This window comes from Spinacia oleracea, chromosome 1, assembly GCF_020520425.1.
Source record: "Spinacia oleracea cultivar Varoflay chromosome 1, BTI_SOV_V1, whole genome shotgun sequence".
Lineage (NCBI taxonomy): Eukaryota > Viridiplantae > Streptophyta > Magnoliopsida > Caryophyllales > Amaranthaceae > Spinacia > Spinacia oleracea.
Window position 1 is genome coordinate 52,699,658 of NC_079487.1, and position 144,179 is coordinate 52,843,836.

General features: G+C 38.2%; 2 protein-coding genes and 1 pseudogene across 4 annotated transcripts; 2 read left to right on the forward strand and 1 right to left on the reverse strand.

Moving 5' to 3' along the window:
* Window positions 1-20,677: 20,677 nt before the first annotated feature.
* Window positions 20,678-73,626, reverse strand: LOC110799321 (valine--tRNA ligase, chloroplastic/mitochondrial 2). Of its 3 annotated transcripts, XM_022004562.2 has the most exons (28): window positions 73,352-73,626; window positions 73,176-73,260; window positions 66,018-66,144; window positions 64,735-64,818; window positions 61,999-62,093; window positions 59,845-59,936; window positions 57,745-57,798; window positions 57,316-57,368; window positions 57,163-57,230; window positions 49,555-49,630; window positions 48,884-48,967; window positions 38,681-38,829; window positions 38,485-38,602; window positions 38,231-38,347; window positions 37,627-37,847; window positions 36,121-36,210; window positions 34,179-34,290; window positions 32,305-32,415; window positions 29,626-29,763; window positions 28,729-28,779; window positions 28,532-28,644; window positions 25,446-25,593; window positions 24,567-24,671; window positions 24,342-24,443; window positions 23,461-23,533; window positions 23,201-23,367; window positions 21,097-21,230; window positions 20,678-20,991 (listed from the first exon to the last, which is right to left on the reverse strand). In XM_022004562.2, coding segments are annotated over exons 1-28 (2,907 nt in total). In that variant the 5' UTR covers window positions 73,491-73,626; the 3' UTR covers window positions 20,678-20,990. The 3 variants fall into 3 exon arrangements, with proteins under 3 accessions (XP_021860254.1, XP_021860255.1, XP_056694545.1); XM_022004563.2 differs by lacking the exon at window positions 66,018-66,144 and having other exon boundaries at window positions 73,352-73,492; XM_056838567.1 differs by lacking the exons at window positions 61,999-62,093; window positions 64,735-64,818; window positions 66,018-66,144; window positions 73,176-73,260; window positions 73,352-73,626 and having other exon boundaries at window positions 57,745-57,865; window positions 59,845-59,920.
* Window positions 73,627-75,917: 2,291 nt separating this feature from the next.
* Window positions 75,918-76,762, forward strand: LOC130464338 (uncharacterized). The gene is made up of 2 exons (XM_056833867.1): window positions 75,918-76,267; window positions 76,333-76,762. The coding sequence occupies exons 1-2, from the start codon at window positions 75,918-75,920 to the stop codon at window positions 76,760-76,762; spliced, it is 780 nt and encodes a 259-aa protein (XP_056689845.1).
* A 13,542-nt stretch (window positions 76,763-90,304) lies between these two features.
* LOC110799323 (expansin-A9-like) lies at window positions 90,305-92,147 on the forward strand (annotated as a pseudogene).
* Window positions 92,148-144,179: the final 52,032 nt, after the last annotated feature.

Consider the following 144,179-nt stretch of genomic DNA (forward strand, 5'->3'; position numbering starts at 1 on the left):
ATCCATGATATTGGCCAAATACACGAATCAACAATTAAAACAAATCAATTGGAATACTCAAGCAATAATTTATAAATTAACAAACTTTAGTGCATAACAATCATGGTATAAACATGGCTTCTCTTACTTAGCCCTAGAATACGACTACTCGCTCATAATTGAATTAACAAGCATGAAATAAATAGTATAAACAAGATTCATAATCAAAGGACGAATTAATCTAAGAAACGAAAATAATAAGAAAGAATTAAAGCAAAAGAAATTTTGAAAAATACCTTAGATTGATGAATTGAATTGTTGAAAAGCTAGGGTTCAACAATGGTAAAGGGAAGAATAGAAACTAACGTGAAAAAAAGGAGTTCTAGGAATTCTAAGGGAATTAAAACATTAGGAAAATAAAAGCATAAGGGAAAATAAATTAATTCCAAACAAAATAGGAAATAATAATAATTACATAAGTTATCATTTAATTGAACGATCACGAGAAGCGACACAACGAACCCGCGCGGAAGTCAGTTGGGCGGAGAAACCAGCGGCCCCGCTGGTTGGTCGCTGGTTTTCGCGCCCAAGGAGAAGAGTTGGGCCATCGTCGTGGGCTGTGGGCGAATCGGATAGTCTAGCCATCTTGTTTATGTCATAACTCTTGTTCTACAATGCCTATAGGGACGTGTGACCTGTCGTTGGAAAGCTCATGAAGCCTACTTTGTAGCCCAATCAAAATCGTCTCATTCCAACATGTGGAACTTGAGATATCATCAAAAGAGTGAACACTTGTCCGTTTTGATGCTTGAAAAATAGCGTTTAGCTTCGTTGTTGACTCAAAATTATCCCTAGAGACATGTAATGATCCTCAAGTCAACATTCCATCCGTTCATCTTCAAAATCAACTCATAACACTCTGAAAGCATCCAAATGACTGTGAAATCACCTGAAACATTAAAGAAAACACAAACGGGACGTAATAGAGTACGACAACGATAAGTTATGCAAATGTGACCCTAAATGCAACTAAAATGATATAAATGCCTAATAATGCAACCTAAATGTGCCTAAAATACCCTATACAAATATGACTTCTATCCGAGGGAATGCGTCCACTGGTGATTTCCCCGATAACATTACCTGACCTAGACGGCGGGAATAATCTTTCTATCCCCTCATGGTGGGCCCTCCAGCAGCTGGTCCTCCTGATATGACGGCTACAAATCCTCCTTCGTTGTAGCTGAGACATGTGACTTGTTTTTCTTGTAATGATTTTTTCCCGTGCCGTGGGTGCTTCTTTGCAAGTAGTTTTTTAGGTGCCCCTTGGAGGCTAGGCCGTCCAGGGCTCTCTTCAGGCTCCTGCAATCCTTGGTGTCATGTCCTATATCTTCGTGGAACTGGCAATACAACTTAGGATCTCAACTCTCAGTAGGAGATATCATGGGGAAGGGTCGTTCAAGGTCGAACCTGGTCCCGACGTCCACTAGGATTGTGAGAAGATCTGTATTGTATTCGAAATATTCTCTCTCTTGTGGGCGTCCTCTCTTCTGCCCGGGGGAATTGGTATCATGTTCTTTCGAAAGAGCCCAAGTACCATTTACTCGTGGGACTTTCCTGTCTATCTTTTCTTTCTTCCCTGAGGAGTCCGTCGCTTCACCAGCCTTTCCATGCTTGGACGCACTGCATATTTCTGTTGCGTGAATAAAGGCTTCGGCCTCGTCCAGGACATCAGCCATCGTCCTGACACTTTTCTTAACCAAGTCAAACTTGAATGACCCTTTCTTCAATCCTTTGATAAAATTATCTGTTATTCCAGTAGGAACACGCACAAGAGGGGGGGGGGGTGAATTGTAGTTGGAACTTTGGTAAAGTTTCTTGCGGAACTAAGAAACAATCAAGGAACTGAGAATAGAGAAGACAATAACAATAATTGTGAAAACTTCTTGACACTAATCAAGAAGAGAATTCCTTTTATTATAGTAATGCCTCGATTACAATAATCTCTCCAACACAAGTTCCTCTCAAACTTGTGTTCCTCACAGTAATCTACTCTGATTACAGCTCTTTCACTTCTCTCTCTCAGACTTAAACTCTAAGTCTCAACAGGATAACTCTATCCTTACTAATACAAAATACAATTCGTGTTTAGATAACTCTAGATATTAATGATGCTTTAGTGTATATATGGCACTTAGGAACTTAGGATTAACTAGGACACAAACTGTTTTTAGAAAATCTTTGACAATGCGTTTTAGGAAAGCAAGAGCTCTTAGAAAGTTTGTGTATTTTGTTTCAGAAAACTTCTTTGCCTTATATAGAATTTTGTCCTTAGGGTTTGTTTCCTTCGAAAACTCAACTGCCAACAACTGACACTTTGATTGTCACGTCCCTAGACTTGAGAAACAAGGGGAGACCACTTCCCACACAACTTCCTCAACTGCTGGACGTGTCTAAGACTATGTCAGTCACTGTTTGTTTTGAAAAGAATGTTTCTTTATTTTGTCAAAATATTTAGGAGAAGTTTTAGGAAGATAAAAACTGTTTTTATTTAATTGTGATAAAAATCTAATTTTTATTAAATATGAAAAGATATTATATTTAAAGTATTTTCCTTAAAACTGTGTTGCTTGATATTTTGACAAAAACACACGAGTAATCCAAGTTCCTCTAGTTCCTTATATACCACTTAACATATTAATATATTACATATAAACTAAGCAAAATAAACTACCTAGACGTATATGTCTTTCCTTTGGTGAGGCATTCAACTCTGAAGCTTCACTTGTTCCAGCACAGGAACATTAATGAGTTCCTCTAATGTTTAAATAGGAACTCGTGGCCATGAGTCTGCAATAGTTCTTGTGAGTATTAGGAACTCTTGATATGCAACTGTGTTGCTCCTCTTGTGACTTCAAACTGGAACAGGTACAACTTCCAGCTTTGGAACTCTAGTGACTGTCCCAAGTGTATACCAGGAACTTTACCATTTGATTCAAGTTCCTATCCTAATAGAAACTTGGGCATTTACCTGTCCAAAGTCATTGGCAACCATAATCAGGAAGTTTGCAATATGTGTGTGTCATCAACCAAAACATAGGGACAACAATATTCCCCCTTTTTGGTGATGACAACACTTGCAAACTTTTTACAAATGAGAGGAAGCACAAACAGGAACTTATGCAGACTACTGTAAAACAGAACACAAAAATTGAAAAACAAAAGAGAAAGAAACAAGAAGAAAAAAATAAACTTACAGAGAGATACAGAGAGATTGATGCAGGAACTGGGATTAAGTGTACCTTGGAAGTTTGCACCCTTGATTTCCCCCTGTTGACATCAACAAAAAGCATAGCACGAAATATAGCCATTCCAAACACAGTGCCCCACGATCAACGTTTGGCAAGTTAAGCTAGCCTCAAAGTATTAAACCAACTCACACAATAAATTGAAAGTAAGCAGTAATGATCAAAACTAGAAAGCACAGATAGGTGTAACCAAGCAAGTCAAAGTAAGATGGAACAAATACCCAAGTTTGAAAATTATACAGACCAAAAGCAAAAAAAAAGATTGTTCCATGGCAAAAGATAAAAGAAACATGGGATAGGGTGATTAGGCTTGGGATGGGGAACCAGAACCAGCAGTTTCTTCTATCACAGTCTCCTCAAAAGATTCCAGATTGTTGATCTTGGTGAGGATTGTGGCACGAGTTGCATTGGCTTGTTCTGAGTAGTGGTGAAGAGTGGTTTGGAGAGTCTTGACACTGGTAACCAATGCACCTATGTGGGCCTGCATTGAGCTGATCCTGTGATCTGTTCCCTCCTGCAGTTCCACCAGACGAGCAACTGTTGCCTTCAGCTCCAATATCTGATCATCCTTTGTGTTCCAGGCACCCCCATGATCTTGAACATGTTCCTGTTCAGATGGAACACGGCGAGCTTTGGACTTTTTGGAGGATCTGGGTGTCCTTTTCCTTGGCCCAACAGTTTCAGGCAGTTCCTCTTGATTCAGTGGAACAACATCCTCCTCTATGGGCATCTCCTTGACATCCCCTTCCTCATTTATTTCCATGAAGACAGGCCCTCTTTTCTTGTTCTCCTTCATTGCCACCCTCAAGCTCTTTCTTTTTCCTTGGGATCCTACACTCTTCCTGTTCCCTCGAGATAAAGGGACCTCTATTTGTTCGAGTTCCTCCTCCTCCTCCACTTCTTCTTTAACTACAGTTCCCTCCTGATCTTCCTCATCTTGTTTCTCTTCCTTTCCAGCTCTAATGACTTTACCCTGAACCACTTTAAGGTTTAATAGATGGAGCATTTCAAGTTGAAGGATTTGGGTTGATTTTAAGGGAATCACAAAGTATGGGCTAAGGTCAACTGAGAAGCTTTTGAAGATTTCTGTGAGAAGGGAGGAGTATGGAATTTTGAATTTGGGGATACAGGTGGATAAGTGTTTGATCATGATTGCAGGAAAGTTTATGGGAATTTTCCTTTCAAGACAATACATGAGACATGCATCAAACACACTTGCTATGTTCCTTTTCTGAGTTCGAGGAACTACACCTCTCCACACAATATTAAACAGTAATTTTTGAAGAGGTGAAAAGCAGTTGTGTGAGGTGGAGGTGGATACTTTAGAATCTCCTCCAATGGAACCAACTATATCTTTCTCATCTACATTATCGATGGTCACTGTGATTTGACCTTTGAGCCACATATCAAAACCCCTATTGGGTGTACCAAACAGCTGTTCCAGATAAGAGGCATCAAATTCGATGCGAGTTCCATTCACTTTACTTGAACATACATTATCAACACATGCAAAGTTCTTGCAGAATTCTTTCATAGCTTCAGGAATTAAGGGTGATTTGGCATAGGTACTCAACAGACTTACCCATTTTTGTTGTTCAAGGATTTCCATCAACTCTTTAAATTTCGTGGCTTCACACCATGTTGAGTTGATTGCAAACCCCTCGACCAGGTTGTTTTCCTTTGCAGTGAGTTTCTTGGACCCTTTTGCTTCCCCCTGAGTTTGAGCATTCTCCTCTGTTTCCTCGATGTTTTCACCAGAAGCTTCCACTCGTCGTTTTTTGGATTTTCTTGTGGAGGATCTAGGGTTTGAAATTGGGGATTTCATTTCGATGTCAGTGTCGGTTGGTTCCCCCTGAGTGATTGCGAGTATTGGATTGTGGGATCGAAGAGGAATTGGCGATTGAATGGGTGAGGTATCCATGGGAACTGGAGATGAAGGATTTCTCTTTCGTTTGAGGGAAGTGAGATCAGTGTTGTTGCTTGTGAGAACCATGGTGAAGGTTTTTATAGGTGAAAGGAGAGGTGGTGTCAGTGGAGAAGGCGTGTGGGAGAGAGAGAAAGGGGGTTGCATGGATTGAATGTGGAAAGGGAAGAGTTTCTCCTATTTATTGCCAATGGAACCGTTCTAAACATTCTTTGAATATGGGTATTCGGTTTTGAAAAAAAATAAATAAATAAAAACAAAAGGAGAATGTAGAAATAAATTAAATTTAAACTGTGTTTGACTTTGACTTGCTCAATTTCGTAATTCTGACTTAACTAGTTTGAAGGGAACTGCTTACCTTGCTCATTTGGAGCGTGAGTGTATTTGCCACGATGGTAAGCTTCAACTATGTTTGCACACAAGATTTTGTGTTTGTAATAGTCTATATGTACCAAGATTTTTGCTTTTGCCTTAGAGGAACTTCAATTTAGCAATTACCTTAGCTTGATCATTCCGAGTTCCATCCTCATTTTCTCATGTTTCTCTCTATTCAAGGGCTTAGTTAAAATATCAGCAATTTGGTGATCAGTTTGGCAAAAGTCTAATTTGATCAAACCTTTCTCAACATTATCTTTAAGGAAATGGTGTCTAATGTGGATGTGTTTGACCCGGGAATGATGAACCGGATCTTTTGAAATACAAATAGCACTAGTGTTATCACAATAGATAGGAACACAATCATAGATAATACCAAAATCTCTTAGCTGTTGTTTTATCCATAGAATTTGTGAGCAACAAGCTGCAGCAGCTACATACTCAGCTTCAGCTGTGGATAGAGCAACAGTGTTCTGTTTCTTTGAACCCCAAGAAACCATGCATGGACCTAGGAACTGTACCATACCTGATGTGCTTTTTCTATTCACTAAGTCACCTGCATAATCAGCATCCGCATATCCTCTTAGCTCGAAAGATCCACTTCTTGGATAGTATAGGCATAGGTGATCAGTTCCTTTGAGATATCTTAGTATTCTTTTCACCGCAGTTAGATGGGACTCCTTTGGATTTGATTGAAATCTTGCACATAGTCCTACACTAAAAGAAATGTCAGGTCTACTGGCTGTTAAATATAATAGTGATCCAATCATACCTCTGTATTTCGTTTGGTTCACACTTTTCCCATTTGGATCAGTGTCTAATCTGGTAGCAGTTCCCATGGGAGTGTGATTTACTTTGGCTGATTCTAGCTCATATTTCTTTAGGAGTTCCTTCACATACTTTTGTTGGTGTATCATGATTCCTTCCTCGGTTTGCTTGATTTGTAAACCAAGGAAGAAATTGAGTTCCCCCATCATGCTCATTTCAAATTCACTGCTCATCAAGCTTGCAAAATCCTTGCACAAATTTTCATTAGTTGCTCCAAATAATATATCATCAACATAAATTTGAACTACTAACAAGTCAGTTCCTCTAGATTTTAAGAATAAGGTTTTGTCTATTCTACCTCTTTTAAAATCATTTTGAAGGAGGAACTTTGATAATCTCTCGTACCAAGATCTAGGGTCTTGTTTTAGTCCATAGAGAGCCTTATCTAATTTGTAAATATGATTTGGAAATTCGGGATTTTCAAATCCAGGGGGCTGTTCCACATAAACATCTTCCTCTAAGAAACCGTTTAAGAAAGCACATTTAACATCCATTTGATAAAGTTTAAAACCCATGAAAGCAGCAAAAGCAATTAAGATTCTAATGGCTTCTAATCTAGCAACAGGTGCAAATGTTTCTTCAAAGTCAGTACCTTCCTGTTGGTTATAACCTTTGACCACTAACCTTGCTTTGTTCCTTATGATTGTTGCATGTTCATCTTTCTTGTTCCGGAACACCCATTTCAGCCCTATCACCTTCTGGTGCTTTGGTTTAGGTTCCAAGTGCCATACTTTGTTTCTTTTGAATTCATTTAATTCTTCTTGCATGGCTATGATCCAGTCAGCGTCCTCCAGAGCCTCAGTGTGATTTCTTGGCTCAAATATGGAGAGGAACGCGTGGAATGCGCAAAAGTTCCTTAGTTGTGACCTTGTCTGAGTTCCTTTTCTGATGTCACTCACAATGAGTTCCAATGGATGGGACTTTTGATGCTTCCAAGGTTTAGGTTGAAATTGAGCTACTGGTGTTGTGGCATTTTCGTCAGTTCCTTCTATGACCTGAGTTCCCTGTTGGTCATTGTGGGGTTCCTCTGGTGTTGTTTCTGGATCTTCTTGGTTTTCTGCTTGTTCCTCTAGTACGGGAACTTCTTGATTTTGTTGAGCAGTTCCTCTGGCTGTGTGTTTGCTTGGTTGGAACTCCTCATCATTTTCTGCAGCACGAGATAAACCAATCTCGAAAAATTCTTGTTCCTGTACTATATCAGTTTTGTTAGATTCATCAAATATTATATGTACACTTTCCTCAACACACATAGATCTTTTGTTATAAACTCTGTAAGCCTTGCTATTTAAGGCATATCCTAGGAACACTGCCTCATCGCTTCTTTCATCAAACTTCCCCAAGTTCCTTTTTCCATTGTTGTGGACAAAACATTTGCTACCAAAGGCTCTAAAGTAAGAGATGTTGGGTTTTATACCTTTTAGTAGCTCATAGGGGGTTTTGTTTAGGATTGCTCGAATCATAACTCTATTTATAATATAACAAGCAGTATTGACTGCTTCAGCCCAGAAGTTCCTAGGCAGGGAACTGGCTATTAACATGGTTCTTGCCATGTCCTCTAAGGTTCTATTTTTCCTCTCAACAACTCCATTTTGTTGTGGAGTTCTGGGAGCTGAGAAATTGTGGTCCATACCTTGTTCTTTGCAGTATTCATCGAATTTGTAATTTTCAAATTCTGTTCCATGATCTGATCTTATATGGATCAGTTGATGACCTGTGGTTTTCTGAATTTTCTTTGAAAATGCAACAAACTCATCAAACGTTTCATCCTTGCTTGTTAGAAATATGACCCAAGTAAAGCGAGAGTAATCATCAACAATAACTAATACATATTTTTTCCCACTTATGCTTTGAATTCTCATTGGGCCGCATAAGTCCATATGGATGAGTTTCAATGGTTTTGTGGTGCTTACCAATTTCTTAGATTTAAAGGAACTTCGGACATGCTTGCCTTTTGCACATGCATCACACACTTTATCAGTTAGGAACTTGATTGAGGGGAGTCCTCGAACCAGTTCCTTTGATCTTAGTTTGTCAAGCAGAGAGAAACTAGCATGTCCAAACCTCCTGTGCCACAGTAGAGAATCTTCTTCAAAGGCACTGAGGCAGGTTAGATTGTTCCTGGGAACTGTATTGAGATCCACAGAATATGTGTTCCCTTTACGAGTTCCTTCCAAAATAACCTTCCCAGTGTTATTATTTATGATTTGACAATTTTCAGAAGTAAAACTTACAGAGTTTCCTTTGTCACAAAATTGAGAGATGCTTAGTAGACTGTGCATCAAACCCTCGACTAAAAATACATTTTCAATGGCATAGGAACTTGACCTTCCAACTTTTCCAATTCCAACAATTTCTCCTTTCATGTTGTCTCCGAAGGTCACAGTTCCTCCATTGTAGGCTTCTAGTGAGAGGAATTTAGATTTGTCTCCTGTCATGTGTTTGGAACACCCGCTGTCGAGATACCACGAGCTGTTCCCCTTCACTAGAATCTGAAAAGAGATCAAAGGTTAGTTACAGGAACTCGGGTTTCCTCGAGTTCCTTTTCAACTATAACTTCAGACTTCTTGACCCATTTTTGCTTTACATAATTTATGTTTCTTTGATCCTGTTCCCTCATCTTGGAACACTCAGTACTTGTGTGACTTCCGCTTCCACATGAGAAACAGACTTTTACACTAGGAAGATCCACATACTTTTTCTTATGACTAGTTTTATGGTTAAAGCCCAATCCTTCTGTTTTCTTAGATTGAGCATTCTCAATCCATTTGGGAGGAACTTTAGGTGGTTGTCTCTGTGCCCTGGCCATGGATAGTTCCCTTTCTAGTTTCTCTTTCTGTTCCTTTGTGGTGATCAGATCTTTGTTTAAATTTTCTAAGTCGATGTTAAAAACTCCCATGTTGATCTCCAAGGACTTTGTAGGATCTAAGCTTAGATTAAACATCTTATATTGACTGAGTTGTACTTGTAGAAGGATGTTTTCATTTCTAATTTTTTCGAATGACTCATTGATAGAGGTATTTCTATCTAGTAATTCAAAGAACCTGCCTTGAACATCAGATCTAATATTGTTCAGATAATTTATATGGTCTTTACTGAGTTCCAAGGCTCTATCACTTTGTGCTTTTAACATACTTAGCTTTTTGTAATCATCTAGAGTTTCTAGCAACAGTTCAATTAGTTTTGACTTTGAGAGACACTGAAGAGTGGAGGGACTTACTTCTTCTGATGGAACTTGATCAGTTCCTTCTGTTCTAGCCATAAGGCAGAGATTTGCAGTTTCTTCATTTGGTTGTTCCTCATCGTCTTCTGAGTCTGTTGCTTCGCCCCATGCAGCTATCATGGCCTTCTTGAAGTTTGGCCTGTTGAAGGTAGACTTGTTAAAGCGATCTTTGACCTGTTCCTTCCCTTTTCCTCTGGTCTTGTCGTTCTCCCACAGAGGGCATTCACGAATTTGATGATCAGTTTCTCCACATTTGAAGCAACCTTGCTCAGTTTTGGAACTAGTGATTTTCTTAGCAAAGTTCCTTCCTTTCTGGTTTCCTGGTTTGAAGTTCCTATAGAGCTTTCTCATTCTTCTAACCAGCATGGCAGCCTCTTCTTCATCTGGTTCAGATTCATCGAGTTCCTCAGCCTTTAGAGCAAGTCCTCGATTTCTAGAGCTCTCAGGAACAGCAGCTCCAAGATGTAATTCGTGTGTCATCAAGGAACCAGCAAGTTGTTCAATGTTGAACTTGGTAAAGTCCTTGGTCTCAAACAATGCAGTGACCTTTGTTCTCCAACGATCATCTTGTGGCATGCTTCTTAGTATTTTTCTTACCTGTTCATCTGTGGGAATGATTCTACCAAGAGAAACTAATTCATTGGTTATGTTAGTAAATCTAGTGAACATTTCTTGAATAGTTTCTTTTGGAAGCATTTCAAATCTTTCATATTTAGACATCAAAAGGTCAATTTTGGAACGCTTAACTTCATTAGTTCCTTCGTGGGTTACTTGAAGTAGTTCCCAAATCTGTTTTGCGTTCTTGCACCCCATGACTCTGTTGTGTTCATGAGGTCCAAGCCCACAATGCAAGATTTTGACAGCCATGGCATTCATCTCATATTTATCAAAGTCTTCTTTAGAAAATTCAGACATTGGTTTAGGAACTACCTCGTTTTCAGCATTGGTCTTTGTTACCTCGAAGTCTCCAACTTCAATTACACGCCAAACTTGGTAATTTTCAGCTTTGATGAATATCTCCATTCTATTCTTCCAGTATGAGTAGAACTTGCCATTGAACATAGGTGGCCTTTGTGTCGAGTAACCTTCTTCCAGTTTCTCTTGTGAGTTCATACTTTCAGGAACTTGACTCAAACAGGGTTTCCTGTGTTTTTAGTGAGTACTGGCTCTGATACCAACTGTTATTCCAGTAGGAACACGCACAAGAGGGGGGGGGTGAATTGTAGTTGGAACTTTGGTAAAGTTTCTTGCGGAACTAAGAAACAATCAAGGAACTGAGATTAGAGAAGACAATAACAATAATTGTGAAAACTTCTTGACACTAATCAAGAAGAGAATTCCTTTTATTATAGTAATGCCTCGATTACAATAATCTCTCCAACACAAGTTCCTCTCAAACTTGTGTTCCTCACAGTAATCTACTCTGATTACAGCTCTTTCACTTCTCTCTCTCAGACTTAAACTCTAAGTCTCAACAGGATAACTCTATCCTTACTAATACAAAATACAATTCGTGTTTAGATAACTCTAGATATTAATGATGCTTTAGTGTATATATGGCACTTAGGAACTTAGGATTAACTAGGACACAAACTGTTTTTAGAAAATCTTTGACAATGCGTTTTAGGAAAGCAAGAGCTCTTAGAAAGTTTGTGTATTTTGTTTCAGAAAACTTCTTTGCCTTATATAGAATTTTGTCCTTAGGGTTTGTTTCCTTCGAAAACTCAACTGCCAACAACTGACACTTTGATTGTCACGTCCCTAGACTTGAGAAACAAGGGGAGACCACTTCCCACACAACTTCCTCAACTGCTGGACGTGTCTAAGACTATGTCAGTCACTGTTTGTTTTGAAAAGAATGTTTCTTTATTTTGTCAAAATATTTAGGAGAAGTTTTAGGAAGATAAAAACTGTTTTTATTTAATTGTGATAAAAATCTAATTTTTATTAAATATGAAAAGATATTATATTTAAAGTATTTTCCTTAAAACTGTGTTGCTTGATATTTTGACAAAAACACACGAGTAATCCAAGTTCCTCTAGTTCCTTATATACCACTTAACATATTAATATATTACATATAAACTAAGCAAAATAAACTACCTAGACGTATATGTCTTTCCTTTGGTGAGGCATTCAACTCTGAAGCTTCACTTGTTCCAGCACAGGAACATTAATGAGTTCCTCTAATGTTTAAATAGGAACTCGTGGCCATGAGTCTGCAATAGTTCTTGTGAGTATTAGGAACTCTTGATATGCAACTGTGTTGCTCCTCTTGTGACTTCAAACTGGAACAGGTACAACTTCCAGCTCTGGAACTCTAGTGACTGTCCCAAGTGTATACCAGGAACTTCACCATTTGATTCAAGTTCCTATCCTAATAGAAACTTGGGCATTTACCTGTCCAAAGTCATTGGCAACCATAATCAGGAAGTTTGCAATATGTGTGTGTCATCAACCAAAACATAGGGATAACATTATCGAAGGAGACGCCATCGGGCAGATCTGGGATCTGTCCGGCTTCTAGATTGAAGCGCTTAACATAGCTTTGCAAAGAATCGTCCTTTCCTTGTTGAATGCGTCCCAAGTGCATGCTTGTTTTCCTTTCTTCCTTGTATGCCATGAACCTGGTAGAGAATAAGGTTTGTAGCTCGTTAAAGGAAGCAATTCATCTCGGGGGCAGTCGTTCAAACCATTTGGACGCCACTCCTTTAAGGGTAGCTGGGAAATATTTGTACCATGTGGCGTCATTGGTTCCTTGAACATACATGTGATGACGGTATGCAACTAGGTGCATGTCTGGGTCGGTGGTACCGTCATAAGCTTCAATGGTGGGAGTTTTTACTTTAGGTTCTTTCGGGGCGTTCATTATGTCCTCACAGAAGGGAGTGCTCATGTGTCTCAACGTCAAGTTATTCAATCCCTGTTGGATATGATAATTGAGATCATACGAGGTCGCATACTCACTCTGTTGGGTGTCATCTGAGTTTGTCCTCGAGTAGAGGGGTAAAATGGAGGATCTTCCATAACTGGAGTAGATCCCGTGTCTGATAATTCAGATTCAGCTTCATAGTGTTCCTGACGTCTCGAGGATGGCCGCAGAATGGCCGATGGGTTTACCCGGGAAGGTTGTCGCGTGGCCTGCTCTCGCCGAGGCAGAAAGGCTTGATGGCCGCGGTCAATCTCTGAGCGTTCTGCCAAAGGACTGGCTCCTCGGCTAGCTTAAAAACGGGAACTTTCTCCTACTCTCCGGACGTTGGATCTGAGTGGCATCTTGTTTATCCGATTGACACCTAGACTGAGAGGCCTTTGCTGAGCCGTCCTTTCAGTGCTATAGATCAACATGTTCCTTCGTATTTCATCCTGCAGCGTGGTGCTCATCTGCTGTCGAAAAGTTTGATTCATTTGTTGTTGGAATCCTGCTAGGATTTCACGCAGTGATCCTACCGAGACAGGCAGGTCCAAGTTTTCATCCAGCACGGCGTCCCTGACACTGGGGCTTAGACGGCCGCCTGGTGGAGGTGCTTCCAGGCCTGGTTCCTCCTCCACAATTACCTCGGCCTCCTGAACTCGGCGCGGCGTGCTTCCGGCGTTCGCGACTTGATTTTCTTCCTCTATATAGCGTTGAATCCTTTCCCGAGACCATTATACTCTCCTTCAGATTGCGGTTCGGCCATAATACTATACCTCCCCACAGACGGTGCCAAATTTTGTGGGATCTTTTACGGTGATGACGTGTCACACGTTCCTCGGAGGTATCAAGTATGCGCTGGCACGATCTTCTGGCAACCTGCAAAACAAGAATATTCCTGTAGGAATGTTCCCTCCGATGCCTAATTAATTATAGGCTAGAGAGATAAGTAATTTGTAGAAAGAAGGCAGAGCAAAGATAGTTTTAGGTAGATGGGAATGAATTGATTGCCCTTTTACCTAGGGATCTGCACTATTTATAGTGCTATGGTTTCTTGGGAATTGATCCCTAAACCCTGGCTACATGATTGGATGTTTTATGAGATTGGGACATGTGTCCAATAGTAGGAGGTTTGATTAGACATGTTGGACCTTTTGAATTTTGGGCTTGCCTGCAAGCTTTGGGCTTTAGTCAAGATTGACCAGGGATCTTACCAAGCAAATAGACCTCATGGGCCTAAATGATGGGTCTTGGACTTGGATGCGGGTATTGACTCTGTATGGATTCGAGGTATGCATGCTGGAGGGCCTTTGGGCCTCCTCTTTGGGCTATCATAGTAAAGCCATGTGGCACTCTTTAGTTTAGGCCACATCAGAGACCATGATAGTTAAAAAAGGAAAGTGTATCCTTTAATTAAATACAGCCGATTGTAGAAAGTGTATCCTTTAATTAAATACGGAGATAGTATACTCTTAATGGCTAACAACATTAAGTCATTGTTAGTGTACTTTTACTATTCTACCCCTACTGAACTTCTAGCGCACTTTGGAGAAGTTGACACAACTTGTCCAAAAATTCAAAACCTCAACCTTTCTCCTTCCTAGCGTGTTCCTCTATTCTTCCCTCGAAAAACCTTGCCATCCCTACAAAAATTTTGCGATTTTGGAGGAATTTGGTAGAGATTGTCTGCAATTGATAAAGGCTAGTCTCCACAGTTGTCCACACTATCACAAGCGTAAAATGAAGAGAACTTCGGGGTTTTCAAGTTCTTCTCAAAAAAGTCGGGTCAAAGTACAAAAATCGAAGTAAGATCTTGCGGACTTCTCTTCTTCATCAGGAACGCTTTCTAATTCGTTTTCTTGCAATTCATGTTTTGGTTGTTGTATGTGCAAATTTTTTAGGGTTAGGGTTTTAAAAATTCTAAATGGGTTGATAATTGTGAATTTGAATCATGTAATTGGTTGACTAATGGGTTATTGTACTTTAATTTTTGTGTTAATTTACTGCTATTTTTTATTGTTTGGAATGAGAAGAGAAATTTGGTTGTTTACGTCACTTCAAGGGGTCTGATTTTGATGTTAGGATATAGGATGTTTATAATTCAAATTTCATGGAGATGCTTTAGAGTATATTTAAGGATTCAGTTAAGCAAGGTATTTGCTTGTCTGGGAATTTTAGTTTGTACTATAAACATCCTAAGTCGGGAAAGTTAAACGAGTTCTTTTATGACGGGCATGTTCAGTTGATACTTGGAGAGGTTAGGAGTGCAGATACTATTAAGGTATTTTGTGAGGATTCAACAGGAGATCAAAAGTCCAAATATTGGAGGATGAGAAGCAAGCCGATGAAGAAGCTCTTAGATATAGGTAGGAGGAAATTCAAAGGGTGTGAGGGGGTCGAAAAGTGATGCAATTCCCAGAAAAACAATATTTCCTTTGTCAAGAACGGGATGCGTACTGTATGTGATACTCATTTATTACCTCATATGTTGTAATACCTCGTATTTTCTGTATTTATAAAGCATTTTTATGATTTTTAGAATTTAAATCGCATTTAAATATTATTAAATGTATTTTATTTAATTAAAATATTTATTATTTTATTAATTACGAAACGAATTTATTATTCGAAGTCGGGAATTTATTGGGTTGATTTTCAAATGGTTTGTTTTAATTTTAAGCCCAACTCGTTCCACTAGTTGAGCCCAACTGAGATTTTAATCTCAAATTCCAATTCAAACCCAACCATCTAAATTGCAAAGCCCAATGTTTAATTCCTAAGCCTAGCCCACTAGGGATTTGGGGAAGCCTATAAATATACCTCACTTCATTAATTGATCCCCACTTCCCTCATTAATTTCTCTCTCCTCCCTTGCACCTGGCTCCCTCTCCTCTCGTCCCTCTTGCTCACCCGTCTCCTTGCTCGCACAGCAGCCGAGCACCTTTCTCGTCGCTGCCTCGTGCCCTCATGCCTTTGAGCACCGCAGCCCCTCGCCCCTCACTACTCTCATCGCTGTTGTTTCCTCTCGCACAGCGCGCGCTCCCTCGCCCCACACTCCCTCACTCTCTCGCTCTCTCGTCGCAACACACTCGTACTCGCGCCGAGTGTTGTTGTTTTTGTGTTGTTGCTTGTCCCTCGACTCCATCCCACACTCGCACACCCCTTGCGCCCTCTCTTTTGCTTGGTGCTCAGCGAGCCTCGCTTCCGCACCCGCTGACTCGTCGCGCACCACACACGCACACCCAGTCGTTTGTGTGGCCGAGTAATACACTCCGTTCCTTTGATCCTTTTGCTCATCGCTGCCTCGTGCCCTCCTGCCTTTGCGCCCTGCAGACCCTCAATCCTCTCGTCGATGTTGCTGCCTCTCGCACAGCGTGTGCTCCCTCGCCCCACACTCCCTCTATCTCTCTCGTTGTTCATCGTTGCACCCCTCGCACAACACTCGTGCCTCTCGCCGAGTGTTGTTGTTGTTGTGTTGTTACTTTGTTCCCTCGACGCCAGCCACACACTCGCACACTCCCTTGCTCGTGCAAGCACTTCAGCCCCTGCCACGCTGCTGCACCCACTGACCCGTCGCACACCACACACGCACATCAAGTCCGTTCGGGTTCAGGATCAAATGGAGTAAGATCACTGTATCTATAGTCCTGGGCATAGAGACGCAAAACTAACAAACAGATAACAATAATCTAGAATAAACAATTAATAACAGAAAATAAAACCGTTTCTCCAGCAACGGCGACAGAATTTGATAGGCTAAAGTCGTATCACCTAATCAAAGATGAACCTAAGTCCACTAACAAGATATTAAGGGAAGTAGGGATCGTATCCACAAGGAAACAAGCGTTCTTTCTATTACTAAAACTAAGCTCTAGACTATTGGGAAACAAGAAAGTTGGTTGATTTGCAAATTAAAACTACGACAACAATTAAATAAGGAGGAATTCAGATATTAAAAGGTCTAGGGCATAGGTTCACCAATGAACAACAATCCAGGACGATAAAAAATCAATAATAATCAATAAAGCAGTTAATTAGACTAGCATGCTCTCTCGAATCGATACTAATCATAGACTTAGAATTAACGTGCTCTCGCTACGTATTAATCCCAATTCTACCTATTGAAACAAGCCTAAAAATCAAATTGCATCTCTCGAATCTTAACTTGATATTGCTAGACTAATACAATTAGACCTACGCAAATCTAATCGCAAATAAATGGAAATAATCAATAGGAATTAACAGCTAATACCAACAATCAACAATAATTAATCATCCCTTCGTATTGGGTCATGGATTCCCAAAACCCTAGAATGGAACTAATCACACATATTTTAAATAACTATTGCAAACGTATTAATTGGAAACATGATTAAACCAAAATACTAAAGCAAAGTAAGAAATAATACCTAAGGGAACGAAGAACGAATAATGAAAGCTTGAATTTTTTGATTGAAAAATAAAACTAAGTGTTTTGCAACAATTGAGAGAATAAAACTAAGTAATGAAATAAACTAAGTGCTCAAAGCTAAGAAAATAAGATGTTTACAATGATCTAAGAGCTTCATATATATAGTCTTTCCCAGAGTTAGAAGGAAAAACCGGAAATAAACTAAATGAAAAGGTGCTGAGGTTGTTGTCGCCCGATCGGGCAGACGCCCGCCCGATCAGGCTTTTGGTTCGCAATCAAGTCGATCGGACAGAATTCCGCCCGATCAGGCGGATGAGAAAAGCTCTATAGTGACTGCAGGATGGGCGCCCGATGGGCACCGGGCGAAGCCCGCCCAATCGGGCGCGTGCTGAAACACATAAATGCTCTTTTTGCTCGCCCAATTTTCTCCATTCGCCCCCTAGTCGTAGGGAGACCGGCTAAACGCATCCTACATCAATATTATCATCAAGTCTAACCCTTGGGGCTCAAATGTAAGCATCCTAGGCTCCCAAGAGTCGACAATAATCGCCACAAACTTCCTCGGGATCGTGTAGTGGCCCATATCATCATGAAACGAGCCTAAAAAGATCAATTTTTCATTAAACGAACCTGAAAATCAAGGCACACTCAATAACACAGATTAGTACTCAAATGGCTCCTAAGAGATCATTTAACACAAAAAAGTATTAAGGGACGGGGGTAAAAACTCCATATAATCATTCATCTCCACCAAATTAACGCAAAAACCAGAAAGTCATTTTCAACGCTCATGGTATTCCTTTACATTAATTACTCCTTGTTTCCAATATTATCTCAATTTTAATATAATCTAATCTTCAATCCTTCCATATTCTAATACAAAAGATTTCCATTAAATACTCTCTTGCTATTCAACAGAAGAATTATACTTCCCCCGTTCCAAAAATATCGCACCATATATGGTTGACTTTTGCTCCTCTAACCATTACTTTGACTCTTAATATCTCAAATCGTGTGCAAGTAAAAATTATAAAAAAATTAATATTTAGAAAATATATATCGATATGAATCTAACCTGACCCCACATGACTAAATTTTCCTTACGTACGAATCACAAAAGATGGCCAAAGTCGTAGTGTGAATAGTGTAAAAAACAAATGGTGTGATATTTCTGGAATGGAGGAAGTATATGATTTTTTCATCAAATATTCAATTTTAACAGCATTTCTCTCTTGAATTTGTTATCAACGGAAGAATTATATATGGTTTTTTCGCAATCTATCATTTATTTTCGTATCAAACGGTTACATTATTTATCCTTTAAATATTTCTACCATTCGCTACCAAATCATCAAATTTATTTCAAGAAAAAAAAAACAAAATTGGGGATTTTCTTCCTCTAATTTATTATTGCAATTCTTAATTTTGGATTGGTCATTTGTAATTCTCTATTTGCTTAGAATTGAAAATGAGTGGATTTGGGGATTGTTTAAGAACAATAAATCAACAAACTTGCATAGACAAAGGTAATTCGTGTTTATGAAATTATAATTTTTTATTCTTATTTTTGTTATTTTTAGGCTAAATTATTGATGTTGTTGTATTTTTATTATTGTAATCACATATGATGATTTGTATTGATTTAATTATTAATTAATTAATTAATTACCCTTTTTCTGTCTTTTAGTTTGAAGCTAAAAATTTAGGATTATTGCAAGTGTAATCAACCAGTTAATTGCCGTAGTGCTTTTACAAATTGGAGTTTTAGATACTTGCATTTGAAGATGTATTGGGATATTATTTAAATTTTAAATAAAATTGTTTAGTTTATTCGCTTCAACTTGTAGGAAAAAATTGTAATGGTCGTAAAATTATATTTTGATTATCTCACTTTTGTTTATATTAGGGGCTCCATTTTTAAGATTAGGATGAGATTAGAACATGGCCTCCAAAACTTTTAAGACGACCCTGATGAACTCCGCATTACAATAGACAAAGAAGAAAACAATTATTTGAATAAGATGAAACCATTGTTTAAGTGGTGAATAATTTGGTTTTTTACACATAAGCTTAAAGAGGCAAACGAAGAAAAATAGTAAAAGACAAAAGTGAAGTCGATGCTGCCTTTACCAGCTCGTGCGCATGTGGAACTCTTCCTCGATCCACCTTGTTGATGAAACACCAGCTAAAGGTTTTAACAATCTTCCTAATTTCATCCATTGTCCACATGATTTGCACGTCCGTCGCAATATCCGATCTTAGTAATTCGACCGGTCATTAGGAATCTGAAAGAATTCTGACTCTTCCAAAACTTGTCTGTGACGCCCAACGCAAACTAAGAAGACAAGTCGTAACTTTAGTATGAAGAGCTGAATTTGCAAAATATGCTTGTGCTCCACCTTAAATTCTATGACATTGAATATTTTGATTATCCAGAAACTAACCCATACTAGCATTCCTAGTGTTCTTGTGCCAAGAACCAACAATCACAATTATGGTAGTAGGTCCTTGGTCTTCGTCACCAGCTAACATTACCTTGAAAACTCCAACGGTCAGACTGGATCCATAACTTGTGGATGGAGAAACCTTAAAAAGGCATACGGCATTGTTGCAAAATTCCATACTGATCCAAATTAACCTTGCTTAATGAATCATTTGTTAAGGTAAAACGTACGTAACTAGCTATATTAATGTATAATTTTTACTTTAGGGTTTACAAATTATAAGGTGAAAAAGCCGCTCCTCTTCTTTTTTACTCCCTTTCCTCTCTTCCTCCTTCAAATCCCTAACTTTTTAAGGGCTACCACCAACCATTAAGTTGATGGTAAGCCCCCTTTTTCTTGCTTTTGATTTCATGTTCGTAATAAAAACTCCATTTTCCCCTGATTTATTGATGAAGATTCGTGCGGTGTTACAACATATGTCATTCTTACGTCTACAATCAATTGAATCAAATTTAATTCAATACCAAAGCTACAATAGATCGAAAGGTCGTTGAAGGCTGTATCAAACATCAATGTGAAAGCGGGATCATTGTTTGATCTAATCTACTACGATCGTGATTTTGTCGGATTAAAATTTCGTTTTTTTTATGCAAGCTTGGAACATTACATTAAAAGTTCAAAGATACAAAAGCGTCATAAGAGTTCATGGAGGCCTATCCTCCATCAAAAGATCCAGAACAAACTATGGTGCTTGTTCAATAATACATATATTATGATTAGCAATAATATCAGTTCTACACATCCTTGCCATTCTATCAGCAACTTGATTGATTCCCCTGGCTTCAAATTCCAACTTGATATCCTGCATTGTTGCACAATAATGAAGTTAGCATCCCTTATGGTCTCCCCTAGCCCAATTTTGTTGATTACCTTCTGAGAGTCCGAGTTAACAGTGACCCTAGACCATCCTTGCTCCTTGATAACCTGCAAAGTAACTAGAATGGCACACAATTCCCCCATAAGAGCTGATTGGGTACAACATTTCTGCTGAAAACCCAGAATCCACTCCCCCTTCTCATCTCTAACAAGCCCCGCAATACTAGCATCGGATTCTACATTTATGAATGAGGTGTCACCGTTAGCTTTGAGCCAACCAGGTGGTAGTGGTTTCCAAGAAGGTAGGTTGGTAAAGGTGGGAGAGAATGAGGTCAGGCTACAAGGCTTGGAAGTGTGGTATTCCCAGGCGAGAGCTTGGGCTTCCGAAGTGCACCTTACCGTAGAGTTTTGATTAAAATTTCGTTTGATCCAAATTGTTTTGCATTTGTTTGTTTTGATTTCTTGTAGATGTCGTATGACTATTTTATTAATGAAGTAATTTTTACCTTAAAAAAAAAGTACAATTAAAAAAATAAAAATCAAGATTTATGTTTAACAACCTCTATACAAGAATTTACAAGAGTCAAAATTGCATGATAGCGTTGCTTTGAATCACCATATTAAGCCTTGAATGGTACCTAGCTATCACAGGTGACATGTCCAAAATCTCCTGAACATCTACATCTTTTCTTCTGACAGCTAAAACGTTTTCAACCTGGAGATGCGCAATATTCACCATTATTATACATAACATAATTTACAGGATCTTGCACAAAAAACAAAAAAATAACCCAGAAGAAACAACAAATAAATGACTCACTAAGCTGTTTTTGTCACCAAAGCTGTTGATTCAAGAAAAGCTATACGCTTTTGTGTCAAATTTATCTTCTCTTCCATTTCGTCGGCCTTTTCTTGAGCTGCCCTAACGATTTCTTCTGGCGCTTTCTCTAGAAACTACATGTGCATGTAGAAATATTAAAATTAGACATGCAGGGGAAACTTAAGAACATAAATACAGAAAAGGGGAAAAAGTTAATAAAAAAATCAATAATGGTTTTGCAATCACAGCATACACGGGGCAAAAATAAAGCTACAAAATCCGCAATATATATGGAAACAAGCATTTCAAGTTCAATAAAGTAGAAGCTGACATCTGAGACAGTAATCCGGGCTACAAATCCTACAATAAAGGTGATGGTGAATTGGCAACTGCTATACAATAGCCACAGGCACTACACCAAAGAAAAATGCTAACAATCAGCTGAATTCAAGTAACTGATCAGTGAGTTTGATTAACCAGAAAACTTAAAAGGAATTAGGCAAGGAAATGACTTGTTCCCCATGCTCACATTTTGTAACTAATTCTGTGGCAAATTCTCTCTGTTACCCCCCCTTTACAAGACATAAGTGATCAAGTTGGATGCGTGAGGTTGATTCCTTGGATAAAGCTCCTACTTATGTCCTATGCGGAAGCAATATACCGCTGGAATCAGTGCTTCAAATTAGCGTGTTAGCGGTTATTCCACATTCGAGCAAAGTAATATGTTTTATGAGCCTATAGCAGGTCTTTTTATGTAACTTAAATAATTGGATTGAATGAAATAGCAGTATAATTTTGCTACATTCTTTCCCCTCTTTCAAATAATTTCAATATGGCATCAGAGCCGGGTTACGTCTCCTAAGAAAAAGAGAGAGAGAGAGAATGAGAAGTAAGCCATTGCAGGCCATCGTCCGTTTGTGAGTGAAAAAATGAATGGGCAAACCACCATGACAAGAGTGGTTGGAAAAAAAAAAGGGGTTGATAATGATGATTATGTGCACCAAGAGCGGAGAGAAGTCCTTCACAAGTTTGGGCGTAGAGAGGTGCTCAGAAAATATGGCGCAGGTAATAATGTGCATCAACAAATTTGTGAATGAAAAGTAAGCCATTCCGTTTGTGATTGAAAAAATGAATGGGTAAATCACCATGGCAAGAGTGGCGGGAAAAAAGAGAGTTGATGATGATGACTATGTGCATCATGGGTGAAGAGAAGTCCTTCACAAGTTTGTGCGGAGAAAGGTGCTCCGAAAATATGCGTCGGTGATAATGTGCATCAACAAATTGTGTAAAGTGATGAGACGTGCATCACTATTGGAAGTGTTGACAAAATGTGAAATTTGACGAGGAGTACATCAAATAATTGGTAGAATGAAGGTAATTATGGTTACGGAAGAAACAATTTCCATGGACTTGACAAGTTGGAGAAAACAGGATAGTTTTGCCTTTAAATGCGGAAGAAGAAGCTCTTCATGGAGTTTGAGATTTGAAGTTTTGGTCAAGGTCAAAAGGGAAGATGGTGAAAATTTGATGCAAGGGAGAGTGTTGGATTTAGTGATTCAAATTAGTATGTTAGTGGTTATTCCACATTCTAACAAAATAGTAAGTTAGGTGGTTCAATCATTAGATAAAATCCTTCATGTTGTAGGACAGGACCAAAAAGATTTTGATAGGTCCCTTAGTCCCGTACCACCAGGCTAATATTTAAAATGCATCCAAAGTATTTAAAGAAACTGTAACTATCCTTATAATAAGGAATCAGAATGAGCCAAAAATATAGCAGCAAGAAAAGAACTAAAATCACAAAAGCAGGACCTCTGTATGAGTGTATTCAGTGTCTTTGATATATGTAATACGCTAAACCCATTTAAGAGTTTACCAATATACATAAAATAAGCTACATTCCAACACAAGACAGTTTAATTATTGTTTTGGGGTGTGATGTTAGTGCATGTGCAAGGTCACGTTGTATAGCCATCTACTCTGGTCTGTAACCTCTATTGCACCAATATTTGGACATATTGGGAAAACATATAACAAGAAAAACAAGAAATAATCAACAGACACAAGGAAAAAGAAGGATACAATAAATCCAAAGATCTCCTACCTTTGGTGAACCAAGGCGTGCTTTAATCCCTTTATACTCCCCATCCATCTTAAGAAGACGCTTGTGAAGCCGCGGCAATTCAGCAGATATATCTACCATATCGGCAAGAGGTAGATATGCTTCCAAACCTTCACTGGCAACTAGGTGAACTGATTGGTTTGCATCTTCTGAAAATGACGGTGTTAATAAGTATACATACAGAAACATAGCATCTCTTTTAAGTTATACATACAATATCAATTATAATGACGACGACAAACCTGGAAGTGATTCTGCAAAGCTCAAGACTTGCAGGTCTAGCTTGGATAGGAGAGCTAGAACTTCTTTCTCTTCCTATTTAAAAGAGGGCAACATTAGCATTTCTCTACAAATATACAGCAGATGATGACACTTATCACAACATCAAGATTGCACAACACATTGCCACACAACCCTAAGTATCAGAGTAATCAACTGATCCTATAATACAAAGCCTCAGCAAATCTTGATCACTTCAATCATGTGATTCTTCTCAAATACCCAGAATAATGCATCAATTTACAATTGCATGATCATCCAAATGCATAACTACAGATGCATATGGTATTATGCACAGAAGACAGTAATTACGCATTTGGATGATCATTCCACATATTTAATCACTCCAAAGGATTATTTGAGGACTGTTATCAATGTCGACAAAAGAGGCAAAACCAAAGCAACCATTCAGCAATACCTTCAAGGAAACCTTTCCCCTGAACAAACTAAAAGAGACCTGGCAAAACATCTTTTCATAAGCCTTTCCAATGACCAACTTGAAATTATAGTTTATGGAACATAATACAATTTCGAAGCAGTATATCCAAATAAATTACATGATATAAAATCATACAACTCAAACTACAATTCTGAGTATGGAGGAAAAAAAGTGTTTCAAGTTTGAGTGATCAATGCTTTAAATTCCTGTCTGAAAGCGCTCCTCCCCCCACCCTTCCCCCTTCTCCCCCCCCCCCCCCCCCCCACCCCCCCGGCCAATAAACATGTTCAAATAGCTATAGAAGAAAAATACATATAATTGATCCCAATGAATTACTGATCCATCAGCACGTCATAAGTATATTCCAAATAGGCTGGAGAAGGAAAAAACTAATTGTTTACTTACAGACATATACTGAAGAACATCGGGGTTTGCAACTATAGTTGCAGATATCCGTTTCACTGGCTCAACCGAGTACTCAGCTCGGACATTACGAATAGCCCTAGTCTGCAGACAAATAAAGTTATTGTGTTTTGTTTATATTAGCAGACAGCATGAAGTGCTGAAATAGATTAAAGAAAAATTACTAAACTAAGATTCCTCTCGTTGCACTAGAACAGTTTTACTCACCAAAGCTTGAAAATTCTCAAATCTTTTTACCGCATTTGAATATGATGGAAGTGAAGTTTTTGGCCATGAAGATACAATCAGAGGCTCTTTCTGGTTGGGGATTGCCTACACAAAAAATATCATCAGACCAGTAACTGAAGCAACTATCTAATACAACTATGAAGGACATAATATAACTGCTATTTTGAATCCAACAAAACTGTCACAAACATTTAAAAAACATATACATTTCACCAACAAACATGGATCTCATAAATTTGTATTGGTGTGTACCTATGTCAATGCCATTGTTTATTATGGAACAACAGCTAGGGATCACAAATGCTAACTAAGTAACAAAGAGCTCACTCTGTAATCAAACAACATTTAATCTTACAAAATCTTTTAAGTCGGGTTTCTGCATTTGGGATTTGTTTCATAGGTAAATAATTATTTAAGAAAAATAACGTAAGAAAAGCCATTAATTATGGTTACTACAATGATGATGATCCTCACACCCATCATCTCAACTCCTGAGAACAAAGTTCACTAACCAAGTTTCCTGCTAGAGCTTATTCTATTCTAAGAAGAACAACTATGAACAACGAATCATTTACTAGAAACTACCAACTGCATAGCAAACTCACATGTGGAACCAAACATAATCAACAAAGAACATCAAGGCCTCTACAATAACAGTATTAAATTGTGAAATTCATTTACTAGAGACTTCCAAGAACCCACTGAAGAACTAATCAACCAATGATAACATGTTGCTCCTTGTTTTCATGTGACAGCTTGGCAGAGCTTCTAAATTCATCCAAACAAAATATTGATGTTATGGTTAGCCAGACAAGAAACAGGAGCACTACCATTAGTACTGAAGTTCACTCATCATACCTGCCAAAGAGCCTCAGTAACAAACGGCATGAATGGATGCAGTATTTTCAAAATGTTCTCAAAGACATACAGAAGCACTGCTTGTGCTGCAGTGGTTACAGAGTTATCTTCAGACTGGTAGAGGCGAGCCTTACTAGCTTCAATGTACCTAATAAGGCAAGCGTTCATGTCAAAAAAATCGAATAAAGAAACTTTCATTAGTATGGACAACAAGTAAAGCTACAATTAACAAGAATGTATAAAATGCTGTTCATAAGAGAGGTGTTAGTCCACTATGTTTGTCCACATCTGAAAAGATAAAAATAATGAGAACCAAGTATAATAGCATGCAAGCTACAACAATCTGCCAACATAATACTTATGCATCTCCAGATTTTCATCTCACCTAATTAATATAATAATAAACACGCTGACTTCAATAAGGTTAATGAATGTTACAGGATTACAGCAGTTTGGCTAGTTTTAGTTCTGATAAAGAAATTTTTCATTAGAAATAAAACATGCAAAAGAAAGGACAAAAGGGCCCCTACAAACGAATATCATCGAAAATATATAGCATGCAAAGTACCAAAGATGCTTACATTATTATAAACTGAGATATACAAGATAATTTATACTTTCTCGATTTTTTTTAAGTTAAACAACATTTGCCAATGCACAACCTCATCAATCAATATCTTTAATTATCAATTAATAAAAATTATAAAAGTTCATATTTTAAAATGATGATTATGAATCTAACAAAATCCTACATAACTATATTTTTCTTATGTATGCATCACAAAAGACCGTCAAAGTGGACTATGTGAATGGTGTCAAAAGTCAAAACGTGTCAACTATAAAGAAAGGAGAAAGTATCAAATGATACTTACATTATTATAGACTGAGAACAAGAAAGTTCATATAAAAATTACAATGAAGCCTAAAACTCAAATGGAGACATGTTATTGATAGTTGTAGACTGATATTAAACTAAAACTAATAGATATTATCAACGCTTCTATGTGGATCCTACAGAGCACTAAAGACAAAAAATTCAAACCAATGAATTCTATACAATTATTTTGAGATTTAAAAAATATCGCATGTTATTGTGTTTGTACACCTGAAGCAAGCAATAAGGAAAGTTAAAAAAAGAGATACTTAGATTTCTATTTCACATTGTGTCTAGCAAAAATGAAGAAAAAAACAGGTAATCTATGGAAGTGCAGCCATGACACTGTGAGAGTGATCATCTTCCCAGCTTATATTGAAAAGAAAAGAAAAAAAATTATTTATCATTGGGGTTATGTAACAAGGAAAATTGATGAAAAGATACCAAAAGGTAAAGCCTACGTACGAAAGAAGCACTAGAGTAAAATATATCAGTCTCAAGCTACAATATTAAATTTATCTACAAACTCAAGACCGTTGAGTGCAACTTGGAGTGCAACAATCGACTCTAGTTATACAACAACCTCAAAAAAAGGAAGCTGAGGAATTAAATATTTCCAAGTTGTGTCCTTTCCAAGTGCAATGTCGAATCTCCAGAAAAACAACCCTCCACAATTTATTAATCGATTCATTCTTAAACCTAGTATTCCATGCCACAAGAACATATTTGGCTGCACGAAATCGAAGCAACTCAAAATGTCAAATTGGTAATAGGACAAAAGAATAAATGGTGATAAATAAAAAAAACCTATTCTTGTGTTGGCATAAGCTACCACAACTTAGCAAAATTAAAATTTCTTGTTTGGATGAGATTTGGATGGGAAAGGCATAATATACCACGCAAAAAATTGGCTAATCTGGGAGTTTGTACTGATAATATCTTCTCCATGTGTTGTAATACTTCCGAGTCAACTATTCACGTGCTTTTTAGTGCATTTACTCTAGGAAATGCTGACACAAATACAGGAGTGTATACAAATTGTCTGCAAATTCAGCAGCTTGTCCAATCAATGATTATTGAATTCAGGAGACAGCGAAATCAGGAGTGTATCTTAAATTTCAATCAATGATTATTGAAACACAAATTTGGTTGGTTCACGAGAAGAGATATTCTGTGTCGTGGTTGCTGCTCTAATGCATCATATATGGAGACAGAGAAATAAGTTTCTGGAATCATGTGATTGTTTCTCCGGCAAACTTCTAAAGGTAATAAAAACAGAGGTTGTATATAGAATTGTTGGGATACTTCCAGAAAAGTAAGTGCAAGGATCTGCATGGTTAGAAAGTTTAAGATAGTGGGGTTAAGGCTAGGGGAGGCCCATCTTAGGTAAGCTCCTGGTTTTTCCAGCTATGGGTACTTTGAGATTTGTCCTTGTAAATTTTTTGTTGTTACTCTTGAAAGTGATTAATATAATTAATTTCTTACTGATAAACAAAAAAATCATCTCCTTAAAGAGTTAAAGAAAGTTGCAAAATATTCTCGATGGAAAAGGAACCATTCTTTGTCATGCAGACAAATCAATTTTTTTTCATTGGTATCAACTTCTGAGAAAGACATTAGCTTTAAAACTGAAAAATCTAAACATTTAATCTTCTTTTTAATCATTAGGATGGTTTAGTTTAGTAAGAAAATTTCCAATAATTACGGTTACTGTTCCATAAAACCATGCCGTTAATAGTAGCCTCTTTTAAGAAAGGCAAATATGAACAGATCTAGAATCTGAACCTGTCAGTGTGGGTCCCCCGCAACATTCGATAAACACTAAAGAAATATGCTTGATCCACTACTCCACTCTTGTCCTTGAAAACAACTACGGACTGAAAGACATGAAACCCCTTAAAAATGAGTTTCTAAATGTCAACACATCGAAAAGTCAGTGTAAGTAGTTCAGCTGGTTCCTTCTCAAAATGCCCCGAACTCCGGGAGTGTGGAACAGTAGGCAAGGCCTAAACAATCCCAGGCATGGCTGGCAGACCGAGTGTAGTTTCAATTGTGAAATTAGACGAATTTTCTTTTACAAATTGAGGTGATATCCAGTTCTAAAGGTCTTATGTATAGCTCAATGATAGGTTTTAAAGTTATATTGCTGACTTGTTGTTGTAATTTTAGGTTCAGTAGTATTTGAGCACAAAGACTGTTGGAATAAGCATACCAATCAGCAAAATCTCCCCAGAAGAAATCATAAGTTTCTCTTGCAACATCTCCAAAGTAAAACTTGTCGTAACTTGTGGTAACTAGGTCAATCAGCAAATGAAGTTTTGACACCTGTTAATTGAAAATGAAATACAATATAATACAGCTAAGTAGAGTGATAAAGCATAAGCAAAGGAATAAAAGAAAAAAACTCACCACCCAACACTCGGGTAATCGCAAACTGAGCACTGACTCTTCTTTATCGAACTGAAAAAGAAAATTAACAATGAAAATGAACCTAAAATCTTCAGCATACAAACAGTGCTCTCAATAAATTTGACAAAAGGATAGTGAATTAGTCACTTCAATATTAACTCTCTAGAATAAGAAAATCACCCATATATTCATGCACACCGACACACAGATAAAAATCCAACAGGACAAAGAGAGAGGTCCAGTCTTCTAGACGAATAACAAAGATAAAGAGTGCTAGCAAGAAAATCAAAGAGAAAAGAAAAACTCCCAAGCATGTAAACTTCAAAATGAATTTTTTTGAATACCCTGCTTCTGATCCAAATGGAAAATGAAGTAATTAAGTATGCTTTGTGTCATTTAAATGAAACTCAAAATTTAACTCTAAAACCTGCCAAGCAATGATAAGTATCAAAACTAATATGGGACAAATGGAATACTAGGTAAGATTTAACTATCTACCAGCAGTAAAATTACCGGGAACTAGATTTGAGCTCTAATCATTTCCTTACAGTATTCATAACAGAAACATGAAAACTATTTACTTACCAACGTGAAAAGAAAAAGCAGTCGAAGATTCACAACATGGATAAGATATCCTACTTCTTTTGTTACATGCCAGTTAGAACCACAGTAAGATGGAATGGGATCAAATTCTACAATAATCAAGTCATCTTTTCATGCATCTTGAGCTAGACGCCTAGACCAGTCCGTCTAGTTTTGGTGCCATTTTCTGTTCAGAAAAACTAGGCCACTTGAAGACAATTCTTATCCTCAAGGCTTTTGAACTCCATCAAAGTGCTTGAGGAGCTTAGACAAAAGTTACTAGCCATTTAAATATATGGAAAACAAAAAACTAACCTCATATTTGCGCAAAGTTTCCCATGCTAAAGGATCATTTTGGTTAGGCAGATTCTGTAGCACAAACTTCCCAGCATTCCACAGTTTATTAGTAAAAGCCTTATTTGCAGTCAATCTTTCAGTTGATAAATTGAGGTCCTGGTTGGAAAACAAAATGCGGGATTAATTTCTATTAGATCAACTAAGCAGCGTACAAAGAAACAGACAAGTCAATTACTCCCTCCATCCCAGATTAGTTGTTACACTTTCCTTTTTCGTCCGTCCCAGATTAGTTGTTACACTTCTAAATTAGGAATGACCCCACAATTATTATATTGTCTCTCTCTTCCCACTAATTTTTTTTTGTTCCCACACCCTCTCTCATTCAATTAAAAAAATACACCACTAACTCCTATCACATCTACTTTTTCAATAAAATAACAATTGATAACCAAACAACCACCTATCACCTAAAAGTCAAAAACTTTGTGTAAAGGCAAGTGTAACAACTAATCTGGGACGGAGGGAGTAGTTAATTAAATCATCACTGCAATTCCAAAGAGCAGATAAAATATTTTTTTTACATATGACAGGAAATAGTGATCTAGTTCCTCTCACACGAACTTTTTTAAAAAAATATTACATCTTCTACCTAGCTTTCCCCACGAAAACAGCCACAAAAGTCACCCTCTCCAGATTCACTCGAAGTGCTTATCGTAGGTGGGTGCAGATATTCATTTTCAATTAAGAAGTAAACGAAACATTGAAGAAGAGCTCCCAGTAGACAGGATAAACATTCAACAAATTAATTTCTCAGCACCAAATGGTATTCAAAATACCCCGTGTGATGACCATCGTCGCTGGAAGTCTAACATCCAGGCCCACATACTATATATAAGAAAACACAATAGAGAATCTAAGATTTTACTTTTACTATATTTTCCTCTCTTTGTTGTGCAGTTTACGAAATAAGATATTTTACATCAGGTCCTTCATAAGTTTATAATAGTGATCGGAGTTTCAAACCACCCTTCATTCACCAATAGATGTATTAAGTTGAACACACCGAAAGAAAGACTAAACTCTTTATCACATAAAATAATTTCATATCGCAATGCATCAGTTCAAAATGGTAGATGAATCCAAAAACGAGGCAACAAGCTCATTAATTTATATCATAAAAAAGGAAACAGGACCACAGAACCACAGAACCACCAATAACCTGGTGGAATGGTGGAATGGTGGACATAGTTATGACCAGCTTACTTTTGTAGAAGTTGTAGTGAATGTTAAATAGAAACAATAACACGCATATTTGCCTGAGTAATAATTTTTCTGACTACAAGACAGTGCCACAAATTATTTTTATCTATAATCAACATAGACACATGGATACTTGCATCTTGTGAATAGTTTTGTTTAAATAAGTAAGACTGTACGGTTGATGATAGCTAACAGTATTGCTGATGTAGTGCCGTACACTCCTTAGTTTTAAAAAGCGTGAAGCGCAAAAGGGCCTTGGAGCTTAAGCGCAAAGCGCAGAGCGAAAGCATACACTTTTCGTAGGCGAAGCACACCCAGAAAGAAATAATAAATTTTCAAAAGTTCAGAAAAGATGAAAAAAAGAGAAATCAAAACGATGAAAGAAAAATTCAGAATCCGACGGGAGAAATCCGGCGAGAAGGCTAGAGAAATCCGGCTACGGGAGAAAATTGCACTAGGGTTTTCAAAAACTTCCCAAATATTCGGTTTTTTTTAAAAAAAGAAATCACGTGATACTTTAAAAAAGAAGATTAGAGTCTTTATTTTTTATAAAAAAGAAGGGTATGATGTGCCCAGACTACAGGAAGCGCAGAAGCACGGAAGCGCTAGGAAGCGTGCGCTTCCTATATGTCGCTAGGCTTCGGCTGGCAGAAGCGTTTTGCTGTGAGCTTCCGAGCTTCCAGGGCTTTAAGCGCAAAAAAGCGCGCTTTTTAAACCTAAGGTACACTCTTGCTTTATTCTTGGAAAAGAAGGACAAGGAGCTGGTGCTGTTGCGAAGATTATTAAGCAAAAATTCGAAGTATCTTCATCTTCTGTTACAGCTGAGTATTTCCTAGCTCAAAAGGTTACTTGTTATTTCTCTCTTCAACAACTAGTCATGCCTGGAGAAGGGGTGCTACAGTCATCATCTGATTATCACTTTTATCGAGGTTCATGAACGTAAAAAGGAAGTGTTGCCCAAAAAAGTAATTTTACCTAGCATAAAAATCAGTGTCGGAATCCAGTGAATCACAAACTATGACCTCGGACATATTGTAACAAATAACCAGACCATAAAAGCATCAAACATAAACCATCAGCAATTTTAGTCAGGCCATAGATATAACAGCAGCTTTAGGTAGTTAGGTGACACAGAAGACATAAAATAAAATATTGTGAGGCATACTTACACCCTACAAGAGTAAAAGTTACCCCTAAATGAAAAGAAGTCACCATGGTCCCACAATAGGTTATTTCAAGTCTACCTCACACAGTATTTTGCCTAAAAATAAATAATACTTCAAATCATAAGAAGGTTACATGAATGCTACAAAAAATAATAAATAAACACTAAGAACAGAAGTCTACAACACTTCAAGAAAGAAAAAGGAGGGCATGTCCAGCTACATTGCTACAACTAAACAAAATTGCAGGAGTTTAAATTTTCATTAATCATACCTGACCAGCAGTTCCTAGTGCAAGAGTAAATCGTAAAGCATCAGTTCCGAAATCCTTGATTGTGTCAACGGGATCGATTACATTACCCAATGTTTTAGACATCTTTCTTCCCTGAAACAAGAAATATATAAAATAAACTACGAGTTAAAATGTATAATAATGCAACATTGCAACCTGTTAAGAATTTGGCATTTATTTCAGAAGCAGAGTCTCTCTCTCTTTATTTTGCCATTAAATCTTCACCCCTGCACTTAAAGATGTTCTTTTTACTATGGGATCAAGCTCTAAATTGGACCAGAGGCAAAGGCCCTTTCATTTGGTAGGTAACAGATAAAATAACCTACCACAACATTGATGAAGTTTGCAAAGAGCAGTAGCTTTAAGGTGGGACGTGACAACCATAATAAATTTAATCTGAGGTTGGACCGGAGTCTCTTTACAAGAGATAAAAATCTAATCAAGCATGGGGCATGATAAAGTTACGATGAATCTAAATCTAGTGCTTCAAAACAGGTGTCTTCCAAGATGACAAACAGCCAAAATGCCATCGTTAGTTTCAACTTTTCCCAAGTCCTTAACTACATTCTTGAAGCCCCAATAGATAGCTCCTGTAGTTTTTTTTTTTTTTTTTGGGAAATTCTTGGTGAAACTCCAGGTTTCACAAATTCTAAGCGGTGGAAAAATAAAAACAATAGTTTTAAAAAATGGCCCAGTGGTTCTAATTAATGAATGATCGCAACCTTAATGATGGATTAGTCATTAATCTGCTGTTAAATCTTACTTTATGGGGTCAAATCACCTAATTACTAATCTACTCTTTAACTCACCCTAATCTACTCTTTAACTCACCCTTATATTTTGATTATTTTTCACATCATTTATCCTACAGACTCTACTCAGGGTATTAAGATTAAAAAATACTATCTGGTTGATTTGGTCTCAGATATGATTTTTGTTCAAGTTTATTGTTTGTTAAGCCTCATCAAAGATTCAAGTTTAAGCGCTGCCCTACTAGGCAGGCCTTTCCTTGAAGACCGCAAAGGTTGTAGAACAAAATGACGATGATAAGCATATTTGCGTCTGTTTTTAATATGCCAGCTTAAGCAGCTGAAATATAGGTCTAATTTAGGAGATGTGCAACATGAGAAAAATTTTGTTGCTGTAATTGCAGAACCAAGAAGATAAGACAGTGAGGTGGCCTACGTCGTGGAAGTTGAATAAAAATGGATTGAAGTTGATCGTTACAAAATACTTTTGATGAAAGAGGGAATCTTTTGTTGCTATGGTTAACTAACAGAAATGTTGGGCGGGAATTTTTTTGGGGAAAGCACATTAAGTTGAGGGTAGGTTAGTAATTAAGTGATTTAAACACAAATCAAGATTTAACAGTAGATTAACGGCTAAATTCATCATTAAGGTCATGGTCATTAATTAATTAAAACCACGGGGCCAGTTTTAAAAACTATGGTTTTTATTTTTCCACCGTCTAGAATTTGTGAAACCTAAAGGTCACCAACTAGAATTACGTAGTATTAGGTCAACTGTTTATTATTATTAGGAGCAAAACAAAATTCCAAAATTCTCAACATTAAGATAGAATGTTATGTTTCATTATTGTCATATTATATGTTGATTGTTCAAAGAAGCCACTTCGAAATACATTTTCCTCTCCTTAGAGCATTGAAATTAACGCAGCAGAAATGGCATAGAAAAAACTAATATTGGTGCAATATGTTCCAAATCCGAAGGTGCACAAGAATTAATTTTGCTTCACCTTGAAACTGCAAGTTCCCTGTTTCAGATCCAATTCCTATGTTTTATGTGTGTAACCCACCCATGATTAGAATTGAGCCATAAGTCAGAATGCCACTCACTTGAGAGTCTCGAATGAGGCCATGCAAGTATACATAACGAAAAGGTACGTTTCCTGTAAACTCTATTCCCATCATAACCATTCTCGCCACCCAAAAGAACAATATGTCATGCCTGTAAAAAAAACAAGCTAGCATCAGAACCATAACAAAATCTATTAATACAAAAGTCTCTCCAGCACAAGATATCGGTAAAAATCAGAAGTCAGCACATTAGGAAATAATGGCATTTTGCTATCATGAATCAGGTAACGACCAAACACCATTCAGATTAGTTATTGTCAGAACCTTTATTAACGACCATACACCATATACCAGGCTTCGATATAGCTTTGGAAATCCCACGTTCCCAATTAGTGTGTCAAGTACCACAATGCTCAGGGTCCAAGTTAATTGAGCAAAGCGGCCATGTTTCCCACTTTTAAGAAAAAATAAGCCACTATCAACTATCCTCTAGTGGAGGTAGCCACCAATGTTTACTTTACTAGTTAATTGGTGGCTAGCTCCACTTGATAATCTTTTCATATGCTGCCTCACCTCCACCATTTGTATCTTAAAAAAGCCTTTGTTTCTTTGCTGCAGTTTTGGTGGATAATCCTTTAGAATTTATTTTAGAGTGATGGGAAATGATTCATACCCAAGTTTCAATATATGGTAAATTTTTCTTTATGATTCAAATAATGATCTATATCCTTTTTTATTTTTAGGTTGCAAGATAGGCACAGAAAATGGGTTCCTTGTTTTACCACACACATCCAGTTGTTTCCTGTAGATGATTAGCAAAGATGCAGGAGCTGTAACATGTAACTCCTCCTAGATAAATCCTTTTAAAATTGAAAATATCAGAAATTTGTGGTTCGTGGTGATGACAGAGAGTACAGTAAGTGTCAAATAAGAACGTATATCACCAACTGAAAACTAGAAATCTTAAAATCTTAGGTTAAATTGTCAGAACCTTTGTTTTAGAAAGAAAACAAGGGGATAGTTCATCGATTTACACAAAATAAACTAGGTGCAAAAACAACTCCTCCACCTAGAGCCCCTAAGCAAGAAGGGTAGCAAGAAACAAAAAGAAAGCCCGAGCTAAAAGAATCACTTATGAATTTATCGACACGGTCAAGGAATAACACCTCCAACTACAAAAAAGCACAGAAAAAGAAAACATAACAACTCCGCTGGAACAGGCTACACCTAAAGTTCAATCTTTCCATGTGCACCACCAAATAGTTAATGAGACCTACCTCCATACTCACTGTTCCACTTCTTCTTTATCTTTCTTTAACACCTTCCAAGACATCTTTGACATGGCAGTTGAATCCAGAAAAATAAAAATAAAAAACTTAAATTTCAAAAGGGGACAACAAAATGGATGAAAAGTGACATGTGATTTCCTTCTTCAGTACTTCTTCCTCCTCTTGCTCAGGGAGGCAGCAAGTTACTTCTATCAGTTTTTTCACAATAAACTAGTTATTGGCCCGAGTGATGCTTCGGGTCACTAGCACGTAACATGAGATTAAAGGATTTTTTTTTCATTAACACGCTTATTGATTATAGTTGGGGACAAAATGGTTTTATGAGTGATAAAGTACGATTGATGGTAGGTTATAAAGGAAACGAAAAATAATTGGTAGTGCTTTATGTTACTCGTTGAATTCTGTTCTCCTTTAGATACATCATATTATATGTAGTGATGATAAAGTAAACAATAAAATGTTGTGATGCATACCTTTGCTTTACAAGTTAGAGTCTGTGGGATTGAGAATTATTGACACATTTTTTACTTGAGGAGGAAAATTTGGAATGAAGGCTTAGGCACTTAGCAAGATAACATTACTTTGTATGTGGTTTTAGGAAGTCTAGATTTGCTATCTCATAATTAATGAAGTAGAAAAGAACTGTAGAAACAGGTATGTCAGTCAGAGAGAAGAGTAATGTTCTTACTTACCCTGTTTCAAGCATTGTTGTCGGATAGAACATTTTATATTCCTCCTGTGACACGTCAGGCCATCCCAGTGTGCTGAAGGGCCATAAAGCGCTGAAGAAAAAAGTACAAATGAAATTCTAAACTAGAAGCTTATATAAATTCAATGCTCACTGATGAAAATCAAAGTCAGTGATTTTATGAAAAATTATCATCTTGATAGCACTTTAGAAATTACATTTAATGCGTATATAGTTATATACAGCCCAAAGGCTAAGAATCACAAAACTCTGAATAAAATGAGGACCCCCTCTGGTACTTAAAATATTTCAGAAAAGCTAATTGAAATTAGGTTGAGCATTATTCGTTGTACTCGATTTCATACATTACGAATTATTATTTACCAGTCACACATGTTTAAGAAACCCCAGAGCGATGTTGATTCTATATTTGGACGACAAGTTATGGAATTTCACTCACCCCCTCTCCCAAAAATAATGTCCACCCATTTGTAAGATTGGGTGTACAGTCATCGCAAGAGTCGACAGGGTATCATACTTTTAGGACGACGGAGTAATAGTGATAATTAAGGATTTGTTCTCCTCACCTTATTTTATAAACTTATTAGTTATTTTTATTTGAATCACACCAAAACATACCACATCTTCTGACTTTCGTTTTCTTAACGCCCTATATCTTTCATTCCACATTAAATAAAGTTACAAAAAATAGATATTTGGAAAATACGCATTAAGACAAATCTAAGAAGCCCACTATATATCAGTTCAGAAAAATTCAGACCAAAACACCTTATTTCAGGTGAAGAGAACAAATCCCAAATGTACTTAATATCCTAATGTACTCTTAATATCCATAATGAAAGCCATTAAATGACAAAGAAAGAATAAAAAATAAGTAAAGCTTTTACTTAGAAAGCATCTAAATCACGGTAATAAGCAATGCCAGCAATGTTTCACAAAAACTTCCTTCTTCCCAGAATATAGTTCCTCATTTCTATTATGGATTTATGGTATGTCCAAAAATAAAAGGCTTGTTTTTCTCTCAAGTAAAAGCCAAAATTTTAAATATTACCCTCTCCTTGTCATTTTCAATCACATCAATTCTTTTGCCTTTCTATTTTAACACTTCTGTTTATGCTTACAAAAAAAAAAAAGACAAAAAAAATAAAGATGGAATACCTGATAACTTTTATATATTCTATCCATCAACTTCCAGTTAAATTCACTACATTTTCAAAGACCACTTAAAAAACACGCCAATATCGAAAAGGTGTTTTATTTTAGGACGGAGGGGTAATAAATCATGCATTTGATTTCCCCTTATGAAAAGCACAAAATAAGGAAAGGAAGGGGTACGAGGTCGTATTAAAGCACCAACTAGAGAGGGAAAATAGGATCTGTCGTTATTTCCCTTTTCATTTGAAGGAGCATTTAGAAGGACAAATAACTATCCTTTGCATTGTGAGAATCTATGGTAAAGCCTACTGGTCATAAAGCATTAATAGAAAACCTGGAAAACCAAGTATCAAGAACATCTGGGTCCTGATAGATTTCTGCATCTTTTCCATATTTCTGTTGAGCCTTATGAAGTGCTTCTTCTTGACTCCTGGCAACTATATATTCTTCTTCACAATCTCTTCCCACGATATACCAAACTGGTATGCGGTGTCCCCACCACAATTGTCTGCTTATACACCAATCCTTGATATTTGTTAGCCAGTGGTTATAGATCTACATATGTAAAGCCAATTGCAAAGTTAGAACAAGTATTCATGCTAAACAAGGAAAACAACAGGAAGCTCATAATTTTCTCCCGCCAAAATGGGGAAAGAAACAGAAAACCCACATGCACATATCCATATCAATTAAAACTTGACCGAATTTCCAGAATAAGAGGAACACATAAATTTAAGAATTACACGATTCTTATCCAAGTAAAATTCATGTGCGGTGAGTTGGTGACTTTTGTTGCCTATACATCTTTAATGTTTAATCAAATATAATAAATCGCTAAAGACCTGCTCCCATGTTAGCATTAGCAATTCTTTCACATACATACTTAGGAAAGGACTGATTAAATAGGTCTATTTTTAAACATATAATCGATTAATTACCTTCTCAAACCTATCAGGAATGATGGTTAGGTCTCCTTTCTCAACAGCATGAAGGGCTTTCTCTGCCAAGGCCTCCATAGTTACAAACCACTGCTTGCTAACAAGTGGCTCAATTATCTACTTCACCAAATTTTCCAAAGAAAAGAATCAAAACAAAAAATAAAAGTGTAAGTATTGATGAAAAGATAATATGCTCATTTCTATTAAAGTGATTATTAATCATGGCACTTTTTGCCAAGGGCAAGTACACGCACTTCTCCACCTCGCTGTGACCTAGGAACTCGCAAAGTGTGGGGTTGTTTTTTGACAGCTAAGCCTGTCTCGGTAAGATCTTTCCAAAGTTTTTCCCTGGCCTCAAAACGGTCAAGTCCACTGCCACAAGCACAATCATAAAAATCTCAATAACCGAAATTAAAAGATTGTTGACAGTACAAAACATCCAGAACTTACCAATAAAGTCCAGCAACTTCGTTCAATGTTCCATCCTTATTCATAATATTAAGTATGGGGAGACCAATCTTTCTAGCTAGTAGATAGTCATTATGATCATGCCCTGGGCTTATCTTCAGGACACCAGTCCCGAATTCTCTATCAACATACTGCATTCATCAGAAAGTATATGATATTATTACAAAGTAAAAGGATGCATAAAATGCGAGGATCTCTAACAAGTCTATATACCATCATGTGTCTTATAGACTAAATGATTTATCATATGTTTCTTGAGATGTTGGGCACAACATAGGCGTTTTTAAGCAACTTAAGTGACATTCAACAGGACTATAAGAACGGTGAATGTATTTTTCTGGTCCAAAGAAACTAGTCCTCTGCTGTTATACATTGCTTTATCTTTTACTGAAATCTCCTTTATCTCGAGGGAGGAAAACACACACAAAAAAGGACTAACGTAAATTTGATAAGTTGATAAGACATTTCCAGATGGTGCAATTAGGCAAGACAAAGGATCTGTAAATATCTAATCACATAAGAAGATTCAGTACACATATAGTATTGTAGAGAAATACTCGAAAGAGCAAATTAGCTGTTTTGGGATGAATGCCTGATTTATCATGCCAGTTGAGGAAGTTATTACATTAGATCACCACAAACAATTCAAATTGGATCTAACTATACGAGGCAGTTACAATATAATCTAAAGCCTACAAAACTTAGAGAAGCATCCTGGAAGCATTAAATGAGGAAAATACAATTAAAAAAGGTTGGATTCTCCGCGCCATTCCCCTACTATTTTCTTTAATGTGCAAATGCCATATTTTTTTTTCATATTGTACGAGACATTAAACACCTCAGAACCCACCCCAAAATTTCCACTTTGTAAGGAATCAAAATCATCATTTTGAAGATGTCACTAATGATGCAATAATGATACCGCCTACATTCTTGAATGTTTTTATCGGTCCGTTTTAAGACAATCCAATATAAGTACACTTGTCACATGAATCTCAATAGAATCTAACTCATGTGGGTAGGAAAAAGAAATAATTAAGAGATTTAATGGGGTTAAAAGTTTATTTAGGAGTAAACAAGTGGGCCGTTTGGATATTTATAAGGGTATCATGGGGATAACTATTGGATACATAAGAAAAGATTTCAAAATGGACTAAGAAAAAGGAACAACTCAATACAGAAAGAGAACTAACATTCAAGAACGGAGGAAATAATTCTTTCATTCTACCTACGATGTAGCAACTATAAAGTAGTAAATGACAATACCACAAATAGATTGAGGTGGATGATCTCTAAGCATAAGCAACTGATTGCAAAGGACAAATCTCGATTCAAAACCAAACTTCCATTCAAAACCCGAATACAAATTCCAAGTAAACACATTTCTAGGTCAAACACATTCCGAGTCCGAATTTTCAATTCCGGTCCCTAATTCAAGGCTCCAAAATTTAATCTGCCAGTCCAATTTTCAATCCGAAATTCCAATTCAAAGCTACAAAATTCAAATCCTCGAGTCCAAATCCTAAATTCAGACTCAAAGTCAAAGTAAGTTACATTTCCGGGCCTCATTTACAAAATCGATGCCAAACCCCAACTCCGAGCCACAATTCCAAACAAAATCATGTACCAACTCAAAAAAACGGGTACCGGCCCCAAAACCGAGCACCCTGAGCCCCGGTTCCGAAAGCCGGGCAAAAAGAAATCCGGAGCATCTTATCCGAATCAAAAATAAATTTATACAAGTCGGTTACAAGACGCAAATGTTGTCTCAAACTTGGCCCACCAAGCAACGACACAAACGGGTTGCTTGTTTGAAGGGATGGAAGGGATAAATTTTTTCTTATCCCAACTCCCCTTCATCCTATGTTTGTTTGCAAAGAATTGGGTTTTTATTAGGGATAGAGTGATGCGTAAATAAGACCATTAAATTGCAATCTAACTCACACAAATTATAAACTGATATTTCGAGTTGGTAAATCACACTGAAATCCTAATCGAATCCCCGAAGCTTAGAAGATCACTCTTAAAACTCCCAAGTATGAGACCCAAGTCCTAGAAACACTTCTGAATCTATGCAAAGGCTTACTTACGTTCAAACCACTCGTGGAATTAAACACAAGCAACGAAAGAATAAAAATTTCAATTAAGCAAAGCTCCTAATTTTATTTAATTCTCAATAATCTCTATAATAGAAATTACACGTCTAGCTCATAGTTTTTATTTAATTCTCAATAATCTCTGTAATAGAAATTACAAGTCTTATTATATAGGAGTATGACTAATAGTAGTCCTATATGAAAAAAAACTCTAAAAGCTATCCTAGTTAAATAAAATAAGATACTAGAAAATAAAGTCCTAGATAAATAGATTACCTAAACAAGATAATTTCTAAAGTATGAGTAACAGTTACCCGTTAACTAGGGCCAGTCCAAAACACTACTTGCAACCTTCAATTGCAAAATAACCCAAATCCAATTAAAAAAAAGATAAGCTAATTAAATTATTTTTATTTTCCTTTTCAAATACGTATCAATCTCCCTTCTTTGAAGAAAATCCGACCTCGAATTTTGCCAATACAAGAAAACAAATCATGAACAAGAATTTTTTTTCCACTTTGACACCCATTAATGTTGAATAATCATTGTCAAACTCCTTAACCTCTCTACATCATTCTCCTAAATAGGGACTAAATAGGCTATTCTCCCTCCAATCTTGTACTTGAGGGGGGCAGGTATTAATATGAGGATTTCTAGAATATAGTAAGTTATTATATCTAGAATATAATCCATTACCGTGCCAAACAAGTGACAGGGAAAAATTTCATGAATTCCACATTCTAAATTCTCTATCCTTATCTCAATCTTTATCCCCATCTAATGTCAAACGAGCCAAAAATACAAACATTTAATGCTCAAACGTACTAAGCACCAAGCCGAAACCACGCGTATTTGTGTGGGGAAGTGAACAAGACCCTTGCGCAATACCCACACGCAACTACCTCGCGCTAGGGCAACCACCGACTCTTCACCACCCCGAAAACTCTATAAATACCCTCATTGTTCTAGTAGGAAAAGAGGCAAAAACTGATCCAAGCACAACAACGAAGTTGTGCCCTTTTCTAGTGACATTTAAGCACAAAAAACACTCTATCAATTTTCAAAATCAATCATCAAAAGTTTTAAAAAATCAAAGTTCAACGTTCTAATGTCCTAAGCAATTTGGGAGCCCAAGCATGAAAATCAATCGAACACCTTTTAAATCTGCGGTTTTACTTCTCTTTTGATTTCATGTCATTTCATTTCAAAGTTTATGCAAGTCCATGGGCGTTCAACTTAAGTTCATAATTCTCTTGAACTAGAAACATGTTTATTTAAGAGTAAGCTTTGGAGGAACAACACAATTGATTGTTTCCTCCACATAATTTTCTACACTCCTGCAATTTTAAAGCTTTGTTTTCAAAACCCTTTTCAAAATATCAGGATTGGTTTATATAGAATCTTAAGATTATGAAATCAACGTTTAATAAGAATAACTCTCTTATTAATCTTAAGGAAAATAACTCGAAACCTTAAACTCACAATCTCATATGTTATACCACAACTTGGTATCTCCTTATATATAAGATCGAAGAGTATTCTAGACCTTCTATTAGATAACTCCTAAATAAAAGGTAAACTCACATATTAGATAACTCCTAAATCTTAGATATGTATATTTAGATTCTCCTAAATGTACTTGGCTTGGACCTCAAGCTATTTCAAGCTTACAACAACATTCTCCCCCTTAAGCTTGAAATTATCTTCTCCCACATCTTGAACTCCAATGAGACTTCTCATCTGTTTAAACTTGATCCTTCCCAGTGCCTTTGTTAGGATAGCCGCCTTTTGCTCATTGTCGGGAACATGCTCTACCTCCACTTGTTCATTCTCAACACACTCCCTTATGAAATGATATCTAGTGTGTATGTGTTTGCTTCGTCCATGGAATACTAGATTCTTGGTAAGTGCAATCGCAGATTTATTGTCGACTCGTATGGTCACTTTCTCACAAGCTTTTCCAACGAACTCCCCTAGAAGCTCTTGAAGCCAGATTGCTTGTTTAGGTGCCTCTGTAGCTGCCATGAACTCAGCTTCGCAAAAGGACAACGCAACTGTTTCTTGCTTTTGTGAACACCATGTAATTAGACAATCATCAAGATAGAATATATGGCTCGTTATGCTCTTACCATCATCAACATCAACATTATGTGAACTGTCACTATATCCCATCAAGTTTATCTTGTCCGCACGTTTAAACAAGAGACCATGAGAAAGTGTTCCACGTAAATACTTCAACACTTGCTTCAATGCTGCTCCATGGGATTCCTTAGGCTCTTGCATGTATCTGCTTAAGACTCCAACACTATAAGACAGATCTGGACGTGTGTGGAGCAAATATCGAAGACATTCTATGCTTTTTCTATATTCCCTTTCATCGATATCTTTCTCCTTTTGAGATTTAGATAGTTTTAAGTTTGAGTCCATCGACACATGAGATAGATTACACCCTTCCATTCCAGTTTTTCCTAATATCTTTTGTGCATATCTCTCTTGCTTCAGAATAATGTCTCCTTCATGCTGATGCACTTCAATCCTAAGATAATATGTTAATTTGCCAAGATCACTCATCTCAAATTTGGTTGCCATCTCTCTTTTAAACTCAAGCATCGACTTCAAAGATGATCCTGTAACAAGTAAATCATGCACGTACACAGCCACAATAAGGAGTTTCTCTTTCTCTTGCTTTTGATATAATGATTGTTCCTTTGAACATCTATGAAACTTCAAATCCCTGAGAGTTTTGTTTAGCTTGGCATTCCATGCTCTAGGTGCTTTTTTTAAGCCATAGAGAGCTTTATTCAACTTGTAAACCTTGTCTTCACTTCCTAGGGATACAAATCCTTCCAGCTGAGTGACATAAACATCCTCTTTCAATTCACCATGGAGAAACGCAGTTTTCACATCAAGATGATGTACTTCCCAACCGTTTGAAGCTGCTAGGGCAATGATAAAACGAATTGATTCAATGCGCGCCACCGGAGCAAATACCTCATCAGATCAACGTCATGTCTTTGAACGTACCCTTTCGCCACTAGTCGTGCTTTGTACTTGTTGATACTTCCATCATAATTGCGTATTATTTTGAACACCCATTTCAACCCGATTGGTTTGACTCCGATGGGAAGATCAACCAAATTCCATTTTTTATTCTTCTCTATCGATGAAAGCTCATCTTTACATGCATCTATGCAAACTTTCAGCTCTCTTACGTCACTTAAATCCCAAGGTTCCTCGTTTATTACCATCAAGAGTCGTTCACACTCTACCTCAGCAGTATGAACGAAATCATTCAAATATGCAGGCTTTATAATAGGTCTTGTTGACCTCCTTAATTGTGGTTGTGACTGTTCTAGATTGTCATCACCATTGTCTTCATCTTTTTCATTCTCAACATCATTATTCTCTTCTTCCACTCTGACCATTTCCTCGTTCACCACGTCCTCACTCATAGCTCGAGTGGCGTGTGTGCTTTCTTCAGTTTCTGATGAATGTTCAATTTCCTTATGCCTTTATTTCCAAACTCTCCCAACCCGATAACAAACGTTCCACCGACTTCTCTTTCCACTTTGTTCAAGCTCCATCCTTTAATTTCATCAAATATCACATCCCGACTTACTATTTTTTTCTTGGTTGTAGGGTCGAATAGACGATAGGCTTTCAAACCAGGTTTTGTACCTAGGTGTACCAAAGCTCTCGATCTATCATCTAACTTCTTTCTTCCAGCAACTTCTGTTCTTGCATAGCCGATACACCCAAATACTCCAAGATGGTCAGGATTTGGTTTTTTCACTTTAAGTACTTCGTATGGAGTTTTCTTAACTAGCGATCTCGTTGCAACCCTATTGATTAGGTAGGTAGCGTGCCTCACAGCCTCTCCCCATAGATAATTTGGTATACTCATGTGCTTCAAGATGCTCCTAGTCATCTCCAAGAGCGTTCTATTACATCTTTCGACTACTCCGTTTTGTTGAGGAGAAAAGGGTGCAGTAAGTGTCTATTGATGTCGTATTTCTCGCAGTAAGTTTGGAACACATGAGATACGAACTCTCCACGTCTATCGGTTCGGAAAGTCTTGATCAAAGCTTTTGTTTCTTGTTCAGCAAGTAACTTGAATTTCTTGAACTTATCAAAAGCTTCACTCTTCTCTTTCAACAGAATTGTCCACATGTAACGTGAGTAATCATCAATGATTACAAATACGTACCTTTTATGAGCCGGTGTGGGCGGTGTGATAGGCCCACAGAGATCTCCATGGATGAGCTCGAGGAGTTGAGTGACTCGGTATGAGGTTGCTTGTGGGAAGGGTTGCTTTGTTTGTTTTCCAAGTAAGCATGATACATTTCTTTCTCTACTGTAATGCTTGGTATACATGTAACTAGCTCTTGTTGTTCATCATTTTCATTGTTTCCAAGTTAATGTGGCCTAATCGTGCATGCCACTTAGTTGACTCAGTTGATGATGTTAATTGTAGGCACTAGATACTTTCAACTTCCAAGATGACTTTGTATAGACGATTTTTGGACCTGGTTGTTCTTACCAACAGTTGACCTAATCGGTCATAGAGCATGAGTAGATCTTCTTTCATTCGTACTTCACATCGGCTTGACCAAGACTCACAATGTTGCTCTTTAAATCCGGTATATAGTATACGTTGTTTAAGACCTTCTTCTTACCATCTTTAAACACAAATTGAATTGAACTTTTACCTTTTATATCAATACGGGAATCGTCTCCAAATCTCACCTTTCCCGTAACTGTTTCATCAAGGTCATAGAGCATGAGTAGATCGAATCGGTCATAGAGCATGAGTAGATCTTCTTTCATTCGTACTTCACATCCAGTTTTTGTGGCTTGACCAAGACTCACAATGTTGCTCTTTAAATCCGGTATATAGTATACGTTGTTTAAGACCTTCTTCTTACCATCTTTAAACACAAATTGAATTGAACTTTTACCTTTTATATCAATACGGGAACCGTCTGCAAATCTCACCTTTCCCGTAACTGTTTCATCAAGGTCTAAGAAGAAGAATCGATTTTCACTCATATGGTTACTCGCACCATTATCTGAATACTACACGTTCTTTGTGTCTAGGTTAGTTTAAAAACTGTTTGGTTTCACCTTTTGCTCATTGAGATACACCACCTCGTGTATCATCAATTTATCGGCTTTTTGTGTTTCATCGTCCTCCTTCTGAATAGCTTCTTGAAGCTTAAGCAATCTATCAGGACAGTTAAATGCATAAGGACCTAGCTTGTCACATCGATAGCATGTTATCCTTGACTCATCAAAATCATATCGACCTCTGCCTCTTCCTCCATATCGTCCTCTAGCTCTCCCTTACCTCTCCATTGAAACCGACCCCCTTGTCCTCTTCCTCTGTTACCTCCATAGTTGTCTTGAGAGGGTTGTCGTAATTCAGTGTTGGCATACATGAGTTTACTGTGATCTTCCTATTACTCTTCTTCCTCTTCACTAATTCATAGGCTTTTATGCGACCTATGATGTCTTCAAAGCTTGTTTGATTGAGATCTAGTACTTGTTCAAGGGATGCTACTATGTGTATAAACTTTTTTCGAGGAAGACTTGACATAAACTTCTTGACCATCTTAGGTTCTTCTATTTCTTCTCCAAGTGCAGCCGATTTTGATGAAATTTCCGACGGCTTACCAACAAAATCACCGATCTTCTCGGTGTCTTTCATCTTAAGTCGATCGAACTAAGCCATTAGAGTTTGCAACCTTGCTTCTTTCACTCTTTCTGCTCCTAGGTGTCTTGCTTTTATGGCTTCCCACACTTCTTTTGCTGTGTCTAGGTCGCCGACTTGAAGAATGAGAGCTTGGGGGATTGATTGGAACAACAGGCTATTGCCATATCATTCGTTATCTCATCTATGTTTCCTTTTTCGATTACTTCCCACGGTTTATGAACTTTGAGCAGAATTTTCATCCTCATGGACCACACCGTATAATTGCTCGAGTTCAGCATGGGACACTTGATGGAGGAGGATCCTCCTCCCTCCTTTATCTTTGGCATCGTCGATGTCCCTTCTTGTTCTTCTCCTTTTTCCATCATCTCTTCTCTCTTTTTTCTTTTGCATTACTCTCAAAAGAAAACGTTTCACTCACGATCCTCGCACAGCTCTGGTACCAAATATAGAATCTTAAGATTATGAACTCAACGTTTAATAAGAATAACTCTCTTATTAATATTAAGGAAAATAACTCAAAACCTTAAACTCACAATCTCATATGTTATACCACAACTTGGTATCTCCTTATATATAAGATCAAAGAGCATTCTAGACCTTCTATTAAATAACTCCTAAATAAAAGGTAAACTCACATATTAAATAACTCCTAAATCTTAGATATGTATATTTAGATTCTCCTAAATATACTTGGCTTGGACCTCAAGCTATTTCAAGCTTACAACAACAGTTTAGGAGAGATTTCACTCATGAAAACCCTCGTTTACATATATCATATTCAAAGTCTCATGTTAAGTTCAAAGCTTTTCAAAGTTCAAGAATGTTCAATGATATTTAAAAGAGAGCAACCTCACTTTAAAACTAGAAATTTTCTCTACATAGAGCATACAGAAGTTGGTATTTTCATGATTGAATCATCCTTTCTTTTAACATTAAATCTCCTAATTTCAAGTCTTAATTTCAATTTCTAACTCAAAATTCTAAGTTCAAAGTTTTTAACCAAGGATGTAAAATTAAGAGCAACCTCTTGTTTAACTAGGTTTATTCAAAGTGTCCAGCATTTGAAGATTATGTTGTCATACTTGAACATGATTTTTCTTCATGAACATAAGACTCAATTTTTCTAAAGTTCAAATTCTAAAACCGATGATGTTTTAAGTTAGAGCAACCTCTCTTGAAACTAGGTTATTCAAAGTTCTCGAAGCATTCAAGAGTGCGATGTCATACTTGAACATTCCCACTCTTCGAAATTCGAAGTCTTAAAAAATCATCTTTTTCAAGTTCTTCAATTCCGATTAATATACTTTAATATCCTTTTTGCATAATTAATCCCTTTCTTTCAATTATTAAAATTCTATTCATTCCGTTTACACCTAGAGCACTAGGCGTTGTCTACTATTCTATTTGTGATGTATGTTTATGCTTATGTGCATAACTTTTCCATGCTAAATTCAAGACCTACAAAAGTTTCATCACGCCTTTGGACAATTGGCCTTAGGTTGCTTAATTACTCTAATTCAAGTGATCACCGGTCCTAACGTTCTAAGCTTGCATGAAAATCAACCTAAACTTAGTATCATGCTATGAATTTTTATGAACATGATCTTTGCTTCGAAAATACATTGTCTTGTTAAATCGAATAAATGTTGTGTTCCCGAACACAAATCTCTATTTGGTTTTCGATTGTCCAAAGCATTATTCGAGTCATGGTCTTTCCAAACGTACCTAAAATTAGTTTGGTTGCAACTCCTTCAAAATTCAATTTCAAAACCGTATGGAATTCCTAATTTTTCTAAGTGTTCAAAAATGACAAAATGTGGCTAATCACAAACTCCAAGTGGTTCCCCTTTGAGGGTAGGATTGGTAAAAATCAAGCCGCTTGGTGCAGATATGATTTGTCATATTTTGATTGATTTTTATGTGTTTGGTTAATTGTCTAAACAATTAATGAAATTCATTTAAATCGCATTTTACGAACACCTTGAAAAACGTGTGAAATCCACCCCCTACAATACCATCTCACTTAAGGTTGATCAAAACTCAGAACCTTATCTAAAGCCTTTAAAAATTAAGAAACGTTTGTTGATCTTGATATTGGACAAAAACATCAATCAAAAGGAACAATTTTTATAAGTTCATTCATCATTATCATTACCCCATTGCCTCAAAAAGGCTCCTGCAAGAAGCAGGGTAAGAGGGGCCGGGTGTACGCAACCTTACCCCTGCGATTGCAGATAGGTTGTTTCCAATTTTTACAAAAATAAAAACAAAATGTTGGATAAATTAAAAACAACAATTTTTATAAGGGAGTATAGTAAAAACAATAAAAAAAAAAAGGATAAATTATTGGCAAATACAAACAGGTGATGATCTTACCTTATCTGCAATTATTGGGATATGACGACCATATGTCATCGGGACGATTGCCTGACAGCCTACATATTTTGCATACCGTTCATCCTTCAGGCACAAGTACAATTGTCAGAATATAGCAACAAATAATAATAAAATGTTAAACCCTACTGAAATGCAGAAGTACATGAAAGCATTGTTTCACTGGCATTTCTATAAATGATAATTGCACATTGAACCAGGTAATGAACAGACAATCCTATGTTACAGAACATTATCCTAACAACCTGAAGCTCTTAAACATTCTTTCTATGCTGCAGGTTATCTTTCACTTTATTTCCAAATAGATATGCGAGAAAAATAAATACAGCAAGTTGATTCATCAAGTGCATACACGCATTTACCATAAAATTTAACCCCAAAAATATGTGACTAATAAAGAACAATTTTGAACACGGGAAAAAATTGACATCGATTCTCATTAGAATATGACCGAGTAAAAGCGGGTATGGTACCAGGATTACATTGCTTTTATATAAATAAGTTTCAGGCATATGTGAGGTTCTGTGAGAGAATAAGTAAAACCTAAATAAGCACTTCAACACAAATATTCCAATTGTACAAAAGATCAACACAATTATTCAAACGTACAAAAGATTCAAGGTCAAGGGGAGGGGAAATATAATGCCACATACCTCGGGATTCACGGCAATAGCAGTGTCTCCAAATAAGGTCTCTGGCCTTGTCGTTGCAATTGTCAGATAGTCCTCCCTTGAAACAATGAAAAAGGAAGTCAATATTCAAGGGGGCGTGGAAGACACATCGTAACCTAGATAAATGATCCCTCTAAGTCGTATTTTATTTCAACAAGTTACCGAATATTAAACACAATGGCCTTCAAGCAAATATAAGGCATATTATGTAAAGGCATTCAAACAAAGAAACAACTACAGCTTAAACGATTTGTAAGAACAAAATTTTCAATCTTGTTGTTTTCTCTCTCAACGGTTTTCCATCGCTGAAGTGCTCACTAATGCCTTCAACAGATGCATTTCTTTTAATAGGATGATCTCTTGCTATTATGTAAACGGTATACTTCTTCCATTCTCTTTTAGTTACAACGTTTCTAGTTTGGGCAGTTTATTTTTAGTTGCAACCTTTCTATTTTTGGCATCTTACCCACTTGACTTTATCAAACTACCCTCATCCATATTCAATAACCCACTCTTTTTCCCTAATTATATCAAAAAAGACAGCATGAACATAATTTGCTACCTGTCCACTTGCATTGCAAAAGTTGCAGTTAAAGTAAAGGTTGAACTAAAACAGAACAGATTAAATATTAAATAATAAATACACCTCATAAACTAGATAAATATTCAACCCAATGTCCTTCAAGCAAATGTAAGACATATTATGTAAAGGCCTTCAAGCAAAGAAGCAACCACACCTATAAAAGATTTGTTTTAACAAAGTATTCAAGCAAGGTGTTTTCTCCCTCAAGAGTTTTCCATCGCCAGAGTGCTCACTGATCCCTCAATAGATGCATTTTTTTTTATAATAAGTGATCTTTTGCTATTATGTGAACGTTATATTGAATGAAGGTTAAATCTAATTTTAGTACCAAATTTCCCACCGATAATTAAATGGATTGTTATTGTATATTTATATGTTAGAATTTTTGTAACTCCTTTGAGAATAGGGGCATAGTTACTTAATTCGCTAGTTAGAGATTGGATACGGATTCACAATTAATACCATTTTCCTAAATTCGGTCAAATATGTACCACTACATTTTCTTAATAGTTTATAGTTTATATTCTCTTTCCATATTAATGGACGAATTCACGAGTTCAATTCAAAACAGTGTACCCCGATGCATGTTGTTTGCGAGTGTTGGTCGATGAAACGAAAAAAGGTGTGAAAAGTAAGTTCGAATTATGGAGACATACTTTGAAATCTCATAGCTTTAAGTTGAACAGAAGTAAGACCGAATACTTAGAATGTAAGAGGCAGCGACAATCACCTTGGATGGGAGGACCGTAGAAGGTTTAGATTTATTTCGTTACCTAGGATCTATTATCCAAAAGGATAGGGAATTGGATGGAGATGTCGCCCATAGAACTAAATCAGGTTGGTTGAAATGGAAGAGTGCTTTAGGGTTTCTATGTGATCCATAGTGTAAAAGCTCGCCTGAGTTAACTCGGATTTTCAAGTTCACGAGACGAGATTTCCTGAGTTGTCACGTTTTCAAATAAGGCGCTTTTGCGACCAGTTCGACCGTTCCGTACTAAAATCACCCGATTCGACTGTTCCCGTTCTAAAATCGCTCGAGTTAAGCGTTCTTAACTCAGCCTTTCGGCGAGGGCTTCCAAGTTCTCCATGAAAGTCGACTTTTAGTTCTTCATGAAAGTGACGACATTTCTTTTACTTAAGGGAGAATATTTTGAGGGTGACATTGCCGGGTAGCTTGGAGAAAGTGGTTTCCGCCATTGATGATGGATGGTGGTTCACGGTTGTTGTGGTGGAGTTTTCGGGAGAGAAATAAAGATGGGAGGAAGGATTGAGAGCAGTGAGAGAAATGGGAGGTGGGTTGAATTTGTGGTTTAAAATACATGGTGGGAGGTTGCTCGTGTCCATATCTTAACCAAGTAAGTGTAAAGCATGTGTATAATAAAAAGAAAAAGGAAATGGTTTGAAGACAGTGTAGGACAGCTAATATTTGTATTTACTTTTTACTTTACTTATTTGGTTGAGATAGTAAGACGATGTAGGATAGAAAATGGGTCCTCAAATACATCGTGTCTTCAAACAGCCACAAATGGGTCCCTCAAATACATCGTCTTAGTAAAGTACGGAAGTTTGAAGATGATGTAGGACACTTTAAAATACAAAAGTTTACCAATTAAAAAATACAAACGTTTACCAATTAAAAAATACAAAACCCACTCATTTATCTTATTGGTTGTAGGACAACTGTAAACCACTAAAATTTTATTCCTACATTATTTACTCATTAGATTTTCCATAAGTATAGTATAATTTAAGTATAATTTAATGTAGATTATTTTTTACTAAAAATAGAACGAAATGATCCTCTTTTATATTTCGGTTGAAAAGATATGTCAAAAATTTTGACCTCTAACCCCACTATAGAATTGGATATTTGGACCATAAAATCAAATTCCTACCGCGAGAACCGCAACCCGTTCCACGACGAACGCATCAGTTCCGTTACCGCGACCACGCGACCGTTCCAGCGACCGAGTTTTCAATCTATGATGTGATCCAGGCATGCTTCAAAGATTGGAAGGGGAAATTCTACCGTACGACAACTAGACCTGCACTATTATATGGTACGGAATGCTTGGATGTGAAACAATGTTATATTCTTAAGATGAATATGGCGAAGATGTGTATGTTGCATTGGATGTGTGGCCATACAAGAAAGGAATCGGTTGAGAAATGAGACGCTTAGGAAGAAAGTGGGGGTTACACATAATGAGATGTTTTTGTGTTCCCTCATTTTCGTTTCTCGTGTCTACTCTCTTTCACATAATCTTTTATTTTTCTTTTAATTTTCTTACTTCACATTGCGCAAACGGTTCCTTATAACGGTTCATGTTAGCCGACCCTAATCATTTTGGGACTAAGGCTGGGTTGTTGTTGTCATTGATGAGAATTCCCTCCCACCTCTTAATGGTTGTTTTTGTCTCGTATTGATAAAGAGTTATCTATATTCTAGTATTCAAAGGTTCTAGTAAGTTGCGTTAGGTTGTTCTTTCCTTAATAATTTTGCAACGCATATAAATTTTTGTTTTAATATACAACTCAAGTGATTTTTTACCAAATGAAGAGTTTGGTACACCCTCTAATCAAACTATATCAAGAAACAAAACGACGATAAATGCCAATATATTAATCTTTATTGCCAAATAACAACCAAAATGACACTGTATTTAACAATGGCGGATCTTATTTGGTGTTGGGGTGGGCCTAGCCCCTCGGCCGGAAAATTTTATAGTGTATTTTTAGTTACGGCCCCCTTAAAATTTTTATATAATTGTATTATTACATGGTATATTGCTTAATTTTTTTTTTCTACCAGCCCCTCGTAAAAATGTTCAAGATACGCCCCTGGTATTTAAGGTTTATAATTAGGGATATCAATTCAATCCGAGTTTGACTCGAGTTCGCCTCAAACAGAAGGAAAAAGGCCTATCCAAGACCGTCAGGAAAAATATCTGAATCCCCCAAAATAAATCGGAGTCCAAATCGGATTTGGATCTTGCGTCAGGTCCGACCCGAGTCCGAGTTCGACCCGGGTCCGAGATAAATAATGATATCCCAGCAACTTCCGCTTAATAACCCAAGTACCCAGCTGTAACTAAAAAGAATATAAATAAATAAAAACCCAACTGTCTCACTTAAAATGTATTCGCCGCTACTATCAGCTCAAAATACAAAAGGCAAAAACACCATCTTAATTCTTGGATCAAAGTGACAACACCGTCAAAGTTGGAATTACCTTTAAGAATAGCAATATGTTTCTTGGTAGCAACAACAATTGTGAGTGGTTTCTAGGAAGCAGAAGTAGATAAAGGAACAGATTATGCAGGTTAAGCTTGTTAAAGATGCCATTGTAGGGAGAAGAATCAAGGGTATGAGAAGTTACAGATGCGGCGATGGTGTGTGCAGCCATGGCTGTGAGTTTTAGTTTAAGTTTCAATTTGAGTTGAGTGATGGTTGGAAATTTTAGACTCTTGATGCGGAGTTCCAAATCAAGGCGGACTTGAACTCCAATCTAGACGTCCAACTATGCTGGCGACTCAGAATATGGATTTTCGGAGACACCATGTCACCATGTTACATGTGTCAATGATCCCCTTCACCATGTTTTTTCACCATCAAATGACGTGTTTTCCATAGAGCTCTTTTTTCACTACTGCCATGTCAAACAAACCTATATCTTCCAACGATCCCCCAACCCCTCCTATCATGATGACACATTGCATTAATTACCGATAACAAGGTAACTTTTAAACTTCATACTCCTTCCGCCCCTTAATACTCGCACCACTTTCCTTTTCGGATCGTCCCTTAATACTTGCACCACTTCTTTAATGGAATATTTCACCAATATTATATTATTTCTCACACTTACCTACTAACCCACTCCCTACAAAAAATCATTTAAAAATTTACACCCCCACTACCCCCTTACACATTTCCCACTAACTATATTAAAAAAATACCCCACTATCAATTACCACCCATTAAATTAATAAGTTAATTCAAGTGTCTTAAACTCCGCGACGGTCAAACCGCTGTGAGTATTAAGGACGGAGGGAGTAATTTATAAGGTTCAGTAGAAAAAATGTACATTTAAAAAAAAAATCGCCTAACGGTCATAAACTATTTTCGTTGATAAAATGAGCCTAAACTAATAATATTTGTGTATTATTAATTTTTTATTAATTTCTTTCTAATGGATTTAAATAGAGCGATTTTCGATAATAATGCTAGATGATGCTAAATTTCCCAAAATACGCCCCAACTTATGTTAATTCTCATAATACCGTCCACGTAAGCAAGGAAACCGGACTACTATTTTTTAATCATTCAGCAAAAAAAACCGCCAACTAAATTAGCGGCTAAATAAAGTAAACCCCTAACCCAGTTGGCGATTTGCTTTACCCAATTTTAGATGCTAGAATCTAGTTGGGCTTACGCAATAGTGAGAGTGCGTGTGACAATGCTAGAGACTAGTTGAGTAATGTTTACAAAATCTACGTGAGTCCGTGTGTGTCATTGCACTTTTACAAGTAAACCGCCATTCGAATTAACGGTTCATCGTTGAACCGGATTTTTTTTATTTTTTAATAACCCTTGTTTATGTGGACGGTAGAATGGGAATTAACATAAATTGTGGTGTATTTTGGGAATTTCAGCATCTTCTAACATTATTGCCGGAAATTGCTCATTAATACTCCCATTTGACCCAAATCATATAAATAATCTATATCTTCTCAATAACCCCCGGTTTTAAGCTATGGTACAACTATTAACTAATCCACCAAGCGTCAATATGGAATGCTCTCCGAGGGGGGATGATAGTAGCAACACAACTCCAACATCCGAAATTTGGAGCGTAGACATCTTGACCCAAAAGCGATCGGGTGTACGCAACCTTACCCCTGCAATTGCAGAGAGGTTGTTTCCAATTGACCCAAAAGCGATAAAGGGACGACCATCTCCTACTTCATAGAAAGGAAGTGAAGAGGTTTTAAGAGCCAATTTGGAATCATATGAAGAAAAACAAAAGACATGGGGTGTCGGAACCATCCTACTACTTTGCAATAGTGAAGAAGGTGTAAAGAGAACGGGATCCGGTTTTTAAATGGGCAAAGTTGGAAAAAATCGACCTGATGGAGCTAAGAAGGTGAAAAGTAAAGGTGGAGAATGTGCTAGTTCTTTGGTTATCAACCTTATGGTTTTACTCTATTCTTGATGATGTTAGTGGCAAAAGGCTCGAGTTGGGAGAAATGAGGTGTTCCTTAATAAAGAACGGGGTGAAGATAGAAAACAAAATCAAGGATTTTTAGCAACTTGTCCAATAGTCCCAACCGTGATGACGACAACGAAGAATTGTACAAGATGTCAAAATATGAATTACGGGGAAAGTTTTAGTATTAGTAATAAGTTTTTATAATTCTATGACTACTTTTATTGTAATACTCTAATTATTTTATAAAGTTGGTATTAAATTTCTTGTTCTTATCTCCATGTCGTGTAGTTTTTAAATTATTAATTTACCTTTATTAATGAATTTAATGTGATAAGTAACTACTACTAAATTAATAAAATGAGTTAAGGATTTAAGAATATAATTGGTGAAGTTAAGTTTACTAACGTACATTTTTATAATGACACTTGGGAGTATAACATGAAAATATTGTGATAACATTTGACTTATTTTGGAGATATAATTTACTTCTTATTGCCAGCATTTGAATATTGTGATAACAACTACAATTTATTACTACTACCAAGGATGCTCGGACTCGGGTACGGGTGTCGGACCCGGGTAAGGGATCCGAGTGTCGGACATGAGAAACTCAAAAATCAAGGACTCGGGGACACGTTTTGAAAGGGTCCGAAATTTATATTTGGACTCGGGGACACGGCAATGCAAAAACAAAATAAAGATTTTTTATTTTTTATTCGCAGATTTTTTTTAAAAAAAAGTACTGATTATAGTAGTTTTTTCAATATATATAATTTAAGTATTAGGTGAGAAGTCAAACTCCTTAGATAAAAATACCATACTTTATTGCTCATATTATCAAATAAAGTAAAAACAGAAAAAGAGGCAAAGGACTCAAGACTCAAGACTAATAAAGTTAAAAAGTAGAAAAAGAGGTACATGGGAATCAGTCACTTTCTTCCACCTACCCAACCCCACATTAAAAAGTAAAAAAAATTAAAACCGAAAATCAGAACCTGCTATTCTGCTAATGTCGAAGATATTTTTTTTCAAAAAAGTCGAAGCTGCTATTCTGCTAATGTCGACAACCACCCTTCGCCGGAGAAGAAAACCAACAACTCGGTGGTCCGATCAACTCGGATTTTCTGGCCGAACAAAAGCCCTAAGGTTTCGGCTCTTGATTTGTTGTTTTCTCTTCTCAATTTTTAGATCTAGGGTTAGTGAGTGCCGAGTCCACTTTTTCTCCGGCGGGTCCGATCCGGATTCCGTGTCCGCACCCGGGTCGCGTCGTGTCGACACCGGTACGGAGGGGTGGTGAGCCGAGTCCGAGCATCATAGACTACTACTTCTTGGAGACATGGTAATTGGTAACATATATGCATTTAAGAAAATAATTATGCGCTGGTCATCATGCGCAGTTGGTAACATTGCATGGTAACAGTCAAACCACCTGGCATCCCAGCTTACTCAAGTGGACAGATATTGCTTCCTAAACATATAATTAATTGAGCAAGTAAATTTAAATAGATAAAACATATTAAAAGTAATAGGAGAGAGTGTAGTGGGGTAATAAGTAGGAGGGAGAAAGTGGGAGAGGGTCATTAGAGGATCCTCTTATTTGGGAAAATAAAGAGGAGGGAGATAGTGGGAATGGGGTTGGATGATGAGTGAACAATGCTCTTCTCAAAAAAAAAAAACCAAAGAGTGAAACTGTAACTAGATATATCAATTCTACTATAATAAGAACATAATGACCTGGTTTAAAGGAGACAGCAGGTCTAGGTTATGAAAATGGAAAATAAAGTATGACAATTACCTTGAGCCTCCAGCCACGCGATATTTAATATGATAGAGAGCACCCGGTTCTTCAGAATATTCAACTTCCTATTTGCATTTAGAACATATAACTCAAACTCGAAGAAATAAAAAATTTAAACATCAGCAATACCGTCAGCCAGCAAGAACTTACCAAGTCTGAAACAGCTGTCTGAAGATTAGGAGACCAATTTACCATGTATGAACCTGAAACATTCAACTGATCATTGGATGGTAATCGGGTTAACAGCCTGTTTTTGTTCCAGCATTTAACATTTAAGTTATGTCAAAAAAAAAAGCGACTTATATTTATTTACTTATCCCTTTCCTTTTTCTGCAAAAGATTGTCAGGTAGTCATCATATACAAGTTCAAGCAGCTAATCCACTGAATTATGTGCAATTAACACACACACACAAAAGCAGCATCCTAAGAAAACAGAAGCATACGACAGAGTTTAAGTGCCAAAAGTGAACCCGGATGTCAATACAGAATTTCGGAAGCAAGCTTGAATTGACTTTCACAGCATACAACATATTCAGGAAACATAAATTACACTCAAAAACAGATTTCAGAAAATCTACCTTGGTATATTAGGCCTTTCTCATGGAGCCTTACAAAGGCTTCTATCACAGCTCCTGTGGAAAGAGTAACTTTTAAAACACCGACATTGCATTGTTGTGAACTATGGATCCACATTATAACCTACAGCATGTTCACCTCAGAAAAAAATTACAGACATGCAAGAGTAAGATTATATGAATGATGGCTGGCAAACTTGATCGTGGATACATGTGCATTATGCTTATCGTGCACTCAAAGAACACTACTGCATATATAAAATAACATGAAATTAAAACGAATGAACATAAGATATGTCCTTTGTTTGAGCAATAGTTAAAAACATAAGAGCATGTACATTGGGGCTCTTGGAGTGGCTCTCCAAGTAGCTCTCCAAGTAGTTCTCCAACAAGGACTATCTTTTGGCCAACAGTGGGGCTCTTGAGTAGCTTTTCATGGAAAGCTACTTCAAGGTAGCTCTTGGCCAAGACACCTCCAAGAATTGATTCTTGTTGAAAAGTGAAGAGTAACTTCGGTTGTGAAACACAATTAATTATAGACATGTGAACCACCAAATAGTAAAACATGAGATTGGAGAGCTCTTTGAAGAACCAACCAATGTTGGGTGTTTTCTGGAAGGAGTTCTTGATAGTGTCTTGTAGAGAGATGGTGGTAGAGAGAGAGTGGACAGCCACCCAAGACCCCTTTTGAAGAACCAATCAATGTACATTCTCTAAGTAACATATCACATGTTCTTTTAACGCACTTGTTTTCTTTGGTGCAGAGTGAAAATCATGCACATGCATCCATGATGGATAACTATTTAGACCTTGTCAAACATTTCTAGTGGAAAACGTATTTTCTAGGCAAATTTACAGATCATATGCCTTAAATTCTCTGTTTTTTTGTTTCAGTTTTAGATGACATAGACTTATAGATATATGGTGAGAGAAATATATGGCTTTCCTCTTCCAATTCAATCAACCCAGTTCAAGTTCGTGAATCCTGTATTGTATTACTCAATCAAAGCCATACAGCAATCATCTTTCTTTTTCCACTGGTGGCATTGCTGTATATTTGCAGAGGGGACTGCTTGTATTAATTGGATTCATACTTGATCAAGTACTCTCATGACTAGTGCTACAGTAAGGGGTTTGGAAGAATAAGAACAAGAACCTCTGGGAAAGAAGTTTTCTCTTGCTGTACTTAGTGTTTAAATTTGTAAAATGTTTAGTTTGTTTAAGCAAGTAGAAAGAAATATAATAATAAGAATACCCATCAACAAATTCAAGGGAACAGAAGTATATACATATACTAGATACATAAATTTTGTAAATTAAGGACAAGAATAGAGAAACTACTTTTTCTAGTTTCCATAAGCTTTTTTGTATAGTTAAAAAATACAAATTTTTAGGAAAGACGGCCTAACGGTTAGACCACTTTTATGCACTGGAACCAATTAGTTATGCACTTTAACTAATTAGTTAACCACTTAAATTCAATTAGTTAAGCAACGAAACCAATTAGTTATGCAACCGAACCAATTAGTTAAGCATTGAACCAATTAGTTAAGCAACGAAACCAATTAGTTATGCAACCGACCAATTAGTTAAACAATGAAACTGGTTAGTTAAGCAATGAGATCAATTAGTTAAGATTTTATGAGTTTTAGTTAATAATAAGTTTGTTTAAAAATAATAACTATTCGACTCATACATTTAAATATTTGTCTTTATACCTTAACTATTTTGCTATTCAATTAGTTATGATTTTATTACTTTTACTTACGTTTTACACTAGTTTAGTTAGTACCAAATAAATGGTCTAACCATTAGACGGTCTTACACAAAAGCTTTTGGTTAAAAAAATACTGAAAATTGAAAACCCGGAATAAACTATGCGCTTAAAATAAAGAGTTCTTTTATTATAATTTGCACGTTTTCTTAGTTGTTATTCCAAATAGTGTGGAAATGACAAAATAAGAGATGGTCCAGAAATTCTTGATTATTCTTAGGACATCTTTTCCTCCATTTTAATTATTGTTTTGCAAATATATGTGGTTTCCTTTAATATGAATTTAAGATGGCCTACTAATCAAATAAAACAGTAGATAACTCTCTTACGACTTAGCCGCTCATCAAGAGTAAAATGCTCTCGAGTCCAATCGCAAGAAGCCCCAAGCCTCTTGATTTGATTTGTAATGGTTCCACCATACCTATAAATCCAACAATAAAGAAGCACCATTGTGTCAACAACTCAAATTTCTAAATAGCAATTAGCCAGAATAAGAAGTTAGGCAATGCAGAAATGTCCATTAGATAACATGAAAGTGGCAAAAATCACGCACCTTTCCATCTGAAACTTTTCTTAAAAAAACTATATTTTAAATCAGTGTATTTGGTTTAGATTACATGGTATGACACAACCAATTTTATCACTGTGTTTCTTCCCTATCATTGCAATCTTCATGGATGGGCAATATGAATCTTAAGTAAGAATAGCAGCTATATTGCACGGCACGCCAATATCCCATCTTAGTGCCGCGCGTATCATGTCCACATATCCATAGGGCCAAATGAAGAGTCTGAACATCATAGTTTCTAACCCTTATCATATAAAAACCTGACTTTCTCAATTGCCATAGTAATTCTTGAGGGAACAATCAACAAGAACAGAAACAAAATTTAATAATACATAAGAACCAAAACTAATAATCAATAACAAGCTCAGTCAAGGGTAAAGCAGACCCACTTCATGTCATAACTAAGGTCCACTCATAATTCCTTAAGCATCAGATCTCCAAAGCAGAAGCACTGTAGCGGTCATTTAGAAAAGAGCTCAATAGCAATGCTAGCATTTATCTACACTATTGTCCAAGTTACAGCTTGCTAGACCTCTATGAGAAATTTTCAACATAAGCCCTCAGAATTTCTTGGAAGCTTCAAGAATGGTAAGAACATTTTTCAAAGATCCATGACTACCAATTAAAATGAAATGGTCAGAAAATTGCAGCATCCAACAAGGGTCGATTACATTAAGGTTCCTGCAGCAAGGACCTTTCCCCATGACACTTTGCAGTTTGCACTCTCATTTTAACTAACCTCCTAAGGACATCAAGTCATCAACCATCCAGATAAAGAAGATAGTTGTTAACCTTCCCATTACTATATACAAGATAAAACAGATTCTTGGAATAGCATCAACAACTAAAGGGAAAAACTTAAAACGCTAATCAAATATCTCCCTTATACAAGTACCGAAGCAATGATCTAAGCTTTTCTTTACATCCAGTTCATGGATCCTTAAGAAGAGTTTTTTAGGCATTAATTTAGAGGAAAGTGTTTGTGAAACCTTTATCAGCATAGCTCTTATTTTTTTACCAGACATCATCATTGTTTCATCCCCCTCCCTTGTTAATACAAAGGAAAATCAAACTAAAACATAAAAACATTACATCGTACAAAGACCAGCAATACTCCTAGGAAGTATAAATAAAACGAATGTCCCAACCAGTGTATAAAAGGAGCACCTAGGCTGTGAGGCTCAGGATGCTAGAGATAAAGTAGCCTAGGAAAAGTAATATCAGAGAAGGCACATAGAGGCTTACAACTGTCTTTTTCACCAATTTTTAACTTTTAACAAGTGCCTAGGCACAAAGATGCGTAGAAGGATTTGTACCACCTCCGTGCACCTTGTGCCTCTTTAGACATTGATAATTGATCATAATAGCATCCAGTATCAGGTACTAGGGAAAGAAAACTTGGAAACCCTGAAGACAAAGAACCATATAGTAGCAAATCGAACGACCCAAACTGACGTAGAATTTAAAAATAAGAAAATGTATACATAGAAGCCAGAGAATTTTCCATTTCCTGTGCTTCCTAGAAACAATGTTTCCATACTGAAGATACAGCAAACCAAACTTGGCTATTATCACCACCGGAAAACCATTTCTAAGACACAATGCCAAAACAATATATCAATCATACAATACAAAAATAATGACTGCCAGCCTCTCCAGTATTAACAATGCATCACACAAGCATTACAAGAAACAGCTTCATTTGGCCTCCAATATTGCAATTTGTCATTAATTTATCATTCCCCGATTTTCTTTATAATGCAGTAGATACTAATCAAATATAAAGCAATATATAAGCCGATAACATGTACTTCTTATGTTATTGTGTGCATATGCACATGTATGTGCGTGACTGTATGAACATGAATTGTCAGCAAGAATACAAACTCTAGAACCATTCAAGAATCAATCTTACTTCTCTTTCCACTTCCAAATATGATTAACAAACTCGTCTCGGCCTATATCAGCTCTCTTTATTCCCTCTGAAGCAAGCATTCTCTCCACAACCAACTACAAGAAAAGCAATGCGGTGTCACCGGTCAATAAGAACACATATTCCCTGATATAAACAGGGGGGGGGGGGGGGGGGGGGAAGGAAAAACAACAGTAACAGACTGCACTTTCTAGAAAAGTTAAGCTACTCCAGCCATCCAGAATGCCAGACCCTTTACAACAATCCAGGAAATATAAACTGCAGTTAAGCTGGTCATGTTACCACCACTCGTTTTATTGTTGAAAAAAAATTGTACGGCCCCAAAAGATGTCCAAATTTCAATAGAACATAGGGGTGTATAGAACCAAGTTGAGCCGGTTACTCTTCTATTCGCGTTCAATTACATTTGATCAAGTTGATTTCGAGCCCGAGCTCAGTTGATTTAGATATAAATGTGTTCAAGCTTTCCATGCTTACTAATCAAGCCTAGCTAATAAGGAGTAAGGACACCTTTTTCATTTATTCTGAAATACTTATCACCCACTAAATTGCATCAAAAAAAGTAAATATATGTCATCCACTAAAATAGCATCATTGTGTTAAGCTCCTTTGCTGTAGTGTAGAGGCTGACAGAAGTTTAATATGTTAAGGATCAGAAATGAGAACAGGAATTTAATAGTTGACTATCCTCAAAAAAAATTATATGAAAGGGTTTTATAATAATGATTTTGCTATCTAAAACTTCTGTACATATTAGTTTTACAAAGTTAAAATTTGACAAGACAGCAGTTGATAACACCCCTATTCCTCTCAACTGGGGATTCACGGCTACGACTCATTTTCCTTGAGCATTTACCCTCAATCTGTCTACTAGGGTGACTTGATTACCAGCACCCACATGTGTTTCCTATGAGGATCGAGGACACAGCTAAAAGCTTAAAACCACTGTCTAATGTTGTTTCCTTGATATGCACCCTTGTCCACCTTCGCATTCTGCGTCCAAACTAGCTACAATGCCTTCAACCATATGCTTCCAGCAATCCCTCTATCCCCTCTGGAACCCAGTTGAGAAAAAAAAAATGTTTTTGCATTTGTGATAGCATTTCGAAGATTGATGGCCAGGCAAGTCACAGATACAGCGACGAGGATTCAATCTACAGAATATGTGATGTTACTCTGGTAGTTCAAATAATGCATTCAGCCACAACTCGTATTTTGAGCACCCTGACCCTTTCCATGTTGATTCCCTTGAGTTGACACCCCATCTTTTTCGGATCATTGTGTGAATTCTTTTTTGACAAACTGAGATATGATGAAAATTCTTTCATCGTGAAAATTCTTTTTTGACAGGTTCATATGCAATTATTTCTGGGAGAACGTATACTTTTAGTGCAAAGTGCACTAAAGTGATAGGAGTCATAGAGCCTAAGCGCAAGCGCAAAGTGCGCGCTTCACCGTAGTGAAGCGCACTTTTTAAGAATTAAAGGTTTCTTTACTAATATGCATATAACATCAGATTTGTTTCCCTATTACTCTTTGTTTTAACAAAAATTAAGCATATAACAGTGTTTATCAAGAAGCTAGGGCTGGTTGTTGTCTTCTTCTTTTGTTTTCGTCTTCTTTTCTTCTTTTTCCTTTTCTTTTGGACTCTTGGCCCACTTTCTATTGTTAAAAATTAATAGGGGTTGGTCCAAAACACAAGAACAATATAAAAAAAAGAAGCTTCCAACGTAAAATAAAAATTAAAAAAATTAAGAGAAAAAAAATTTCAATGAAGCGCAAAAAAGCAAGCTTCATGTGCTTCGCGCGCTTCATGCGCTACTTCCAAAACTCTTTTCCTAGGCCTACTTAAGCACTTTGCTCTAGCGTTTAAGCGCACTTTTTAAACAATATCCTCTCCTCATGTGTTTCTACAGGCCCGTGCCCTGCAACTCATACAGTGAATTATGAAAGATCTTTTAAGTTCTTCAATAATATGACTTTTAGGTCGATGTTCTAAGTATTTGGGCAACTCTCTTTTCATTGAATGTGTAACAGGGAGTTCTACATTATTAATTATCTCTATGAATTGAGACAAAGTTAATTCCAAACTGCATAAAACACTACACTTTCTGCATGATGGTTTCAACAAAAGTCCAAGTGAACCATCACTCTATACTAAACATGAAAGTGATGGTCATTTTCTCATTGTTTGTCTTTTAAGTTGATATTTACTATACACTATAAAAAAGTCCATGATGCAAAATATGATATGACGGACTTGGGCCTCGTGAAGTAATTCCTTGAGACCTTGACATCCAAGCAAAGCACACTAAAGGAGAAATTTTTTGTGGAGACCATGGTAATTCACTAATTTGTGGAGGTAATTTTAAGCAAGTCATGTGTATCGTGTTCTATGAAACAGAGAGGGACGGGTAAAAGTGAACATCAGAAAGTTAACATGAAATTCTCCCAGATGGAGCAAGTTGTAATTTGTTTAATTGCTGAATACGGAAAAAAATATGGGAGAAGCAGTCACTTGTGAAAATATCAGCACATTGATAAGAGAAAGACTATAAAGAAATGTCTAATAATTTTTTATTTACAGGAAAGGCTTCAAGGAGATATTAGAACAAAAGGTGAAGACAACTGGATTCTATTGATTCACCACTAAACGTGCAACATACAGGGTTAGATATAATGATAATAAAGTTACTAAGAACTGATCCAAATACAAACCTGAGTAGCTATGCCTGCATGATCAGTACCAGGAATCCAAACTGTAGGTCTTCCCTTCATGCGGTGATATCTGACCATAATATCCTACAATGAACCATGAAGGCATCATACGTCAAGAAAAGTCAAGAAGCAGACCAACTAAAACATAAAGCAGGTATTCGTTATTGCTACATCAAACTAAAACATTCGACCAAACAAAAAAGAAATTTACACGTTATGACATCAAGAAAAGATGAAGACATTCCTAAATTTATGATGTTACCATGGTCATGCAATAAAGATCAAGGAAGACATAGCTCAGCTCAGCTTCCTTGAATACATCGCTTCATCACTCCATGTACCAAGTTCCAGCATGAATTACTTTTTACATTCTTTACATCCACACCAAAGAAAACTGAAGCTGATGACTCACACCCCCCCCCCCCTCAAAAAAAAATGATCATGTAATCATTTTAATCACACCAACCACAATTATAGGATTCGAGATTTATTTTGGACGACACAAGTGATGAGAATGTGAAAGGAAATTCTTTTGAAGAACCTATATTACTGATTCTGATCATGTGGGATTCAACCTTGGGGTAAACAAGCTGGATATGGTCACTACACTCACTTGGATAGAAGAGGATTGGGCTTGATCGTTGGGCTATACTATCTTTTTTGTTTTTATTAGGCAACATGGGAGGAGTTCAAGAAAGAACTCAAAGAACAGTTCTACCCTTAGAAGCCCGAGTTCGCCGCGCGAATGAAGTTGCAAATTCCTGCAAAATGTTCTGCCCTTCACATCTCCCCCAAAAGTGACATAATGTAGGTGGAGTTGCAACTAATCCTACCAATACACTTCATAGTCCATCACCAAAGATAGATCACAATTGCAAAAATCAAGTAGGTTCCTTTTCTTCCCCAACAAATTATGTGATATACATAAGAGGATTGATTCACATTTTCTCACAATTATTAACCTCAAGGCTAGCTAATGACACAAATATTTCGGTATTTCACCCACTTGAAACCTTAGGCTTCCAAATTAAAGTGGGGATACGAAAAGGCTACCATTTAAGTCTTATTTCCGCTGACTACAGAGAGAGAATTTGGAGAATCCCAATTTGGACATACAAAATATATGCCCTCCATAAGCCACATAAAAGTCTAATGAGGCAACTATATGATATTTTATCATGGGTGGGGCAAGCTCGTTTATTTTGGTAAAAGACACTTAGAAATCAAGATCTACGAAACTAAATATTAAGATGTAGAAACAAACTAGACACTACTTCACCAACCTCAAGAGTTACGAACATTGCATGCCCCATATGCAATGATCCAGTGACATTAGGGGGAGGCATCGAGATAACAAAAGGATCACCTCCTTGATCCAAATTTGGTTTGAAGTAACCCTGAGATTCCCACCTGACATAAACCACTTCCTCATTAAGATGCTAAAAATTGTCTTCAACATGAAGAAGACATAAATATGAGAGAGAAGACCCAGATGTGGCATAAAAATCCAAAGTTGTTCAAACACCCATTCTAAATTTAACAAAAAGATACTAGCAAAGACAAATAAAAAAAAACTAAAAAAAATAGATGCATTTGTACACTTTCGACTCAGAAGTTTTAATCAAGTACAAAGTACATGCACACAGATTAAAAGGCATCTTTTACATAAGCAATGGAACATTTAAGGTGTTCCCACTTCTTTCTTCTTTTTACCCGGAAGTTGCTGAACATATGACTCATCTTAATTTATTAGCCAAATTAAACTAATCCAGAGATGGGACTTTGGCTAAGGGCATGTAATCTTTTTTTTTTTTTGGCACGGTTAAGGAATTCGATCTGGATGATGTTAAAATATAATAACAAACGTTGGTAAATTAATGGGCAAAGGGGTAGGTGTAGATGTAATACCCTGAATATGTAAAATCTAACTAATTATTCATAATTACTTTTACAAGTCTAATTAGCGTACTAATTTAAATGTTCGGGTTTTATTTTATTTATTTTACAATATTAAGTCCATTTTATGTATATTACAATGTCCATTTCCGATGGAGCCAATGTTTCATTTGTTCTTTTGGCTGTGGGATGTAATTGACTCATAGATAAAAAATGCGGTAACGGTCACGGTCGCGGAATCGGTCACGGAGTCTCGGTAACGGAAATGATGCGTTAGTCGCGGACCGTGTCGCGGTTGTCGGGTAGGAATTTGAAATTTGAAATTTGAAAAAGAAGCCCGACGTCAGCCCCATTCACTACCTACCCTAGTCCCCCTCCCCTAAACCGTACACGTGACATAATTAAAATGAATTCATTTGTCTACCTTCTCTCTCCTCTCTTGTTTTAGATTTGAAAATAGAGTTCTCTACTCTATTTCAATGGAGTTCCTCCATTTCTTTCCTTTTTCCCTTTCTTTTTGTCGAAAACATGGGGAATTCGGCTGAAAACCGAGTAGATGTGAGGTTTATAACGTTTAATGCGGACAAAATTCGTTCGGATCGGTTGAACTGGCCGAGATCTCGCCGTTTTTAAAAACACCTTTACAACTCGGGATATCTCGTATCGCCAGCCTCCAAAACCTTGTTAACTTGGGCGATACGAGTTAACTCGGGCGGGTTTTTACACCATGAATTGACTAAATCAAAATGACCCTTAAAACCTCTTCGCTTCCTTTCCATGAAGTAGAAGATGGTCGTCCTGTTGTCGTCCCGTTATCGCTTTTGGGTCAATTGAAACAACCTCTGTGCAATTGGGGTAAGTTTGCGTACACCCGATCCCCCCCCCCCCCCTTACCCTACTTCTTGCGGGAGCCTCTTTGAGGCAATGGGGTAATGATAAAGATAATGATGATTACAATATTAAGATTTTTTTATTTTGAAATAACGTTGTTATTGTTTTAAATATTATTTTTATGAATCGATATATTATTTTCTAAAACGTATCATCTTACTTATTAAATTATTTTCTATGCACAAATTATTTTCTAAAATATGTTCATAATTAATTGGGTCAATTGTTACAACACTACATAGAAATAAGCCATTCAAGCCCATAAAATTGCCATCCTAAATAAGAAAAAGAAAAAGAAAAAGAAAAAGAAAAATCCCAAGACACCATCACCAATATCACGCATCATCATTTCTACACTATCATCACCTATGCTCATCATCATACATCCATGGAAGCTTCTCAAAATTACCTCCCCCGAAATACACCTCCCTTAGATTACAATTGTACTGATTTTGTTCATCTTCATCTCAACAATGTGGAGCTTTCTCCATTAATGGATGCACCACCCTAATCAAACAATCAACATTGAGTTTCAATTTGAATAATCACACAAATTCATCTATAAACAGTGCAAGTATTCAACTTAATTCATTCCCAAACTCACCTTTAAAATCCAAATTAAAATGAGTTAGAAAATCCAATTAAAACTCCAAATTATGGCACCACTCCAATCACCGGCTTGCAGCCACGACCCTCACCATCAGCAACCGACCAGCGTCGTCTGGTCGCTTCTCCTCCCTCTGTTCCCTCCTTCTTTTGGTTCCGTCGTTCTCCCCCTTCCCCTAACACCCTCTCGCAGCTCCCTCTCCCCTCCTCCCCGCCTACTTCGCTTCTCCTCTCCGCCTGCAGTACCGCCACACGCAATCGCGGCCACCTCCCTTCTTGCTGCCTGCAACCCACCCACGCTGCCCCCTCTTCATTTCGTGCCTTCCTCTCTAAACAAGACGGATTTTGGTCTTTAATCCCCAAGTTCAACATATATTGACCCATTAAGAGTAAGTTGACCCATTTTAATTTTCTAAAGCCTTATTTATTATTGCTATGTTGTTACTATTTTCATTTCCATTTCCGTTTTCGTTTCTATTTTAATTTTAAACGTTCTAATTATTTTTTTAAGTATTTAAGCTACTTTAATTATTTGATAAAGTCGTTATTATTGAAATATAAATTCTAACATGTTATATTATTATTATTATTATTAATTATTATTATTAATTATTATTATTATTAATTATTATTATTATTATTATTATTATCAACAAGAATGTGACGCTTATTAAATTATAAGTTTGAAAAGAGTATTAAAATGCTTCTATTATTACTTTGATGGTTAATTATTATATAATTTACGAATTAACAAATTTCAAAAAGTAAAAAGGATAATGTTATTTTACAAATCATTTTATTAATTCAATTGAGTTATTAATATTATAAATATTCAATAACAAGAAGCGGTCCTTGGAGCTCAAGAAGAACGGTCCATCGAAAGTAAGGAAAACGAGTGCTAATATTATAAACTGAGGTCTGAGGTAATATCTATTGCTAACACCCACGATCCCCTTCACAAACGCGTTTATGGAAATGATTTATGAATATGAGAAATGGTTTATGATTTATAACCATGTTTATGATATAATTTTTATTGGATTACGAGATGCTCTTTTGATTTCAATTATGATTTTAGGAAAGTAATCCCTCCGGCCATAATATTCTTACACTTTCCCTTTTCATCCGATTAGTTTTTACACTTCTATTTTGGGATTTTCACTACCAAAAAGCTAGGGTCTCACTCTCTCTCACATTGCATCAAAATAAACACTACACTATCTACTTTTCAATAAAATAATACCCCACTATCTACTTCCCCATCTACTTTTCTAATACAATAATATTTGATAACCAAACAACTTATCTCCTAAAACTATGTGCCTTGATAACTGTAAAAACTATTCTGGAAGGGAGAGGGTATGAATGATTTTAATGAGCTTTACGAAGCATGATTTATGATTATGAAATGTTAACATGATAATGAAAAAAGAAAGACAAGGTCCTGGTAGTATTATTATGATATCTTCTATTCTGATTATGGTCGTGCACGTAACCTCATACCCCGCTACGCCGTGATGGGTATCGTCTTTTTCTGTCTTATTATGATGGTACGATCTGGTGGTGGGACTGTGGGAGACGTCCTACGTCTGTAAAAATGAATTGAAATGAATTTACACTGTTAGAGTAGTTGTTACTAAGCCTCGGCTCATGATGTTGTTTTTGGTTTTAGGTACTGAAGAGGACAACGGGATGGGTTAGTGGTGAGGACGCATCAGTTAAAGCAAGGTTATGTAGCTGAATAAGTTAACTTTAATAGTTAATTTGTATTATGACAATTTAGTTAATATCACGAGTCTTATGTTTTATTATTCTTAATAATTGTTTATTTATGAATTATACGCCTTGTATCTCTCAATAGAGAGGTACGGCATATGGCGCACCGACTAAACTAGGGTTCCACTCATAGATAAAAAATGCGGTAACGGTCACGGTCGCGGAATCGGTCACGGAGTCTCGGTAACGGAAATGATGCGTTAGTCGCGGACCGTGTCGCGGTTGTCGGGTAGGAATTTGAAATTTGAAATTTGAAATTTGAAAAAGAAGCCCGACGTCAGCCCCATTCACTACCTACCCTAGTCCCCCTCCCCTAAACCGTACACGTGACATAATTAAAATGAATTCATTTGTCTACCTTCTCTCTCCTCTCTTGTTTTAGATTTGAAAATAGAGTTCTCTACTCTATTTCAATGGAGTTCCTCCATTTCTTTCCTTTTTCCCTTTCTTTTTGTCGAAAACATGGGGAATTCGGCTAAAAACCGAGTAGATGTGAGGTTTATAACGTTTAATGCGGACAAAATTCGTTCGGATCGGTTGAACTGGCCGAGATCTCGCCGTTTTTAAAAACACCTTTACAACTCGGGATATCTCGTATCGCCAGCCTCCAAAACCTTGTTAACTTGGGCGATACGAGTTAACTCGGGCGGGTTTTTACACCATGGTTCCACTGCTAATTATGCATTAAGTAACTTAATAATATTGATTAGAAGTCGGGGCGTTACAAGTTAAGGGGAAAATAGTCCGCATTTTGGGAGGTCATGGCTTGATACATGTAGGAAACACTGTACTTTATCTTTCTAGATTTTGGTAAATACAGGTATTACATAAAGCTCTTGAGGAGACCCTAACTAAAGAAAACATGAGATACTTGCTCTATGATATGCTTGATGGATGGTCAGTCGAGTTGAAACCTTTGTAGAGTTCTATCTATCACTCTTTCAAACTTCAAGTCAGCTTGAAATCCTGGTTGAAATCTAAGAAAGTACCGGTGCCCAAAAAGAAGTGGAACGTGGATTACCTCCAAGAGGCAAACCCAAATGATTAACAGGCTGCCTCTCAACCCTCTCAACCGGCAGTTGGCACCCCAACATTGCAGCGAGAAATATGTAATACAGTAAGGACCTTTTTGAGATTTTCTACAATTTCTACCTCTGCACTTTTACTTTCCAGTACATGTTGATCATTGGTTATACAACAACAACAACAACAAAGCCTTAGTCCCAAAATATTTTGGGGTCGGCTAACATTAATCGTCGTAGGATATCGTCATTGTCACCGATCAAACCAAAAAGAAGCGGGAAGTTAAAAGAATAAACAAGGAAGAGGGAGAAAGTGGAATTAATGAAAGTAAGATAAGGGAAAATATATATATATTATAGAAAAAATATTATAAGGGATAATAAAAAATAAAATAAAAAATATATATATATATATTACAGAAAAAATATTATAAGGGATAATAAAAATAAGTAAAGTTTATCATAAATAAATAAGTAAAATAAGTACATTTCAAAAAAAAGTAAAAAAAAATAAATAACATAAATAAATAAATAAAAGTAAGAAAAGTCAAAAATGGAAGTTGTGTAAGTCAAATGAAGTCATCAATGTATATTCTCTCCCTCCATTCTGTCCTATCCAACGCCATATTTTGCTCAATCCCAAGAAAGCTCATATCGTGCTCAACCAACTTCCTCCAAGTTTTCTTAGGTATTCCCTAACCCTTGCAATTTCGCAAAAATTTTAGTGCGTGAAAACAACATTTCTTATGCAATTATTTTGGTGCAGACAAAGGGAAGGGGAAAAATCTCCAGCATAGACATATTGCATTACTAGAATATCTAAAGAATTTCCTGACATTCGAAGCTATTCTTAACTTTTGTAACAGGCGGCTAGCCGCACTACATGATGATAGCTCCCAAAACTATGAGTAGAGAGTATAAGTGATGTGAATTTAATCACGGGAAAGAGAACTCAAATCAGAAACTAAGATCTAACCAATGATAGCTAAACAGAGTGGTATTTAGGACGAATATGCACTAAAGCTATGGAGGGTGGAGGGAGGACGTGTGTTTATATGGAGGATAGATAGTCGATAGATAGTAGATGGATAGATCTCAATCCCGCAAGACGAGATGTCTCTTCCTAGCCGCAGCCAGAAGATATTCACAGCCAGACAAGTGAAGTTCGATTAAACAAATCAATAAGAAAACGCTCAATTTTTAACTCAATTCAAATCTCTGATTTCTTTGATTCATTTTGTGGCCTTAAAATAGGCTAGAAAAGACAAACATATTTGGACTAGGAAACTCCAATCCAAGTCCTACTCCTAGTACAACTTGGGATCATAATCGACCGAAACTAGGCTTAACAAATAAAAAACGAATTTAATTAGAAAATGAAAATCTTAAATGACTTGGGCACTAGAAAACTCAAAAACAGAAAATCACGAAACACAAATCCTAAACAAGTTAGGAATTGAATCGCATAAAAAGCAATTCCTGACATTACCACAAGCTAAAACCACAGAAAAACTCACTCAAGCGAGTGCCAAAAACGTGCTAACTAAAAAAAAAAGACATTAAGCTTAGTAAAGAAGAACCATACTGTTGCACGGATCAATAAGATACATAACTGATTATCGGTGACAAAGATAAGTTTTCCACATAAACAAGCAAGTAAGAAGAAAATTCAAACATCAAAAATCGTACTTTATCCAACAAATTAGAAAAGCAAGACATATAGATATCTAAGTTGTCATGGTAAAGATATTAAACCTCAAATAAAAAGGATAATTATGGACTTGTGGTGTTTCAACCAAATTCCTTAAAAATGTCCTTCAATCAAATGTGGCATACAGAGTACGAAATATTATTTAGTGATGCAGGGAGAAATTACCAAGCTTTTGTATTGACAATAAGTTGGTGATCCTAATTCCTAAGGCCAAGGGTCAACCAAACTTCTTTCGATTCTAAATCTCTAATTAACGAGCAACTCATTCCCCATTCCCTCGTCTCATCTACAACTATTGTGCATTACATAGACCAATTACTATACGAAAATTAAAATTCGGCAAATGAATGGTTATGACTCACAGAATACAAGAAAAAATGAAACTAAATTAGAAAACTGTTGTTAATGGTTTCTGATACATTAGCACGTTAGCAATAATATTGTTGCATTAACATAGAAAGAGATAATAATAGAAAAATGTGTATATCTGTGCTTCTCAATAATAAAATTAATGGTTAATTCAAAAGAAAGAGAAATACCAATTGTAAATGCGCTCCTCCCATTCAAAATCAAACGTTTTCGCAACATCCGGCGAGGTAAACACGTCATTCTGCGAAGCTGAAACTGCAATCAAAACATCAATTTCAAATAAAATTAGATAAAAGATACACAAAATTAGAACCAATGTAAGCAGAAATTTCTGAAATAAAAATACCGGAGAAAAGCCGACGCTTGAAATTAGATAATTGAACAGAGGAGACTTTGTTGACAAAGCGACGATGAGAGTAAATCAGAGGGTTGAATCTGCGAATGGTTGAAGGAGAGAGGAGGAAAGGGCTAGCAAGTAGCGCCATTGTTGTGCTCGGCGCTAGTTAGAGCTTTCACCAGTAGAGTGTGGTGGTGGCAAGACTTTCGAAATAAAGAGGTGAGGTTTGAGGAAGAGAGGGGTATGTAGAGTAAACTGTAAAGCACGACAAAATGTGTTTCACGTACTAGGCACAATGCGGGTAGGTGCAGGATAATAGCCGCTATTGGCAAAAATTCTAATAGTGGGAAGTACGACAAAATGTGTTTCACATACTAGGCACAATGCGAGTAGATAAGGTGGTAAATAAGTGAAGAAAAGGTGTAAAAATGATGAGAGAGAAAATGATGAACTCTCGCAAGAAGAAACTGACTTGATGAAAAGGTCAAATAAGAAATCCAAAAGACAGGATGAAGAGGAGACGGACGATATGGAGGAGGATATAGGCTCCCATGTTTCACAAACACTGGAAAGGACCTTTGGTGGACAAAAAAGAGGACTAGTCTGTCCTATAGTAACGCCATTGGAGGAAGGGGTGTGAGCTCCCTGTACCAGAATCCACTATGTGTGGACAATCTGAATGGGATTTCTGATGATGAAAACTCACTTGACATGGGTGAGGAGGATCAGCAATGCCCAGTAATCACATTAACGAAAGAGGAGAAGATACGACTACGCAAGCCATGGCAAAACGCCTTAATTATCAAATTATTTGATAAGAGAATGAGGTATGAAGACTTGGTGAAAGTTCTTAGACTGAAATGGAGTCTAAAAGGCGATTTCGTACTGACGGATGTTGGATGCGCGTACTATATTGCCCGATTCACGAATATGGATGACCATAATTTCGTCATGACACAAGGGCCTTGGATGATTGGCGATAGCTATCTAACGATTCGAAAATGGATCCCTAACTTCATACCGGATGAGGAACCAATCAAGGTGTTAACGGCGTGGGTTCGTATTCCAAACCTATCTGTTGAATATTTTGATAAACAATTCTTATATAAGATTGGAGAAAAAATTGGGAGAGTCATTAAGATTGATAGACACACTGAGTCTATGAACCGAGGGCAGTACATTCGGTTTTGTGTTGAGATTGATATCACTAAGCCTTTACTGTCTAAGTTCCGTTTGAACGGCAGAGTTTGGGGGATTCAATACGAGGGACTAAGGCAAATATGCTTCAAATGTGGTAAACTAGGGCACAAGGAAGACAAATTTCCAAAGTTTGTCAAGGATGATGCAACTAAGGTTCAAGAATCCAACTACGTTAAGGGAGACTCAACACCAGCAGTCAAAAAAGTTCAAGAGGAGGAACAATATGGTTCATGGATGATTGTTCAAAGGCCTGCGAAAAAAAGTATCCAGCGAAATAAACCAGGAAGAAATCAGCAACAACAACAACAGGAAAGAGTCCATCGTGATAAACAAAATCCTCCCAACAGAATGAGTGAGAAGGTCAATAAGGATCGATTACAGGTACAATCAAAGGACAAGACCCCTAGTGGATCGAGGTTCGACGTTCTGAGTCAAGATACAGTAATGGAAGGACATGTCAATGAGGAGATTCAAGTCAACGACGGGGCGGTTTTACAGGAGGATGATCATGCTATTTTAGGGGAGCAAATCAAGGAGGTCCCATTGACTAATGTGGACGATGATCACTCATCTGTTTTGGGAGTAAATATGGTAATTGACAATTTGATCACGAGGCAAACTCTCAACGGCAGTGAAAATATATCACAAGCTATTCCTACCGTGAATTTGGGAGAAGATAATTCTTTTATGGTAAATAATATTCTAAATAAGGCTGGTGAGAACCGAAAGGAAGGAGAATCCTCGTTGAGCAATATTTCAATTCGGCTAGACTCACAAAGAATCCCTACCTTTAAGGGGAAAAAAGATTTGAGAACAACCAAACTTAACTCACCCTTAAACCTAGGGGTAAAGGGTTTGGCCCAGAAACAAAACCCGTTCAAAGATTGTAATATAGCTAAGGGTAAGTTGGACTCAAGAAAAAATAGCCCTGCTAACCCTAGACTGGTGGTGAGTTGTGGAAAAGAAAACCTTCATATAATCGAAGGGCAGCACTGTGTTGGTAATCCTAATACAGTAAACCAACTGGAAGTAGAGAAGAGCAGAAATACCAACAATGAATCCCCTCAGACCACCGGTGACATTGGAGGTTCGCATCCCCCCGGAGTACACAATGTTTATGGAGGAGTGTTCAGAAGGGCCAACAATGGTAACAGCCCACCCTTTGCTTCACAAGGTGGAAGTCAATGTGAGCTCGTACCTACCACCAGTCCATGTGCCCAAGGTGATGATGGTATCGGTGCAACATCCGATAGAGTTAGTGGATCCTCTGAAGGCATTGAGGGATGCGTTCATGAGTATTCTGCCTAGTGTTCCCTTGAACATCTATGATAGATACCCCTCTTTCACAATGTTTAATATGTCAATTAAGATCTTAATGTGGAATGTTCAAGGCGCGGGGAAACAAGCTTTTGTAGCTACGATGAGGGAGATAATTAAGATAAACAATCCTACTGTCATTGTACTAGTGGAGACGCACTTAAGTGGAGACAAAACTCAGAAAGTTTGCGACCGGTTAGGATTTTCTGGGCAGACAAGAGTAGAGGCTCAGGGATTCAGTGGTGGAATCTGGTTGTTTTGGAGAAAGGAATTGGTAACAGTCACTCCTTACGAAGCTCATGGGCAGCATTTGACAGTAAAAATAACTAAGGTAGGGGGTACCCCATGGCTCTTCTCGGCAGTTTACGCAAGCCCTGATTCAACCATAAGGAGGGATTTGTGGAAAGAGTTGAAAATGCGAAACGGAACTTTAATGGCCCATGGCTATTAACTGGGGACTTTAATGAAACAAGGTCGTTGAGTGAGAGACAAGGAACAGGAGGAACAGAAATGCAGAGAAGATGCAGAAGTTTTTGTGATTGGATGGAAACCAATGGGCTTATTGATTTAGGCTTCTCCGGACCAAGGCACACATGGTCTCGCGGAGAAACTGAACTCACATTCAAGTCGGCTCGTTTGGACAGATTCATGGCTAATGAGGACTGGACGTTACAATATGAAGAGGCAACAGTTAAGCATCTACCTAAAGCATGCTCAGACCATTGCCCCATTATTCTGAGCACAAATGGATTTGCACCTATCCCAACATCGTTGAAGCCTTTACGATTTCAAGCAGCCTGGATAACACATGATAAGTTTGAGGAATTCATGAGGGCAAATTGGAATAATTCTTTGCCTCTAATCCCATTTCTCTCGGATTTTGCTGTCAAGTTGAATTCCTAGAATAAGGAGAATTTTCACAATATATTCAAGAAAAAGAAAGAGTTGTGGGCACGGTTAGAGGGAGTTCAAAGGTGCCTGTCGAACCAGAAATTGCAACACTTAATCGAACTGGAAAAATCTTTAAGAAAGGAGTTAGAAACAGTTCTACATCAGGAAGAGCTGTTATGGTTTCAAAAATCTCGTATGGGCGCTATACGGGATGGAGATCGCAACACTAAGTTCTTTTATTTGTCTACGGTGATTCGGAGGAAGAGAAATAGGATTGAGATGTTGAAGAATGCAGATGGAGATTGGATCACCGAGCCACTGGCAGTAAAACAAATGGTTGTGCAATACTGGGAACAATTGTTTACAGAAGAAGAGCCCAATGCATTGATTGCGAACTTTGTACCAGGATGCTTTCCTGCTATCCCCACGGAGGATTGGGCCACACTTACTAGACCATATGCGAGATGTAAGGTGCGGGCTGCAATAATGAGTATGAAGCCCTATAAAGCTCCTGGTCCAGATGGGTTCCAACCCGTATTTTACCAACGGTTCTGGAACCTTATTGAGCCATCTGTGACTAGGACAGTGATGGATATTCTGGAAGGAAAAACCTTTCCGAAAAACTTGAACAAGGCATTTTTAGTGTTAATACCAAAAGAAGAGGAGCCTCATTTTGTTACCCAATTTAGGCCGATTGGACTGTGTAACATTATATACAAAATGGTTACTAAAGTCCTGGTTCACAGATTAAAATCGATTTTACCATCGTTTATTTCTCCTAACCAATGCTCATTCGTACCTAGGAGACAAATTACAGATAACATCGTGATTGTGCAAGAGATGTTGCATACTATGAGAAGAAAACAAGGGCGAGTGGGATACATGGAAATCAAGATCGATTTTGAGAAGGCTTACAATCGCCTACGGTGGAGGTTCATACGTCAATCTTTACAGGAACTCCGGTTGCCACAAAATATGGTAGAACTAATTATGCAATGTGTACAATCAACAAGTCTACAAATACTATGGAATGGAGAACCGACTGAGAGTTTTACTCCAAGCCGAGGAATACGACAAGGAGACCCTTTGTCTCCCTACTTATACGTCATATGCATGGAGTGATTAAGCCACTTGATCGAGAATGCTATCAATATTTGGGCATGGAACCCAGTAAGGGCAAGTAGGAATGGGCCCAAGATCTCCAACCTTGCCTTTGCGGATGATTTAATACTCTTTTCCGAGGCAACTGTAGACCAAGCCCAAGTCATTGCTGCATGCTTGGAGGAATTCTGTGACATGTCAGGGAGCAAAGTGAGCCATGGGAAATCCAGAGTCTACTTTTCAAAAAACACCAATATGGAGATTCGAGGGAGTATTTGCTCGGAGCTACAGGTCTGCGAAACGGAGGACTTGGGTACCTATCTTGGGGTACCAACAATAACTGGTAGGACCTCCAAGAAAGAATAACAATTTTTGGTTGATCGTATTAATGGGAAATTGTCAGGGTGGAAATCAAAAATTATTTCTATGGCTGGAAGGGCAACTCTTGTGCAGTCATGTTTGAGTTCAATGTCATATTATGCAATGCAAACTACCAAACTACCTAAATCTACATGTGATGATATTGATAAAATATCTCGTAGATTCCTGTGGGGTGGCACAGCAGACACACAGGGTATACATTTGGTGGCATGGAACACGGTGACTAAACCCAAGAACTCAGGAGGATTGGGGCTTCTATCTATGCGCCAAGCAAATGCAACATTTCTTGCAAAACTTGCGTGGCGAGTTCTGGCAGAGCGTGATTCTCTTTGGTCAAGGGTGTTGAGAGGTAAGTATTGTGAAGGGCGGTGTGATATTGATATGTTTAAACCAAAGAGTGATGCTTCGAATGCTTGGAGAGGTATAATTGAGAACATCGATGTGCTTAAGAGAGGAGTGGGGATGGCAGTAGGCAATGGGGGGGGGGGGGGCACGAAATTTTGGTTTCACCCATGGCTCACAAAACAACCTCTAATTGAATTAGCAACTACTGAGGTGAGGGAAGAGCATAGGGGGTGGTTGGTGCAAGACCTATGGGATGCGAATGTTGGTTGGAAAATGGAGATGTTTGCGGATTACCTTCCAGCTAGAATTTTGCAGATTATGGATGCGTTCGAACTTCAAGAAGATGAAGAAGCCATAGACAGAGTTTTCTGAAATGGTGAGAGTTCGGGAGGTTTCACAATTAAGTCAGCCTTACAAATTATCCGCAATGAGGAAACACAACTCACAAGCAGTTCGACATGTTGGAAAAAGGTCTGGAAGCTCCAACTTCCACAACGAATTAGGTTCTTTCTATGGCTTCTATTTCATGATACACTGATGACAAACTCGAACAGATTCTTGAGGAGAGTTACAACAGACCCAAGATGCTTTGTTTGCGGGGCTGTAGAGGAAAGTAATGAGCATATTTTCAGGGAATGCCCTAGTGCGATTTTGGTATGGAAAAAATTTCCATGGTTAAATGATCATGAATTGTTTAACAAACCCTTCTTAGAATGGGTCATTTCAAACCTGGAAAATACTACTCATTCGTGGGGTGAAGATTGGCCAACCACCTTTGGTGTTACTCTCTGGTGGATATGGCGTTGGAGAAATAATAGATGTTTTGAAAGAGATGTAGATATTCCATTCGATCAACTGAGCTTCATAATGGCAAGAGTAGGTGACATAAAAAATGCGTGGGCAAGAGAGGAATTAATCATGGGGAAAAGGAAGAGGGAGAGGGAAGAAGTGTTTGTTAGGTGGTTATGTCCTCGTGAGGATTGGGTCAAGTTGAATACAGATGGTGCAGCTAAGGGTAACCCAGGACAAGCGGGGTGTGGAGGAATCATAAGGGGTCATAGAGGGGAGTTGTTCGAAATGTTTGCAGCCCGGTGTGGGGTCTGTTCGAGTGTCCAAGCTGAACTACTGGGGGTGCTGCGTGGACTAGAAGTAGCCTGGAACGCTGGGCATCGAAGAATACAGTTGAATGTCGATTCAGAAGTAGTGGTCCAACTACTTACAAACACTACCGTCCCAAACTCTCAAATGTTCCATATCATAAGGAGATGTAGAAGTATGGTGCAGCGTAGTGGTTGGAGAGTTTCAATTACTCATTGCTATCGTGAGGCGAATAGGGCGGCGGATTGGCTTGCAAACTTTGGTGTTAATCTCGAACAAAAAATGGTCTTACTAGAGGCGACCCCCGTGGGTCTTCGAAGCATTTTATTGGAGGACTTGGGAGGGGCAACAATTGCTCGTCGAGTACCTGCTTTGGCTGCTTGAGGACGATTAGTCTATAGGCTTTTAGTTCGTGTTTTGGTTTTGTTTCCCTTTCTGCATCTTTTGATTTCTAGTTTGTAAGCTTTTGTTTTCTTTTAGGGTTGTCCCTCTCTTTTCACCATAAAAAACAATTCGAGTAGGTGCAGGGTAGTAAGGGTATGATGGTAACTTCTGTAGAAAATGAAACGGGATTGACTTTGGCCATGAATTGACCGCGTTATCCACTTTTGGATTTGAAATTTGAAATTTGAAATTTCGAAATTTTGGAATATGTACTCCCAACTCCGTATCTTCTTCTCTCTCCTATTTCATTATTTTGGAGATCTACTTTCCCTCCTCCTTCGTTATCCTCTTTCTCTCTCATCATTCTTCGTTCATCCTGCAATTCATCAACAAGGTATCTCTATTATATAAAGGAACAGCTGAGGGTAAATAAGAAAATACACTTTTCGTGTCCCCAATTAAAAATACCAAAACACCCTCCTTTTTCGTTGTTATCGTGTTGAGCATCTCTCTTAAACTACCCTAACCCTGCTCCATCTTTTTCTCTCTCCTTCATCCCTCCCGTTTTCTCTCTCCTTCCTTCAGTTTTCTCCTTCGTTCCTCTTCGATCTTCTTCCTCTAATCCTCTTCCACAAAATTAAGCCGCTGAATTCCTAACAAATTCTAATTGTCTCAAACCAGATTCTTTCGACTCTTCTACAAAGCTACAACCTCATTGTTCCACTTTGGAATAGAAAGGAATCTCAACATTTGGTTCAACAGGCTGAATTGGGGTTGTTATTTGAAAGGGTTTTAAGGATTTTTCTGCGCTAGAAAGGCGAGGTGAGTGATTGTCAATTCGTTATTTATTTTCAATTTCGTAAATTTTGTTGAAGATCTAGATTAAATTAGCGGATTTACCAGTATTTTTCTTCAATTTTTAGTTTGATTCGAGTTCAATTGGAGTATAAATCTGGCCATCTTCATCTTCATGAATTTAACATGAATTTAAATTGATTTGGATTCTTCCCCATCTTCATTATACGAGTCTCTTTCTTTCCTCTCCACTTTCCATCAACGAAATTGACCTATTATGTTTTTTAATCCTGAATTCAAGTCGGTTGATTTAGAATCTGATCAATCAAAATTTCAAATCTCTATTTGGGTAAATCCCCAATTCGATTCGTTAATTGATTATCGTTTTTAATATCATTAGTTCTCTTAATTTTGTTAAATTTATGAATTTGTCAAATTGACTATCGTTTAATATCATTAGTTCTCTTAATTGTTAAATTTAGAGTGACGCGGATTGTACACCGGTGACGGAGAACGGTGGTGAAATGCCGGCGACGGAGGAGCAGACATGCGCTTCGATGACGGGGATGTGAAAACTCCATTTTTGGTTATGCTGCTTCAAGCAATGTTTTTTTAGAGGTTTGAAAATAAATTTGTAAAACACATTTATATGCCCATAATTAATCAGTTGCATCCTCTTTAATTCCTCTCCCTCCTCTCTTCTCCTCTTCTCTTACCTCCCATATCAGATCTGAAACTTCAAAGAAGAGCTCCTGTAATTTGATTATTTGCTTAATTTATATTTATACTTTTTTGTTTTCTTTTCTCTGTCGTTCTCCCCAATTTATTAGCAATAATAAGGTTTCATTTATTTGCTTGATATTCCGCGTTTTGTTAAGAAGTGGAGGACGGTTATGGATTTTCTGGAGTCTTATCATGTTTTTCTTTCTTTCTTTTTTCTTTCATTTTATTTTCATTTCCCTTTATTTTTATTAGAGAGAAAGCAGAAATAGTAATCCCCTTTGAAACGAAAATGTCTAAAGCATAGTATACGAAAATGTCTAAGTCAACATTAAATTTGCAATTATTTTTCCCAAAGATATACGGAGTATATTTGTAAATTAGGAAATCATCGTATATCTCTATACGGAAGAGCGGAGGACGTAAATCTATGCTATAATTAAGGACTAATTATTGACCAAAATATATGCTTGCCTAAACTATCAGATTGTGCTAGGCCAGAATTATGGAATAATTATTGACCAAAAGATATGCTAATCTAATTTACAAGATTACACAATATTCTAATTATATACATAATTTATCAAATTCAATTACAAAACGCCTAAAATCCAAATCAAATAGCAGTAAAGGGCCTTCATAAGTTCACAACTTAATTCAATTAAATAACGCCTAAAATGAAAGAGCTATAAAACCCCATCATTTCCCTCAAACAATTGAGGACAAATTAATACAAGAAGAACTCACTGGAAATCTCAGAATAATCGCCATGGCTGAGGGAGATTCAACGACTACTCTGCCCCTAAAGTTGAAAACCCAACAATTTACATTTAACCAGATATATAATACAGCACGCATCGCGTGCATATAAGACTAGTGTAATTTAATTAATGATGTCTATTTCTATGTTGATTTCTGGTATAATGTAATGATTTTTATATTGATTTTGGTATAAAAGTTGATTACCAGTCTAATGAGTTCCAATTTCATTACTCTGCAAACCCACTACTCCGCTCTCCTTCTTGCAATTCACCTAAAAGGTATGTAATAATTAATGAATGATGTTGATTTAATTGAATTGTATTTTACACTTGTTCCTTGTCGGTTTTGATATGAACCCTAAAATGAAAAACCCTAAAAGTCGATTTCTGATACAAACCCTTAATTAAATACGAGGAATTTAAAGATATTCGTTTTACATGCGCTTTTCTGGAGTTAATTAAGGATTAAATTTGGGGAAGTTACTTTTTCATGGGAATCGTTAAGGTAATTATGGATTAAAGGTGGAAAGTAACTTCCCAATTGAATTATGGATTAATGAAGTAAATTTCTAGGGTTTCTGTCTTGAGATGAGGTCCAGTATGAAGAGGCCATTTATTCCCCAAGCGGAGGTGGGAAGCAGGAAAAAATGGGGGGTGAGGTTCACAATTGATTTTACCCCTAAAACAAGTGATTAGAATTTTGCTTTGATAAATGCTTACAGTGTGTAATGTTGTTTGTGTTGTGGTTGTGTTGATTTCAGAGTTCTATGAGGTCTGTACTAGGCGCTACTGAGGGGGAGAAACCTAAATTGAAAGTTGATATGAGGAAGAAGAAACAGAAGGCTGATGAGGTAAGCGACAGTTCGGAGGAGGATTCACACATCTGCTCATATGATGAAGACAATGACAACTCATCATTTGAACAAGATCCCTAACTATTGCTTAAAAGGGTGAGAGAGAAGAGTAAAAGGCACAGAAAGGGAGGAAATGAGCATGTTTGCAAGAGGCAGAAGGTAGAGAGTGAGATCCTTAGTGCTGGAGAGAAGGTTAAAGCTCGTGGTGTTGTCGTGAAGACGCGGTTTTTGAATACTTGAAGATAATGGTCTTTATATGTATGTAAGCTTGTTCATTGACAAGCATTTGTTGATCTGATACCGTTGGTTTTATTTTATAGCAGCAACCGAATGTGATATGTCGAGTTGAAGCATTTTCCACCTTGTTAGCGACATTTGATGAATCTAGGAGAGAGGTAGTGAAAAGCATGGGTTTGGGGGACTGTTGGATTCAATCTACATGATCTAGTGGTGCATATTTTATCTAAGGTTTTTAGTCGTCGTTGGTCGACGACCTTCACAGAATTTTTATTTTCTATAAGTCACTTCTAATTAACTTTTATCACGGTGAATACTATTATACCAAAAAGAGTAGAATTTTTTTTTTCTCTTTCTATGTCGCTTCTTCATCTACCACCTCAAAAATTAGTCTACTATTCTATATGTACGGTGTTTGTTTTGGGGTTTTTTGTTTTTAATTGTTAGTTGCTTTTTGTTCTTTTTCTTGCTAGCTCCACTGTTCATTGTTCTTGTTATAGATCAATTTGATATTAATTTTGCTTCCCTCACTCATGCTTCAGATTTCGCAGAAAGGCAAGTCAGGACACTGATCGTGTTACTTAGCTATGCTAAGTGTGAGTATGTTTACATTTGTATGGATGGAGATTGAGGATGAAATGCCCTATTTATAGGCCTCCTTTCTAATACCCTAAAATCTTTTGAGAATAGAAGTGAAAGTTCCACTGTACCTCTAGACTCTTCAGTCTTCTACATACTTCTACACTAATTTCATATGAGGCCTTTAATTTTGGACATATCATGACAAGTTTACCAAGATCACTTTATTCAAGGTGTTATTCTAAGAGGTTATCCAACATCTCAGAAACTTATGGAGAGAACTAACATATTTCACAAGTCCTTATTTAAAAGTGGTATGTAATAAATATTGTAAATCGCATTAAAGTTAACTCAAAATACTTAAAAGTTAAGCCGAAGTAGGTAAAAGTTATTTATTTTTTAGGTGATAATGTATAAATTAATCATTTAACCATTTATAATGTTAATCAATCATTTAACCATTTCAAATTATTCCTTTAAAATCACTAATAATGTATAAATTAATCATTTAACAATTTAATATTTAATCTATCAACTTTTTTCCATAATATAAAAGTTAATCGAAGCACATTAAGGCTATGTTCTGCTTGACTTATTGATTTATTTCAGACAAAATAACCTCAGATAAGTTTAGTTAATATAAGTTCAGAAAAATAATTTTGACATTTTTACACGCAAATAAGCTTATTTCAGCCAAAAGTTTATTTCAGACAAAATAAGTTTATTTCAAATAAAATAAGTTTAGATAAGTTGTTAAGTGCATATTTATTTTAGGATAATATAAGTTCAGACAACATAAGTCGATTAAAAAGGAGCTTAAAAATTACAAATAAACTGACAAATTATTTGTTACCACCTAAAAAAATCGAAAATTTATTTTTTCAGACAAAATAAGTTTTTTTTCAGATAAAATAAGTTTAGATAAGTTGTTAAGTTCAGATATAGGTTAAGATAATATAAGTTCAGACAACATAAAATTGATTAAAATAGGGCCTAAAAATTACAAACAAACTGACAAATTATCTTTTACCACCTAAAAAAATCAAAATTTTAATTTTTACCATCTAAAAAATTGTATTTTACCTCCTAAAAAATAATAATAATTGTTTTTACCACCTAAAAACAGAAAAATTCAAGAAAACTACAGTTGAGATGACCCTGAGATGACGTACCAACATCAATATATTATTACAATGAGTTGAGTATTTGCTGTAACACCCTAATAATTCCTTGCTTTTTATAAAACATTTTCCAACTTAAAACAAAGGAATTACCAAGATATTACTGCCACCGTGATAACGGCTAAGGCTATTTACCAGAATTACGCAGCGGAATTTAACTAACTTTCAAAACATATTAAATGAATAGTTAATGGTCATTAAAACAAGTTGGAACCGTTGAGGCCCAAACCAAAGTATTAAATATTTCAAAACCCATTAACTATAAATAGTAATAATAATAGTAGCGATAGTATTAGTCATGACTATAAGTAAAAGTTAGAGTTTATAAAATACGGAAGAATAAAACTCTCAACTTGAATCCCATGATAACTTCTCCCGCAAGTTATCTCTACAAACCTGCTTTAATATAAATCTATTCCCCAACAACGCAAATGCAATTGATGGATCATCGTAGGGTCATTGAGGCAAAGGCCATGACCAGAAGACATGAAGCACGAAGTCAGCAAAAGCTGAGTACGAACAAGCTAGAATGACATTCTATCCTAACATGCTTCACTCGACGAATTAAATAGTCCACATGCAAAAGCCATGTAACAAATAAACAAACATGGAGACAAGACTCGACACTTGACACGACTCTTGACTCACAGATTAAATAAAAAGTAGCTTCGAACGGGTAAAGTAAAGTATCCTCAAAAGGAAAGAAAGGGTGATGGGAGCCAACCATACACCAAAATAGTAAGTCGGGCTACTACCGACAATCGGGCCATACCGACAGGAATTCCAATGCACAACGACATAAAAGAGAATGAAACAACGTCTTGTATCATTCTGGGAGTACAAGTTTTCCGGCAAGACTCCCCCCATTGTTCATACTCAAGGTATATACGTTCCAAGAGTTTTGAAGCTCTTTTGGGTTACACTTTACGTTAATTAGTATATTATGTTCAAGGAGACTCAAGCACAACAAATAAACAATTGAACAATTAAAGAATTCAACAATGACACTTCATTATTTTACTTCTTTAGTACTTGTGATCAAATATAGACTCAAGTGAAATTACTCCCATTGTTCCTTCTCAAAAACACTGTTTGAGATAACCCGACATTGCCTATTAACAAGCGGGGCGTGCCCTTAGCACGTATTGTCCTTAATTCAATTCACGTAGACTCTCTAACATATTCTACCCCTTGGTTTAATATATATTGCTCACTGGCAATATTCGACAGGCTCAATATATATGCTAGACATTCCGTACTATAGCATAATAATAATAACAACTTGCATGCGCAATACTCATACATGCAAACCAACTTGAACAACATGCTTGACATAAATCCATGATTATAGAAGTCTATAATATGATAGTTCAATAGAATCTATAAAGCATAATTCAATTAATAACATGCTCGTTCTTATAGATTCAATAATAATAATAACATGCTCGTTCTCAATATCAAACATGAATTCATAATAACATATTCATTCCCAATCATCAATCATGAATTCACAACAACATATAAGTTCACATGATTCGCATTCAATACACTTCACAAAGTCCTCAAGGGATGGGTGGTCACCCTAGTCTTGTACGTACCTAGAATACCTAAGTACGGGGGCCACTGTGCGAATCACGACTCACTAGAAATCACCTCCTATAAACACAAAAGGAGAAACTAAATTATTATCCATGTTTACTAAATTTCCAGCAACTATGTAAGATTCTAAAACCTTTGTTTTAATTAGAGATCACTCATTATTCATTAGTTTAATAGTCTCAAATAGGCAACTCAAGTCCCAACATAAAAACATTGACTTTTTAGCTTTAAAACCATTAAAAATCAACTTTTTAAAACTTATAAACAATCTGAAAATTTGAGTTGATTCCCATAATTTAAATTGTCATTAAATTATGTGAATCAATCGCTTAATTAATAAAAATCAAAACCCTAATAATCGTTTATCCCAAAAACATGTTTTTACTTCAAAAATCAACACTTTATAAACTTATTAAATCTAAAAATAATAATTTCAATCATCAAAACCAATCTATTTAATTAAAATACAACACTAACCCAATACGGTGTTCATAACCGTTCTAATCAATTTAAACAACCCAAATATTTAAAATAATCACAATGATTAAAACAATTTAAAACTGAGAATTAATGTTTTTGAAAATATAATTTGATTATTCCAATTCAACAACACACACACACACAACAATTAATTGTGTTGTGTGTGTGTGCGTCGAACAAACAACGCAACAACAACGACAACACACGCACGCACCGCAGCAAGCAGCGCGCACGAGCACGCAACAAAAGGGCGAGAGGCGAGGGCGCTGCGCACGCGACACAACAGCAAGCGAGCACGAGGCTCTGCGCTGCGGGGCGGGACGAAGGGGCACGCGACACAACACAACAGCAAGGGCACTACGCTGCGGGACTGCGGGACGAGGCATCGACGCGTGAGGCTGGGCGAGCACACACGGCACGGCAGCGTGCCTTGCAGCAAGCAAAGGGATCGGACGAGAGGAGAGGAGAGGGTGCCGCAAGGAGAGAGAAAGAAAGGAGAGAGAGGGAGTGCTGAAATTTTTGCGAGGGTTTAATGAGAGGGTCTATTTATAGTTTTTCTCTCCCATGTGGGCTAGGTTATGGTAGTTTGAGTTGGGCTTATTTCCGGGCTCAATTCATTAAACTCCTTGCAAGCTTTGTTGGGTTTGATCATGGAAAATCAACTGGGCTTTAATTAAATTAAATTCGTTTTCGAAATACGACCCAACAATCCCAATTAAATAAATTCGTTGAATTTATTTAACAAAATTCGATTTTCATAATTAATAAAAATTTAAATTAATTAAAAATAAAAGCGCATTTAATTCTCATTAAATGAAATTAATTCATAAAAATACTTTATAAATACAAAGAAATGCTTTATAATATAATAAAATATATTTATAATTATAGAAAAATATGAGGTATTACATTTGCTGAATTTTTTTAATACTTTAACAAGAGTAACCCGAAACCAAAACACCTACTCTGTGATCTGTCTATGGATACATGCTATATATGGTGAAACTTGGACACGAAAATCAGGGGGGCGCTGGCTGCAGCTGGTTCAGGGCCGTTCCTAATGTTTTGGTGGCCCATGGGTGAAAAAATTATTTGGGCCCCATACTTTTATAGGTTTAGGGACAAAAATTTTCTCGAAGATGTGGTATACGTTTTTATTGAAAAAAATGTTATTTAAATTACTAGTTTTTTACTTCTTAATACTAAATATTACTGTATATCTAATAAAACCTGCAAAGAAAATTTAACTCGGTCAAAACAATATTAAGGCTTAGAACACTTTTAACCTCGTGCTATAAAGCATGAATTATATTTTAATATTTCATACATTATCAAGTTAACATAAGACAATGTCTATAATTACATGGCATCTCCAATCTTAATTCAATTTTTTTTTCTAATCTTAAATTAAACAAGAAGTGTAGTAGATTAAAAAAAACTACAGTATAAATGTGAAAAGACAAACAAACTACAGTATAAATTAAACGTGAAAAAAAAGAAGACAAACGACAAAAATAAGAAAAAACTACGGTGTAAACGTGAAAGAATAAGTAGAGAATGTTTAATTTATGAGTACATACTTTCACGAAAAATCATGTGTTGCTTATTTAATGAGTACCACCAGACCATTTTACTTAATGAGTACATACTTTCATGAAAAATCAAGTGTTGCTTATTCCGGTGGCCATAAGAGATAATGGGCCTTTTTACCTGGGGCCTAGGGCGACATCCCCTTATGCCCTGCCCCAGGGACGGGCCTGCGCTAGTTTTCCCTCGATACGACAATGAAGCGATGATGAAGCTTGGGCGCGGAATCAAGCGGGGCCGTTGGCTACCCACTTGATTTTTCTTGCTACGAAGACTTGAATGCTACAATTCTTATAACGCTAGGCCCTTAAGATTTGCCTTTCGCTAAAACTCTGAGTAATCCTAGCATCGATCATGAGATTCCCAAGGCGTTCTTGCCGGTCAGTAATGTGACGTAGACGATCCGAATCAACGCAAATGATTAACTTCTCCGAACAAACTCTCCGTCTTTAACCTAAGTCTTTAGATTATCATTCGGATCAACTCCAAGCAATTCGAAAGCATCCAGATGAACACAAAATCACCTGAACTATAAAGAAAAACACAAACGGAGCGTAATAGAGCACAATAACCATAACTTATGCAAATGCGACCCTAAATGAACTAAAATGATATAAATGCCTAACAATGAAACCTAAATGCGCCTAAAATACCTTGTAAAAATATGATTCATCATCATCTTGTAGTGATTATTGTGAAAATAAATTTCTAACTTAATTTGATTTGATTTCAGACGATGCTTGTAGGTATAATATTCTATATTCACAAGGTTACGTTAAGGCCTTGACACTGGCATTAAGCACCACATTATTTAATAATGGGTAGTATAGCGTAATGGGTGCCTATTTAAAGTTTGAAATAATTAATAAATCTTTTTGTAGGGTTTTTAATTGTATTTTTTAAAAATACAAGTTTGAATTTTTTTGTTAATTTTGTCTCATCTATGTGCTCGTGGTAATTGTATATTGGTTGATGAACGTTCATCCAATTACTCATGTTTATAACGTTTGCTCAAAGAACTTTTATAAGTTCATTGTTAAGAACCAAAAAAATGTTCATGGTCATGAACAATTAAAAAGTTCATTGTTAAGGATGCTCTAGAGGGTGAGTTTAGGATATATATACCTTTACTCTAAATATAAAATAAAAGAATAAAATCTATATTAAAATTAAGTTATATTGAATGATTGTAATCAATCAATATATACACACTAAGTCTATAATCAAGGATAATATATCTCCTTGATTAATAGAAAAGTCCCTAAAAGTTAGTAAAGAATCAAAAAAATAATACTAACAAACATAGTAAGTGAGATGGACTTCTTAATTATGTGCAAACGATTATTGAATCATTACTATATTACCAAAATTTACTAAATTTGGACAAGTCATCCTCCCTTATATATTTGTTATCTCTTACAATTATATCTAATAATCTCATTATAATATAATTAATTATAAAAATTGAGTAAAATCATACATTTTTATAGTAAAAATCATACATTTTTACAGTAAAAATGGTTAGATTTCTTCCATTTTTGTATTATTGTTTCTTGGCTATTACAATAGCACTTTCGTTAAGCTGCCAAGCCACCAACGATGAATGGGTGACGGATGCCCATGCTACATTTTATGGTGATATGAAAGGAGGCGAGACTATGTGTAAGTTATTCAATGTTATACAAAGTATTAATTTTAATTATAATTAGATTTAGGGTATGAGAGGCTCATGAGTGGGTTCACAACAAAAGGGGTCGTAATATTCATTTTTCCTTTGCTTTATTAAAAAAAACATAACTAAAAGTGTTTTCAAGAAATTTAGAAGAACGATATAATTAAAGTGCATTGAGATTCCTCTAATTTTAAAACAAGGAAAATTACGTTTATTTATAATGTTTTCACTTTTATCAAAATTATGATATTGGAAAATGAGAAATAACTAATGCCCAATGGGAAAGTATGAGAGATTAAATGACCTAATGTATATATTTGGTTAAAATAATCATTAGACACAAATTTTGATAGAATATTAAAGCATTTGTGTAATAATATGAAAGGAAATGTAGAGAACATTTTGGACACCCAAAAAGTAAAACCTAAAGAGAAAAAAATAGACGGAGGGAGTATATATTATTAGATGTCGTTACTTTTAATTCACTGCAAAATTATGCATCATTAAAGAATATTTTGGTGACCAGGTCCGGGCAACTGTTTACCAAAAACACAAGTCTCCGAAGACGTATACAAACTTTGAGATGGATTACTAAAATTGTGTCTTTAAATTATAGTTAAGAGGGAATTGTATATGGAGTTCCAAAATCTCTATCTCAATTTTGTAGTGCGCGCATTGGCCAAATTTCATCTCAAGAGTTTTAACTTTATGTCTCTAATCATCAGTTTGAGTCGAAATTTGACTATTTAAAGACAAATTCCTCATATATAAACTGTAAAAAGTGATTACTAGGTAATCATGCATTGTTGTGAAAATAAATTTGCTAACTTATTTTGAGGTGATTTCAGATGGTGCTTGTGGGTATAAAGATCTATACTCACAAGGTTACGGCCTTGAAACAGCAGCATTAAGCACGTCATTATTCAACAATGGATCGGCATGTGGATCGTGTTATGAGATACAATGCGTAAATTCCAAATGGTGCAAACCCAGCCATAATACTATTAAGATCACAGCCACAAACTTCTGCCCCCCTAATTACACAAAAACAGTCGATATTTGGTGTAATCCTCCTCAAAACACTTCGATTTATCACTTAAGATGTTCTTAACAATTGCGGAATACAAAGCCGGGATTGTACCTGTACGATTTCGCCGAGTTCCTTGTGTTAGGAAGGGTGGCTTGAAATTCCTACTACAAGGGACTCAAGGTTGGTACCTTGTATTAGTGTTTAATGTTGGAGGTGTTGGAAATGTTGCAGATGTTAAGATTAAACCGTCAAATTCCCCAAATTGGATGCAAATGACACGTAATTGGGGTCAAAATTGGCAATTCACGAAAAATTTGATAGGGAAAAGTTTGTCATTCCAAGTGACTACAAGTGATGGTAAAATGGTGCAGTCCGATAACGTCGTACCGGCTAATTGGAAATTTGGCCAAACATTTGAAGGAAGCAAAAACTTCTAAGTAACATAATTAAGTATGAATTATTATGGTTCTTAGTCAAATTAATATTTAGGGTACGAGTTGAATTGAATGATATACTATTTTGGTTGTAAGAGAGATTGGAAAGTTGGATCCTTTTGCAAGCAATATTAAATAAGACTACTTTTTTGGTGGAAATTGAAGTATGCAATTCCTAGTTTGATATTTGCGTTTGTATCCTTATTAAGATGGTTATTTTTCCTTTTTAAGTTTCTTACATGCATTAATAGTTTCTTAGTTGTCTTTTCGATCTCTATAGTAATTAATACAAAATATCAATTCAATTCATAGTCTTTATCGTGACCATACTCGAGGTGCACCATACATCGTAACCATACTTGAGGTGCACCATACAAGTAGGTGTGGGAATCGGGTTGAATCCGATCCAATTTCATTTCTTAATTAGAATCTTGATAAATTGAAACCTCCATTTGTGTGACTATTACATTTGAGGCATTTTTAACACCAAAAATCTTGACACATCGGGCTGAAAGTGATACATTTTAAGTACACTAGGTTTATTGTAACACCATTTCCATTCGAGAGTAGAGTTGATCATGGGCGGGACGACCTGCTAAGCCCAGTCCATCCCGCTAACCCCGGTCCATATGACCCAATTAAATAGCGTGCTTGAACAACGATTGAGGCAAAAAAATAAAAATTTGGACAGGCTTAGTCCGTCCCGTTAATGACAACGAGCGGACATGAGCGAGATCATATTTGTGGTGGGTAAGCCCGTCAGACCCATTTATAAAAAAAGTAAATTTTTTAATAATGTTTTTTAGTTAGTCGATTATAGTTGTATTATTTTATTATTTGGTAAGTTATAGAAAACATTAGAATCTTGACTTTTTATTAGATAAAACTTTTACTTTCATTATTAACTTATCTATTTAAGACAATAACTTGTTTCTTTCCCATATTTTTACAAGAATATCACACGATTTTGTCCACACTCATTTATTTATTGACTAGGTTAATTAGGTCTCGTGCAGCATGGATGAGACTAATTTTTTTTTTCTGTTCAGAAAATTTATTTAAACGAAGTTGTTAATAAAATAAATTCAATTTTTATCAACGATTGTTGGAAAAATCAGAGAAAATTATTATTTATTTGAATTGTAAAGTGATTAGTGCGATTTTAGGAGTTCAGCATTTCGACAAAAATACTTAAGTTGGGAAAATATAAGAAGAAAAAAACTCATCCGACAATTATTAGATATCATTTTCTTTTAGAGTTGAATAATATCCGTAACGGTAAAAATACCGGTACCCTCGATCCATCCAAATTTTGGGATATGGTATTGATTTGATAACCATATTAGTTATATTTCTAGATTGGGTATATAACAGGCTTCCATGTTTATAAGTAATTTTATTAGACCCACTTTTTAACACTTGTTTTACATAAAATAAAAAATAAACAATTTTTTTTGTTTGGGTATGGTCGTATAATAACACATTTCAGTTTAATTTGTTTATTTATTTATTAACTATTGTAGGTTAAGAGTATAATGCATTTTTTGAAAATTTTATATGAAAATCAAAAAAATATTTTTCTTTTACGGAATTTCCGTAATAGCATACTACGTATATTATAGAAACAGTAATATAAAAAAACTGTGATTTTTTCCCATTCCTAACATATATGTTCTTCAAATCAATAATAATATACTTGGTTTATCCTTGTCGTATTACATGAAATCATAATTTTTTTCATATATAATTATATTATATTAAATAGAAGGAAAGAATAAGAAAAAGAAATAGAAAAAAAAAAAATCAGAAAATCAGATTTTTTAAAAGATTCTTAATTTTTTTTTTGACAAGCAAGAGAGGGTATATATTATAGCACACTAAAAAAAGTTTTACAACCAAGGGAGGAAAGCCAAAGCTAAACAAGCCAAAACCAAAAGGCTAGAACATTAGCCCTTAAGACTCACAGGGGGAGACACTTATAAAATGTGAATCCAATCCCTGTCTCTAGAATAGATTTGGCTACTTAAGAGACTTTGAACTCTATGTTTGACCTCAAGCTGAATTTGAGTGACAATGTGCTTAACAACAAGAACTTTAGCCAACCAGACAACTAAATTCCTAGCTCTCCGGATATTGTACACCAAGCTAGCTACAATAGCAATGGTCACTGCTTTTCTAGCTTTTGCCTTGCAATATCTTTGCACCCAAGTCATCGGGAGAGGGAGAGTGCTTCTGCCAGAGTTAAAACTCAACCATTGCAATACATGTTTCATGCACTCAGTACTGAAATGGCATTCAAAGAGAAGATGCTGCATAGTTTCAGAACTTGTACCACAAATGGCACAAAGGTCATTGGTTCCTATGCCAAGTTTGTGAAGTCTGGATTTGGTTTTGAGTCTGTCTTGCATTGCCATCCAGAGAATGAACCTGTGTTTGGGAAGCGAGAATCTATTCCAAACCCAATGTTTCCATGTGACTTTCTCCCCTTGTTCTCTAAGGGGATGATACATCTCCTTGATAGAATACTTAGTAGCATGAAGCCACTGAGTAGACTGCAGGTGAGCTGAACAACAATTCTTGACTTTGCACACAAATTTCACCACCCAACTAGCAGCAACAGGGGCAGTGAATTGGTCCCATGCCTTTTCTTTCACATAGACAGAGTGGATCCACCTAACCCACAGATTGTCTTGCTTGTTAGCTATGGCCCAAGCCTGTTTGCCAACAATAGCTTGGTTCCAAAGTAACAAGTTCCTGAAACCTAGCCCTCCTAGTGTTTTAGGTTGGCATAATGTATCCTAATAAATTGCACCTGGCCTACTGTCATCAAAGGAGCCATACCATAAAAAGGATCTACAGATGGAGTTTATCTTCTTGATTACTGACTTGGGAAAAATAAAAATCTGAGCCCAGTAAACACTGATGCTCATAAGCACTAAATTCACCAGTTGAGATCTGCCAGCAAATGATAAGTGTCTAGAACTCCACACCTTGGTTCTTGCTATCAATTTGTCAACCACCATATCACAGTCACTAGATTTTAACTTCCAGGGACTCACAGGTACCCCTAAGTATTTAAAGGGTAAAACACCCACACCAAACCCTGATAGCTGAGAGATTTCCTAAACCATGTCCTTTTTCATGCCACAAAAACAAATAGAAGACTTGGTAGGGTTGACAGACAGTCCAGTGGTGGTAGAAAAGATGTTGAACCCCTCTAGCATTGTCTAAATAGCCATCTTGTCTCCTTAATTTACAGAACATCAAAAGGTCATCAGCAAAACAGAGATGGTTTAGATGAAGCCCCCTTCATCTGGAGTGAAATATGAAGGAGGGATGTTCCCCCCACTGTAGACACCTACTTTTGTCCCCATTCCCGAAAGGGAAAGGTTCGATGTTGAAAGCATAAATCTCCACTTGACATTGCATCTCCTATAAAATAAACGAATCTCAATTCCCCTTTTCATTTCACCCGAAACCTGATATTTATAGAAAACTGCTATTTATGGAAACCTGCTAAAAATAGTAATTGCCGTAAAAGGTAGCTTCTAAAAGTGGCAAATCATAAAGGATAGAAACCTGTCAGAATTAGGTGTTGCATTCCAACATAAATCCTAAATGAGATAGAAAACTGCGAGAATCCTATTCCTAATATGATTCGGAAATAAGAGTTACGTATTAAATAAAATCCTAAAGAGCCTAGAGTTCGTAACGGGCCCAGACGCATCCCGTCGCAAGGTTAATACGCACTAAAAGACTCGATTAAGTCTCAAACTCTACGGATTTCAGGAATCCGAATCTGACTAAGAAAACAACCCAGACCCTATTTTCAACGCCTGGCTCTGGGCGCTGAAAATACCTGGGTACGTGTTTTTTTCCTAATTCTTTGTGGATTAGAACTCTGCAATTCTATCTTGCCACGAACTCTTCCCTATAAATACAACCCCAAATTCGACGTGAAAAGGAGACACACAACACAATTATATTCTGAGTATTGACTCCAACCCTTAGCCTAAGCCTCACGCTGCAAAACTGTTCACGCGTTCTGTTGCAATCGATCCATAAATCGAACAGAACGTATCCTGTCCCATAATTGAGATTCTTTAAATAAAAAGGAGAAATAGCAAAGTCAAAGTGGTTAGTTTTCTGAGAACCGTGACGCACCTCTCAAGGGTGCGTCGTAATGTGCCCCTTCTCGATGATTTAATTGCTTTCCTCGCCCTTTTTATGAACTGTTAAACTAACTAAATCTGATTAATCTATCACGCCTAATAAATATGATATTTTTGGGAAATTGGATTATCATGCTAGGTCCCTTAATACTATTTAAATCAGATAATCACGATCGATCTAGTATTATATGTTGCATATTGCTAAAATCAACTCAGATTAGTTTAATAGTTAACGCATGTCCCTTCAATTATTTATGCTGAGCTAGTAAGGATATCCTGCCTCTGGAGTTATCGACGAGCGAAGTACTCCTCTCGGTAGTTACAGTCCCCCGAACCCTCAATCTCTACCTTGCGGGTGTATGTTGAGAGATCCCCACACCAGGGATCACAAGGGAACCTACGGCCGTCGTGGTCAAACATAATTGCACTCCCTTTATGTCACGATAACCGGGTTTTGTCAGTTTTTCTCATTGTCGTTAAAAACTGAATGGCGACTCCTATACTACTAGTCAATTGGGTGTAAACTCACAGGAAATCCAATTACACTTGATTGAATAAAAAGAATCGTCACACCCACGAGGGGCGAAGTCACGCATTAGCCTCGCGCTTTTTCGACCCCCTCACAGTGGCGACTCCACTGGGGATAGTGAAGGAAATACTCGTGCTTGTAGGTAATCAAAATAGCCGAAGGGTGAAACGATCCTACCCCGCGTTTATTTCCCCATCAAGTTGGGACGACCTGAAAATCAGCATATTAATGTGAACGGGCAGAACCGCATAACGAATCTCGGCTCCCTCGGGAGTTGGGACTAAGGATACCTTTTTCCGCCAATAGGGGGGTGCATACGCCGCGCATGTTGCCCACTCGGTACTTGTGCAGGTAGTACACCTATCCCGAACCCAATCGCTCGCTCATTAGGTCCCTCTCGCCTGCATGCCCCCTTGGCTTGCACTTGCGGGTTGGCCTCTTGGGAGAAATTCGTCTGTTGAAGACACTACCTCGACCGGGGCATGTGTTGGATCTACGATAGAAGCGGTACCCAGCCAGGCGCAAATAAACTACCCATAGAAGCCTATCATAAACTACGTGACATACTTAATTTTCAAATCCATGTTTGTAATGTAGTTATGTGTAGCGAAATATGTGATTGTGTGTGACAAACTATCCTAGAAAACCAACGACCTTAAAAATTGCCCAAACATTCATAGACTAATTTTCCCAAGAGTTATACCGAAACACGTGTTCCGCAAACCCGAATGATCGCCAAAAAAATAAGCGACGCTCGGGATGGCCTGTAACGAATCCCACAAACGCTGCTACGCGTAAAGGACGTTATTAGGCAAGAACGCAAATCGAAGCCGCATAAACAGAAGACAGAAAACGAGAACCAGCCAGGGACGCATTTTCAACGCCCCTGGCTGGGCGCCAGAATTTCTCACGCCCCTCGCTGGGCGCTGAAGTTGCTGCTTGGCCTTCTGGTCAGGCGCAGCAGCCTCGGTGCCCGCGCTAAAGGAAAATACGTAGCACAAAAAATGTTCGTAAAAAGAATTGCTACGAGGGTGTAAGAAAAGCACTCGATTTCAAAAGCGGCTCGTAAAAAATTAATAACCCTTTGCGTCGTTGTTAGGCCTCCTACGACGACAATGCTCGGCCCTAAAAAATTGAACATGCTAACAACTATGAATGTCACACGGGCAAGTGTTTCGAAAATCCAAAGAATGACCAAAAGAAAAAAAAAAACCAAAAAGTGTACCAACAAAAGAAAGAGTGAAAAACCAATAGAGAGAGTCGAAGTCTAGACTAAGTAATGCTTGAAACTTTGGGAACCTAAACTTTAGCTTATCTTATGCCTAGGACTGGTCCTGCCACTTGGTGCCGATCAGGGAATCAACGGTTAGTGCGTCTCGAAGATACATCACCAACATCAGGTTTAGTGACTCCAAGCTCCGTCCGTCGTCCCTCATTTCAAGGATCTCCGCTTCCCCAACCTCGATTCGCACCTTCAAACATGTCCATCGAAGATTTGCGAGACCAGATGGTCCAAATGACCCAACTTATGGGCCAATTGAAAATGGAAAATGAAGCTTTAGCGGCTGCGCAAGCCAAAAATGACCTCGATAACGAGAAGAGGATTGAAAAAATGGTCCTACAGCAAACCATGGGGAGCAAATACTTCTCCCTCGATCCTGAACCTTTTCCTGGCAAACTACCAGAAAAGTTCAGTTCATCTGACTTACCAAAGTTCAAGGCCACGGACAACCCCCGTGATCATCTACTGAGCTTTGTGAATGCCATGAACTTAAAAGGCGTGGATAAGTCCATGTACTTACCTGCCTTTCCTCTGTCCTTGGAACCTGTGCCGCTCAAATGGTACTATCACCAGGACCCTAAGCTCTTCCCCACTTGGGAAGACTTTTTCAATGTCTTCATCAAGCAATACTCGTCGAACATGGATTTCCAAGTCACCATGCGCGAGCTGGAAGTTCTCTTCCAAAAGAAAAATGAGGGTTTCACGACCTACTTTGCTAGATGGAGGGACCAGGCGGCCCAGCTAATCAATAGGCCTCCCGAAACAAAATTGGTCCACAAATTCATTGACAACCTGGACCCGGCTTACAGACAACACCTTAGGTACCTGGGACTTGACACTTTCAAAAGAGTTTATGATGTGGGAATAAAGATCGAGGACGACCTCGCCAAAACCATACAAAGCAAACCCATATATAAAAACAACACCTATAATCGGGGTAACACATCCCAAGCCCAAGAATTCCATGCTGTAGAAGAGACTCCCGCCCGAAGAAGCCCTGGAAGATGGGTCCGAGACCGAAAGTTTGCCCCACTCGGGTCGACTTTGGTACAAGCCTTTGAAAGACTAACCAATCAAGGAAAGTTGAGACCTATAGGCCCCACCCGTGACCCTCCAGTCAAAAGCAAATATTGGGTCGAAGGTACTTACTGCAAATTCCATCAAGGAAATGGGCATGACACTGAAAACTGCTGGAATCTAAAATATACGATCCCGGACATGATAGAGGATGAAGTGATACCTCTCCCTAACGTTGGCAAACCCAACAACAACAAAATCCCACTCGGCTCTTGTCACATCTCTCTCGACCAACCAGAGAATTTCGACGCCACGGTGTATATTACACCTCAAGGTGCACCACTCGCTGTGGTCCCTATGGATCGAATCGAGAGAGAAGTATGCGGTGTGTGGAATGATGATGTTGAAGATATTTACCTATCTCAAGTATCGGGCCAGGACCTCTTCACCGAAACTTGGCCCGGGTATGCTCTCATTGACACCACCCATCAGGAGCCCGAGGTCGACAACCTCACCCGATCCGGGAGAATATACCAACCGGATATTCACCCACCTCCTATGGACGACATCCCGGTTAGGCAAACTCCTGAGAATGGACGGCACGCCACCGTCGCAGAAGTCATTGAAAATCCTCTCCTAAAACAACTAAAAAGAACCAAGGCCGAGATTACCATCTGGGATCTCATGTGTACTTCAAAGGAACATCGCGAAAAGCTTATTCGCTCACTTGACCTCATCTCAGTACCTACAGATATCACACCTGACTCATTGGTTAGCCATGTCACGAGAGATGCCGGAGAAAAGGCCATAGTTTTCACTGATAAAGACTTACCCAAAGAGGGGGGTGCTCACAATAAAGCCCTTTACCTAGTGGTTGGATGCAAAGGACAAAACATCCCCCTAGCGCTCGTAGATAATGGTTCGGCGGTTAATGTCTGCCCATTGCGAACCGCCCATTGCTTGGGGCTAGGAAACGATGACTTCCAAACCTCCACGCAAGGGGTACGAGTTTATGATAACTCCCGAAGGCCTGTATTGGGAAAAATCAACCTTACCATACAAACCGGGCCTGTGGCACGCACCACGGAGTTTCAAATAATCGACATCAAGCCCACTTTCAACCTCCTCTTGGGGCGACCCTGGATCCATGACTTAGGAGGTGTGGCTTCTACCTTGCACCAAATGGTTATAAACTTAACCATAACGGGGTAATACTAGAAATCCGCGCCCCTCCTCTCGACGTCAGTTGTACTATGGTTGGAGCGGCTGAAACTGCAGACGACCTTTACGGGTTTCAAATGGAAGAAACAATCCAGTTCATCGAAGATTATGATCCAGCATTCCTAGACCCGCATGCATCCCGAGTCATCCCTAGAATGCTGTTAGCTCAAGGTTATTTCCCAGGAACCCCATTGGGCATAAGGAAGAAGGAATACACATTCCATCCTTTTCCCAACAAATCTACTCCCTTTGGCTTAGGCTATGAACCAACGGAGGAAGATATTACTGACCGCCTGTCTAGGCTACGCCTTAACAAAGCCAAACAAACCACCCTCCTTCCCCCGTATCAAAGGACCCTTAACGGGATGTTCGTTCGGGAAGGAGAAGAACACCCATGCTGTGATTTCCCTGAACCCTTCGTTTAGGATGGCTTGCTAAAACCCGGATTTGAAAATTTCCATGACTTCCACACCTTGGATGAGGCACCCCACCTCACCAAGACTAAAACAGCTGAAATATTGGACAACCAGGCTCTATGGACATTGTTTAACGAATCGAGACCTATGGAGAACGAGACTGTGATGACTACCCTAGCTTTACAAGATGAAGGTTTCGATCCAACCCGGTTAATCTCTCCTGCATCAACACTAGAAGAGGTCGAGAACGGATGGGTGAAGACATATCAGTGGGTCAACGCAAAAGGAATGGAATTTAAGATGAGTACCGGTGAAGGACCGAAGTTTTATGAGACTAAACCCCAGGCTTGAGCCACGTACATAGAGCACCATTAGTAAAAAGCGCCTAGTAGTTCTTTGGATTGATAGAAAAAATAATAGAGACTTTAGATGCTCCTAAGGCCCCTTAGAATATGGGTCAGTTTTATTTCAGTGTGTTTTCCTTACTTTCCGAATCAAAAAAGGCGTAGTATTTCTCCTAATTTTTTTTATTCTAACACTAAATAAACACCAAATGTACTTGCAAAATATAAAAATAAAGAGGCGGCCCACTCTAGGCCCAACAAACAAAGCCCACTCGGTTTTGAAATAGTGCCACGGGAACCAATTCCCGAAACCCACAAAATAAACCACACTATCCCATTCATATCCCCAAAACCTAAAAAGCCAACCAGTGTCATCATAAGAGTCAATCCATGCAACCCAAAATCAAAGGAAATCAAAATCCAAAACAATGCAAATATTACTAAAAAAAAAGATTCATAAAACATAGATTCCATCATACCCTTCACTAACAACACGCACTTCAACCCACCTCAAAAGCCTACACAAAGATCTTCATAACTTCCGCACCCTAACCCCATTTTCAAAACTGTTTCGAGTCACGAATAGAAAAAATTAATCCGGACAAAAACGCATTTCACGCTAACAGTTAAAAAAGCCTCCAAAATAGCCTCAAAATTGGCTTTGAATACGAGCAAAATATCAAGGCACAAAAAAAGAAATAAATGCAAGAACATGTGAAGCAAAGCGTCAAAAATTGACAGCCCAAGTCATTTTCAGCGCCCAGGGCTGGGCGCCGAAATTTCTGACGCCCCAGCCTGGGCGTTGAAACTCTCTGCCTGACAAAAATTTTCTTTTCAGAAGTGCTCGTCATTTTATCCGCACACAACGGAAAAATAACGAACACTTGGGGGGTACAGTACGTATCCAAATAGGCTTACCAACCAAGAATATAGCCATACAAATTAGTCGAATTTCGAATCTCATATTTTACGCGAAAGCGGCAGATGAAAATAATGATAATACTTCACTCATTTGACCGATTAAGTAATATGTTTCCACTTCAGGGCATATCTACCGAAATCCGGCATACTAGAACTTATTCTAAAGTTAGAACTACGCGCGACCTGATTCTGACAAGATACGTAGGCAACCCTTACCAAGGATTCGGTCCAATAAAAAAAAAACGGATATTCTTTGTGCAAAAAGTGTTAGACATATAAAATACATAAAAAGAGGAGAAACAAAAATAAATGAAAATGAAAAATAAAAAATACGCCTTTATTAAAAAATAATAAGAAGGAAAACAAAGTGCTAAGAATAAAATAAACACAACTGAAATAAATAAAGGGCACCTACACCCTAGCATAAACTACACTACTCTAGTTCTTCTGGATCATCAAATAAAGTCTTGTAGAGGGCAATGTTCGCAGGATCCACCCCCACAGTCTTCTGCGCTGCCCCAATATCAATCTCCATAAGAACCGGCTCCTGGACACTAACTTCCAAAGATGCCAAGGCTTCAGGAACATTCTCAGTTATAGCCCGCTCAGCCTCAAGGGCACAGACAATGGTGGGAGAAGGATTATTATCATCAACTAGACTAGCCACTGTTTCTACAGGCGGCTGAGCCTTCCTAACCCACACATTGTTCCGGCGACGATCTCCGCGAGAGCTTGCATTTCTTTTAACAACAGCAGGCCCCTTCATGTTAGGCATATTTTTAGGCCTAAAACTGGAACGGGGAGGAACCTCCTTTCGCTTTCGATCAGGATGAGCTTTCACAGTCTTAATACTATAGGTACGAGGTTTGGCAGAATCAGGACCCTCATACTCAACACGGATACGAGGTATCAAAAGCTCAGCCGACTCCCCATTACGAGCCTCGGCCCTCACATCTTTATCATCGGAGCTCATCCACAACTTGTAGTTTTCAGAAAGACCCACAAAGCCATTTGTAGCTACGGCCCAACGCGGGAGACCATCATAATACTTAGCCCACGCTAGAACCCGTGTTTGTGAAAAGGCCGCTACCTTAGGTGGTACCGTATCAGAAAAGGGGATAGTCTGCCTTAAACCATATTGACACATGACTCGGTAAGGGAAAATATAAATGGGACGAGATAGCCCCAACAAAGAAACATAAACCGATACATCAGAACCCCCTGTCATAGTAGTCAAACCCCACCATGGTACCACCCACTTAATAGAACAAATGCCATAAGTAAAAAAGGAGGTCCATTCGGCCTCGTCCTGGCCTTGGTGCAAGTATTTTCGGTTACCCAAGGCTATAGGGCGATAATGTTTAGGATCGGCAGGAGCTTCCAAAAGTCTAAGCCGTTCCGCAAGCCAAATCTGCAGAAACAGGTACGATCGAATCAAAAGAATGAAAAGAAAGAAAAAAAAATAGGCTCCTGGGGCGCAGTTTCAACACCCCGGACCAGGCGCCGAAAATTCCAGCGCCCAGCCCTGGGCGCTGAAACTGAGCCCCAGGCAAAAAAAATATATATGCAAAAGGGACGTATACGTGCGCAAGGAAAAATCGATTACCTGCAGTAATAGGGGGCTTCCCTTAAAATGTTCAGATTTGGCATCCTTCTTCAGCTCATCCGCACTCAGCAAAGTCTCGGCAACAACCAACGGCATAATAGAATAGCAACTTTCCATCTGGCTAATCAAGGGGATCAACCTTATGTCACCGAACTCACTATTGTTATTCGACAGCAAATAATGATTCAACAAGCAAAATACAAGGGCTCGGATATTCAATTTCTGTTCGGTCATATTCTTACTAGGCCTAAAGTGATGTTTTACAAGTTTTGCCAAGTTAACCTTATCATCTACAACAATTTCAGCAAACATGTTATCATCTAGTCCTAGGAAAGCCCTTATGGTTGTTTTACCCTCTTCAATAGTGCCAGGGGTAACAGGAGTAGCATTGGTAGGATAACCAAGGATCGGAGCAAATTCATCGGGCAAAGGACATATTTCGTTGCCCCGAAAGGCAAAAACATGATGATCGGAGTCCCAAAAGTTTAGGGCAGCATGCAGAAAGTTATAATCAATATTAATTTGTTGTAAGCCTAAAAGTGCCTCTAAGTGGTATTCTTTTAACAAAGCCTTTTCTATGGGAGTAAGGGCTTGTTGCCAACGCCTAACAGTCCGTTGGAGTGAGAAAATAGGGGTCGATATGGCAAAAGCAATGAGTAATTAAAGCACAGCAAAAAGGAAAGAAAGAATTTGAGAGTGGTGGAAAATAGGGACGTATCTAGCCCTTATATATAGCTGGACGCACCCAGTAAACATCCTGATCCCATTCGGAAACGTGTTAGGAAATCCGAAAGTCAAATATCACCAGGAAAAGACTTTCAGCGCCCAAGGCTGGGCGCCGAAATGTTTAATGCTGGCCTTGGGCGCTAAAAATGCAGCCCAAGGCCCAGATTTCCCAAAACGCGGAGCAGGAAAGGACTTAAGACCGTGTTGCTAAACACGAGGCCCTATTGCAAGTAGAATAAAGCCTAAAGCACCTTTAGCTCCCAAGTAAGCAAAAAAAAATATAACATTAAAACTTGGTCGAAACTTAGACTCGTCTCAGAAAATGCTTATTTACACTTTTCAAAGAAAAAAAAACAAGTTAAATATCGTGGTCATTCTTCGAAACACCAAAAATGTGTATCGTTAAGTCATTGGTTTTCCAAATAAAAAATGTTTGTCTGTCAAAGGATTAATCCGAGCCAAGCTAAAACCGGATGTCGCCTGAAAACTAAAGTCGCACTCCACGGCTTCGCTAAAGTAGCACACTACTATAAAAGGTCGCTCGCACATACGAGCATGACCCCAAACATGATTACAAGATGCGAAAAACGACCGACGAGCCCCAATGCTTGGGGGCTCGCGGAAAATAGACTCCAACAAGGAGCGCACAATCGAAATCACATTCTCGGACTGCGCCATACACCATATCATGTTTGGATATCTCAAAAAAAAGGTTCGACCTCAGGGAAAGGTCTTCATTGACACTTGTGCATGGTCCTCTGATCAAAGACCAAGTAGTGGCGAAGTTGAGCCGTAAAGACTAGCTCAAACCACGAAACCAGACGGTGGCAAGACAAAGGTCCGTCTGAACACGTTGTCAGCCCACGTTCAGGTTACAACTAAATTCGAGCATCCCTCGAAAGAATTCGCTCTTGCAAGAATGAATAAAAAGAAATTCTCAAAAGAAATCACAAAGAACCAAAGAAATAGGAACTTGACCATCTTCAGTCGGCAGGATCGCGTCACAAACCGCGCGAGTTCCCAAATCGAAAAAACGAATTCAGGGACGTCCACCCTTAGCGGACAGGGCTCGCCCACCCTCAGCGGGCGGGGTCTGCGTCACTAGCCGCGCAGGTCCTCAGTTTTCGAAAAAAATAAAGTCTTCAAATTTAAAATAGGCTCGCCATCTTCAACCGGCGGGGTCTACGTCACAAACCACGTAGGTCCTTATTTTAAAAAAAAAACACAAAACAAATTTCAAAATAGATTCGTCCACTTCTATCGGACGGGGTGTCCACCCTTAGCGGACAGGTTCGCCATCTTTAGTCGGCGGGGTCTACGTCACAAACCGCGTAGGACCTTATTTTCAAAATTCAAAAACAGATTCGTCCACTTCTATCGGACGGGGTGTCCACCCTTAGCGGACAGGCTCGCCATCTTTAGCCGGCGGGGTCTGCGCCACTAACCGCGCAGGTCCTTAGTCGCTGCAGCGATAACTTTTTCTGGTTTTCCCTTTTCCAAAAATTAAAAGGATTGGTTTTCCATTTTTTCCAAAAAAGAGCGATGTGCTGGATTTTCCTTCGTTTTACGTCCCATAAAAACAAGGGGGTTTTCTCGTTTAGCTAGCCCTGAAAATGAGAATCTTTAAAAACATTTTTACCTCGTGATTGGGCTTGGCCAGGCCCAATTACACTTTATAGCTTTGATTTCGAAAACATCTGTAGCTACTCCCAATGACAAAGTGAGGGAGTTTCTACGCACCTTTAGATCCTTCCAATGACAAAGTGAGGAAGTTTCTATACTATCAGTTGACAAATCCCAATGACACGTGAGGGATATGTCGACATTTCAAGTGATGACCCTTACGTCAAATGTTATCACTTGGGGGCTCGTGAGACCCTCGCAAAACAGGTCACATACACCATGGCTTGTGTGACGCACTCCGTCTAATACTTTGACCATCGTCTTACTCCAAGACTCAGTCAAAGTGGGGGCTAACTGTAGACACCTACTTTTGTCCCCATTCCCGAAAGGGAAAGGTTCGATGATGAAAGCATAAATCTCCACTTGACAACGCATCTCCTATAAAATAAACGAATCTCAATTCCCCTTTTCATTTCACCCGAAACCTGATATTTATAGAAAACTGCTATTTATGGAAACCTGCTAAAAATAGTAACTGCCGTAAAAGGTAGCTTCTAAAAGTGGCAAATCATAAAGGATAGAAACCTGTCAGAATTAGGTGTTGCATTCCAACATAAATCCTAAATGAGATAGAAAACTGCGAGAATCCTATTCCTAATATGATTCGGAAATAAGAGTTACGTATTAAATAAAATCCTAACGAGCCTAGAGTTCGTAACGGGCCTAGACGCATCCCGTCGCAAGGTTAATACGCACTAAAAGACTCGATTAAGTCTCAAACTCTACGAATTTCAGGAATCCGAATCTGACTAAGAAAACAACCCAGACCCTATTTTCAACACCTGGCTCTGGGCGCTGAAAATACCTGGGTACGTGTTTTTTTCCTAATTCTTTGTGGATTAGAACTCTGCAATTCTATCTTTCCACGAACTCTTCCCTATAAATACAACCCCAAATTCGACGTGAAAAGGAGACACACAACACAATTATATTCTGAGTATTGACTCCAACCCTTAGCCTGAGCCTCACGCTGCAAAACTGTTCACGCGTTCTGTCGCAATCGATCCGTAAATCGAACAGAACGTATCCTGTCCCATAATTGAGATTCGTTAAATAAAAAGGAGAAATAGCAAAGTCAAAGTGGTTAGTTTTCTGAGAACCGTGACGCACCACTCAAGGGTGCGTCGTAATGTGCCCCTTCTCGATGATTTAATTTCTTTCCTCGCCCTTTTTATGAACTGTTAAACTAACTAAATCTGATTGTTCTATCACGCCTAATAAATATGATATTTTTGGGAAATTGGATTATCATGCTAGGTCCCTTAATACTATTTAAATCAGATAATCACGATCGATCTAGTATTATATGTTGCATATTGCTAAAATCAACTCAGATTAGTTTGATAGTTAACGCATGTCCCTTCAATTATTTATGCTGAGCTAGTAAGGATATCCTGCCTCTGGAGTTATCGACGAGCGAAGTACTCCTCTCGGTAGTTACAGTCCCCCGAACCCTCAATCTCTACCTTGCGGGTGTATGTTGAGAGATCCCCACACCAGGGATCACAAGGGAACCTACGACCGTCGTGGTCAAACATAATTGCACTCCCTTTATGTCACGATAACCGGGTTTTGTCAGTTTTTCTCATTGTCGTTAAAAACTGAATGGCGACTCCTATACTACTAGTCAATTGGGTGTAAATTCACAGGAAATCCAATTACACTTGATTGAATAAAAAGAATCGTCACACCCACGAGGGACGAGGTCACGCATTAGCCTCGCGCTTTTTCGACCCCCTCACACCCACCAGTGACCATGGACCTTGAAAAAGGCTCCATGTAGAGGGTAAACAACAAAGGAGATAGGGGATCTCCTTGCTTTAATCCTCTTCTTGGGTGGATAAGCTTGGTAGGCTCCCCATTAATGAGAATAGAGTATTGTGTTGTTGAGAGGCAAGTCATGATGAGTTTAATGAAGTGATATGGGAAGCCTAACTCATGCATATCTTCATCTATGAAATCCCACTCTACTGTGTTATATGCCTTCTTGAGGTCAAGTTTCATGAGGTAGTTGGGTTGACCTTTGGCTTTTTCTGTACATCTTGATGATATCTTGACAAACCAACACATTGTGAAGGATTGATCTACCTGAAACAAATGCTCCTTGATTATGTGATATGATATCAGGGAGTACAACACCAAGTTTTACACAAAATAGCTTTGATATACACTTGTAAATGATAGAATAGCAAGCTATTGGTCTAAAGTCAGTGACAGAGGAAGGAACACTAACTTTGGGAACCATGGTTATGGAGGTGAAATTGATTTCTTTGAGCAATTTCCATGTCTTAAAGAAATCCATTACAACATCATGGATATCTTGCTTGACAATTTCCCAGGTAGACTTGAAAAGGAAACTATTGAATCCATCCAAACCTGGTGCTGTAATACCTCGTATTTTTATAATATTTATAAAGCATTTTACGATTTTTAGAATTTATTTCGCATTTAAATATTATTTAAATGTATTTTAATTAATTAGAATATTTATTATTTTAATTAATTACGAAACGAATTTAATTTTCGAGTTGGGAAATTTAATGGGTCGCAAGTAATTTTAAAAGGTTTGGGTCTTAAATGAAAAGTCCAACTCGTTTTATTAATCAAGCCCAATCAAAAGAATTTAATTCTAAGCTTAAGGCTAGCCCAATCATTTAAATGCTAAGCCCAATGGAAATTTCCAAGCCTAGCCCTCTAGGGATTTGAGAGCCTATAAATAGGACTCTCCTCATTAAATGAACCCTTTATTTTTCATTAAGCCTTTCCTCTCTTGCTTGCCCCTCACTCTTCCTCTCTCCTCTTTTGCTCGGCTCACCCGCAAGCACAACACGAGCACTCGTGTGCCTCGTGTGCTGCTGTGCCCTCGTCGCCCACACTCCCTCTCGCCCTCTGCCGTGCGCTGCTGCTCCTCTTGCCCAGCGCACACACCTCTTGCGCCCAGTGCACATCACTCGCCCTCACTCTCTCGCGCCTAGAGTGCTGTGCCTTGCTCTCGCCCTCGTCCCGCACGCGCCCAACGCTGTTGTGCCTGTCCCTCGCCCGCGCGCGCACACGTCGAGTGTGTGTGTGTGTGTGTGTGTGTGTGTGTGTTGTTAGTTCGTTCGTTCTATTCTTTCGCCCAATCACAATTTTCGTGGTTGTTCTGTGCTATAGGCCGGATTGGTATATTCTCTTCTTCCTTACCTATTCTATTTCAATTCCGTATTTTAAATTGTTTTATTATTATTGTTTTGAATGATTAAAATGTTGGGAATCGGTTATGAACACCGTACTTTGAGGATTTATATGTTTTGATTCATGAGGCGTATTTTAATTATTAAAGCATGAATTTTTAGATTTGTTTATTCAATAAAGAATTGATTTTTATGATGTTAAATTGGTTTTATTGAGAATTTCAAGTTAGGATTTGAACCTAGACCTAATGGGTCAATTGATTAGCATAATTAGGTGATTAATTTAATTATGATAATCAATTATATTTTCAGATTTATAAAAAGTCTAAAGTGTTGATTTTTATTGATTTTAAGGGTGGAAAAAGTATGTTTTCATACTAGGGATTAGTTTTGCAAATTGAGACGATTATTTTATTAAAGAACGATTGAATTTTAAACTTTAACAAGGTTTAATATTTTATAAAGTTGCTGGAAATTTAATGAACATGGAAATAATTAAAGTTTCATTATTTTGATGATAGGAGGTGATTTCTAAGTGAGTGCTCGTTTTTGCAAAGTGGTCCCTACGATTAGGTATTCAAGGTACGTACAAGTCTAGGGCGACCACACCATTTGTAATACCTCGTATTTTTCTATAATTATAAATATATTTTATTATATTTTTAAAGCATTTCGTCGTATTTATAAAGTATTTTTATAAATTAATTTCATTTAATGTGAATTAAATGCGCTTTTATTTTTAATTAAAACCGATTTTTATTAAATAAATTCAACGGATTTATTTAATCAGAAATTGTTGGGTCGCATTTCGAAAACGAATTTAATAAACTTAAAGCCCGGTTGTTTTGTTTTAATCAAACCCAACAAAGCTTGCAAGGAGTAAACTTAAATGAGCCCGGTAATGAGCCAAACTCAAAATTATCCTAACCTAGCCCACAAGGGGGAGAAAACCTATAAATAGACCTCATATCAAACCCTCAAAATCAAAAATTCAGAAATCTCTCTCTCTCTCCCCTTTTTCTCTCTATGCGGCACACTCCACACCCATACCCCTCTCTTCGTGCGCCCTTGATTGCGGCGCAAGGCAGCCCGCCTCGCCGTCTCGCCCAGCTCGCCCCCCTCACAGCCGCAGCTTAGCACGAGTGTGCCTGCGCGCTGTGTGTGGTCGTGCTCGCCAGCGCCCACTCGTCCCTCACCTCATCCCGCGTCACGTCGCAGCACAACAATAGAGCTGTGTGCGCGCGTTGTGCCTCGCCTGTGCCCAGCGCCCCACTCGCCTGTCCTTCCCTTGCGCGCGCGCCCGTGCTGTGATGCGTTGCATCACTGCTGCTATTGTGTGCTTGTCGTGTGTGTTGGTCGGCACACACACACACGATTAATTAATCGTTGTGTGTGTGTGTGTGTGTGTGTGTTGATCAATTGTTTAAATCAAATTTTGATTCAAAAATATTAATTTTCAGTTTTAAATTGATTTAATTATTGTGATTAGTTTAAATATTTGGCTTGTTTAAAATAATTAAAACGATTATGAATACCGTATTGGGTTAGTATTGTGTTTTAATTAAAGAGATTTGTTTTGATGATTGAATTTATAATTTTCAGATTTAATAAGTTTATAAAGTGTTGATTTTTGAAGTCAAAACATGTTTTCGGATTAAACTATTGTTAGGGTTTTGGTTTCAAATTGATTGAGCGATTGATTCACATAATTTAATGACAATTTAAATTATGGTAATCAACTTAAATTTTCAGAATGTTTATAAGCTTTAAAAAGTTGGTTTTTAAGGGTTTTAAAGCTAAAAAGTCAATGTTTTTATTCTAGGACTTGAGTTGACTATTTGAGACTATTAAATTAACAATTAATGAATGAATTCTAATTAAACTAAGAGTTTTAGAATCTTAAATAGTTGCTGGAAATTTAGTAAACATGGATAATAATTTAGTTCTCTTGTTTTGTTTATAGGAGTTGATTTCTAGTGAGTCGTGATTCGCACAGTGGCCCCGTACTTAGGTATTCCAGGTACGTACAAGACTAGGGTGACCACCCATCCCTTGAGGACTTTATGAAGTGTATTGAATGCGAATCATGTGAACTTATATGTTATTATGAATTCATGTTTGATGATTGGGAATGAATGTGTTATTATGAATTCATGTTTGATATTGAGAACGAGCATGTGATTATTATTGTTGAATCTATGTGAACGAGCATGTTATGAATTGAATTATGCTTTATAGATTCTATTGAACTATCATGTTATGGACTTTTATAATCGTTGAATTATGTCAAGCATGTTGTTCAAGTTGATTTTCATGTATGAGTATTGCGCATGCAAGTTGTTATTATTGTTATGCTATAGTACAGGATGTCTAGCATAATTATTGAGCCAGTCGAATATTGCCAGTGAGCAATATATATTCTACCAAGGGGTAGAATATGTTAGAGAGTCTATGTGAATTGAATTAAGGACAATTCGTGCTAAGGGCACACCCCGCTTGTTAATAGGCAATGTCGGGTTATCTCAAACAGTGTTTTTGAGAAGGAACAATGGGAGTAATTTCACTTGAGTCTATGTTTGATCACAAGTCCTAAAGAAGTAAAATATCGAAGAGTCATCGTTGAATTGTTGAATTGTTGAATTGTTTGTATGTTGTGTCTTGAGTCGCCTTGAACATAATATATTAATTAACGTAAAGTGTAACCCAAAAGAGCTTCAAAACTCTTGGAACGTATATACCTTGAGTATGAACAATGGGGGGAGTCTTACTGGAGAACTTGTACTCCTAGAATGATACAAGACGTTGTTTCATTCTCTTTTATGCCGTTGTGCATTGGAATTCCTGTCGGTATGGCCCGACTGTCGGTAGTAGCCCGACTTATTTTGGTGTATGGTTGGCTCCCATCACCCTTTTCTTTCCTTTTGAGGATACTTTACTTTACCCGCTCGAAGCTACTTTTTATTAATCAGTGAGTCAAGAGTCGTGTCATGTGTTGAGTCTTGTCTCCATGATTATCTGTTTATTATATGGCTTTTGCATGTGGATTATTTAATTTGTCGAGTGAAGCATGTTAGGATAGAATGTTATTCTAGCTTGTTCGTACTCAGCTTTTGCTGAGTTCGTGCTTCATGTCTTCTGGTCATGGCCTTTGCCTTAATGACCCTATGATGATCCATCAATTGCATTTGCGTTGTTGGGGAGTAGATTTTAATAAAGCAGGTTTGTAGAGATAACTTGCGGGAGAAGTTATCATGGGAATCATGTTGAGAGTTTTATTCTTCCGTACTTTATAAACTCTATTTTTTTTATAGTCGTGACTAATACTATTTTCAGTTAATGGATTTTGAAATGGTTTATTACTTTGGTTTGGGCCTCAACGGTTCCAACTTGTTTTAATGACCATTAACTATTTATTTAATGTGTTTTGAAAGTTAGTTAATTCCGCTGCGTAATTCTGGTAAATAGCCTTAGCCGTTATCACGGTGGAGGTAATATCTTGGTAATTCCTGTGTTTTAAGTTGGAAAATGTTTTATAAAAATCAAGGAATTATTAGGGTGTTACAAAGTGGTATTTGTAGAGCTCTAGTTTGAGAGTTGCTTTGCATTAATTAATAGTGCAAAGTGGTAAATCCAACTACGATTGCGAAACTTTAGGATTTCGAAAACTATTTTCCTAAAGTCAAAATGTTGTTTTTGAGTACTCAAAACTTTGAAAAGCCAAATACCAATTATTTCAAGAATTTGAAAATCGTTTTAATTATTCAATTTTTTTTCGAATTATTTGTTTTAATTCCGAATTATTTTCGGATTTTTCAAAATAAAAAAAAAAAAATTTAATTAATTATTTTATTTTCGGTTTTTCTGAATTTTCGAAAATAAATAAATAATAAATAAATAGTAAATAATTATTTTCCGAAATTAATTAATTATTTATTTAGTTATTTATTAATTCATTCCTTTTTAATTATTTTCAAAAATAATCGAATTAATTACTTTAATTATTCGATTACTTATTTCAAATTTTCGATTTTAATTTTAATTTCGTGTATATTTGAAGTTATTTATTTAAATTAAATTCGAAAGGGTAGATTAAGAAGGGTATAATTAGACTAAGTATGTGTTAAAGTTAAGTATACATTGCTAATCAAGTGTTTATGTGATTATGCCTTGATTATGTGATCTTTTGATTAAAGTTTGATCATGCCTTGTTTTGCTTTATGTGATTAATTGCATCACGATTCATGATTAAGCATGTACTTGTGCATTGAAATTGTATGGCTCAACGAACTTACTTTGTTTTTGGAACACTTTAGTAAGACTTTGTAGTTGTTAACTTTCAGGATTAAGATGTTGATTTCAAAGTAAGCAAATCTAGGAAACCTAGAGAAGCTAGACTGTGAAACCCCACACATTTATGTGAAGAAGATCGAATTTGCTTGCAATTATTTTGCTACTGTGAAGAACCTACCTGAACTAAGGAAGAAAGATGTTATGGTAGAGATGGTTATTCATTGCTTACCTTCCAAGAACCCATACATAGAGCTTAAGAACCGATTTCGTGATATGCATATGGAAAATGGCATTCCTAATTACTACAAGTATGGTACTCCAGATGGTAGATGGAGATATAATTTGGAGATTTTGACTACGATTATAGAGCTTGCGGAGGAATGTTTTGATGATGGTAAGACAGTGGAAAACATGAACCTTATGGGATTAGATCATGATACAGAAACTCAGATGGATGAGGATAGTGATGATGATGTTGTTGAGATTGAAAACCCTAATCCTATTATTCCTGAACCCACTATTGAGATCTCCAGTGACACAGAAATTGAGCCCGAAACAACCAATGATGAAGTAAACAACGTACTACAACAGAATAATGAGGATATGGAATATGAGTCTGATCTAGAGGAAGACTTTGATGACTTTGAAGACCATGAGCACTCTTCACCAGTTTGTAGAGGTGGTTGGATAGTAGAGTAGCATTCTAAAAGACTTTTCTAATGTAATAGCTAGTGCTAAAATTTTGGTGAAGCAATAAAGTAGTACACTACTATTTATGGTTTTAGTAGTTCAGTTTTGTGGTTTTCCGAATAAAGTACGATCCAAAGGATGTATTATTTTCCCATTGAAGTAATAAAGTTTAGAATTCTTTCTTTTACCTTTCATTCTAAGTTTATGTTCTCTTTGAGCGATTATCGCAAAGGAATTTCATGTATTTCTTCAATGAAATTATACTTGCAAGGTGGTCCAATTTTCACCACTTGAACTTTGTGATGCGGACTAAGGGGAAAAGCGGACCATAATTGGCGCCTATCTTGCTTAGGGTCCGAAAATTTTCATGTATGTGTATCAATTGAATGACTAGTTAGTGCAATGTTTTAGTAAGGCAGTGTCCAACCTCAGTTGTTAAAGTTAGTCTTTTGTTTTTTTGCAGGAGAAGGGAAATGACTACCCAAGGAATTGCTGATGTGGTTAGGCAACTAGCTGAAGTAGTGCAGAACTTAGCACAGACTAGGAATAACCAGGGAGTTGATCCAGCTGGTGAGATGTTTAAGTAGGTGGCCCAGAGTAAGCCTCCTTTATACCAAGGGGAGATAGACCCAACTGTACTTGAGAACTGGCTAAGGGAGTTCGATAAGCTTATCGTAGCTGTCAATTACCCAGAAGACCTTAGGGTTAATAGTGCTGTTTATTACCTTAGGGGAGAAGCTGATTTATGGTGGCAGAGATGTGAGAATGCTTTGAGAGCTACACCTGAATTTGGATGGGAATCATTCAAGGTAGCCTTAAGGAACAAGTTTTACCCACCATACCTGAAGAAGTAGAAAGCCCAAGAGTTCATCGAGTTGAAAATGGATGGTATGTCTGTGACAGAGTACTATTCTAAGTTTACAGAGCTGTCTAGATTTGCACCAGAAGTGGTGGCAACGGAGGAGCTTAGAGCCCAAAGATTTGAGGGTGGATTGACTATGGACTTGCAACTAATGCTTGCTGGAGAGACCTTTACATCTCTTGACACCCTATATGGAAAAGCTGCCCATTTGTATGGCCTGCAGCAAAGGAAAAATGGAATTGGTGAAAAGAGGAAGGATGTTGGTAACCATAACCAAGGTGGTGGCCAGCAGAATCAGGGGAAATTTAAGAAAAACAAAGGAAACAACCATTTCCAGTTCAAGGGAAACCAGGGAGGAAACAGGAATAATTTCCACAATAACAATGCAGATAAGAATCAGTCTGCAGGGAATGGAACGAGAGTCTATGAGTGTAGACGTTGCCATACTAATCACCTAGGTCGAGACTGTAATGGGAACCAAGTTGTCTGTAGGTTTTGTGAGAAGCTAGGCCATAGAGAATTTGAGTGTTGGGCCAAGAATGGGAAACCCAACCAAGTTAACCAAGGCAACCGCCAGAACAACAACCGGAATAACCAAAACCGGAATGGAGGGAACAATGGTGGAAACCAAAGAGGTAACCAGAATGGTAACAATGGCAATAATGGCCAGAGTAATGGAAAGCCCGGCTGGAACTATCAGCAGAATAGGAACCGAAATGCCAATGGAAATGCCAATAGAGGTGGCTATAACAAGGGAGTTGCCCAAGGAAAGCTGAATGTGATCACTAGGCAGGAAGCCGAAAACTCATCTGACGTCATAGCTGGTACTTTTTCTATTAACTCCATTTTAGTTAAAGTACTATTTGATTCTAGTGCGACTTATTCATTTATATCAAAGGGTATCTTAGAGAAGTTAGGATTGAAAAAACCTGAAGAGATAGAAGTACCCATAGTGATACCAACCGGTGAGATCGTGAAATGCACTAAGATCCATAGGGATGTACCTTTAACCATAGCCAAGACCATATTCTTGTCTAGCCTAATTGAGTTTGAGTTAGGAGATTTAGATGCGATTTTGGGAATGGACTGGTTGGCCATGTTCAAAGATAAGATTGACTGTGAGAAGCAGAAGATTCATTTGAAGTCTAGTCTAGGAAAGGTTGTATCGTATCGCCGTTCTGGGAAGCCTAGGAGTGTAGGAATCGTCACGGCAATGGAACTCGTGAAGTTAATACATAAAGGGAACCCTGTTTTCTTATGCAATGTAAGATACCTAGACCATGTAATGAAAGAGCAACCAGGGGATATTGTAGTGGTGAGTGAATTCCTGGACGTGTTTTCGGAAGAGATCCCAGGAATGCCGCCCAATCGACCAATCGATTTTACCATAGATTTAGCACCCAGAATTGCACCTATTTCGAAAGCCCCATACCGGATGGCTACAGCAGAAATGAGTGAGTTAAAAGGTCAACTTGAGGAATTACTAGGGAAAGGTTATATCAGACCAAGTGCATCGCCTTGGGGAGCGCCAATCTTGTTTGTGAAGAAGAAGGACGGTAGCATGAGACTCTGTATAGACTACAGGGAGCTCAATAAAGTCACAATCAAGAATAAGTATCCTTTGCCTAGGATAGATGATTTAGTTGACTAGTTAAAAGGAGCGGGAATGTTTTCAAAGATTGACTTGAGGTCAGGTTATCATCAGTTGAGAATCGCAGAGCACGATATACCAAAGACTGCATTTAGGACTAGATACAATCATTATGAGTTCACAGTTATGCCTTTTGGATTAACCAATGCACCTGCAATCTTTATGGACTTAATGAACCGAGTATTCCATGCATTCTTGGACAAGTTTGTAGTGGTTTTCATAAATGATATTCTGGTCTACTCTAAGAATAAGGAGGATCATGCGGAACACTTAAGGTCAGTGTTGAGTACCCTGAGAGACAATCAGTTGTATGCCAAATTCTCGAAGTGTGAATACTGGCTGGAAAGAGTTGCGTTCTTAGGACATTTTGTATCCAAGGAAGGAGTTGCAGTGGATCTTGCAAAGATAAAAGCTGTTAGTGAGTGGCCTACACCTAAGAGTGTCACCGATATTCGGAGTTTTCTTGGTTTAGCGGGTTATTATAGACGCTTTGTGCAAGACTTTTCTAGAATCGCCAAACCAATGACAACCTTGATGAAGAAAGAAGCGAAGTTTGAGTGGAATGACCAGTGTGAGGAGGCATTCCAAGCCTTGAAGACGCGATTGACAACCGCGCCGGTGTTGACTTTGCCAGATGAGAGCGGTACTTATGATGTATATAGTGATGCCTCTAAGAATGGTTTAGGGTGTGTGTTGATGCAAAACGGGAAAGTGATTGCGTATGCATCGAGGCAGTTGAAGCCATATGAATCCAATTACCCTACCCATGAATTAGAGTTAGCCGCCATAGTGTTTGCATTGAAGATATGGAGACACTATCTGTATGGTGTGAAATGTAGGATATTCACGGATCATAAGAGCTTGAAGTACATTTTCACACAGAAGGACATAAATATGCGCCAATGAAGATGGTTGGAGTTAATCAAGGACTATGATCTGGATATTCAATACCATGAGGGAAAAGCCAATGTAGTCGCAGATGCCTTGAGTAGGAAATCAAGTCATGGTGTGAATGCGTTAGTAGTTGCTAACGAGCTGTGTAAGGACATGCAACGATTGAACCTAGAAATAGTGAGTGCAGAATTCCTTGAGGGTATGATGAATGCCTTAACCATCCAGTCGTCGGTGCTTGATGAAATCAGGGAGAATCAGGCTGGTGATGTTAAGTTAGAGCGGATCAAGGAAAAGATTTCGCAAGGAAAGGAGATTGATTTTAAGATCCACGAGGATGGAAGTTTGAGGTATAAAGGACGATGGTGCGTACCTCAAAAGTGTGATGAACTAAAGGAGAAGTTGATGAGAGAAAGTCACAATACACCATATTCTGTTCACCCGGGAGGTGACAAGCTGTATAAGGATCAGAAGAAGGTCTATTGGTGGCCAAGGATGAAAAACGAAGTGGCTGAATTCGTGGCAAGGTGTTTGACTTGTCAGAAGGTTAAGATTGAGCATAGGAGACCTCAGGTAAAGGTCCAAACTTTAGAGATTCTGAGTTGGAAGTGGGACTGTATCTCAATGGACTTTGTCACTTGTTTACCCAAGTTGAAAAAGTGAAAATGACACCATTTGGGTAGTGGTCGATAGGTTGACTAAGTCGGCAGTGTTCATACCAATAAAAGAAACCTGGAAAATGGAACAACTTGCCAAAGTCTACATCAAGCATGTAGTGAGATTACATGGAGTTCCTAAGGATATCGTATCAGATAGGGATTCTAGGTTCCTTTTGAATTTCTGGAAAAGTGTGCAGAAGAACTTTGGTACCACATTGAAAATAAGTATTGCGTTCCACCCAGCCACAGATGGACAAACCAAAAGAACTATTCAAACCTTAGAGGATATGCTAAGAGCTTGTGTGATTGATTTTAAAGGTGGATGGGAAGATAGCCTAGATATAATTGAATTCTCATACAACAATAACTATCATGCCAGTATTGGAATTGCACCATTTGAAGCCCTGTATGGACGAAAATGCAGAAGTCCAATATGTTGGAGTGACATTAGTGAAACCGTTGTATTAGGTCCCCAGATGATAGAGGACACTATGAATCGGGTTAGGACTATTCAATCCAAAATCCAAGCCGCGCAAGATCGCCAAAAGAGCTACGCAGATTTAAAGCGTAGGGATGAAGAGTTCCAAATAGGTGACAAAGTGTTGCTTAAGGTTTCACCAATGAAAGGGGTGATGAGATTTGGGAAGAAAGGAAAGCTTAGCTCAAAGTATATAGGCCCATATGAGATCCTAGAACGGATAGGGAAGGTGGCGTATAGACTAGCCTTGCCCATGGACTTGCATAGAGTGCATAATGTGTTTCATATATCCCAGTTGAGGAAGTATGTCCCGGATAAGTCTCATGTACTTGTGAGGGGGTCGAAAAAGCACGAGGCTAATGCGTGACCTCGTCCCTCGTGGGTGTGACATTTCTTTTTGTCAAATCAAGTGTAATTGGATTTCCAATGAGTTTACACCCAATTGACTAGTAATATAGGAGTCGCCATTCAGTTTTTAACGACAATGAAAAAAACTGACAAAACCCGGTTATCGTGACATAAAGGGAGTGCAATTATGTTTGACCACGACGGCCGTAGGTTCCCTTGTGATCCCTGGTGTGGGGATCTCTCAACATACACCCACAAGGTAGAGATTGAGGGTTCGGGGGACTGTAACTACCGAGAGGAGTACTCGCTCGTCGATAACTCCAGAGGCAGGATATCCTTACTAGCTCAGCATAAATAATTGAAGGGACATGTGTTAACTATTAAACTAATCTGAGTCGATTTTAACAATATGCAACATATAATACTAGATCGACCGCGATTATCTGATTTAGATTGTTTTAAGGGACCTAGCATGATAATCCAATTTCCCAAAATATTATCTTTATTAGGCGTGATAGAACAATCAGATTTAATTAGTTTAACAGTTTATAAAAGGGCGAGGAAAGCAATTAAATCATGGAAAAGGGACACATCACGACGCACCCTTGAGAGGTGCGTCACGGTTCACAGAAAACTAACCACTTTGACTTTGCTATTTCTCCTTTTATTTAACGAATCTCAAGCTACGGGACATGATACGTTGAGTTCGATTTTTGGATCGATTGCGACAGAACGCGTGATCAATTTCGCAGCGTGAGGCTTAGGCTTAGGGGTTTAGAGTCAATACTCAGAATAATAATTATGTGTTGTTGTCTTTTCACGTCGAACTTAAGGCCCTATTTATAGAAAAGAGTTCGTGGAAAGATAGAATTGTAGAACTCTAATCCACGAGGAATTAGGAAAGAACACGTCCCAGGTATTTTCAGCGCCCAGGCCTGGGCGCCGAAGATTTCGGCGCCCAGAGCCAGGCGTTGATAATAGGATCTGGGCTGTTTTCTTAGTCAGATTCGGATTCCTAGAATCCAGAGTGTTTGAGACTTAATCGAGTCTTTTAGTGCGTATTAACCTTGTGACGGAATGCGTCTGGGCCCGTTACGAACTCTAGGCTCGTTAGGATTTTAATTAATACGTGACTCTTATTTTCGAATCATATTAGGAATAGGATTCTCTCATAATCTCTATCTCATTTAGGATTTATGTTGGAGTACAACACCTAATTCTGACAGGTTTCTATCTTTTATGACTTGCCACTTTTAACAACTACCCATTACGGCAGTTACTATTTTTAGCAGGTTTCCATAAATAGCAGGTTTCTATAAATAGCAGGTTTCGGGTGAAATAAAAAGGGGTGATTGAGATTCGTTATTTTATAGGAGATGCGTTGTCAAGTGGAGATTTATGCTTTCATCATCGAACCTTCCCTTTCGGGAATGGGGACAAAAGTAGGTGTCTACAGTTAGCCCCCACTTTGACGGAGTCTTGGAGTAAGACGATGGTCAAAGTATTAGACGGAGTGCGTCGCACAAGCCATGGTGACCTGTTTTTGCGAGGGTCTCACGAGCCCCCGAGTGATAACATTTGACTTAAGGGTCATCACTTGAAGTGTCGACATATCCCTCACGTGTCATTGGGATTTGTCAACGGATAGTATAGAAACTCCCTCACTTTGTCATTGAAAGTATCTAAAGAGGCGTAGGAACTCCCTCACTTTGTCATTGGGAGTAGCTACAGATGTTTTCAAAATCAAAGCTATAAAGTGTAATTGGGCCTGGCCAAGCCCAATCACGAGGTAAAAATGTTTTTAAAGATTCTCATTTTCAGGGTTAGCTAAACGAGAAAACCCCCTTGTTTTTATGGGACGTAAAACGAAGGAAAATCCAGCACATCGTTTTTTATTTTTGAAAAAAACGGAAAACCATTCTTTTAAATTTTGGAAAAAAGGAAAGCTACTCACATCGTTCTTTTTTGGAAAAAACGGAAAGCCAATCTTTGGAAAAAGGGAAAGCTACTCACATCGTTCTTTTTTGGAAAAACGGAAAACCAATCTTTGGAAAAAGGGAAAGCTACTCACATCGTTCTTTTTTGGAAAAACGGAAAACCAATCTTTGGAAAAAGGGGAAGCTACTCACATCGTTATTTTTTGGAAAAAATGGAAAACCAGAAAAAGTTATCGCTGCAGCGATTAAGGACCTGCGCGGTTAGTGACGCAGACCCCGCCGGCTAAAGATGGCGAGCCTGTCCGCTAAGGGTGGACACCCCGTCCGATAGAAGTGGACGAATCTGTTTTTTGAAATTTGAAAATAAGGACCAACGCGGTTTGTGACGTAGACCCCGCCGGCTAAAGATGGCGAACCTGTCCGCTAAGGGTGGACACCCCGTCCGACAGAAGTGGACGAATCTATTTTCAAATTTGTTTTGTGTTTATTTTTTGAAAATAAGGACCTACGTGGTTTGCGCCGTAGACCCCGCCGGCTGAAGATGGCGAGCCTATTTTGAATTTGAAGATTTTATTTTTCGAAAACTGAGGACCTGCGCGGCTAGTGACGCAGACCCCGCCCGCTGAAGGTGGGCGAGCCCTGTCCGCTAAGGGTGGACGCCCCGCTCGCTGGAGGTGAGCGAACCTGAATTCGTCTTTTTGATTTGGGATTCGCGTGGTTCGTGGCGCGACCTTGCCCGATTGAGGCGGGAAAGTCCCTATTTCTTTTGTTCATCGTGATTTCTTTTGAGAATTTCTTTTATTCATTCTTGTAAGAGCGAATTCCTTCGAGGGATGCTCGGATTTAGTTGTAACCTGAATGTGGGTTGACAACGTGCTTAGACGGACCATTTTCTTGTGGTCATCTTCTTTCATGGTTTTGAGCTAGTCTTTATTGCTCAATTTTGCCATTACCTGGGTCCTTGATTAGGGGACTATGTATAAGTATCAACGGTGACCTTTGTCTTGAGGTCGTAATCCGGTTTTATTTTTTTGAGACATCCAAACACGGGACTTCGTACAGCGTAGTCTGGGAATATTGTTTTAACTTTGCATAATATATATTTTCTTTCGAGCCCCCCAAGCATTCGTGCTTGACGGTCATTTCTTGTCAAAGAGGTTCCTTGGGGATACACATTCTGTAATGTCCTTGATCGTGTTTGGGATTGCGCTCGTAAGTGCGAGCGATCTTTGTAGTGGTGTGCTACTCTTAACAAAGCCGTGAGGTGCGACTTTCAGTAAAGAAATCGGCAATTTTCAAGTCGAATGAATATGGCAGGGCCCTATAGAAGTCAGAGCTGTTTTTTTTGGGTCTGGGATCATTTTCGGCACCCAGGCCTGGGCGTTAAAGATTTCGGCGCCCAGCGTTGGGCGCTAAAATTAATTTCTGGCGAGGTTTCTTGATGACACAATTGGCCTCTTGTTCGTTCGTTTTCTCTTTTTTTTTTCTTTTGAACGCGTTCGTAAATGTTCGATGTTTAGAAAAGATATATGTATGTGCGAACGAGCGTTCATAGAATGGCCGTTGTGTGCGGTCCATTAATCAGTTTGTTTGAATCATTTTTTTTTGAGCAATGACTGATTTTGAATAGTTTTCTTAGAAGCTTGATAGGGTTCAGGGCCATTCACGAGGTGGGCTCAAACATCGTGCCCTTTCGATTGTTCAAACATTTGCTTCGAGATTTTTTTATTTTGCTATGGTTGTTTCGTAGCTTGGAGCCCCCAAGTATGCATGTTGGGATGCTTCCTTTTGGCGTACGATTTTTGTAGGTTCTTTCGAGAAAGATGCCTTGGGGTTCCGCCCGTGTAGGTGCGAGCTATCCCTTCCGTGGTAGGTAATGTTTTGCTACCTTGAATTCTTAATGTAGAAGTCGTGTGGCTTGCATTTTGAATTTGGGCGATAAGTAGTCTTTGCCTCTTTTACACATGCTCTTTGGTCGTGCCCGCATTAGTGCAATGTGCCTTACCTTTTTTAGACTTGTACTGTGGGATGGTTGAACTTATGGTGCAACGTAGGCTTTAGAACATTCCTCCAGGTGTTGGGATATCATTATTTTTTGCATTGGAGTACTTTCTCACGCCTCGTTTAGGTGCTCGAACAAGTGTAGCATCTTCTGCGTGGGTTTGCACGGCTTATTACTTCGTTCGACGCGAGGATTCATAGGTGTTTCTTTCTTATTTTTATATCTGGGCAAAACTTGGCTAGCAGAAAGATTCAGCGCCCAGGCTGGGGCGTTAAAGATATCGGCGCCCAGCTCTGGGCGTTGAAAATGATTTCTGGGCAGAATTTGACAGTTCTTATCCCTGATTTTTCTTTCGCTTTTGCTTTGAAACAACGTAGACTGTGTAACGGGCGCTTATAGGGCGAGCGTTATGTGCAATAGTTTGATCGGAGTTTTGGTGACTCGCGATTTTCAGTTACCCTTGTTAGTGGGTGTGACATTTCTTTTTGTCAAATCAAGTGTAATTGGATTTCCAATGAGTTTACACCCAATTGACTAGTAATATAGGAGTCGCCATTCAGTTTTTAACGACAATGAAAAAAACTGACAAAACCCGGTTATCGTGACATAAAGGGAGTGCAATTATGTTTGACCACGACGGCCGTAGGTTCCCTTGTGATCCCTGGTGTGGGGATCTCTCAACATACACCCGCAAGGTAGAGATTGAGGGTTCGGGGGACTGTAACTACCGAGAGGAGTACTCGCTCGTCGATAACTCCAGAGGCAGGATATCCTTACTAGCTCAGCATAAATAATTGAAGGGACATGTGTTAACTATTAAACTAATCTGAGTCGATTTTAACAATATGCAACATATAATACTAGATCGACCGCGATTATCTGATTTAGATTGTTTTAAGGGACCTAGCATGATAATCCAATTTCCCAAAATATTATCTTTATTAGGCGTGATAGAACAATCAGATTTAATTAGTTTAACAGTTTATAAAAGGGCGAGGAAAGCAATTAAATCATGGAAAAGGGACACATCACGACGCACCCTTGAGAGGTGCGTCACGGTTCACAGAAAACTAACCACTTTGACTTTGCTATTTCTCCTTTTATTTAACGAATCTCAAGCTACGGGACATGATACGTTGAGTTCGATTTTTGGATCGATTGCGACAGAACGCGTGATCAATTTCGCAGCGTGAGGCTTAGGCTTAGGGGTTTAGAGTCAATACTCAGAATAATAATTATGTGTTGTTGTCTTTTCACGTCGAACTTAAGGCCCTATTTATAGAAAAGAGTTCGTGGAAAGATAGAATTGTAGAACTCTAATCCACGAGGAATTAGGAAAGAACACGTCCCAGGTATTTTCAGCGCCCAGGCCTGGGCGCCGAAGATTTCGGCGCCCAGAGCCAGGCGTTGATAATAGGATCTGGGCTGTTTTCTTAGTCAGATTCGGATTCCTAAAATCCAGAGTGTTTGAGACTTAATCGAGTCTTTTAGTGCGTATTAACCTTGTGACGGAATGCGTCTGGGCCCGTTACGAACTCTAGGCTCGTTAGGATTTTAATTAATACGTGACTCTTATTTTCGAATCATATTAGGAATAGGATTCTCTCATAATCTCTATCTCATTTAGGATTTATGTTGGAGTGCAACACCTAATTCTGACAGGTTTCTATCTTTTATGACTTGCCACTTTTAACAACTACCCATTACGGCAGTTACTATTTTTAGCAGGTTTCCATAAATAGCAGGTTTCTATAAATAGCAGGTTTCGGGTGAAATAAAAAGGGGTGATCGAGATTCGTTATTTTATAGGAGATGCGTTGTCAAGTGGAGATTTATGCTTTCATCATCGAACCTTCCCTTTCGGGAATGGGGACAAAAGTAGGTGTCTACAGTTAGCCCCCACTTTGACGGAGTCTTGGAGTAAGACGATGGTCAAAGTATTAGACGGAGTGCGTCGCACAAGCCATGGTGACCTGTTTTTGCGAGGGTCTCACGAGCCCCCGAGTGATAACATTTGACTTAAGGGTCATCACTTGAAGTGTCGACATATCCCTCACGTGTCATTGGGATTTGTCAACGGATAGTATAGAAACTCCCTCACTTTGTCATTGAAAGTATCTAAAGAGGCGTAGGAACTCCCTCACTTTGTCATTGGGAGTAGCTACAGATGTTTTCAAAATCAAAGCTATAAAGTGTAATTGGGCCTGGCCAAGCCCAATCACGAGGTAAAAATGTTTTTAAAGATTCTCATTTTCAGGGTTAGCTAAACGAGAAAACCCCCTTGTTTTTATGGGACGTAAAACGAAGGAAAATCCAGCACATCGTTTTTTATTTTTGAAAAAAACGGAAAACCATTCTTTTAAATTTTGGAAAAAAGGAAAGCTACTCACATCGTTCTTTTTTGGAAAAAACGGAAAGCCAATCTTTGGAAAAAGGGAAAGCTACTCACATCGTTCTTTTTTGGAAAAACGGAAAACCAATCTTTGGAAAAAGGGAAAGCTACTCACATCGTTCTTTTTTGGAAAAACGGAAAACCAATCTTTGGAAAAAGGGGAAGCTACTCACATCGTTATTTTTTGGAAAAAATGGAAAACCAGAAAAAGTTATCGCTGCAGCGATTAAGGACCTGCGCGGTTAGTGACGCAGACCCCGCCGGCTAAAGATGGCGAGCCTGTCCGCTAAGGGTGGACACCCCGTCCGATAGAAGTGGACGAATATGTTTTTTGAAATTTGAAAATAAGGACCAACGCGGTTTGTGACGTAGACCCCGCCGGCTAAAGATGGCGAACCTGTCCGCTAAGGGTGGACACCCCGTCCGACAGAAGTGGACGAATCTATTTTCAAATTTGTTTTGTGTTTATTTTTTGAAAATAAGGACCTACGTGGTTTGCGCCGTAGACCCCGCCGGCTGAAGATGGCGAGCCTATTTTGAATTTGAAGATTTTATTTTTCGAAAACTGAGGACCTGCGCGGCTAGTGACGCAGACCCCGCCCGCTGAAGGTGGGCGAGCCCTGTCCGCTAAGGGTGGACGCCCCGCTCGCTGGAGGTGAGCGAACCTGAATTCGTCTTTTTGATTTGGGATTCGCGTGGTTCGTGGCGCGACCTTGCCCGATTGAGGCGGGAAAGTCCCTATTTCTTTTGTTCATCGTGATTTCTTTTGAGAATTTCTTTTATTCATTCTTGTAAGAGCGAATTCCTTCGAGGGATGCTCGGATTTAGTTGTAACCTGAATGTGGGTTGACAACGTGCTTAGACGGACCATTTTCTTGTGGTCATCTTCTTTCATGGTTTTGAGCTAGTCTTTATTGCTCAATTTTGCCATTACCTGGGTCCTTGATTAGGGGACTATGTATAAGTATCAACGGTGACCTTTGTCTTGAGGTCGTAATCCGGTTTTATTTTTTTGAGACATCCAAACACGGGACTTCGTACAGCGTAGTCTGGGAATATTGTTTTAACTTTGCATAATATATATTTTCTTTCGAGCCCCCCAAGCATTCGTGCTTGACGGTCATTTCTTGTCAAAGAGGTTCCTTGGGGATACACATTCTGTAATGTCCTTGATCGTGTTTGGGATTGCGCTCGTAAGTGCGAGCGATCTTTGTAGTGGTGTGCTACTCTTAACAAAGCCGTGAGGTGCGACTTTCAGTAAAGAAATCGGCAATTTTCAAGTCGAATGAATATGGCAGGGCCCTATAGAAGTCAGAGCTGTTTTTTTTGGGTTTGGGATCATTTTCGGCACCCAGGCCTGGGCGTTAAAGATTTCGGCGCCCAGCGTTGGGCGCTAAAATTAATTTCTGGCGAGGTTTCTTGATGACACAATTGGCCTCTTGTTCGTTCGTTTTCTCTTTTTTTTTTTCTTTTGAACGCGTTCGTAAATGTTCGATGTTTAGAAAAGATATATGTATGTGCGAACGAGCGTTCATAGAATGGCCGTTGTGTGCGGTCCATTAATCAGTTTGTTTGAATCATTTTTTTTTGAGCAATGACTGATTTTGAATAGTTTTCTTAGAAGCTTGATAGGGTTCAGGGCCATTCACGAGGTGGGCTCAAACATCGTGCCCTTTCGATTGTTCAAACATTTGCTTCGAGATTTTTTTATTTTGCTATGGTTGTTTCGTAGCTTGGAGCCCCCAAGTATGCATGTTGGGATGCTTCCTTTTGGCGTACGATTTTTGTAGGTTCTTTCGAGAAAGATGCCTTGGGGTTCCGCCCGTGTAGGTGCGAGCTATCCCTTCCGTGGTAGGTAATGTTTTGCTACCTTGAATTCTTAATGTAGAAGTCGTGTGGCTTGCATTTTGAATTTGGGCGATAAGTAGTCTTTGCCTCTTTTACACATGCTCTTTGGTCGTGCCCGCATTAGTGCAATGTGCCTTACCTTTTTTAGACTTGTACTGTGGGATGGTTGAACTTATGGTGCAACGTAGGCTTTAGAACATTCCTCCAGGTGTTGGGATATCATTATTTTTTGCATTGGAGTACTTTCTCACGCCTCGTTTAGGTGCTCGAACAAGTGTAGCATCTTCTGCGTGGGTTTGCACGGCTTATTACTTCGTTCGACGCGAGGATTCATAGGTGTTTCTTTCTTATTTTTATATCTGGGCAAAACTTGGCTAGCAGAAAGATTCAGCGCCCAGGCTGGGGCGTTAAAGATATCGGCGCCCAGCTCTGGGCGTTGAAAATGATTTCTGGGCAGAATTTGACAGTTCTTATCCCTGATTTTTCTTTCGCTTTTGCTTTGAAACGACGTAGACTGTGTAACGGGCGCTTATAGGGCGAGCGTTATGTGCAATAGTTTGATCGGAGTTTTGGTGACTCGCGATTTTCAGTTACCCTTGTTAGTGGGGTGACTTTATATATTCTAAGTAGTGCTTAGAATTTGGGAGGGGTTGTAGCCATTCTAAGGTTCGTTTTACACGATTAAACCTTAGGATTGTGCCCCTATGACGCGTGTATAGCATTAGCGTCGAGAATTTGCGATAAAATCGTCATTTCGAGCATTTTTAGAGTGTTTTTCTCAAGCCCCCAATTGTAGCTACGGGATTGGCTTGGTGCTATAATGCTTGGCATACGTTTTTATGCATTCATGGTGACATGGATCATGAATAGTTTGAACCAGACTCGTTTAGTGCGAGGTACATTCGAGTAGTGATTTGCTACTTCTCTTGTAAATGTCGTATTGTACGACATTGCCATGGTCAAGGTAGTCACATGTTGAAGTGTGCCTTGACCAAAAGCTAGGTGCCTTCCTTTACCCATAACCATATTTAGAAATCTTTTGACTCACTTGCAACATCGAGATAAACGCATACTAAGCTTAAACCAACGACACTTTATTATGTTCGAAGAAGTCTTTGAAAATCATTTGAAGTCCGAGTTCTACTGTGTACAATCCGAGGTGTCCTAAGTAGGTTGACTTATAGAAGGGTTCGTACAGGATTACATGAGTGAATCAAAATACTGTTACGATTTTTGGAATGCTGTCTAAGGATTTGCTGGAAGCCAGGGTGCAAGCGTCAAGATATACTTGTGCCCGTTTGGCATATGCTTTAGGCTTTTAGGGCCATCTTTTCCAGAATTGCGGGAATATAACCGTTTTCAAATTGACTTAGATTTACTTGGTGTATGTCTGCACAAAAGGTCAAGGTATACTTAGTTCTTTCCCTAGCTCTTTCATTTCAATTTTTAGCCCCTAGTTGCTGTTATGTCTTCCCATTAATGATGCTTTCAGATTTCGATTTTAGATGCCCGTGTCATATGTCTGAGTAGGGTGAGCCTCGGTTAAGTGCCAAGTCCTATTGACAATGTCTGATTTTTTTCCTCAAAGGGGATTCGCAAGCATTTGAGTTACCATGAACGGGTGCCCTGAGTTCGAAGGAACGATGGGGCGATGCCGTAGAATAATCCTCTTTATTGCAAGCTTTACTGCCTTTACTACTTGTTGGCGATTATGACCGTGTCTAGTGGTGAAAGAAGGTCTTTAAGCGAACGACTATGTCTAGTGGTGAAAGAAAGTCTTTAAGTGAGTTAGTTCGCTTTTAGGGAGGGTCAAGTCGAGTACTTTAGAGGTCATGGACGCTTGCGCTAGCCCCCATTCAATTGAGGCAAACGATCTTTTGAGTCTTGGCTAAGTGCCTAGGAGTGTGAGTGCTCCTTCTGGCAAGGGTACGTGCCCTTTATTATTTTTCGATGTGTGCTCATTAATTTTGGCATCTTGATGACTTGGATTCTTCCTTTGATTTAAATTTTTCTTTCGACTTGGGTTGCAAGTAATTAAATTTCAATAAGGGACTCTATTTCTTATTCTTGTTATTCTATAGGCTCTAACATTTTTGCAAATTGGTTGGACCGAATCATGGATTGCCTACGTATCCGCCTTAAATAGATTTAATTTGGAATCAGGTCTTGCGTAGTTCTTAGCCAGAAAATGGTTTCTTAGAATGCCGATTTTAAACAAGTACGTTCGAGTGGAACCATATTATTTGAAACGGTAGAATAAGTGAAGTTTATTATTATTTTAATCTGCTGCTTTGCCGTAAGCCAAAATTTTGTTTTATATATATTTTGAGTACATAATTTTTGAGTACATGTATTTTTTGGTACGTATATCTGAATACGTGTTGTACCCCTCCAAGTGTTCGTTATTTTTCCGTGCATGTGCGGATAAAATGACGAGCACTTCTGGACAAAATTTGGCAAGCAGAGAGATTCAGCGCCCGGGCTGGGGCGCTAAAGATTTCGGCGCCCAGCTCTGGGCGCTGAAAGTGATTCCTGGGCGGATCTTTTTTGGTGCGCTAAATGCTTCTTTTTCTTTTTAGATGAACTTTTAAAGGCGCTTTGCAAAGTTTGCTTTTTTATTATTTATCATTATTTTTTTGTACTTTTCATTTGTCTTCTTTTTTTTTATTCGTGACTCAAGACGGCTTGAAAGATGGGTTGACTGAGTTGTATAGGTATTAGTCAAGCACGAGGATTACATCAACCAAGGCCAATGAATAGCATGGGGACGGCTCAAGGGCATATCAACAGGATGTATTCACAAGTTATATGGTCATTATGCTAATGGTGGTGTAAGAGCAGGTTTGGGTTTTGGAAATAATGGGTATGACGCACGTGTCAATGGCCGTACGTGGTTTGGAGTTGACGACAAGTTTAGGAACAAGAGTCGAGGTAATGGTTTCTTGGGTTATGGCAATGAGAACATGGATGGGTTAAATGAGCTAAACAGGGGCCCCAGAGCGAAGGTGTCTAAGAACATAAGGATTGGAAAGGGTAGACATCGTAAAACTTTATGTAGTTTTTGTGGCATGATTTGGATTGGTTGACTCAATTCTTTCCCTTCGTTTACTTGGGTAATTTTCGCACTTTGGGAGGTACGGGCTAAGTATTTCATGGCTCGCTCTCTTCGCTCTCCCTTTTCTCTTTCTATTTTCTCTTTTGCTTGGGAATTTTTTTTATTTGGGCTAAAAGGTAGATGGTTGTGGTCTTTGAGTCACGAGGTGAGACTGAGTGAGCCTCGTTTGGTGGGCCTATAGTGGACCTTTAACTTTAGTAGGCCTAGGGTGGACCTTTAGCTTTAGTAGGCCTAGGGTGGACCTTTAAATCGTCTTACTTTGCAAGCGTATTTAGTCGTTTCTTAAAATGTGCAAATAGCGTAGATTCGAAATCTTGTTTTCACCTTATTGAAATTTAACGAAAGAATTACATCGAAAATAATTTTTTACAGTTTTCGGGATTTAATTGGAAGTTTTGATTTAGACTCGAACTTTTATTAATTTTTCTGATTATAACCCGTGTAAGAATATAAGGAGGTGGCCTAGACTCAAAATAATGACGTGGCGTAAGCCTATAATACATGACCAAGCGACTCTCAGACTTAGGCTATTTGGACCATAACTTTCTTGGTTGACACTTTAGATTTTAACCCTTGGGTGTCTATTTGTCATGCGCCATTTTGCTTAATGTTGGCAAGGTAGTTAATTGGGGAGATCGAATTTTTATTTTTGCAAGACTAGAATCATTAGTGCGGCTTCTCTCTTAGTGTGTATTGCTTTACCCCAATGGTAGCCTTATGGCATGCCGATTTGGGTATTTTCATGGTTTGTCATGTTGCATTTATGAAAAATCTTTTAGTCCGTACTTAGGAGTATTTCGAGGAGCGAGTGGCTCGAGAGGACTATGATAGTCGTGACCCAATGTGATCATAAGCCTTGAGGCCATTAATTTTTGCTAATGGTATTGACACCTTAGGTTCACTTTGGAGGTTGTGCGACTATGGGGGAATGATTTTCAGAATGTGACTGTTTCCATTTTGCAAATACTATAATATATCCTTTTTATTGGTGAGAGAGAGTATTGAGGCCGTGGATTCTTAGGAAGGGATGACAATTACATATGGGTGCTTATTGATTTAAATGTTAGGAGGGGAGACTCAATATGGTTTAACCTTTTAACTTGTAGAACGACACCAAGCATTAGGACCGATTCTATGGATAAGACAACTAAGACTTAGGATTTGGATTGTACTTTGGCATAGCCTAGTCTAGACTCGGATTTATTTATTTTTTATTTGAACATTTATTTTTCCTTGAAAAAATCATTTGAACATTATTTTTTGAATACTTTGCCCATGTGACATTAAAGGTTATTGCAATTAGCGTGCTCGGTTTTGGAGCCGAACATTGTCGTCATAGGAGGCCTAACAACGACACAAAGGGTTATTTTTTTTGTAAGTCGCTTTTAGAATCGAGTGCTTTTTCATACGCCCTCGTAGCAATTTTTTTTTTCACGAAAAGATTTTTTTTTGCTACGTAATTTCTTCATGCGCGGGCACCGAGGCTTCTGCGCCTGATTAAAAGGCCAGGCAGCAACTTCAGCGCCCAGCGTAGGGCGTGAGAAATTTTGGCGCCCAGCCAGGGGCGTTGATAATGCGTCCCTGGCTGGTTCTCGTTTTCTGTTTGCGTCTACTTTCTGTTTATGCGACTTTGATTTTGCGTGCTTGCCTAATAACGTCCTTTACGCGTTGTGCAGTGTTTGTGGGATTCGTGGTTACGGGCCATCCCGAGCGCCGCTTGTTTTTGTGGCGATCGTTCGGGCTTGCAGAACACGTATTTTGGTATAACTCTTTGGCCAATTGGTTTATGAATGTTTGGGAAATTTTTAAGGTCGTTGGTTTTCTAACGTTGTTTGTCACATACAATCATGTATTTCGCTACACATAACTAACATTACATCATGAGGCAAGATAATAATATGTCATGTAGTTTATGATAGGCTTCTATGGGTAGTATTTGCGCCGGCTTGGTACCGCTTCTATCTCAGATCCAACACATGCCCCGGTCGAGGTAGTGCCTTCAACAGACGAATTTCTCCCAAGAGGCCAATCACGATGTAAGCCAAGGGGGCATGCACCAATGAGAGGGACCTAATGGGCGAGCGATTGGGTTTGGGACGGGTGTACTACTAGCGAAAGTGCCGAGTGGACAACATTCGAAGCGTATGCACCCCCCGGTTGGCGATGGGTATCCTTAGTCTTAACTCCCTAAGGGAGCCAAGATTCTTTATGCGGTTCTGCCCGTTCACATTAATATGCTGATTTTCAGGTCGTCCCAACTTGATGGGGAAATAAACGCGGGGTAGGATCGTTTCACTCTTCGGCTATTTTGATTACCTACGAGCACGAGTATTTCCTTCACTATCCCCAGTGGAGTCGCCACTGTGAGGGGTCGAAAAAGCACGAGGCTAATGCGTGACCTCGTCCCTCGTGGGTGTGACGTTTCTTTTTGTCAAATCAAGTGTAATTGGATTTCCTGTGAGTTTACACCCGATTGACTAGTAATATAGGAGTCGCCATTCAGTTTTTAACGACAATGAGAAAAACTGACAAAACCCGGTTATCGTGACATAAAGGGAGTGCAATTATGTTTGACCACGACGGCCGTAGGTTCCCTTGTGATCCCTGGTGTGGGGATCTCTCAACATATACCCGCAAGGTAGAGATTGAGGGTTCGGGGGACTGTAACTACCGAGAGGAGTACTCGCTCGTCGATAACTCCAGAGGCAGGATATCCTTACTAGCTCAGCATAAATAATTGAAGGGACATCTGTTAACTATTAAACTAATCTGAGTCGATTTTAACAATATGCAACATATAATACTAGATCGACCGCGATTATCTGATTTAGATTGTTTTAAGGGACCTAGCATGATAATCCAATTTCCCAAAATATTATCTTTATTAGGCGTGATAGAACAATCAGATTTAATTAGTTTAACAGTTTATAAAAGGGCGAGGAAAGCAATTAAATCATGGAAAAGGGACACATCACGACGCACCCCTGAGAGGTGCGTCACGGTTCTCAGAAAACTAACCACTTTGACTTTGCTATTTCTCCTTTTATTTAACGAATCTCAAGTTACGGGGCAGGATACGTTCTGTTCGATTTTTGGATCGATTGCGACAGAACGCGTGATCAATTTCGCAGCGTGAGGCTTAGGCTTAGGGGTTTAGAGTCAATACTCAGAATAATAATTGTGTGTTGTTGTCTTTTCACGTCGAACTTAAGGCCCTATTTATAGAAAAGAGTTCGTGGAAAGATAGAATTGTAGAACTCTAATCCACGAGGAATTAGGAAAGAACACGTCCCAAGTATTTTCAGCGCCCAGGCCTGGGCGCCGAAGATTTTGGCGCCCAGAGCCAGGCGTTGAAAATAGGATCTGGGCTGTTTTCTTAGTCAGATTCGGATTCCTAGAATCCAGAGTGTTTGAGACTTAATCGAGTCTTTTAGTGCGTATTAACCTTGTGACGGAATGCGTCTGGGCCCGTTACGAACTCTAGGCTCGTTAGGACTTTAATTAATACGTGACTCTTATTTTCGAATCATATTAGGAATAGGATTCTCTCATAATCTCCATCTCATTTAGGATTTATGTTGGAGTGCAACACCTAATTCTGACAGGTTTCTATCTTTTATGACTTGCCACTTTTAACAACTACCCATTACGGCAGTTACTATTTTTAGCAGGTTTCCATAAATAGCAGGTTTCCATAAATAGCAGGTTTCAGGTGAAATAAAAAGGGGTGATCGAGATTCGTTATTTTATAAGAGATGCGTTGTCAAGTGGAGATTTATGCTTTCATCATCGAACCTTCCCTTTCGGGAATGGGGACAAAAGTAGGTGTCTACAGTACTGCAACCGGAGACCATAGAGTTAGACCAAAGTTTGACATTTGAGGAAAGACCTGTCAAGAAACTTGATAGCAAATTGCGTAGTACACGAACGAAGGATCTTAAGATCGTTAAAGTGTTGTGGTCTAACCAAGAGTCTGAGGAAGCTACCTGGGAAGCGGAGGAGGAAATGAGAAAGAAATATCCCGAGCTTTTTCCCGGGGTTAGTTGAGTTACTGGGCCGTAACTCGTTTTCTTTAAGGGGGTAGAGTGCTGTAGAATTTCGCGCTTTTTACCTTATTCACCCAATTTATTCTTTAGGATATGCTTGAATCGTTGTTTCCAGTGAAGTTTCACTGTTTATTGTCATGTTGAATTACTTAAAGAGTACAACAACTAAAACTTTTTGCAAAGAAAACGCACTAAAGTCTCAAATTAGTCTCAAGTCTAGTTTTAAAGTTTTGATTTCCGTGCCCAAGTTTTGGGACAAAACTTCTTTTAAGGAGGGTAGACTCTAATACCTCGTATTTTTCTATAATTATAAATATATTTTATTATATTTTTAAAGCATTTCGTCGTATTTATAAAGTATTTTTATAAATTAATTTCATTTAATGTGAATTAAATTCGCTTTTATTTGTAATTAAAACCGAATTTTATTAAATAAATCAACGGATTTACTTAATCAGAAATTGTTGGGTCGCATTTCGAAAATGAATTTAATAAACTTAAAGCCAGGTTGTTTTGTTTTAATCAAACCCAACAAAGCTTGCAAGGAGTAAACTTAAATGAGCCCGGTAATGAGCCCAACTCAAAATTACCCTAACCTAGCCCACAAAGGGGAGAAAACCTATAAATAGACCTCATATCGAACCCTCAAAATCAAAAATTCAGAAATCTCTCTCTCCTCTTTCTCTCTCCTTGCGGCACACTCTACACCCACACCCCTCTCTTCGTGCGCCCTTGCTTGCGGCGCAAGGCAGCCCGCCTCGCCGTCTCGCCCAGCTCGCCCGCCTCACAGCTGCAGCGTAGCACGAGTGTGCCTGCGCGCTGTGTGTGGTTATGCTCGCCAGCACCCACTCGTCCCTCACCTTGTCCCGCGTCACGTCGCAGCACAACAACAGAGCTGTGTGCGCGCGTTGTGCCTCGCCTATTTCCAGCGCCCGGCTCGCCTGCCCTTCCCTTGCGTGCGCGCGCCTGTGTTGTGGTGCGTTGCGTCGCTGCTGCTATTGTGTGCTTGTCGTGTGTGTTGGTCGACACACACACACACGATTAATTAATTGTTGTGTGTGTGTGTGTTGATCAATTGTTTAAATCAAATTTTGTTTCAAAAATATTAATTTTCAGTTTTAAATTGATTTAATTATTGTGATTAGTTTAAGTATTTTGGGTTATTTAAATTAATTAAAACGGTTATGAACACCGTATTGGGTTAGTATTGTGTTTTAATTTAAGAGATTGGTTTAGATGATTGAATTTATAGTTTTCAAATTTAATAAGTTTATAAAGTGTTGATTTTTGAAGTCAAAACATGCTTTCGGATTAAACTATTGTTAGGGTTTTGGTTTCAAATTGATTGAGCGATTGATTCACATAATTTAATGACAATTTAAATTATGGGAATCAACTTAAATTTTCAGAATGTTTATAAGCTTTAAAAAGTTGGTTTTTAAGGGTTTTAAAGCTAAAAAGTCAATGTTTTTATGCTAGGACTTGAGTTGACTATTTGAGACTATTAAATTAACAAATAATGAATGAATTCTAATTAAACTAAGAGTTTTAGAATCTTAAATAGTTGCTGGAAATTTAGTAAACATGGATAATAATTTAGTTCTCTTGTTTTGTTTACAGGAGTTGATTTCTAGTGAGTCGTGATTCGCACAGTGGCCCCCGTACTTAGGTATTCCAGGTACGTACAAGACTAGGGTGACCACCCATCCCTTGAGGACTTTATGATGTGTATTGAATGCGAATCATGTGAACTTATATGTTATTATGAATTCATGTTTGATGATTGGGAATGAATGTGTTATTATGAATTCATGTTTGATATTGAGAACGAGCATGTTATTATTATTGTTGAATCTCTGTGAACGAGCATGTTATGAATTGAATTATGCTTTATAGATTCTATTGAACTATCATGTTATGGACTTTTATAATCGTTGAATTATGTCAAGCATGTTGTTCAAGTTGATTTGCATGTATGAGTATTGCACATGCAAGTTGTTATTATTGTAATGCTATAGTACAGGATGTCTAGCATAATTATTGAGCCAGTCGAATATTGCCAGTGAGCAATATATATTCTACCAAGGGGTAGAATATGTTAGAGAGTCTATGTGAATTGAATTAAGGACAATTCGTGCTAAGGGCACACCCCGCTTGTTAATAGGCAATGTCAGGTTATTTCAAACAGTGTTTTTGAGAAGGAACAATGGGAGTAATTTCACTTGAGTCTATGTTTGATCACAAGTCCTAAAGAAGTAAAATATCGAAGAGTCATCGTTGAATTGTTGAATTGTTTAATTGTTTGTATGTTGTGTCTTGAGTCGCCTTGAACATAATATATTAATTAACGTAAAGTGTAACCCAAAAGAGCTTCAAAACTCTTGGAACGTATATACCTCGAGTATGAACAATGGGGGGAGTCTTGCCATAAAACTTTTACTCCTAGAATGATACAAGACGTTGTTTCATTCTCTTTTATGCTGTTGTGCATTGGAATTCCTGTCGGTATGGCCCGACTGTCGGTAGTAGCCCGACTTATTTTGGTGTATGGTTTGCTCCCATCACCCTTTTCTTTCCTTTTGAGGATACTTTACTTTACCCGTTCGAAGCTACTTTTTATTAATCTGTAAGTCAAGAGTCTTGTCATGTGTCGAGTCTTGTCTCCATGATTATCTGTTTATTATATGGCTTTTGCATGTGGATTATTTATTTTGTCGAGTGAAGCATGTTAGGATAGAATGTTATTCTAGCTTGTTCGTACTCAGCTTTTGCTGAGTTCGTGCTTCATGTCTTCTGGTCATGGCCTTTGCCTTAATGACCCTATGATGATCCATCAATTGCATTTGCGTTTTTGGGGAGTAGATTTTAATAAAGCAGGTTTGTAGAGATAACTTGTGGGAGAAGTTATCATGGGAATCGTGTTGAGAGTTTTATTCTTCCGTACTTTATAAACTCTATTTTTATTTATAGTCATGACTAATACTATTTTCAGTTAATGGATTTTGATATGGTTTATTACTTTGGTTTGGGCCTCAACGGTTCCAAGTTGTTTTAATGACCATTATCTATTTATTTAATGTGTTTTGAAAGTTTGCCCCACTCGGGTCAACTTTGGTACAAGCCTTTGAAAGACTAACCAATCAAGGAAAGTTGAGACCTATAGGCCCCACCCGTGACCCTCCTGTCAAAAACAAATATTGGGTCGAAGGTACTTACTGCAAATTCCATCAAGGAAATGGGCATGACACTGAAAACTGCTGGCATCTAAAAAATACGATCCAGGACATGATAGAGGATGAAGTAATACCTCTCCCTAACGTTGGCAAACCCAACAACAACAAGAGCCCACTCGGCTCTTGTCGCATCTCTCTCGACCAACCAGAGAATTTCGACCCCACGGTGTATATTACACCTCAAGGTGCACCACTCGCTGTGGTACCTATGGATCGAATTGAGGGGGAAGTGTGCGGTGTGTGGAACGATGATACTGAAGATATTTACCTATCTCAAGTCTCGGGCCAGGACCTCTTCACTGAAACTTGGCCCGGGTATGCTCTCATTGACACCACCCCTCAGGAGCCCGAGGTCGACAACCTCACCCGATCCGAAAGGATATACCAACCGGATATTCACCCACCTCCTATGGACGACATCCCGGTTAGGCAAACTCCTGAGAACGGGCGGAATGCCACCGTCGCGGAAGTCATTGAAAATCCTCTCCTGAAACAACTGAAAAGAACCAAGGCTGAGATTACCATCTGGGATCTTATGTGTACTTCAAAGGAACATCGCGAAAAGCTTATTCGCTCACTTGACCTCATCTCAGTACCCACAGATATCACACCTGACTCATTGGTTAGCCATGCCATAGTTTTCACTGATAAAGACTTACCCAAAGAGGGGGGTGCTCACAATAGAGCCCTTTACTTAGTGGTTGGATGCAAAGGACAAAACATCCCCCTAGCGCTCGTAGATAATGGTTCGGCGGTTAATGTCTGCCCATTGCGAACCGCCCATTGCTTGGGGCTAGGAAGCGATGACTTCCAAACCTCCTCACAAGGGGTACGAGCTTATGATAACTCCCGAAGGCCTGTGTTGGGAAAAATCAACCTTACCATACAAACTGGGCCTGTGGCACGCACCACGGAGTTTCAAATAATCGACATCAAGCCCACTTTCAACCTCCTCTTGGGGCGACCTTGGCTCCATGACTGAGGAGGTGTGGCTTCAACCTTGCACCAAATGGTTAAACTTAACCATAACGGGGTAATACTAGAAATCCGCGCCCCTCCTCTCGACGTCAGTTGTACTATGGTTGGAACGGCCGAAACTGCAGATGGCCTTTATGGGTTTCAAATGGAAGAAGCAATCCAGTTCACCGAAGATTATGATCCAGCATTCCTAGACCCGCATGCATCCCGAGTCATCCCTAGAATGCTGTTGGCTCAAGGTTATTTCCCAGGAACCCCATTGGGCATAAGGAAGAAGGAATGCACATTCCATCCTTTTCCCGACAAATCTACTCCCTTTGGCTTAGGTTATGAACCAACGGAGGAAGATATTGCTAACCGCCTATCTAGGCTACGCCTTAACAAAGCCAAACAAACCACCCTCCTTCCCCCATATCAAAGGACCCTTAATGGGATGTTTGTTCGGGAAGGAGAAGAACACCCATGCTGTGATTTCCCTGAACCCTTCGTTCAGGATGGCTTGCTAAAACCCGGATTTGAAATTTTCCATGACTGCCACACCTTGGATGAGGCACCCCACCTCACCAAGACTAAAACAGCTGAAATATTGGACAACCAGGCTCTATGGACATTGTTTAACGAATCGAGGCCTATGGAGAACGAGACTGTGATGACTACCCTAGCTTTACATGATGAAGGTTTCGATCCAACCCGGTTAATCTCTCCTGCATCAACACTAGAAGAGGTCGGGAACGGATGGGTGAAGACATATCAGTGGGTCAACGCAAAAGGAATAGGATTCAAGATGAGTACCGGTGAAGGACCGAAGTTTTATGAGACTAAACCCCAGGCTTGAGCCATATAGAGTACCATTAGTAGTTCTTTAGATTGATAGAAAAAATAATAGAGACTTTAGATGGTCCTAAGGCCCTTTAGAATATGGGTCAGTTTTATTTCAGTGTGTCTTCCTTACTTTCCAAATCAATAAAGGCGTAATATTTCTCCTAAAAATTTTATTCTAACACTAAATAAACACCAAATGTACTTGCAAAATAAAAAAAAATAAAGAAGCGGCCCACTATAGGCCCAACAAGCAAAGCCCACTCGGTTTTGAAATAATGCCATGTGAACCAGTTCCCGAAACCCACAAAATAAACCACACTATCCCATCCTCAAAACCTAAAAAGCAAACCAATGTCATCATGAGAGCCAATCCATGCAACCCAAAATAAAAAAGAAATCAAAAATTTAAAACAAATGCAAATGTTACCAAAAAACTAAATTCATAAAACATAGAATCCACCAACAGCTGTTTCACATAGATTCCATCATACCCTCCACAAAGATCTTCATAAGTTCGGCACCCTAACTCCATTTTCAAAACTGTTTTGAGTCACCAATAGAAAAAATTAATCTGGACAAAAATGCGTTTCACGCTAACAGTCAAAAAAGCCTCCAAAATAGCCTCAAAATTAACTTTAACTACGAAGCAAAATATCAAGGCACAAAAAACGAAATAGAAATAAACGCAAGAACATGTGAAGCAAAAACGTCAAAATTGACCGCCCAAGTTATTTTCAGCGCCCAGGGCTGGGCGCCGAAATTTCTGACGCCCCAGCCTGGGCGTTGAAACTCTCTGCCTGCCAAAAGTTTTCCTTTTTCCGAAAAGTGCTCGTCTTTCATCCGCACACAACGGAAAAATAACGAACACTTGGGGGGCACAGTACGTATCCAAATAGGTTTACCAACAAATTGGTCGAATTTTACGCAACCTATGGAAAACGGCAGATGAAAATAATGGCAAATACTTCACTCATTTGACCGATTAAGTAATATGTTTCCACTTCGGGACATATCTACCGAAATCCGGCATACTAGAACTTATTCTAAAGCTAAGAACTACGCGCGACCTGATTATGAGAAGATACGTAGGCAATCCTTACCAAGGATTCGGTCCAAAAAATAATAAAAAAAATTTATTCTTTGTGTAAAAAAAGTGTTAGACATATAAACAAAATTGAATGGAAACTAAAAATACGCCTTTATTAAAATATAATAAGAAGGAAAACAAAGTGCTAGGAATAAAAAACACAACTGAAATAAATAGAGGGCACATACACCCTAGCAAAGAACTACACTACTCTAGTTCTTCCGGATCATCAAATAAAGTCTTGAAGAGAGCAATGTTCGCAGGATCCACCCCTATAGTCTTCTGCGCTGCCCCAATATCAATCTCCATAAGAACTGGCTCCTGGACACTAACTTCCAAAGATACCAAAGCTTTAGAAACATTCTCAGTTATAGCCCGCTCAGCCTCAAGGGCACAAACAGTGTTGGGAGAAGGATTACTATCATCAACTGGACTAGCCACTGTTTCTACAGGCGGCTGAGCCTTCCTAACCCATACATTATTCCGGCGACGATCTCCGCGAGAGCTTGCATTTCTTTTAACAACAGCAGGCCCCTTCATGTTAGGCATCTTTTTAGGCCTGACTCTGGAACGGGGAAGAACTTCCTTTCGCTTTCGATCAGGACGAGCTTTCACAGTCTTAAAACTATAGGTACGAGATCTGGCGGAATCAGGACCCTCATACTTAACACGAATACGAGGTATCAAAAGCTCAGCCGGGTCCCCATTACGAGCCTCGGTCCTCACATCCTTGTCATCGGAACTCATCCACAACTTATGGTTTTTAGAAAGACCCACAAACCCATTTGTAGCTACAACCCAACGCGGGAGACCATCATAATACCTAGCCCACGCTAAGACCCGTGTTTGTGCAAAGGTCGCTACCTTAGGTGGTACCGTATCAGAAAAGGGGATAGTCTGCCTTAAACCATATTGACGCATGATTCGGTAAGGGAAAATATAAATGGGACAAGATAGCCCCAACAAAGAAATATAAACCGATACATCAGACCCCCCTGTCATAGTAGTCAAACCCCACCATGGTACCACCCACTTAATAGAACAAATGCCATAAGTAAAAAAGGAGGTCCATTCGGCCTCATCCTGGCCTTGGTGCAAGTATTTTCGGTTACCCAAAGCTATAGGGCGAAAATGTTTAGGATCGGCAGGAGCTTCCAAAAGTCTAAGCCGTTCCGCAAGCCAAATCTGCAAAAACAGGTACGATCGAATCAAAAGAATGAAAAGAAAGAAAAAAGATTCCTGGGGCGCAGTTTCAACGCCCAGGACCAGGCGCCGAATATTCCAGCGCCCAACCCTGGGCGCTGAAACTCAGCCCCAGGCAAAAAGAAATATATAAAAGTGGCGTATGTGTGCGCAAAGAAAAAATAGATTACCTGCAGTAATAGGGGGCTTCCCTTAAAAATTTCGGATTTGGCATCCTTCTTCAGCTCATCCGCACTGAGCAAAGTCTCAGCAACAACCAACGGCATAATAGAATAGCAACTTTCCATCTGGCTAATCAAGGGGATCAGCCTTATGTCACCGAACTCACCATTATTATTCGACAGCAAATAATGATTCAACAAGCAAAATACAAGGGCTCGAATGTTCAATTTTTGTTCGGTCATATTCTTACTAGGCCTAAAATGATGTTTTACGAGTTTTGCCAAGTTAACCTTATCGTCTACAACAAGTTCAGCAAACATGTTATCATCTAGCCCTATGAAAGCCCTTATGGTTGTTTTACCCTCTTCAATAGTGCCAGGGGTAACAGGAGTAGCATTAGTAGGATAACCAAGGATCGCAGCAAATTCATCAGGCAAAGGACATATTTCATTGCCCCGAAAGGAAAAAACATGATGATCGGAGTCCCAAAAGTTTAGGGCAGCATGCAGAAAATTATAATCAATATTAATTTGTTGTAAGCCTAAAAGTGCCTCTAAGTGGTATTCTTTTAACAAAGCTTTTTCTGTGGGAGTAAGGGCTCGTAGCCAACGCCTAACAGTCCGTTGGAGTGAGAAAGTAGGGATCGACATGGCAAAAGCAGTAAATAATTAGAGCACAGCAAAAAAGAGAGAAAGAATTTGAGAGTGGTGGAAAATAAGGACGTACCTAGCCCCTATATATAGCTGAACGCACCAATAAACATCCTGATCCCATTCGGAAACGTGTTTAGAAATCCGAAAATCAAATATTACCAGGAAAGAACTTTCAGCGCCCACCTCTGGGCGCCGAAATTTTTAACGCCTGAGCTTGGGCGCTGAAAATGCAGCCCAAGGCCCAGATTTCACAAAAACACGGAATAAGAAAGAACTTAAGACCGTGTTGCTAAAACACGATGCCCTATTACAAGTAAGATCAAGCCCAAAGCACCTTTAGCTCCCAAATAAGCAAAAAATAATAATAACATTGAAACTTGGTCGAAACTTAGACTCATCTCAGAAAACGCTCATGTACACTTTTCAAAAAAAGCAAGTTAAATATCATGGTCATTCTTCGAAACACCAAAAATATGTGCCGTCAAGTCATTGGTTTTCCAAATAGAAAATGTCTGTCTGTCAAAGGGATAATCCGGGCCAAGCCAAAACCTGATGTTGCCTGAAAGCTAAAGTCGCACTCCACGGCTTCACTAAAATAGCACACTACTATAGGAGGTCGCTCGCACATACGAGCGTGACCCCAAATATGATTACAAGACGCGGAAAACAACCGACGAGCCCCAACACTTGGGGGCTCGCGAAAAGTGGACTCCAACAAAGAGCGCGCAATCAAAATCACATTTCCAGACTGCGCCACGCACCATATCATGTTTGAATATCTCAAAAAATATATTGTTAAATATACACAGTGTGGGCCCACTTATAGGACACATCTAATCAGGAAATATTACGACCCACCAACAGGTTGTAATCACCAAAGGCTCTTCTACATAGGCAAAATAAGAAATTCAAAATGGGCTCGCCCACCCTCAACGGGCGGGGTCTGCGTCACTAGCCGCGCAGGTCCTCAGTTTTTCGAAGAATAAAAGTCATCAAATTTAAAATAGGCTCGCCATCTTCAGCCGGCGGGGTCTACGGTGCAAACCACGTAGGTCCTTATTTTTAAAAAAAAGAAAAAAAACAAAAATTTCAAAACAGATTCGTCCACTTCTATCGGACAGGGGGTCCACCCTCAGCGGACAGGTTCGCCATCTTCAGCCGGCAGGGTCTACGTCACAAACCGCGTAGGTCCTCATTTTCAAAAACATCAAACAGATTCGTCCACTTCTATCGGACGGGGGGTCCACCCTTAGCGGACAGGCTCACCCACCTTCAGCGGGCGGGGTCTGCGTCACTAACAGCGCAGGTCCTTAGTCGCTGCAGCGATAACTTTTATTGGTTTTCCCTTTTTCCAAAAATTAAAGGATTGGTTTTTCGTTTTTCCAAAAAAGAGCGATGTGTTGGATTTTCCTTCGTTTTACGTCCTATAAAAACAAGGGGGTTTTCTCGTTTAGCTAGCCCTGAAAATGAGAATCTTTAAAAACGTTTTACCTCGAGATTGGGCTTGGCCAGGCCCAATTACACTTTACAGCTTTAATTTCGAAAACATCTGTAGTTACTCCCAATGACAAAGTGAGGGAGTTTCTACGCATCTTTAGATCCTTCCAATGACAAAGTGAGGAAGTTTCTATACTATCAGTTGACAAATTCCAATGACACGTGAGGGATATGTCGACACTTCAAGTGATGACCCTTAAGTCAAATGTTATCACTCGGGGGCTCGTGAGACCCTCGCAAAACAGGTCACCATACAC

Excerpts from the sequence above, each read along its gene's own strand:
- LOC130464338 (XM_056833867.1), top strand. The coding sequence starts at position 75,918 with ATGTGGAATGTTCAAGGCGCGGGGAAACAAGCTTTTGTAGCTACGATG. Across the intron at positions 76,268-76,332 it reads AGGAGGGATTTGTGGAAAGA|GTCGTTGAGTGAGAGACAAG; the intron begins GTTGAAAATGCG and ends TAATGAAACAAG.
- LOC110799321 (XM_022004562.2), bottom strand. The coding sequence starts at position 73,490 with ATGGCGCTACTTGCTAGCCCTTTCCTCCTCTCTCCTTCAACCATTCGC. Across the intron at positions 57,231-57,315 it reads AGACAGCTGTTTCAGACTTG|GAAGTTGAATATTCTGAAGA; the intron begins GTAAGTTCTTGC and ends AAATGCAAATAG. Across the intron at positions 29,764-32,304 it reads CACTAGGAACTGCTGGTCAG|GACCTCAATTTATCAACTGA; the intron begins GTATGATTAATG and ends TTTTCCAACCAG.